This window comes from Pseudorasbora parva, chromosome 25, assembly GCF_024679245.1.
Source record: "Pseudorasbora parva isolate DD20220531a chromosome 25, ASM2467924v1, whole genome shotgun sequence".
Classification (NCBI taxonomy): domain Eukaryota; kingdom Metazoa; phylum Chordata; class Actinopteri; order Cypriniformes; family Gobionidae; genus Pseudorasbora; species Pseudorasbora parva.
This window is the reverse complement of record NC_090196.1, coordinates 17819943-17936376: the sequence shown is the minus strand read 5'-3', so window position 1 is coordinate 17936376 and position 116434 is coordinate 17819943. Positions and strand designations below refer to the sequence as shown.

The window sequence follows — 116434 nt, the reverse complement described above, 5'->3', positions numbered from 1 at the left end:
TAAAATACCCAACCCTAGTCACAAGGGTTTGAAATGAGGGTAAATAAATGGGAATTTTTGCTATTTCTTTACTATCCCTAAAAATCTTTATTGTCAGATGAGTTGTATTTAGCATTTATCATGTGAATGCATTTCACTTTCATTTAGAGATACAATTTTTTTTAAAGAGGTCTTAAAGTGACACTTTCATTCAATAGTCGTGTGAAACTGAGCTCTTTAAGAGTGACGTTCTTTACTTAAGACAGATTAAAGTATCCATGTAACATTGTTTGAAATGATTGACACTGTATAGACACAAATCTTATGATCTGCTTAGAGACCATTTCCTAATGTAACGTGATGTTCTAATGAAATAGATTCATTATTATTAAGGAGGGAATTATTGTAGACATATTCAAAAGTCCCCGAGGATTAGATTGCATGATAAGCATAAGCTTAGTTTGCAAAAATATTTTCCACTAATTAGCTAGTGCCATAATTTGTACTAATTTGATGGTAACCATCAACTATGGACATAAAAATTTGGGCAAACTTGGTCTTTTTATCTACTGCAGTGACACAGATGTACACAAGGTCCTCAGCTATTGGGACAGATAGCAGATGCTGCCAATGAGCAAGATATTTTACTGCCAAGTAGAATGAGCTCCATGGGTAAGTGCTAAATACGTTTCGACTGAAAATAACATCATGTGGGTCACCTCAGGACAGAAACGTTTTTGCTAGCCTGTAGTGCTTCTTCCAAACCATGCTAGGAACTCAATGGAATGGAATGTCAGTACAACTGGTGCAGTGTCGCACAAACAACTGGCACAATCTGTCACAACGTCAACTGCATTTTTACTCCTTGGTTTTAGGTTATTGATTTGTAGCGTATTGACATATTACTGCATGTACGATATAAAAGTCTTGTTAGCTGGAAAAAGTAAACTGCCAAAAGTAAAAACTTGCCTTGAGAAATAACTATGTTAGTTATTTGAAGCTTAACAACTTTTACCACTGTAAAAATAGCACTTAAAAGCAGCCTTTTTCTTTTATTTTCACAACTTCATGTTCGGTGAGCTCTGTGGACGAAAAACGTACGCTCATACATGCTTAAAGGGATCATTCACCCAGAAATGTTGATTCTGTCAAATTTACTGACACTCAAGTTGTTCCAAACCTGTATGATTTTTCTTCTTCTGTTGAATATCAATTGCTGTCTGGTTACAAACTTTCTTCAAAAGATCTATACATAAGGGTGAGTCAATGATGACATCATTTTCATTTTTTGGGGGGTATGCCTTTTATTAACTTATTCTGGTGAACACAAAAGAAGATATTTTGGAAAATGTCAGTAACCAAACAGTTGATGGGCCCCATTAACTTAGGCCCCATAGTATTTATTTTTTCTATACTATGGATGACAATGGGGCCCAAAAACGGTTCGGTTACCCATATTCTTCAAAATATCTTATTCTGTATTTAGCAGAATAAAGAAATTCATACATGTTTGGAACTACTTGTGGGTGAGTATATGATGAGAGAATTTTACATTTTGGGTGAACTATCTCTTTGACACATCACGCCAGGACTTTTAAGCCTTTGCAAGAACCAATGAGGTTTGTTCTTGTGCGTCAAGCAAGTATAGTTAAGCTTCCGTTTACCATACATGTTTGCTGATCAATGCATGATATATCATCATCATATAATGCCATCATGTCCCTTCAGAAGACTTGAATTAATACGCTTGATTCATATGGATTTTACAATCTCTTTATGAACATTTTAAAGTGTCCGAATTTTGGGTAAATATACTTTCAATAAATATTGTGTATTAAAGATGAACAAAAGTCCTTCAGGATTAGAACAACATGAAAGTGAGTAACTGATGACAGAATGTAAAATTGTGGGTGAACTATCCATTTAAGAATTACAAGGTCAAAAAAGATACACAGATGAATTATTCACAATAAAATCAATGCATTTTGGAAAGCGACAGGGAGAAGTTCGATTTCATACTGACTTTAACACCTAAAACATCCCCTTGAACCCTATGCCCTGTTCAGAAAAAGATTCCGTTGGTGAACTGCTCTCAATTGAGAGGACGTTAGCTAATGTAAACTATTTGTCTCCGAAGTTTAATGTCACTTCAGTCTTGTTTTGGTTTCACTTTGCCCTGGGTGATTCAGAACATATTGATCATTGCTGATTCAAAGCAGACTTACAAATGTGGCTTATTTACTGTGTTTATCCTTTTGTTTTAGAGAATCAACATCTGACAGACCACAGTGGCTCTCTGAACAATGCATGGAGTCATTCCAATGGTCCATGGAGGTTAACTTGGAAGGCAGTCATCTGAGGTCAGGCTTTTCTCAAGGGTATGCTATGCGTCTGTCCACTATGCGCCAACGGTCGCAGCTTGATATCTCTGCCTCATAGGGCACATGAGGTCTCTCAATATAGCACCATTTGTGCCAGTCCAGAAGAGCCCGCGGGGTGAGACAGCATGTCATTTCAGAATGACAGTTCAGGATGATAATGATAGTTCCGATTTTTATAGGAATATTGCTGCTTCCACCCTAATAACAGCTCTGGATGCGCAGGTTTGTGGCGCTAACGCTTTTGCTTAGCCGCTCAGCTGTGGTATGCAGCGGCCTCGTGTACTCAAAGCACGTGCACTCACCCACCTTGTGACCTCAAACATTTAAGGGATGAGCAAATACAGAGCATACCACAACAGCTTAATTGGACGTTTGTAATGAGAGGCATGTGCCAAGCATGTGTTTTGGCCTGGCCGCTCACTTCAATGAGCACCCACATGTAAGAACTACAATCAGTGTTGTATAGCCAATGGTAATACAGGTATGCGTGGTGTTTTTGTAAATATACAGCCCAATGTACCATGTTAAAGGGTTAGTTCACCCAAAAAATTCTGTCATTAATTACTCACCCTAATGTCGTTCGACACCCATAAGACCTCAATTCATCTTCAGAACACAAATGAAGATATTTTGGCTGAAATCCGATGGCTCAGAAAGGCCTTCATTGACAGCAATGTCATTTCCTCTTTCAAGACCCATAAAAGACACTAAAGACGTCGTTACAAAGCCCATCTCACTACAGTGGTTCTCAAATAATTTATGAATCGACAAGAATAGTTTTTGTGTGCAAAAAAACCCTAAATAACGACTTATATAGTGATGGGCTGATATCAAAACAAAGCTTCGATTCGTGATTCGGATCGCCTAAGCCACGTGATTTCAGCAGTTTGGCGGTTTGCCACGCGATACAAATCATGAATCGATACGCTGATTCATAACCGTTCGAAGCTTTGTTTTGACTATCTTGAAGAAAACTTGCTTCCTTCTGCTCTGACAATGTTCCCCAACTCTGAGGACTAGTTTTTCCAGCAGGACAATGCTCCATGCCACACAGCCAGATCAATCAAGGTGTGAATGGAGGACCACCAGCTCAAGACCCTGTCATGGCCAGCCCAATCTCCAGACCTGAACCCCATTGAAAACCTCTGGAATGGGATCAAGAGGAAGATGGATGGTCACAAGCCATCAAACAAATCCGATCTGTGTGAATTATTGCATCAGGAGTGGCATAAAGTCACCCAACATCAACGTGAGAGACTGGTGGAGAGAAACGCAAGACGCATGAAAGCTGTGATTCAAAATCAGGATTATTTCAACAAATATTGATTTCTGAACTCTTCCTAAGTTAAAACAGTAGTATTGTGTTGTTTAAAAATGAATATGAACTTATTTTCTTTCTATTTTCCGAAGTCTGACAACACTGCATCTTTTTGTTATTTTAACCACTTGTTGCTTTTGGCACATAAATGCTCTAAATCTGTATAATTTCTCTATTATATTTGCCCTAAACATCATACTCAGTTATATTCAGATTTCTAACAGTAAAGTGAAGGGGTTATAATGGCAGATTAATATGGCTTTGCATCTCTTTTGCTTCTTATGATTGTATCAGATTTCAATATAATCCCCTACAACAACATAGCCTATAGCCTATACTGTACTTGATTTCCTTTTTTGTTTGCATCAGTGAGCATTGATGCCTGTACAAAACGAGATTAAGCCTATTAAGGTCCAGAAAAATTGGCCTTACATGAACCAACGAGTAAACAAAGTCCTTTTCATGCTCTTGATTTGATTGCTTTATCATATATAGCTTGTTTCTTGTTTTGCTGCTCAAGTCTCACTGAAGATTTAATGAAATGGCCAGACGTTCTTGTTATTCTTCAAACAACATGTTTTGAACATACAGAAGAGCTTACCAGTTTTGTTTTGCAGAAACGATATCCAGGCTTTTACGATAACAATGGTAGAATTAGTGCTGAATGACTACCACTTCATTGGGTGATGTGTGCACAGGATGTGTGCATTGACAGATCTGAGCGGACACACATGCCTTGAGGCTTGCAGGAAATGCTGGCTATTGGTCAGGGTCAAATGTTACTGACATCATCGCATACGAGCGGCGTGTCAAAACAAGTGGGCTGCGTCCTCATTGACCTCCTTCCTTTGGATGGAGGACCAGATGCGACTATTTCAAATATTTATCTGAAGATCTGTCAGGCTCGCCACTTAATGGGGAAGGAAGCATTCAGAAATATCGACATTGTATTTCTGTCTTTTCCCGGATATGAACATCTGCCATTAAGGGAGATGAATGAGGTGTATAACACTTTTTTTTAAAGACACACAGTAATGTAATTTATGTTGACAAAATCTGTTGAATTTATTTAGATTTATTTCATACAAACTATTTTTAATTAACAGATTTAATGACAAAAATATATATATTTAGTAGTTGTGACCCAACGCTACATTATAATCTTCAAGAAAAGAATCTTCTTATTTATTAATTTACAAATATTGTAATTAGAGATTAAATTTGTCAGCAGCTATATTTCGAAGTACATTTGCAACCCAATTACCTGTTTTATATTATAACGTTACATGCTTAATTTTGAGGTTTGGTTTTATTATTATTATTATTATTTAAGTATTTTATGTTCATCACCAAAAAAATAACAAAATGACCTACGTTTTTATAACAGGGCTGCAAAATGGAAAATTCCAAAACAGGAAAGAATGCCCTCATTTTTAGGAGATTCGGCCTGTATTTTGTACTTAATGCATGCGGAGTGTCATGTGTTTGGATGTGTGTGTTCAGGGAACATGTCCAACCAGAGCCCAGCTGTGGTAGATGACAATAACAAACTCCCAGCAGGCATGTGGAAAACAGGAAGAGGCTCTGGACGGCAAACGGGGGTTTAGGGTCCATGCCTCACAACAGGAAGTTCAGGGGGAAGCAGACGGTTTTGTCAGACTCCCTATTTTGATGAGGTCACTTGGTTCAGGCTAGCTTGTATTTGTCAGGACAATGACCATTTCAGCTGCTGAATATGTAGATTTGTAAGTCAAACAATGAATCTGATTCCACAATTGTTAATGCTATTGTTGACTTAGCCGCCCCAAAAGGCTGCGTGTTTAAGTTATAGAATTAAAATAAACAGTTTTGTCTGGTTTGTACAATACAGATCGAATGCAATGTGTTTCCTCAGTGTTTATTTACATCGGAACTAGAGACCATTGCGGAGTATTTAAATGATGTTAGATTGCATGTAGTAAGGCTACTGCCACAGAGGGGATCAAAGTAGGGATTTGGGTCAAACTAAATAAAGCCGTTGCCACTGACATGGGCGGAACAGGTCACAAAGTTGCATGGTCATTACGGCTTCTGTTACACTTACTCCAAAATTCACCCAAGGTTGACCCTATTCTGACTCCTCGGATTCAGTCACATGGTAATCAGGCAAAGGTCAACAGCAACCTGATGGTATTTGAAGCAGCAGTGTCAATTGCCCATTCTTCTTTTCACTGAGATATTACACCGACTTAATGAGAGATAATGTGCAACGTTAAGCCTGTTTGTACAATACAAGTATTTGTTTCACAAGCAATATTTATAATTTCATCATTTTAAGTGTACTAGTTCATATAGGATTTTCATATTTTGAAAAGGTCTGGCTCGTGAAGGTATGTAAAGATGCATGATGACTCCATTTTCAACATGTGTCAAATGCATTTTATGCTTTCTTTCTTTCTCTCTACCATTGCCAGGAAGTTTCTCGTTCAGCTGTCATGGGACACATGGCCGGGGATGGGGAGTGGGGGGCTCCATTTGTAATGAATGACTGTGGTGCATACGGGAAAGGAGGGGGGAGGGTCAGAAAGCGGCTTCATTTAAGTCTGTCTTTTGACATACATAAGGTGTTCATTACCAACACTGTGGTTTGGATTTTATCCAGAGGTTCTTTATTCACCTACTTCTCAAATACAAATGACTCAGTCATCAAGTTAGAGCTATGAATCTACAGGCAACCCCAGTTATGTATTAGTTATCTTACTTATTTTTGGAAAGATTTTGCTCACTTAATCCAAACAAATAATGAGTTTGTCATGTAAGTGATGCTTTTATTCAAAGTGGGTGGGTAGGACTGACTGACAGGATAGATAGATAGATAGATAGATAGATAGATAGATAGATAGATAGATAGATAGATAGATAGATAGATAGATAGATAGATAGATAGATAGATAGATAGATAGATAGATAGATAGATAGATAGATAGATAGATAGATAGATGATGGATGGATGGATGACAGTCAGTCAGTCAGTCAGTCAGTCAGTCAGTCAGTCAGTCAGTCAGTCAGTCAGTCAGTCAGTCAGTCAGACAGACAGACAGACAGACAGACAGACAGACAGACAGACAGACAGACAGACAGACAGACAGACAGACAGACAGACAGACAGACAGACAGACAGACAGACAGACAGACAGACAGACAGACAGACAGACCGACCGACCGACCGACCGACCGACCGACCGACCGACCGACCGACCGACCGACCGACCGACCGACCGACCGACCGACCGACCGACCGACCGACCGACCGACCGACCGACCGACCGACCGACCGACCGACCGACCGACCGACCGACCGACCGACCGACCGACCGACCGACCGACCGACCGACCGACCGACCGGTCTAGTCTTGTGGGGAACCGACAGACAGACAGACAGACAGACAGACAGACAGACAGACAGACAGACAGACAGACAGACAGACAGACAGATAGATAGATAGATAGATAGATAGAGCCTTGCTGAACCCACATAATTGAAAATAGATGCATGGGGGCGTTTCTAAGATGGTCGCCAAGAGGACTGACTTGCTTTTAGAAGGACTTTGATTTATTGCAGGGTCAGTCCGCTTGGAACAGCCTGGGGTTAAGAGTCTCGCTCAAGGACACAATGGTCTGGTTCATGGAGCACCCCTTGCTGGGTGAACCAGCTGAACTTGGTCAAAATCCTGGATGTTTCCCCACAAGACTAGACCACATCCAAACTCAGCCTTGCCCTTCTGGTTAATTAGGCTAATATGAATTTAACTCACTTGTCCTTTGTTTACCATCCCTTGACATAGTAAAGAGACAGTGAAAAAGCACTGGTCTGTGTGGCAGCCTTTCACAGCTGGCTCTGAGTGTGCAGAGAAAGAGAACAGGCCATTCTGACTCAGCCTGGCACTACCGGGCTGTGAGCGACACTGACAGAGTGCCCTGAACTTACTCACCCATCTATAGTGCTGCACAATGATCTGTATCCCTTAGACAAGGCTATCAATTCGCTGATAGCAGACCGTATGAGGATTTGTGTTTTGCCGCCTGGTCCACATATGCTGTGGCAATAGATCAAGACAGGAGGATTACTGTTAAATAACCTGTCATATCAAAGAGCTTTGGGACAGACAGGAAGGCAGTGACATGCAATCCATTGACAATCCTCTTGGGCCACAGTCAGATTTTGTAGATACATATCGACCTACTACACTCACATTGATGATGTTGAGTCGGATAGGAAGCTTTTGGAGAAAAGTCTCAGGAGTTTTTATTTTTATTTTGTGCCGACAACTGATATGTAGTTTGCCAGGATTATCCGATTTATCCGATACAGGTTTCAAAATGTACCATATTGTTCCTCTTTTTGTTCAGGTGAAGCTGTGGCTATCTAAAGGTTGCGAACGACCATATAAACAATCCAGAAAATAAATAATCCATTAGTAATCGGATTGATGGCTCAATCGGACTGAAAAACCGTGCTAGAGCCGAATGAAAGTTTCAATCCGATTGAAAGAGGTGGTTTATTCCTTTTCTAATCCGATCGAGAGAACGTAAACACTTGATCTGATTGAAAACTGAAACTGAAAGTACTGCGCATGTGCAATGTACGTAGAAATAGCCTAATGACATATAACGTGAACAACGAGTCATAATGAGTGTCTTGTCATTCAAAAATTCTCCTTTCACTCAGAATATGTGAATTGGAGCAGGACAATGTCCTACCGGTCCTTGTCTCGGATTCTCATCCACAGACGACTGGTTTTGGGCGTGTCAATATAAGCCGCATGGCAAAACAGTTCATGTGCTCATTGTTTCCAAATTATGACCAGAAATGTATAAATATGAAGTCTGCTGTTTTAAACAAATAAAGAACCAATGTAGCAGAATAGTTGGACCCACTTTATATTAGGTGGCCTTGAAACTTTAACAAAACCAAAAAATGAAAACAGAAAATATATAAATAAATCTAGTTCAAAATATTACTATAATATAAATCTATCATAGCTGCATTAACAATATGGCATTATTGTAGTTAGCAACTCATTTTTTGTAGCTTGTAGTGTATCTGTTGCTATACTCTAAATTATGTTAAGCCTAAAACTTGGCAAGCTACAGTTCAAAAAGCTCTGAGACTGGCAAGAGCCGCTTCCAAATCCTCAGTACTCATCATGCTGGATCTGTCTGCTGCTTTTGACACAGTTATCCACCAGATCCTCCAGTCAATCCTTAAAATGAAGGGCATCCCAAACCACACTCTAATGGTTCAAGTCTTACCTCTCAGGTAGGTCCTTCAGGGTGACGTGAGATGTCGCAACATCTAGCTACTGGCGTGCCTCAGGGCTTAGTTCTTGGACCACTTCTCTTCTCCATTTACATGTCATCACTAGGATCTGTCATTCAGAAAGATTTTAGATTTTCCTATCACTGCTATGCTGATGACACACAACTCTTCCTCTCATTTCAGCGGTAGCTGCTTGTATCTCAGCTTTCAACTAAATCTTACGAAGACAGAACTGCTCTTGGTTTCGGCCAACCCAACACTTTATCACAATTTCCACATTCAGCTTGTTAACCATAACTCCATCCATGACAGCCAGGAGCCTTGTTGTTTGTGATTGATGATCCGTTGAACTTCACAGACCACTAGAACTGCTTGGTCCTGCAAATTTGCCAGATTTGAGGATCAGACTCTTCCTATTGCAGCATGCTACACAACTCCTTGTCCAAGCTCTAGTTCTATCCAGACCGGACTATTGAAATGCTCTTTTGGCAGGCCTTCCAGCAAGCACTGTCAAACCTCTGCAGCTGATCCAGAAGGCTGCAGCGAAAGGAGAACACACATTGCACCTCTCCTTACAAAACTGCACTGGTTGCCAATTGTTGTGCGCCATCAAATTCAAGTCACTGATGTTTGCCTACAGAACAACCACTGTCTCTGCACCCCTATACCTAAACTCTTACTTCAGACCTACATCCCATCCAGAAGCTTGCATTCTGCAAGAGAACAGCATCTCGTGGTGCAATCTCAAAGAGGCACAAAATCACTTTCACTGACCTTTAGCCTGACTGATCCAAGCTGGTGGAATGACCTGCCAATCTTTACTCGATCTGCAGTCTTTAGCCATTTTCATATATACTGTATATCTATTTTTTTAAAACTTGCTACGTGTACTGTGTTGGACTAGCTGGGACTGGTCACAGCAGTCCTATTGTTGGTTTGATTTGCTTCTATTGTCTCTTTGAATAAAAGCATCAGCTAAATGATTAAATGTAAATGTTCAATGTAAATCAGCTTTCCTAACACTGTCCTTACCAGGCCAGGCTGGGACATGTATACACACACAAACTCCCTCCAACCTAACTCGTCCTGCCTCCATCCCAAGCAACCAGCATAATCTCCGATTCAAGTCCTAAATGACATCTCTTCCTCTCTCTCTCCTCCAACAGAATGACCTCATGCCGGAAACCAAGCACTCTGCCACCCTGAGAGAGAGAGGAGGCCTTTTGTTCATGAACACAGTGGGCCCCTCAACAATCACCCAGGAATTTTTCTCACCCAGACAGGCAACAGATGAAAAGGGCGGGAGGGGAAGCTGGAGAGATGGTGAAGAGTTATTGTACCAATAAGCAACCTCGCACATCACAAGCAATCATTTACTGCTGGCATTCGCTCACAGACATTCTGCTAATTGACAATCTGACACATTGATTCCCAAGTAAACAACTTTAATCAAATTGGCCACGATTATAAATTATGACAAGTCAGCAAAAATAAAGTCCGAACTGCTGCAAAACAATAAACAATTGACATCGGAGGGCGTTTTAATGAGGTTTGTTTCCCATAAGACGAGTGGGACCAGAGCTCAGGCAGAGCTCCAGAAATTCTCCTCACCATCCAGCCACTAACAAAGGTTTCTCTGAGGTAACTACGATGACCTCACTCACTTACATGGTGGGTGTCGGGGTCCATTTTAAAATGCCCTTTTCACATGGTGTGTTTTCTTAAATCTTTGGGCTCTCCAAGGGAGCCAGGCGCAAAGCCACCTCCCTGGAGCCAAAATGTCTGGTGAGCCTTGCAGAGGAACAAGCAGCAGTTTTACACTGACAGGTCCTGTCGAGTTTAGAAATAAAACCCTCATCCATCAAGTTCTCCACGGTCTTGAGTATCGTCAGACAAGACCGGTGTTGTTCGCAATCACCCTTCACAACAATGTGCGGAGTGTTCAGTTCTGTTTGCCTTTAGCTCATAGAAAGGCTTTATTTATAGGCTCTATCTGAGGCAACTGAAAATGTGTATGGCTCAAACAAATGTTGCATTAAGATACTGCGGTTGGCGTGTTTGATGTGCTACAAAGTTGGCAATAAAGAAGAGAAGACTGTCAGAATGTTCAAAGGGAGACGTCTTACTGATGGCTTTTGAAAGTCGATCTTTATGGCTTCAAGCGAGGCTCTATTGAATTACTCCATATGTGCTTAAAGTCAAGCTTTTTCAGTTGCTAGCTAATTACTTTTGACTTATTAATGATAATGTCACTTGTAATTTGCACATTTTGGTGCTCATTAGTCAAAGCTCAGGAGACCTAATAGCTCTGTTAGTTATGTTAGTTTAGAGAACTAATAGGTATACGCTAATATTTTATTTAAGTATCATCTGACCTGTTTTTTTCTCCAATTCCTGAGGAGACTAAAAATAAATGTGACAGCTTTTGACTTAATAAGCATATAGTTGATGTTCTAATTAAAGGGATAGTTCACTCAAAAATTAAAATTAGCACCTGATTTATTCACCCTCAAGTTATCCTAGGTGTATGTGACATTCTTCTTTCAGATGAATACATATAAAAAAAAAATAAAGAAAATGTCCTGGCTCTTCAAAGCTTTATAATGGCGTTCACGAGAGATGGCGTTCAGCGTATGACGTGGGTAAGTTCCAGTGACGAAGGGCAGAATGATGGAGCAAAACAAAACTTGGCCAGCCTCTAGGAACATTTTTAAATGTAACACCGATTGTATTCATCTAAAACAGAAGAAAGTCATATACACTTAGGATGACTTGAGGTTGAGTAAATCATGTGCTAATTTTCATTTTTTGGGTGAACTATCCCTTTAATATTCACAGCTCAGATAATTTGGTGTTGGAACTTTTGACGAAAGTTTTAGTCTATATGGAAAATACTTTTGATCACTGACTTTAATACCTCTTCAAAGCGCAGAGACATGAGCAAACGCCTCAATTTGTTCTCAATTTTATCTTGTTACTACAACAACAGGCTGATCTCATTAGTAATTATTCATACTATAAAATGTACATTAATGCTTTTATTCAACTAGGATGCATTAAATTGGTCAAAAGTTACAGTAAAAAGAATTTACAAAGGATTTCTATTTCAAATAAATGCTGTTCTTTTGTACTTTCATTAAAGAATCATGAAAAAATTAATGTCGCAATTTCCATAAAAATATCAACACTTACGACACTTAAGACTGAAGTAATGATCACAGGAATAAATTATATTTAAGATAGAAAAAAGTTATTTGAATATTTTACAATATCGCTTTTTATCATATAAATACATTAACACAAATAAAAAGTATTACATTAACACAAATTTAAAAAGCATGTCTCTGTGGTAATATTGACAAGCTACAATTGAGAGATATCTCTCATTAGTTACTCTTCTTTTTGGGCTGTTGCCGTTAAATCCCCCTGGACTGTAAACAGAGCATCCAGTGTTCACGTTTGTATTTTTGCCTTTTCACCCAGAAGCTATAGAGAAGAGGGAATAACAGAGGGGAGTTGCTCATTTACTGTAACTGTGACACATCTGTAATGGAAGCAAACCAATGAATAAATAATTGGCAGTCTTTATGCAGTTTTCTCTTTGACAGAGATTCTCTCATCTGGTCTAGCATGAGTTCAGCATTCAGGTGGAAAACATTCAGTCATAGGAATGAAGCCAATCCCTGGCCTTAATGTAACTCCATGACACAATGCTTGTGGAATCTCACAACATAGAACACAATGGATATCCAGGGTGCATGGCAGAGTGGAACGCTGAGACCCAAACATTCCACCCCCTTTGCCCTGTACAGTTAGAACACTGCTGCTAGAACTACAACTATTAAACCCAAACCCTCAGAATGAGAAATTATGTATTGGTAGCATGTGGGATATCTTTTCAATTCATTTGATGTCTGTATAAGATTCTTTTTTACTTCGACTGCTTTAATATACTTTATGCATATAGCATAACAAAAATTGCATGGCCTTTAATTACAACTTCTACCACTAAGGGCTAATGGGCCATGCTAACTAGCTAAACAAACTAAAACTTCTCCCCTTTATATAAATACTTCCGTTAAGAATGTATTGTTCAAAATTCTCCCCAAAAGTCCACAATTACTATTAAGGGCTGTTTATTTTTGAGATCTTATAGCCTGGTTGTTAACTAAATGCTAAAGCTTTTGTTTAGGTGTGCTAAAGTGCTGAAACAATGCGTGAAAGCTGACAACAGTGCATAAATACTATGGATTGCTGGCTTTATAGCACTCAGTTCAGTCTGTTTTGTAAACCAGATAAGGATTCAATAGAACTCCCTATGCTAACTGGCATGTATGCTAACTAACATTTCAAATGCTAAATCAACAGTTGCAGAGCACTTGACTACATTGTTGGTCACTGTTTATGTAAATGACGTTCATTTTCATGTGTGAATGTCAGATCGTCCTACTTGACAATTGGAGGTTGTTTAGAGCTGTTAAATAACATGTTTAAATGCTTAAATGTTTAAAAGTTGTTAGCATGAGCGGGCTCCACGTACCTATTTACATGAGTTATGTTCTGAATTACTTTGCATATGTGGAAAATTGGTGCTCATTGGACATTACTTAACACCATACAGCTTAACAGTTATTTATAAAGTGTAATATTTGCTATGTTAGCAAATATTTAGGGGCAGTCTGTCAGAACAGGTTAAACTTCATTGCTATGGTTGGAGTGCATACACTTCCTTTGCATAGGCTTGCATTTACATTGAAATCATCAATAAAGCTGAAGTTATTTACGGCTTATGTAAATTATAACTGGAGCATAATTATAGTGGGCCCCTCCTGAAAGTGTGGAGAGCTTAAATAATGAAGAATTACGGTCCTCTGTCCCCTTTTTTCTCTGTGCAGTAGTGTGGTTTGAGTCTCATGTCTGAAAATGATGGGGTGTAACATTCTCTCTCTCTCTCTCTCTCTCTCTCTCTCTCTCTCTCTCTCTCTCTCTCTCTCTCTCTCTCTCTCTGGAACATCTAGTGCCAGCGTGTCCTCGATTCACCTGTCTGCCGTACTGCAGCACTCTTAAAGGAACACCGCCCCTCTCTCTCTCTCTAGCGTTTTCAAAATGTAGTCACGCTCTCTTACTACAGTCAGACAGTCACGCTCTGCTTCCTGCTGCCTACTACTGCAAAACTGGCAATAGCTCGAGTTCAAGTGATGCTACTTCTGTCATATGAAGCATTTGCCCTGTAGTTGTCCTCTACTCATTAGAGTCAATATTGTCAATTTTTTATTTATTTAGGAAAATATGAATTTAGGTGAGTAATACAAATAGTGATACAAAATAAAAAAAATTAGGCAAGTATAAAAGATTAAATAGTACATTTATAAAATCGATTTGAGACCACAGTGAAAAACTGATATTCAAAATAATCAAAATTAAACCTGGAAAGTTTAAGGGTTTGGATTTAGAAAATGGGAGGAGGAGGGGGTAATAAAATAAAAAAATAAATTATATAAATATATATATATGAAGAGAGAGAGAGAGAGTTTATTTGGTCAAATAATTAAAATGTCATGTTTTTTTATCTGACATGCATAACCTAATATGACTGTCACTGTCTATGAGATAATTTATTCCTAGTTAAACATAATGAGATTATGTTGAGTAAGATGTTAAATATACATGACTGAAATCAATATGCGTCTTGCTCTGTGTCTCGCTCTTTAAATATCATTCTAATTTAAATGGGCGTAGTGGAGATACATGACCTCTGATCTCTTTGTCTTTCTTGTCCCCTGTCCTTCAGGGCTCAATGGGATGTCTGCAGACTTGTGACTGGCTAGAGGAAGAGTGCAGCCCTCAGTTTTCTCTCTCTCTCACTCTCTCTCTCTCTGTGTGTGTGTGTGTGTGTGTGTGTGTGTGTGTGTGTGTGTGTGTGTGTGTGTGTGTGTGTGTGTGTGTGTGTGTGTGTGTGTGTGTGTGTGTGTGTGTGAGAGAGAGAGAGAGAGAGAGAGAGAGAGAGAGAGAGAGAGAGAGATGGGGCCGTGGAGAGAGTTAACAGAGCGTCTGTGTGGCGCTGCCGGAGCTGCAATCCCCATCACCACAACGAACCCACTGACCTGCACACGCAGCCACGCCTTTCTCACAAACCACACAGACACGCACGCAGACAACAGAGACTAGAGCACCCTGCTGGACACACATGGACATTTCACTTTGTTCTATTTTTTATTCATCCCTTTATTTAATTATTATGGATCATTTAAAAATATTATATCATGCTTATATCATGCTTATATCAAGCATGCTTAAAGTCACCATGAAATCAAAATTGACCATTCTTATATGGAATATTGCCATATTTATTATAAATTATTTTATTTTTCCTCCCATATCATATTTTTCTCTAACACCATTTACCCCTTAGCAGCTCGCTCTGTATTATGTTCCTCCATTTAAAAAAAAAAAAAAAAAATTACTCCGCAAGAATTGTTTTGCCAATCAGAAGCCTGGAAAAAAGGTTACTGCCGGTTCTGGTTTTGACCAAGCGGCAACCTCCCCCAGTTTCTCTTGAAGAAGCAGAAGCAACTTAACAGAAGCGACAGAAGCGACCTAAACTGTAACTCATCGACTGGCCGCTAGAGACAGGCTCCAGAAGGGCGCAGAACCTCATTGAGCCCCATGCTAAAATGCCCAACTTTACAACAGAAAAACAGAAAAACATGTTTACAGCCTGGTACCAATTGTAGTTTTGGTCTGTATAGATAATTTTGACCTTCAGGACAACTGTAAAGGGGTGTTTTTTTTATAACTCATTCGTTGACATCATATAAAGCCTCACGTTTTTGCATAATTAAGGGCGTGGCCACTTTGAATGGCAGGTGCCGTTGGTCTGCTGTCTGTAAGTCATCATGTCACCTCAGCTCTAGCCACCTTTTTGCCCATTTTCTGTTATCAGGGAGTGACATGCGCTGACAAAATGGCAACGGCCAGCTCGACCCTACTTTACACTTCAAAACTGCACTTCAGAATCCTATGGGTCACGTCACGGACACTATGTCTATATTTTTTACAGTCTATGGTTTTGACGTAAGCCAAAATCACTGTCCACAAGACAAAAGCAAGTTTCTAAAAATCTTCACCATGGCAGAAGTTCTCAAAAAAGTTTGGTTTCAGTGTCCGGATACTGCGGTGGCTTTTTCCAAACGACCAAACTGCAGAAAAAAAGCTGTGCTTTTCTAAATGCTCGTGGTCGTGTAGACAGGGCCTCAGGTATATGTCACCATAGGAAAGACTATTCTTGCAAATAGTTTCATGTCGACTAAAAAATTTTGGCTACTCTAATATTCTGATATATCTGTCTGAATATCGGACATATACAGTTCTGCTCATATTTTATATGCACCTAGCAGAATTCTCTTCTATCTTATTTTTTAATACAAGGGATCATAAAAATGCATTTTGTGTTTTATTTGATGATGAAGCTCTTTGACAGATAATTAGTAGTAACGCAAGGAAGAAAGTTCCTCACAGTATATATATATATATATATATATATATATATATATATATATATATATATACATACACACATAATAAATATTATTATATATGTATAATAATGGGGAGAATTAATTAAAAATTAATACTATAAATACAAAATATATATTGTTGTTTATTTATTTGTAATATATGATTATTATTATTATTATTATTATTATTATTATTATTATTATTATTATTATTATTATTATTATTATTATTATTATACAAACTCTGCAAGAGGGTTTGAACACGTATAAGGCAACTTTATATTACAATAATGATGGTTAATCATCTTTTTCGGCATTTGTTTTCCACATCTGTGCTCTCCTTCGCTGCACAGCTCCTTTGAATGTTATCCAAGTTTAGTTGGTACTTGCATCACCTTCTTGTTTACTTTTTACTCTCTCTCTCTCTCTCTCTCTCTCTCTCTCTCTCTCTCTCTCTCTCTCTCTCTCTCTCTCTCTCTCTCTCTCTCTCTCTCTCTCTCTCTCTCTCTCTCTCCCCCTCTCTCTCAGAAACCACAGTTGCAGTGGAAAAGCGCAGAAAACATAGAGACTCTGTGCCTGAACAGGGCTTCTTTTCTTCAAGAAACACAAACTGTTTTCTTAGCCTCAAAGGTCCAGAACAATTTGGGTCTTAGTGGACAACAAAATCTCTATTACCCCGTTTCCCCCGTCCGTCCAGCTCTGACTCACCCACATGCATTCACACTTGCATGGAGTAATTCAGGCTTGTCTATCCATCTCAAGGAAAACTTTAGCGTTTTCCAGTCGGCGGACAAAAGCCTCAGTGTGCACGCTCGTACAATGAATGTTGACTCTCGCGAGCGCCTTCGTTTTTGCCTTGGAAAAATCATGCTCGTCCATGTGCGCGGCTAAAAGTGAAAGATAAGTTCCACTGCAAACCACACAGCCATGGAAAATAAATAGTCGCACAGGCTAGCTCATACATAAAGCCAGAATGCAGCTTTGGCACGGGCCTAGTGCTAACATAGCTAATGAATCTAACCCTGCTGGGCACCCGCTCGGTTAATGTAATTACTTTGCAGAGTTCATCGAATTAGAATCAAATTTCACTCAGATGCAGGATGGCCTGTCTCTCAGCCTATATGACCAGTGAGAGAGCGAGTCAAGCTGTCTGACATTGTACCAAGAGGTGGTGCAATTAGCAGGATTAGAGCAAATGTGCTTGACAGACTTTCATGGATTGAACTGAAAGGTCGGGTACAATAAAGCTGGAATGGGACATGGGGAGACGGCTGACAAGATTTGATGTGTCATGTTGTTGTCGTAGCGCATCATTAAAACCAATCAGAACCCGATAGAACGAGTGTGCACCTGTATATGCCGTCTTTGTACTGTCACGTACAGAATGCATAAGCAAAAACATCCTGATGTGCACCCACTTTTCTTACCAATTATGTTTGTACGCACTAATTGAAACTCTTTGTGACTTTTCAAGGCTAGAGAAAATCCAAAATATGAAACTTTGTAACTCATCGTCAACATATTAGTCAACTCATGCAGTTTATTAAGAAGCATCTGCTGTTTTCTTCTAATTAATGTATAACAGACTTTCAGTTTTCACCAAGTGGACAATTTACCCATGTTATCGTTGCAAGCAGAATGTGACAGTTGGTCGGTGTGGTATTTGCCCCACTTCACCGGATTGGACGGCTTGGTTAAAAGTGACAGTGATGAGCGCCACGTTTTACCCAAAGCTGAACATTCTTCATTTCTCAGAGACCGGTAAAAAAACTCTCATGCTTTTTCATTAAAAACAATTGGAAAAATACGCCAGTCTCAGGAAAAAACGCAACCACTCCGAACAACCAAGAAACCACAGAGCAACACCCTGGAAACTGATGAGAACATCAAAGCACCTAGATTTTAATGCCCTGGTAACCACATAGCAACACCTTGGCAATGACTCAGAAAACCCTAGCAACTGAATCTCAGTGCCCTACCAACCACCCAGAGCACCCAAACAACCAGATAGCAATGCTCTAGCAGCCACTCACAACACCCCAGCAACCACATAGCAACATCCTAGCAACCATCCAGAACACTTTAGTCTTGTGTGTGTTATTGACGCTCTATTCTTGTTTTTGGGTTGACTTTTAACTTATTTCTGTCAACGGTCAACAGAAGAAAATTAGCCCTTTTGGGGGCTAAAACCAGCCCCTGTAAACAAATAAACTTAACTTAAACTTAAGACTTAGCAACAGTATACAACCTGGCAACCCCAAAATCACTATAGCAGCCACAGCAATGCCCAAGCAACCAAATATCAATGTCCTGACAATGACTCACCCTGTGTCTCATTCAGCTCCCTAGTTCACTAGTCAGGGCACTGATTAGGACATAAGTCAATGGATGACTCCCTGATTAGTGCCCTGACAACTGAACTAGGGAGCAGATTGAGACGCACCCTCAGAACACACTAGCAACCACACAGCAACACTCTGACAGCCACTAGAACACCCAGAATACTGCTGCATAGCAATGCCTTGGCAAATGTATATCAATGATCAGTGACCTCACAACCACATAGCAATACCCTGGAAGCAACTCAGAAAATCCAAGCAACCCTGCATGAAGCACATACTTGAAACGTTTTTGAATTTCACTCTCAAAAGTTGAAATGAATAATGTAAAAACATTTGACTACTTCTGCCACAATACCATGGTTACAGTTAGCATTGCTACATTAAATCCATGCTAAAAGTGCGTGATTTGTGGACTGAAAAGTCTTCTATATCTTGTTTGTTCATTGCAAAGTGTTTCTCCTGGTTTCCATGTCAGCGCTGTTTGATCTGATTATATATGGTTTATAACAGAATTCTTTGCCGAATGGGAATGCTTCCCACTAGATCTTGCAGCAATGTTATTAGCTCTGCAGCGAATTCAAGCGCGTTCTCACTGGATCTCCCAGATCTTCTAGTAAGGTTTTGCATGATCGAGATCAGCCCGAAACTTCATCCGAAAGGGAATGTGATGACATTTACATTGCTCTGCAAAATTTAGTGGGTGAATTCCGGTAATTCCAACAGGAATATGCACGTTTTGAAAAAGTTTCCCACAGAGGGATGTTGCTCTATTCAAGCTGGTCATGTGAATTCACCTCACTTAAAGACAGAAAGCAGCTTCAGTTGAAAATGAGTTCTGTGTGAGCAAGGCTTCATACATTGCTACACTATTGACAATAGACTCAATAGAGAATCTGTGTTACGGACCCCCAATCTGTCCGGGTCCATACTGTAGCCTAGAAATCTAGACGCACACTAGCGGCAGCAAATCTAATCTGCCGCGAGTGTCGTCCAGCAAATCTCAATACACTTCTGAGCTGTAAACGCCAAACTCTGGTCGGGCCAATTACATCAGTGGGAGTCAGTGGGCGGGGCTTAACATAATGACGGCCGAGTTGCGCTTGCATGCTTCTAGTAAACACAGAAGCTGGCGAAGCGGTCGTTCGAATCGGCTTTGGCCTTGACTCAGGAAGACTTGGAGTTAAGCTTTTCTCTGAGAAAAGAACAAAGAACGGCACTGAAGTCATTCTTAAGAAGGGAAGATGTGTTCTGAGTTTTGCTGACCAGATACGGGGAAAGTTTAATCTTTAAAAGAGCTTTGCTTCACCTTTGTTGCTCTGGTTGGTTGTAGCGATATCCAATTGCGTGCACGCCGTGCAGAGGGAGTTTGAAAGACAACCGTTTATCCCGCCCCTCGGATTGAGCCCTGTCAATGGTGAGTTTCCAGACCAAACATCTTGATGTGGGTCTGACTTGTCAGGCTCATGCCACTGTAAGCACCACAAACATTTTATAGTAGAGATGGCCTATTTGCAATCTGTGCAAGTGTTTAAGAACATATATTATAATGCATACTTCATAGCACAGAATACTTCACAACATGTCTCACATCAAGTTTGGCTGAGTGGAGCTGAAATGGAGTCTGATAAAACATTCATTTGCAGCAGTCAGATCTGTGCTGTGTGAAAGTGTGAATGCATGTGATATCCTCAGGCTGGAGCTTCATTTGCCCTGATGCCAGTGCGCAAGTCGGGTACACAGTGTTCCCTGTCTTCAAAGCAGATGCGTGGAGGGGGCGAAGTGCTTTGCTGTGAGCCGCTGACATTGTGCAAGACTGGAGGTTATATGTGTGTGTGTGTGTGAGTGTGTGTTTGAATGTATATGCTTGCCTGTGTGTTTAAAGTTGCTGCAAGTGCACTTATTCTCACGGTTTGTTCTGTGGCAAACTGTTATTTAAACCATCTGTCAACCTTTGCCCGCATCCCTTGGATTCTGGTATACCGAGTTCCCATTGTGACATTTAAACTAAAGCAGCGGCTGTTATACCGTAGGTGAAGCGACAGCCTCACGCACATGTGGCCGTCCAGCAGGTGGTTTGGGAAAATGTTGTGCAACCTCATTAATTCAGGGCTTCAAAGAGCAGCGAGAGCTATTAACACACAGCGATAGCTACCGATTGGCTCTCCTGAGGCACTTCCCACCTCAGAACTCATTTCTAAAAAGGGACACGCACTAGAGCACTTGTGGCGGTCTCCATGGCAACAGCTGGCTCAAGTGTGACAATGCTCAGTCGGAATTCCGGATGGATGGTACAGGTTGTTCCCACGCTACATGCCGAGGAATGCCTCTTTCACAAACATGCTGTGGGTGGCATTCGGCAAGAGAGGAAATCCATTGTTCAAAATGGAAAATTGCAAGTTCAACCCTTGTTGATGTTTGCATAACGGCCACTGTATCAAAATATCACACATTTTCTATGTATTGAATCACTTGTTTTTTATGCTTATTAGAATACTGCACCAGGGACAGCACAAGGGAGACGAGATACACACAGTGTCCACACTAGTGCGACACAGCGACCGTTGTAAATCCATTTGACCTTTGTATCAGAAGTAGCATTTGACATATGCCAGAAATATAACGGAACATCCGTGTCTGGTGTAGAAATGATGTGTAGAAAAGAGCTCTTATTTTTTTTGATAGCAACCTTGAATGTTTGGATAAAGGTTGAAGGCATGTAAAGGTTCAAATCAAGGTTGTTAGCATCATTGTTGTCAGATTTAGATTTTTTCTACTGATTTGAAATATGCGGTTTATGTAGTAGCATAGATAATGCCTTCCTATGGATGTTACCAAGATGGCCACAGAGTGTAGGCCTAAACTTAAAGGGTTGTGGAATGCATTGTTAGCTTAGCAGCATGCTAATTGCAAGTTTCTCAAATAAACTTATACTTTGCATTTGTTGAATAGATGCCTACAGTGTTACTTATCAGTCACGTATGAGGTTCAGTTAGCATGCTAATTTAAGGGTCTATTCACACTTGGTATTCACACTTGGCCAAAAAAAGAAAATGATACATTCAGCCCTGGTTCGCTTAGCATTCACACTGTCATTTTAAAGGCCGACATACAAAACAAAAACAGCATTTACAACATATATTTTGTGACAGAAATGATCGAACATCCAACACAATGCTGTGTGCTAGGCTAAATACGGTTGTTGTGTCCGCATAGCCTGCATATTATGGTATTCTAACCAGCTGAGAGCCTGTGAAGAGATTATAAAATGTGTAAAAGAGTCAAAACAGCGGCACAAATTCCTCTGTCGCACACAAACTAAGATCTGCTGTGAGTATAAAATGGATGCCTGTAGCGAACTGTAACAGGCAACATCACGACTACGTCTACGACTGGAAAACTAGGTTTTGCCTGAGCATTCTGTCCTTTTTAGGGTTGCATCTTGTGACATCATGTCGTTTTTGGTTCGTTTGGATGTCTTTGGTCCGTGTTGCATTCATATTTCAGTTGAATCGGAGTTCACTGGGAAGTGGGCCGAGCTTTTCAGGCATCTCAGTCCGCTTGTTTGGTACACACCAAGGTTCGGATGGCAGCATTCACACTTAGTCAGATGAAAAACATTCTAAAAGGCAGCTACCTATACAGACAGTCATGCAGCTCACTTGGTTTTGGAACAAAGCCAGTCTCCATCCATCATTCTCTCTCAAATCATACTTTCTTCTTCTTCAAGCATAACAAACAACTGAGTAACCGGACCTGGACATTCTCTCCACAAGCTCTTCAGCAGGTTGTGTGACATTTAGCTCTGATCTGGGGTCATGGATCCCCTCTCGGCCCTAAAAAGGCAATGATTGGCCTATCTCTGCCTCACACACAAACAGACCAATCAAGCTGAACAGCTGACCAAGTATAGAGACAAGGGCGCCCACCCACTGCCAGCGGCAACAGATGTGACTTCACAAGCTCTGCAAATTATACAGGGCTCTTTTAGCTGGCTGTAGAGAAGCGTGTTCATATACATACGTTCAGTGAAATGTCCCTGAAAGGCAGGCAGCAGTGAGTCACAAACAGCTGGGCTCTCATCTACGCTAATGTTTGCTTTAAACTAAGTCTTAACCACAGCAAAAGGATCAGTTCATATCTGGTAAATCAGTCTCAGCCAAAAAAGTTGGGACACTGTACAAATTGTGAATAAAAACAGAATGCAATGATGTGGAAGGTTCATATTTTAATATTTTATTCAGAATACAACATAGGTGACTGTCAAACTAAGATAAACTGAGAAAATGTTTTTTATTTTAAGGGGAAAATAAGTTACATTTCTGGTATCAACATATCTCAAAACGTTGGGACAAGGCCATGTTTACCACTGTGTGACATCCCCTCTTCTTTTTATAACAGTCTGCAAAAGTCTGGGGACTGAGGAAGTTGAAGTTGCTCAAGTTTAGTAACAGGAATTCTGTCCCATTCTTGTCTAATACAGGCCTAGGTCTAAACTGTCTTCTTCAAAGATAAACTGTCTTAGGTCTTCTTTGTCACATCTTCCTCTTTACGATGCGCCAAATGTTTTCTATGGGTGAAAGATATGGACTGCAGGCTGGCCATTTCAGTTCCCGGATCCTTCTTCTAAGCAGCCATAATGTTGTAATTGATGCAGCATGGGGTCTGGCATTGTCATGTTGGAAAAAGCGAGGTCTTCCCTGAAAGAGACGATGTCTGGATGAAAGCATATGTTGTTCTAGAACTTACTTTCAGCATTGATGGTGCCTTTCCAGATGTGTAAGCTGCCCATGCCTTTCACACTCACTCAACCCCATACCATCAGAGATGCAGCCTTCTGAATTGAGCACTGATAACAACTTGGGTTGTCCTTGTCCTCTTAAGTCCGGATATAATGGCTGACCACAGACAAGTTTTCCACTTTGCCACAGTCCATTTTAATTGAGCCTTGGCCCAGAGAAAACACCTGCGCTTCTGGATCATGTTTAGATATGGCTTCTTTTTTGACCTATAGAGTTTTAGCGGTGGATTGTGTTCACCGACAATGTTTTCTGGAAGTATTCCTGAGCCCATGTTGTCATTTCCATTACAGTACCATTCCTGTATGTGATGCAGTGCCGTCTAAGGGCCCGAAGATCACGGGCATCCAGTATGGTTTTCCGGCCTTGACCCTTATGCACAGAGACTGTTCCAGATTCCCTGAATCTTTGGATGATATAATGCGTTGTAGATGATGACAACTTAAAAAAATTCTGAGAAACTCCTTTCTGATATTGCACCACTATTTTTCACAGCAGCATTGGTTTATTCCAGTAAACCAGTGAAAAAAAATAACTGTATCATGTCTTGAATGTTTTATTGCATATTAATGGTGTATTGCTATATTTATTCTGATAAAAGACACCAGTAGATATTTTACAGCGACTTCAAATATGGCTCATCCAATCAATATTTAGAAATGAATCAACAGAAGTGAAACAATAAAATCTATCACTGCATAATGTGCTATCATCGCATGTCCTCAGAGAAGGAGAATCAGTTTAAAGACTCAGTGAATTACATCAAATCAATCACAGTATGTTTCAGCTGTGACAGAGAACCATGGGGAGACCCTTTTTTCATGCCCTGCTGGATATAACACAAGTGTACGTGCCAGAGGTTTTGTTGGCATGTTGCAATCAAAAAATATTGCCCTGGCCCCACCTGCCTTTTGTAATGATGAAGATGGCACGGACTCTTTTCTGAGGAACAACAGAAGCTATTTACAAATCTGACAGATGCTTACTCATGGCTGATAGTTTGGTGGGGGTGTTATAGAACACAAATAGAATGTATTCACCAGGTGCATCATGTTCTGACTGCTAAAACAAGACTGATGAGGACAGTTCTTAAACACACGAGAACAAATACACACAGGCTCAAATCGGCTTCTTACTGCGGCAAAAAAAACATGGAAAATGATTGAAACTATAGTATATTTATGTGAGTGTAGTTAATGCTGTCCAATTTTGTAAATACACTACAAAATTCAAACCAAAATGTATTCAGACACCTTTAACATTTTCTCAAATGATCATAGTTTACTCGCTAGTTTAGAAAATGGTAATATGACAAGAACTCGGAGTTAAACTGTGTTAGAACAAATTCATCTTGATAATGTCAGATAACTTTGATAGAAAGGTATGTAATGGATTACAATCAAACTATCAGCTGTTCATTTTCAGCACACAATTAGATAATACCAGTTTAGATCAATCAATGGCCAAGCAATGCTTCATTTTGTTCAGTCTGTGGTGTAAAAGTTCACATTAGCAATGAAGCAAAACATGGTCAAGTCAAAGTGCCTGAATAATTTTGGTCCCAAATGTTTTATCATTTTTACTGGTAGTCTGCACCCACTAGAAAAAAATTATATCTGGTGTCTGAATAATTTTAGTTTTGGCTGTCCGTATATTAATTTATTTACACATAATGCACTAATAGTGAGCAGGGAATGAGTCCATATTTTTCATAAAAGGGGTCAGTTTGTCCTGGCATGAGTCCTTTTCAGCTATCATAGGTAAATATTTACTTTTGAAAGATCACATATGAGCCCCACGGTGAGGAATCCTTCTCGAATCGCGGTGTTTTCCCATATTATCAGTTTCCTCTCGTCTTGCAGTTTTCAATGGAAAGAATTTGATAACGTGAGTGAGGCTTGTTGGAAAATATGAGAATGTAGATAAGTGTGGGATTTTACATAATGAATATTTGTTCAGTGTTACCCAGTAATGTTCTGTTACTTGAGAAGGCCTGGTTGTTCTAAACTTGACCTTGGCTGAATTTGAGGCGTGAAAATATGAATAGTCCAAAACACTGCAGAGGTGGGAATTCAAAGAAATATTCACCTATACATTTGAGAAAAATTATATATTCTGAATAGGTACTTTTTTATTTATGTACTATTATTTATTTATTTTTAATCTCATTTAATAGGTTTCATATTTTGCAGGTGTTATTATTGACATTTGAAGACGATGTGATTTTGTCCGTCACTTTTCACAATAAAAAATGTTTTGTTTCCAATATGCTTTTGTATAATTTTCTATATATAGTATTTATAATTATATATAAAAAATATTTAATTAAAAAAATATAATAATTATAATACTGTATATAATGATTATATATTTCTTAATTAAATAAATATTTTTATATAATTATTAATACTATTTATAGAAAATTATACAAACGCATATTGAAAACAATATATATATATAGATTGTGTGTCAAACTGGCAAACTGCTGAAATCACGTGACATTGGTGATACGAATCATGATTCAATACGCTGATTCACGACCGTGAACGTGTTCTGAGGATGAACGGAGGTCTTACGGGTGTGGAACGACATTGGGGTGAGTCATTAATGAAAGAAATTTCATTTTGGCGTGAAATAACCCTTTAACTATTTCAGTGCTTTATCAATAATAATTTCAGCATTAAAGCTGACTGAATGTTGGGGCCTGAGCTTAAAGGGATAGTTCACCCAAAAATGAAAATGTAATGTTTACCTGCTTACCCCCAGAGCATCCAAGATGTAGGTGTGTTTGTTTCTTCAGTAGAACACATGTCAATGGGGTGTATTTTTATGAGAGTAAAACACACATAGACATTCGAATCCATATTAAACCTTGTGGCTCATGGCGACACATTGATGTCTTAAGACAGGAAATGATAGGTTTCTGCGAGAAACCCAACAGTATTTATGGTACTTTTTTTTACCTCATATCAGACGAATCTCATCCAGTATTCCCAGTGCCATTTCTAGGCATAGGCAAACTAAGCGGTCGCCTAGGGCGCCAACAGCTGGGGGGCACCAGTGAGACCCCGCCCCAACAAAATTTTAGTTATTTCATATATATTTTATTATTAATATTTCGTACTTTTGCTATTTCGAGGCATTATGATTAGTTGCGATTATTGGAGTGAAGTCGCCATGGTGATAATGGCACTGCTGTAATGAAATGAGATCATGTAGAGGGCGGCAGGGAACGTCGTCATCCATGCTTTAGTTTCATCATCATGAAAATGTCAAAGCCATCAGGGGCTCGGTATCGTAAAAAGAAAAAAGAGGAAATATAAAAAAGAAAGCAAAATATACAGGTATGTAAGCCTACTTATTGGTTACTTGTTCACTACTAAGCTGGTCCCTCTATCATTACGTTGAGCAAAACATTACACTGGATATTAGTACTGGACGGACCACACGCCATGCTCATTTATTTCAGGTGCAGAACATTATAGCATAGTTCATTTGAATAAAAAAACATTACATCAGAGATAGCTGTTTAGTGTAAATTGATCAAGTAATACTGTCATAACCATAGGCGTCACTAGGCACTTTTTTATGAACTTATGCCTCAGCCCCCCCCTAAAAAAATATGTGATTAACCTTTAAAAAATATGAAACTGGCGCGAGGCTTCGGCTACGGCTTCGTCCCGTCTTTTAGTCTTTGTGTCACTTTGTTCTTCAATCCGTAGCGGCGCCGAGTAACATGATTTTTAAGCTATTATTATCTAATTTTTTGGCCTTCAGATCATCTTAAAATACACATATGTAGATCATAGAAATCAAAAGTTTTTTATTTATTTACTGAAGGTTACAAATGGAATTATATTATTTTACAATATATACACATTCATTATTAATCGTATGCCTAATCTAATGAAAATGGCTTTGTTAATATTTCTTGTTTGTTAATTAGGTCTACATTATGAATCACATAGGGTTTATTTTCAGTTAAAAATTTTGAAATTAGACAAAGGTTTATTCATTTGTCTGGACTTAAAGGACAACTCCGGTGAAAAATGAACCTAGGGGTAATTAAAGGGGTGGTAAAACATTCTTTCGAAGCCTGGATTGTGTTTGCGGGGTGCACTGTAATGTGCTCATGCTTCGTTTTTGAAAAATTGCATTATTTTTCATACATTTGACCTTTATTGTACACTGCTCTGTCTCCTTGTAAAAACGGTCTGGTTTCCTGGTTCTATGAAGTCAGTCCCTCAAAAATACGCAATGGGCTCAGATTGGTTAGCTGGCCCAGCTGTGTTCTGATTCTCTAACCGCCTAGCACACTCCAGCCTACTCTTCTCCACAGCAATTAAAAAATAGCCTCGCCCCCCATATTTAATATTCTCGGAAGAGGGGTTTATGCAAATATTGGAGCTGCTGATGTCAGCAAGTCTGGAGGAAAAGGCTGTAGTTCCCTACCGGCCGTTTGCTGTAGTCCTTAGAAATTGATTTCTTTAAAACCAAATCACCCTTTGCTTTAAACTTTGAGCGTTGTAACTTTGCAGATGTTGTTTATGCTCAAACAGCAACATTACACACTAGCAAAAGTTAGAAATTCAGGAAATCATGTTTTACCACCCCTTTAAAACATGGTTACCAAGTAGATCGTTCTCTGGGATTGCATTTCATGAAAATTGAATGTAAAGAGTTTTATCTCTAAAAACAGATTTGCTTATAACGCTAGTCTATGGGGCACAGAATAAAGCCGGGTGCACACTGTGCGATTTTGCCCATGATTTGGCCATCTGAGACAAATTTAGCAAATCCTAAAAGATTCCTCTGATCCAAGGCTAAAATCTGACGTCTTTGGTCGTTAGTTTGACATGTTCACTAGCAGGTGATTAAAGCCCCACTTGGCTACTTTTGCTCTCGGGGTCCCCCTACAGTTTGGAAAAAATAATGTCCTCAACTACTGTCGTAAGATCTGTCATCCTACAACAGGGGATGCCATCGCGCGTGCATTTGCTGACACCCCTGATAGCCCTGAACTAGTGATGCACGGGTCGTCTCATAACCCGCGGACCCCGTATGTCTATTTAATGGTCGCGGGTGCGGGGCGGGTTGTAAAAATATATACAGTGGTGCGGTGCAGGCCAAATAACTTCATAAAAGTGGCGCCGCGGGTTGGTGCAGCACTAACAGTTACATTGGAGGAGAAGTTCGCGTGTCGGCGCGTGTGAAAGGTCTTCATCCCAGGTAACGTTACAGTCAGTGGCATATGTTTCAGCATGTCATATGAATATAATTTCATGGGTTTTATTTTTTTCAAATGCCAAATAATCACAATGTTTACGTTTAAAAGCCAGCGTCATTATAGTAGTCTATTGGTTACCGTTTTACAGAATCTATATGATACTTCAGTTCCATGTTTGAGTGGTAGGTAATCACTGTAAGCATGACAGCATCGGTCGGGCACGCCTCCTTCAGCTCACGCCGACGAGCAAACGCTGGTCACGTGTTGATCCTCGTCCTGCCTTTAATCACATCACTTTTTCGTTTCCTCTTATTGCTTTCCTCCAACAAAACCTTTTCTTTCTTATTTGTCTCTGCTGCTTCGGACATGACTATATTATCCGACGAACAAAGTTGGGCTCGCACGTCCGAATTCAAGGAAGTGTGGGTGTTGGTGGAAGTGACGTATATGCCGTAAAGCAGTCGAATTTTGTAGTTCTTTTTGTTCTCGGGTTACTACCCGAAACCCGAAGTTTAAAAGTACGATTAAAAACCATACAGACCCCGTCAAGCTATGGCAGACGTGTCATTCAACCTATTGTAAGTCGATTTATCATCACAAGAGTCTTAAAAAATATATTATGAAGGTTGAAAAGTTACCTGGTGCTGCTTTAATGACTGCTGCGATCAAATTTTACCTCAGACGAAATTCTTGCAGTGTCAGAAGATTTGCCACAAATGTGACTTCTCCTACGACAGCAGTCAAATATCTCGGTTTTTCAAGACAAACTATGACCAAAACGAGAGCTAGAGATTTCTTTGTAGCCACCATTTCAGTCCATGCAGCTCACTGTCACCAAACGCGTCATTCATTGACGATATAAAACTCTGGGCGAGTTTTCTTGCGTGCGTCCATTTTAGCGCACCTCGACTATCGCACAGTCTTACATTAATGACAACTGAGATCTTACAGTGTGACATGGCTTACATCGGGGATCATGTTCGTACAGTCTGACAAGGAACATTCACAAAGGATTTAGAAAAATCGCACAGTGTGCAGGACCCTTAAGTCAAATTAAATCGCTAGATAATACCATTAACAAGGCTCAAAATAGCCTCACATTAACACAGTAGCATAATGGCGGTCCCTACATGCAAACCGAAGCATTGAGAATTTTGTAAGTGTACAAACAATTTAATAAGAAGAGACTTTATTAAGACAGTCCATTACGCGTATACAAACAGAAGCCATAACTGGAAAAAAGTCTCGATGAGTTGAGCCACGAACGCTGTGCTAAGTGATGAACTGTGACTTGGAATCTCATATGGTCCATTGTTTCCAGAAGAAAGCACCGAACACAGCAGAGTAAAATAATTTAATAAATAAAAAAAACTTATTTAAAACTTAAATAAATAAAAAATGTAATTAGATTTCATAAGTTTAAAGGTGCACTATGCAACTTTCCGTTCACTGGAGGGCGCCTATGCAAAACAAATGCGTAGTTTGATGATGCAAAGTGTGAGCGCAGCATCTTGGGAGATGTGGTCTTCTCATCACAGCCGGTGGAAAATAGGACTCGGGCAGAAATCACGTTCATGCATGCGGTTATTAACGTTACTGTAGTCTAAAGCAGAGCAGGACCGAGTGTTGTGGAGCTGAGCACAGCTGCAGGAGCAATTGTTAAACAAATACCCGCCTCGCGAATACCGGGACTTTTATTATGACGGGACGGGACACAGTCGCAGGGCGCCTGCACAGATCCGCTCTTCCGGCTATGATTTTGAGGTAATGCAGCTCTGTTTATCATAGATAAACAGATACATTTAAGTGTGTTTAAAACAATGTTATGACGTTACTCCGTACGTTCACTTGTTCACACTGCTAAGAGTAAAGCGCTCCTGCCAAATAAAAGCCGAAACAGAGGGTAGCGCAGATATGACGCAATTGACAGGCGACTCACTCAAATGCAATGCTGCAACGTCCCTGTCCTTAGTTAAAATAGCAATTTTCTCACAATTTACAAATAGTTGGAAACATCTAGGATATTGTACTCAACTGAACAAAATATATAACACCGGCCTAGTGGTTTTTGGATATTTTACTGCAAAAATACTACATAGTGCACCTTTAATTTCTATCGACCAGCTCACTTAACACAGTGTTCGTGGCTCGACTCGTCGAGATTGTTTTCCAAGACGAGCGTTAAAAGTAGGGCCGGGAATCGATTAAAAAAATTAATCTAATTAATTAGAGGCATTGTATAATTATAGTATAATTGCATATAAATATTTAACCTGTATTTTTAGTATACCATTGAATAATGACTGAATACATAAGCTTAATTAACAAAATATTGTTTACTTATTTCAGTCCAGCAGACCAGTGCGATGTTTGCCATTAAGTGTAGCAATAGCATATTTGTGATATTTGAGGCTCGATGTGCTGCGGTGATACGCAAATTCCTTGTTGTATTGCTTGCACACAACCATGCTCTTGTCGACGCTTCAGTCCTTTTCGTTTTTTAAAACAAAATTTCCCATCTACGGGGCCAAACAAAGCGGTCTCATCAGCTTCTTCATTCATGTTTACTCATGGTTTGTTGTTGTCGTGACTCGAGATTTCTAGGCTAGTTGAGTTGCGCTGCTAAAATTCGCACTCAGCCTCAGCAGTTTCTGTGAACAAAGCCCGCCTACTCTGATTTGATTGGTTTTCTCAAATATTTTGACATTGACGAGCGGTGACAGACCGGTGAGGCTCATATTTACGCACACATCTCTGCTTCTGACATGCGCTCTGCTCTGCGCCGCTGTATAATGAAGAACACAGACTAAAAGATGGGACAAAGGCAAAGCTGAAGCTTCCCGCCAGTTTCACATATTTTTTAGGGGAGGCTGAAGCATAAGTTTAGGGGGGCTGAAGCCCCCCCTAAAAAGGGCCTAGTGACGCCCATGATGATTGCACCAGGTTTTTGACCTTCTTTGGCGGAAGTAAGGCCGGGGACACACTGCAAGCGTGCCGTGAGCGTCTCGGCTGCGTGGCGTGTCCGTTTTTATTTCGGCTCCCATGTTAACCGGTTAGAGCTTGCATACTGCCTGCGTCACACGCGGTCCAAGCCGCGCGGAAAACGCGTGCATGTTTCAAATAGAAGAGACACCTATATTTCACGCGACACGCAAGCGTGTTGGAAGCGTTTCTAGGCAAAATAGAATAAGAAAAGTATGCCATTTTGACACGAATACATATTAAAAAATGATATTTTAATGTTTGAAAGTCTGTAGGTTAACATAAATGCAGATATAGGCTTAATTGTAATAATAAAAAAACAACATAATTATCGATTTTGAAATAATAAACCAGTCAATACAGAACAAAATGTTCTGTAGCATATTTTGCCGTCAATACCATAGATATGTATCAATAGGCTACTGCCGACGTTGTCTTTGCTGTATCAATATTTATATTTAACATGAAGTATAGGGCTTCCCTGTACATTAATAGCAGCAGCAGCGCCGCGTCAGACACGCTTCTGGTGTGCAAAGACAGATAAAACGCCAGGCAGCCGCCCCGCGGCTGACACGCACACACCCCGCTTGCAGTGTGTCTCCAGCCTAACGGCATTGGGAATACTAGATGAGATTCTTTTGATATGAGGACAAAAAATAACAAATACTGTTGGGTTTCTCTCAGAAACTGATCGTTTCATGTCTTAAGACATCAATGTATCATCACAAGCTGCCGGGTTTAATATGGATTTGTATGTCTGTGTGTTTTTTACTCTCATAGTGGCTCTAGAAAACACCCCATTGACATACATTATACAAGCAACGGTTGAGTTAAAAATCTTAATTTGTGTTCTACTGAAGAAACACACACACCTACATCTTGGATGCCCAGGGGGAAAGCAGATAAACATCAAATTTCTTTTTTGTGGGAACTATCCCTTTAATAAAAAATAAAAAATCATATTGCATTTCTTTTAGATAGCACTATATTTGTTTATTTTCTAATTAGATTTTTTTAAATCTATTTTCTGACATTGTCGAAATATGAAATATGTCAGTTTTTGTAAGAATATAGTGATGTTAGAAGGTGCTTGAGGGAACCCAGCGTTGATTCATGATCTAAATCTGTGTCCTTATTGCACAAAAAGATCTGACCCTGCTGGAAACAGGATATTCCATGCTGATGTAATGATGATTTTTTCAGAGACATATGGGGCACTGCCATTGATCAGATCTTACATCATTATGACTGTATACAGAAGCCTCATTTCCCTGTAACACTGTTATGAAGTTATGATGTCATAGGTGTGCAATAACACAGCATGAGCGTAATGTGCCCTTTTTAGTGTGTGCTTGCATAAATGTATGTGTGTGTGGACTTACATGTGTTCGGAGGGGGGTGGAAGCAGCTGGGGACATCAAGTTTCTCTCCGGTGAGATAATTAAGCTGTAAGAGTGCTGTCAATCCCCCCTCATCCCTGTTGCTTACTAATTACCCGACTAGGTGTCAATACTCCAGAGCAATGAGTAGAGCTGACATGTGAAAAGAAGAGAAAGCAGAAAAATTGATTAGAGGATTTGCACAAACACTGTGCATTCTGTCTTTTTATTATTTTGTTTATTTTTCAAATATTTTATTTTTGCACTTTTTGAACACATTCAACATTACATAAGTGATATAGTTTTGTAATACCAAATATTCACAATTGTTCAAAAGTTTGGAGTCAGTAAATTTCTTATTTTTTACAGAACAAAATAGCCTTATATTGTATTATGATGACAAATGCATATATATATATATTATATATATTATATCAATATATATATAATATATTATATATATTATATCAACATATATATATATATTATATATATTATATCAAATACATTATGGTTGCCATTAAAATATTACGCTGTTTTCAACAATAATAAATGTGTCTCGAGCATCAAAAGTCACATTTAAATAATTTCTGAATGGTCATGCGACACCGAAGACTGGAGTCTTTGCATCACAGGAATAAATTGCATTTGAAAATATTAAAACAGAAAACAGTTCTTTTAAATTGTAATAATATTTCACAATATTACGGTTTTGCTGTATTTTGAGGGGAAAAAAACCCAACTGCAGTCTTCGTGAGCAGAAGAGACTTCTTTCAAAATTTAAAATCTTACTGATCCCAAACATTCGAAAGGTAGTGTATAATTTAATATAATTATTGTATATACCCCCCAGCTAACATAATAAGTACTATAATGTTAGATTCAACTTTTTAGGCAATAATTGTCCCTTGCAAATGATTCTTAGAGGCTTGTTTAATTTAATGGCATATTATTTTATTTGTTATACTTTGTAAAAATATAGGCCTACTTTGAATTAATAAAATATTTGTAATAATATTTAATATAAACTGATCAGTCATAACATTATGACCAGTGAAGTGAATAACACTGAATCTCTTTACCCAAGGCGGCTAAGGCTCAATGATGCACGTGGTGAGTGAAGACTGGCCCGTGTGGTCCGCAGAATAATGCCACAAAGCAAAATTGTCCAGTAATGGTTTGAGGAGTACAATAATGAGTTTAATGTGTTGACTTGGCCCCCAAATTTTCGAGCATTTGTGGGATGTGCTGAACAAACGAGAACCTTTTCACATTTCTGGGTTTCTCAGAGCGGAAATCATCATAGTTGGGTTAACTTTTATAGCGGTGAATGAGAGAATACATTAAATATATTTTTTATGTCTCCATTTGCTTAAATAGCAAAAGAAAAACGCAACAATAAGGTTTCACTACTTTCAAAAAGAGGAAAAAAATAGAGTGGGATGAATAACGGCAGCGATAAGAGAGAATTATGTTATTTTTACCATCACTCCCATAGACGCTGTATTAGAAACACCCTCACAGCAGCGGTAAGTAGTTTTTTGTAATTTGAGGCAAAAGTAATATAATACAAACTATTAGTGTTATAAATGTACATACATTTAAAAAAAAAATCAAATGCAAAAAACATTCCAGGATTAACCATATTGATGACCGTTAAAACGTGTCATCACAGTCTGTGAAAAGGGTCTAGTCCGATCCATGGAAGCCCAACTCGCAATTTACAGGACTTAAATGATCTTCTGCTAACATCTTGTTGCCAGATACCACAGCACACCCTCAGGGGTCTAGTGGAGTCCATACCTCGACGGGTCAGGGCTGTTTTGGCAGCAAAAGGGGGACCAACACAATATTATCATAATGTTCTGCCTGATCGGTGTATATTAAATCAAATGCTAAATAACATAAAAGGTCATTATTGTCCCTATATTTTCATTTAGTCTCTTATTGTGACATTTTTTACCACCTCTGATTAATTTATGTTTCTGCGCTGTATGAATTCTTGTAGTAAAGGTTGTTTAATATAATTATTTTGAGATATCCTCAAACACCCCCTCCATCTCCCCCCAAAGCCATGCAACTGACTTAAATGACAGTGATGCAGTGTGAGGAGAGTGTCCGATGTGGGGGGTTCAGCAGGGACCATCTGTTCAGACCCCCTTCTATGAACTCCACAGGGGCCTTCCAAGGACATTGGGTGGTGGGGTAATAATAAGTGTGTCCACAGGCCCTCTACAAACAAACATAAGGCACTTGGAAAGTGCATGGAAAAATCGACATGGCCTAATAAATGATATCACAGAAAGCATGAAATATGAGATTTAAAAATAATTAGGGAAGAATGGTCAAATTTAACATGTAACACTTTTCTTCCCAAAGTGGATAAAACATTGCAGCAGGATGATGTCTCTGTTACGCCCATAGACTGGTAACAGGTGTCTATCCCATTGTCCTCTTTGTCCAGAAATGAGACAAAGTCTCAGATTGGCCAGACAATGAGGTGGTGGTGGACTCATGAATATCTGAGAAGTGAGTTTGAATGTGGTCAGTGGGGGGTGATGAAGTGCATTTATTTCAAATCTATTTCCATATGCTTTGGAGTCATTCGTCATTGAGCGTTTACGGATCTATTTATGCATGTGGCACAGTGGGTTTGGTTAAGAGACTTGGTTAACATAGAGTTTAACATATGCAGGACCATAAATCACAGCCAGATAACACTGGGTCAAGATATGCAGACGCCAAAAAGCCTATGTTTTGTCTGAAACATCTTGGAAATGTTTTCATTGGTGTGTCTGTTATGATACAAAAAAAATGAAACTGCAGCCAATTTGACAAGAGCATTATTACATCTTCTCCCATATGGCTTGGAGGCACCACTGAGGAATGTAATTAAACATGTAGCAAACTAATTACCAAATGGAGTAAATTATATGGTAAAGTACACAACAGTTGTCTCAACAAGTCTAGGAACAATTCAATTGTTCAGCGATATCAGCTACCACTAAAACCCCTCGGGGGCCTGTAATTCAAAGAACTTGTGAGGAACACTGTGTTAGGAAAAAACCTGTGTCAAGGGTTGCAAATTCCCGGAATGTATGATCACTGGTGGAAAAGGACCATCATGTACTGACAAGCAGTGACTAGTAATACTAATGATACTGTGTGTATATATGACATGAATGTACAGGGGCTGTTGTGGTTGAGTGAATGTGGCTGATGTGTGTTATTGACATTGCTGCCTTAAAAATAGCTTACTTCCGCAAAATAAGGTGGGTAGGGAATAAGGGAATATTGGGGAAATGTAACCATCAGCCATCATGATTATAACAATGTACCTTTATATTATGAAAAAAAAATCACTTTTATTAAACCTCACAATAGACAATTATCACTCAAATTAGCACTTTGACACAATGTTTTATATTAATTATATTATTTCAATTATGTTTATTTATTTAATTAAAGGGTTACTTCAGTGATTAGCATATGGCTTTGTATCAGTAGAAACCCTGGAGTATATTCAAATGATTGTGCTTTCCCCCCTCATATCCCCCTGAGACAAGAGGTTTATGCATTTTATTTCTGGAAAAATTCCTCCTATGACGCAAAATGACGATATTTGCATCATCGGAGGAATGTTTGGCCAAAGGCTAAAGACTACAGCCAGCAGAGGGAGCCATTTCCGCATGTTTTGAACCTGCGCATGGGGGATGGGAGATCACACTCACAGCTCAGCTCAGCAGCTACAGGCACTCATTTGAACGGAGCTATGGTGAGCAATATAAGTCTTTTAACTTCTCAAATTATTTTCTATGAAAGTTAAGCTTGCAAAGGCATGAACTGAAACGCGCCAGAATGAACTCACGTTGTGAATGTATGCCACGAGTGTAGTCGCGATTACCTCAGCTCTCATCATGAGAGCTCATTCAGCTCATTTATCTCACTCCTGACTCACTCATTATATTGAACAGACAAGTTCAGTTTTTAATTGTAGTGTCTTCTCCAACTCAGTCACAGTGATCCAGTAGCGGTGGCTTTGGGAATGGCCTCACAGTGCAGCGAGGCATTCTGGGAATTGTAGTTTTTCATCCCCATGAGACAAAAATACATTTTCTGTCTTTTTTCAGTCTAGAAGGCACCAAATTCAAAAATAATTTCACATTTCTACTACATTGATGACCCAGTTTAAATACAGATTCATCTTCCCAGTGCTGAAGCTGTCTGTTTTTATGTGTTAATCAAACAAAAGAAAGAAAATGTGTACAGTGAAGACTATGCAGTGATTTCTGACTTTACATAGCCCGCGAAATAACACGTACGGATGCTTGCATTACACATAAGATGGATACCCTCATCACTATTCCCTACTCCCCTAATATAGGTCACTGAATGAGTAGTTGAAAAGGAGTGAGCAGACGCTGAGTGTGCCGTAAGTGCAGCGGTTTGTGGATGCCATGTTCTGGTAATATTTGGGAAATCATTTGTGGCGACACTCACAGTGCATGGAAGTTTACATCAGAAAACTCATGACTGTGCATTATGGGAATAAATCAGCACACTCGATCATGTCCTGTATGTTTTTGGACACCACTACAAATGGCTGTCCTTTCAAATAGTGCATTTATATAAGAATAGGGTGCCACTTACCCTCACCTACTGGCATGTTAATTAAACCTGAAAGAGACAGACTGAGTATTTGAAATACACAGTCACAAACACAAACATAGTGATACCAAAGACACAGTGGTGTCAAACTGTTTTATCGGCATATCTGGAACACTGTTCGACCAATCAGAACTAACTGCTGTATGAATGCCATCAAAACAGTGACCTTTATATGGCACAAATACAATCAGGATCACTACACCGGAAGTGAATACAACTAGAACAACATAGATAAAGTGAGAAGCTATGCACTCAGTGAACTGAAGCACTTTTGAACAGCCATCTTTTTTAAGTGAATGACTGTGTCTGAAATCACATACTCTCTGAGTAGACCTTCTTCTGAACAAGTTGCAACTGTACAAAAGTATGTTATATTATGCTATGGATGTGTGTAGTATGAATATAATGCGTACTACATCCATCATTTTACCTCAGACATACTACATCCATCAATTTTCATGTGACCTACCGGCATCAGTTGCGTCGCATCCATGCCATGCATTTATCCTCTCCTGTGGACTCATGGAATAGTATAGTCTCCATCAGATGTGCACTTTATAATCTTACTGGAAGTTGTAGGTCATCCTGGTACTTCTCGCTTATGAATACTGTGAATTCGGACAGACTGCTCTTATCACATTTTCATCTACAACATAAGCCCCGTTTCCACCAAAATTACCCGGAACAATTTGTACCAGGAACTTTTCTCCCCCCCAGACCTGCAGCTGTCTGCGTTTCGACCGCGATAAAGTTCCGAGAAGATTAGGCAAATTAGTCCGCTGATGTAGGACTGCGCGCGACTGCTCCTCCAAAATCAGTGAAGGACAGTAATCATTTGTGTGTGTACCGATTGAAAGATTTAGTGAACTGTTTACATGAGACGTTATCTAAACCGATCTGGTGTTTACATGTGATGACTTTCAATCGCAATCATTTTGTCACATGCAGTTTGTCTGCCGCACCAAAAATGTCAACGCTGTTTTCTCCAGCAGCTGTAATGTGTTAACTGTAGCCATAGCAACTCTTAACGGCCACCAGGACTAATACAGTATTATTTATAGCTATTTGTTGTAAAGTGTAATAATCATCTCAGAAAAAAAAATCTTCTGTCAGGCGCAGTTAAAGTAAAAACTGCCTGGGGCAATATACGCTGTGTCATTACTCCAACATTATCTTCATAACTTACGAAATAAAAAGTTTACCCCTCAGAAAAATTAGCTTTCTTCTCTTGTCAACATGAGCGCGGCGCGCGCCGTCACGTCATGTAAGGACACACACTTAAAAGTAATCGGTCAGGTCGTTTACATGGTGAAAAAAAAATAATAACGAGTATGGAAGAGATTCAAGCTTTGCTGCTTTTGCTGGTTATGTATAGGTTTACTAAAGAGGTAATTAAGAACGACAGAAAAGAGCACTAATATGCAGATTCAGCAGCATGCAGCTGCAGCATATTCAGAAAGCTTGTAAAGCTAGATTTAAAATGACAATGTATATTATTATCAGCTATTACGGACATTGAACGTGAGATGGCTGAGACCGCGCGCCACCAGACAGAGAGCAAAGACTGATATTTACTGAACGCAGAACGAACCTCGCAAAAGACTTTTAAAAATGCCGGTTGAACTGCGTGAGCTCAACCAATCAGCATGTTCAGCGCCCAAGTCCCGCCCTCGAAAGTTCCTGAACTTTGAAAAAGTACTACCTCGCGAGCAGGGCCGTTTGGAGGGGGAAATATTTACCCGGAACTTCAATTTTACCCTGGTTCCTGCGGTCTAAACACACGAAGTACCACCCAAAGTTCCTAGTTCCTGGGTAAAGTTCCTGTGGTGGAAACGGGGCTATAGTCATGAAATATGTGATTTTGGATGCAGACATTCAGTCAGTTAAAGGAACACACCGACCTTTTGGGACTTTAGCTTATGCACCGTATATCCCCCAGAGTTAGATAACATGTAAACATGTCCAATACATGTAAATAGGAAAATGTTGCCGTTATTTTGTCACTTATTGAGAAGTAGGCTAGATGGAGCTGTTTACTTCCAGTCTTTGTGCTAAGCTAGGCTAGCGGTGGGTGCGCCAAACAGTTATGGCACACACAGAGATAAAAAGGGTATGTATGGACTTATCTAACTCTGGGGGATACGGTGAGTCGAAGTGGTCCTTTAAAAATGTCAGTTTTTCCTTTCTGGCAGTTGCGCCTTAAATTTGGCTACACAGTTGTGTTTGAAATATATACATATTGCTTATAAGTTGTAATTGATTCATTTATTTTGTAGTGTAGTCTTAAAGCATAATCGCATAAAGCAGATAATTGTTTAAATCAATGATTTAACCATTCATCTAAACAGAATAGCTGTAGAATGTCATGTTGGACATGGACCAGTTGCATTAGCACAAACAGCTCCATAGTTAGTATACATGCAGCTCCAAAGGTTAAAGTTGACTCCACCTATCTCTTTGTGTCCGTTTTGCTAGACCATCTCTGCCAGGCAATGTTATTGTGAGCCCGGCTATGTCTGCAATAGATTCCATGCCCAGTGCCAGCAGACCATTATCACCATTAGACAAGGGCCTTGGTGTACTGGTTTGTACTTTAGAGAGCTGGCTGGACTCCACGCAAATGAAGATTCATTATGGATGGTCCCAGTGTGGCTGAATGCAAACCTGACCCCACTACCACCCCCACAGGGGTTTGTGTCCAATGGACCATTATGATGTCCTTGGAGGCACCGGACCGTGAATTTATGGGCTATCTTCCTTACTCTCCACTTCCCAGTGTTCCATGATGCTATTTTGTAGTAGATTAAGCTAAAAAGTATTTGTTCCAAAAACATTAAATAGACATTGAACTCATTAACTGTCTTAGCTGTGAGAAGACAAATATGCCAGAGTCAGGAATACCACGCACGTCGTAAATGTTTTAAGTGGCTTCCTTTTCCACATCTACAATAACATGGGAGTGGCTTTACAAAAATATCTCACTGGAAATAAGGGAAGACGGTTCAGGCGACGGTTCGAGTCTGTGTTGAATTATCATTCCTACCGCGTAGTATTACTACAACTGTAAATGGTTAGACACAAAAGAATAGTAGTGTCAAATACATCATTAAATGTACAAGAACGCCGCGAAGGACGTTTCCAAATTAGTTTTAATTTTTCACGAGTCATTCAGGTCTGGTGTAAATGTGCTGCGCCCAAAATCGCGGACTTTCAGATTAATTTATTAGTAAATTCAATGAGCAACTTAACTTACCTCTATACAGTGATGGCAAGGAAACACTGATTCACAATTCACTTAATGAATCTTTTGTTTTGAATCAATGCTTCGAAGCTTCGAGCTGACCAAATCACGTTTAAAGTGATAGTTCACCCAAAAGGTCTCTAAATTAGATATGAATACATTTAATGTTTGTTCATGGGTTTACTTGAGCGTGAGTTTGATTAAAGGGATAGTCCACCCAAAAATTCAAACGACCCCATGATTTACTCAGCCTCAAGCCATAGATGTGACATCCTTCTTCAGACTAATACAATCAGAGATATATATATAAAAAAATGTCCTGTCTAATCCAAGCAATATAATGGCAAGTGAATGGCTGCCCGACATTTGAAGCTCCAAAATCCATTATAAAAGTAATCCACACAGCTCCAGGGGGTTAAAAAAGTCCTTCTAAAGTGAATCAATAGGTTTATAAGAAAAAAATGTTGTGTCATTACGCTTTTTTCTTAAGTTGATTATGAAAGGTGGTCTGCCGGAAGCTAGATACTTTATCTTATATTATATTATATATTTATTTTATTGTTTTTTTCCTTTTTTGCCAGTAGATTTGACTCGTTTTGTGAAGCAATTGGTTCAGTCGACTCAAAAGGCAAGTCAACTTTCTATGGTTCCTCTAAGCGGTGCCTGATTATAAATGATAAAAAAATTGGTTTATGCTCTAAATATAGGAAACATGTTCATTAATGTCTTTTACACTACACATCAGATATCACCTTATGTTGTTGAAACAACAAATCCCTATAGCAAAGTCTCCTAGTTGCACATAATGGCTGTGCTGTTCAAATTAGGACAGTGAAATACAGGGAAAGCACCCAGATTACCTGCTTCTGAGATTAATCTCTTAATCTAAATTCTGAAGTGCATATCTACTGGACACTTTACTATCCCATGAGACCACGGGAGAGGAGTTGTGAATGGCAAATTAAGTGGCACAATTTATGGCATAAAGAAGACAATGACAGTATGGTGGATGTATTAAATCTGGATTTCATTCATTTAACACACATTTCATACAATACAACATATTCAGTCACAAAGTTTCACATCAAATACTAAGCTGTTGCTTTTTGAACATAGTAGCAAAGTGAGCATATGAGGAAAAAATTGTATTAAACTCTCTGCTTCGGGATTTATAGTTTAAAACACCAACAGATGGTTTGAGTCGATGGTAATAAAACAGACCAGTCCAAAAGGTTAGAGGACAGTGCTGGTGGCTGTTGACCCCAACCAAAAAGGTCACTGGCGGTCACTATAGTGGAAGTAGCTAAACATACGACAACTCAGCAAATGCTTTTGTCTCCGTTTCTTTTTTTCAGTGCTTTATCCCTTTATCCCAAACACGTTACGGTGGCAAAGCACAACCAGTCGAACATTCTGGGAGGTACAGAAAAGGTAGCGGTCTGGTCCGTATGGAAAATATCAAAATGCCTCACTCCCAGCTGAAGACTCGCAGACAGCAGGTGGAGTCTGGAGGCAGCGGTGAGGTCATTGGGGCCAACAATTTTCACATGGGTTTGTTTTACAGTGTTTACACCAGTCATAACTCCCTAGCGTTAGCGCCCACATACCACGCAGTGAGCTAAACCCTCTGAACTAGGTATGATGAAAAAAATGCCCCATTTATGCTCATAAAAACACAATAGAATCACTGACTGAGATGGACTATGGCGGCATCTCCCCAAAACTAAATTGGTCCTATATTTGTGATTGAGCTCTATTGTTTAGGCTTTACTCTATCCTTCAGGAATGTTTTCATCAGCAAACCTCTGTGCTGTTTTCACTCTGCCCCTCCCATCGGCACAGAGCACCATCTGAGAATGTCGACTGCATCTTCAGGATCAGAGAAAAGTGTGCCATTTAGGCCTATAAACAATGACGACGACACAGGCAACACAGGAACATATGGAGTCGTAAAAGTTTCTATGGCAATGAACCAACACACAGGTCTGTAAGCTGACCACCCATTTGTGACCTAGTTACAAGCCTTACGTGAGAAAAATATCAACATGAGAAGCAAAAGCTCATTCACATTGCTGACATGTACATTTATTTGTGACGGACACTGCCCTCTGCTGTACAAAAGTAGCAGCTCACAGGTAGCAAACTAGTTTGATAATGCAAAGCAGGAAATACAAAAGGAAACAATTAAGTTAAGTCTTATATTGGTCTTACAAACATTTTATATACAAATTATTTAAAATCAGTGACCACAATTATGCTTTGACATTTTAATACATGTGTGTTATGAACTCTAAAAGCTGCTTTGCATTAATGAAAAGAGAACTATGTATTTAAATACATTACGCAGATGTGACAACTCAGACAAGACATGCAAATTAGGCTATACATTTCAGTACAAAATAAAACTTTTAAGACATGTATGCTTTATCGAGAACTGTCCCACAATCCACATCCTCACTCGCAGAGATGCATCACTGATTCTGTTAAAAGAAACATAAAGGAATATTTTACTTGTATAGGTAAAAGGATTTCATACAGTTATATGAATCATATGATTGCAATCAGAGATTGTAAACTAGGTTAACTTACTGTCTTCCGACATATGAGTTTTGGCCACGCTTTTCTCTTCTTGTGCCCATCTATTGAACCAAAAACAGAAACAAAACTAGATCACAAGATATTTCCAAGAAAACTGACAGTAGCAACTGGAGTCTAGCAACCATATCAGATATTTTCATCTTTTTTATAGCAACACGTCCACACCCAGTTAGTTTCTAAAGCGTATATGCAGGTTTAGAACTGGTAGGTCTACTATTATTTGACTTGTGCTAAAGCCTTCCATCTGGCACTTTCTTTTAATTATTACTCTTATTTCCAGTGGAAAGGCTCGTTAAAATTAAATGTACAATTCTTTTGTCATAGCTTCTTTCATCTCAAACCCAACGTGTAGTGTTACCAACAACAATCTCACCGCTTCCTTCAAGCCAGAGGCAACAGGTGTGTCAAACCACTGTCAGATTACCTTTGATTGTCAATCTTCCAAACAAGGCAGCTGCCAGGATCACTGTCAGAAAAATCACAGCAGGCAGTAAGATCTTCTCAATGTCCTGAAAGTGACTTCTCTCCGGGTCACGGCACCAATTCACTGTGATTAAACAAAAAAAAATGCACATCTTTACTAGCTATCACCAGACCAACCTCAATTTAATATTGAACATTGGTCTGGGGATTCTGCTATGTATTTTCTACTGCACAAGAGGTGTGATCAACAAGCATAAATTAAATGACTACGCAATTGGATAGTCCTTTCAACCAATCAGACCACAAGAGGAGTGATAAACAAGCATGATTCAAATGACTATGTACACAATTGGATAGTCCTTTAACCCATCGGACCACAAAGCAACAAACCATCCTTTCTCTATCCGTCATCGTGTTAAACCCACCAATAGCACGCCAGGTGGCTATGCCAGTCTGTGATTGGTTCCCGCAAAAGTGCAACAGAAGCTGTAGAAATTAATGTACAGGTTTCCAGACAGAGTTGCAAGGCTAAATTAAATTGCCGGCAGATCCGGCTGGGTTAACCCAGTCTAGTAAACAGTGGCAATACAGTCAAACTAAAAGTATCATTGCATTACTTTCCAGTAAACAGCTATTGCAAATTCCTACTGAACTGCTATATTTTTCATCGCATTACTTTGTGTTCACAGTTTTATAATGTAGTTAATTTCTTTTTTAGTACCTTGTAGTGTAGCTAGGCAAGGCAAGGCAAGTTTATTTGTATAGCACATTTCAAACCCAATGGCAATTCAAAGTGCTTTACATAGAAATTAATTTAAACAGTGGTAACAAATGCATTAGAAAAAAAGAATACCATATACATTAAAGCTACATTAAACTGCTTTTTTTTAAAGGGGTCATGACATCCTTTGACATCTTTGTACAACTACAAGGATAGTTTAAAATGATAGTTCACCCCAAAATGAAAATTTTGACATAATTACACCCTCAAGTTGTTCCAAACCTGTATACATTTTTTTTTACCATAACCAAAGGAAAATATTTAGAAGAATGTTTATTCGGTAACCAAGCAGTTCTCGTCCCACATTGACTACCATAGTAGGAGAAAAAAAGTAGGCGAGATCTGCTTGGTTATAACCATTCTTCCAAAAATCTTCCTCTGTGTACAGCATAACAAAGACATTTATACAGGTTTGGAACAACAAACAAACAACAAATAGATCATTTTTGGCTGAACTATACTTTTCAAATGTCCTCGTCATTATAAACAAAGCATCTAATCTCATTTTGATATTGTGAAACTGTGACGTCAATACATTTGCATATTACTGCCCCGGAGCAATACAAAACAAATAACTACACGTCATCACATCATGACTGTCGTGGAGGCCTGGAGGGCAAAACAGCCATAGGACTGCAGCACACCTCTGTCAATTTTCCATCTTTAAAATCAAAATATGTGAACGTGTTTTTGGCACTTGTGATCCATATTATACAGCACCTGTTGCAGTATTTCAATCACTAAAAATGTCGGGATGTTCTAAAATGCTTATCGTGAAAAGCACCAAGGTTGCACCAATAAGGATTAAATTAAGCAAAGTTTAACACTAATTAAGGATTTGTTGGTATGGGTTTTATTTTAAATTGCATTGTGTTGCACCACTTAATTTTAAACACAGATTAACTACGTAGAAAGACTGTTTAAGAAAGACCTTTTAGAATTAAAAGGCTGATCATGCAGTGATCAGTGAACTGATGCCAGACTAAAGAGACTTAATCCATATTAGTTCCTTAATGTCCTAAAACAGTGATATTAAAAGATCAAATACATTTCTGCATACTATACAGGCAAGCAGATGAGCTCTTTATAATGGTTTTCAATGGGAAAAAACACTTAACGAGAAAACCTTGTGTTGCATTTATATTGTGCATTTATATCTGCTAGGCGGTACAAAGCATGCATCATCAATAAAGTGTATGTTGAATTTTGTCTCTTAATATCACTGTCTAGCTACATTAACCCTGGAGAACCCATTTCTGCTTTGGAAATCATTATTAAATCATTAAATTACTGCTATAAGTTCACTGAACACCAAAATATCCACTTTTTAAATTTTAACCCTTTATTCCCTAATTTAGGATTAGGGCCAAATTTGACTTATTGGGCTTTAGGCGCATCATTTCAAAGAATCACAATAACAAACACTGTCAATGCAAACTATTTTAAATCTAGGAAAATAATAGTACTCCAGACATTTGAACTAATCCCATCCTGAGATACATTGCTAGAACTATCTCCTTTACTGAAGTGTCTACACATTTCCCATCCTTTTGAACACTGTGTTGATTGGTATGCTCAACAATATTTTCCAACATATCAAAGGAAACAAGGTGTCGAAAGTAAACCAGTGGCGTGTCTGTTGTGGCATCCTGCTACGACTCAACCTGTTCACCTTGAAAGTTCACATCAGGCAACTTAAAGCCTTTCTTTCGCCAACTGTATGTTTTTGCGGCACGATTTGGCTAGGTCATACTCCCTGAAAAGATATACTACTTTATTAGTCTCTGGCCCTGTACTACTGAGGTAACTTAGTAAAAAATATTATACAAATTCATTTATTTCAAGGCTTTAGCCAAATACAGGACTGTCACCATTCTCCATCAAAGTCACTCCAAGAACCAAAGGGTCATTTTTGACCCGACATTTTTTTAACCTATACACCTAGAGGATCATTTTTGGCCCATTGTTTTTTTTAACAAGCTCAGAGAGGCTAATTTATACAAAGAGAATGTAAAACGTACTTCTAGGCATTCTGCAAGCTAATACTAAATAGATTAACAAAAAAATCACAATTCTACCAAGTGATGGTTTGCTGAGAAGACAATTTCTTTTGGGAAGGTTTCCAACTCAACAAACCAGCATGTGTTCAGCCATCTTGTTTTAACACCTCTGGCACTTGTACGTTCAATATTCAACCACTAGGTGTCTCTTGGCATCGCCTGGATGCTAGCCGAATTTAGCCCCGCCCACAACATTTTTAGGTCGGGCAATTCGGTCTGGCCTTGCTCCATAGAGGAGTAATTATCCCCGAACAGAAACTGTTCGGACCAATGAAATCATCAAGGGCGGGCTTTAGACGATGACGGACAGATGATCAACAGTAACGTAATCATGCACGTCATCAAAGGGGCTTGGATTATATTTTTTCGAATCCTAAATGGAGAGCTTGTTTGTATATGCATTCACCATCACAATTTCTCTCAGAAATGATGATCACATTGGGTAAGTACTCTGTGTATCATTAAATTATTTTACAACACTGGCAAAGATCTTGTATTCCAGCCTGATTTCAGCGCGCGTGCAGACAGGGTTGCCAAGTTTTTACAACAAAACGCGGCAACTACTAGGGGGTTCTCCGGGGAAAAAATGGCGTTTGGGGGGTAAAATGTGTGTTATTTTGGCAAGGTTGCCTGCTAAAATTCGCACTCATGGGTCTATATATCACATAATAGTCCCTTCAACCCGCGGACATAGAAAAGAACCCGCAGAAAAAACGCGGACTTGGCAACACAGTGCAGTTGAACTCTGTTGACATTTGACAATGCGTCGCTTCGTTGCTCTGATTGGTTGTTGGTCTTTTCTGGTTCCGTTAAAACACTCCTCATTATCACAGCCCAATGGAGCAGTTTCAGACTCATATTCTGACTAGAATTGAGTATGACCATGTCAGGCTAGGTGTCTCTATGCAGGGGCCAGAAGTGGCACTCTGGGCTTTTGAGGTTAAAGCTGCAGTCCGTAACTATTTGCGCTCTAGCGGTTAATAAACAGAACTGCATGCGTCTTGCGGGAGAACATTGCGGCCGGAGCTACTTCTCTCTGTTTATACCTATGGCGAGTCACGCAGGGACTGTGCTCCTCCGCAGCGGTACCTACCAGTCTGGCCTGAAATAGTCCCAATATAAACACTTATTATAAGTGTACCATAATTATTCAGGGTAAGACAAAAACACGGTTTTGGAAAATGAATTAATGTTGTACATTGTCATTGTATAATTTTTGTAAATCTTAAACACAAAAAAAGAAAAATGTTGTTTGTTCATTTTGGGTAGCAGCAATTAACAGCAGCCAAATTTCACCCCATGGGTTCTCCAGGGTTAATACTTAAAGTGTACCTTAAAACAGATGTTTTCAGACTAATTAGTAAATCTTAAGGAACATATTATTATAATAGAATTATATAGCTATGCTTCTAACTCAGCTACATTTTCATTAGCATGATGCTAGTTAAGCTGTTTTCAAAACATTGTTGCTTTTCCAGCAAGGAACTACACTGCATAATCCTACATTGCTATATTTTTTATCGCATTGTATTGTGGCCACAACTTTATAATGTAGTTAGCTACTTTTTTAGTAGCTTGAGTGTAGCGGCATTTAACTATTTATACAGTGTTTTGTGAGTAGCTGTATCGCAGATGACGCTACTTATAATAACCAAATACTTTGCATATAGGAAGAAGTTGCACTCCGTTTGCTTATGAATGCGAGAAAGTGCAACAGCCAAAATGGTGAATAAGCCCGGCCTTCTAAATGAAAGAGCCAATCGTTTATTAGTGATGTTATCTTGTCACTGTAGCTGCCATTAGACACTCCGATGTGTCAGTGTTCTGAGACGCACACTTAGCACATGCGCATTAGCTGTCCTGGCTGAAAAATCAAGCATATAGCGTCATTTCTGGCAGGTCACGTCAGTCAAGATCGCATCACCTGACTGTCAGCTTATCACATCTATCTCCTCCCCTCGTCCAGTCAGGATTTGGTATTCTAATTCCCCTTGAATCAGACATTCAATTTGTACACTGTAAAAACTTTTTTGTTGGTTTTTGTTGGTTTAACTTAAAAAAGTAAGTAACCTGGTTGCCTTAAAATTTTGAGTTTATTGAAATTAAAAATTTGAGTTGATACAATGAAGGAACTATGTTTAATAAATAGAAACTCAAACTATTATTGTATCTGAACCACATACATTTTTTGATAAATCATGAAAATAGAACTATTTGGCTGTTTCACTGCATCATCAGAAATAAAACACACAATTAGCCAAAATGCTTACAAAATCTTTTAATAATATTTTAATAAAGGTTGTCGAATCTCAATTTTTTTTATTGTATTAACTCAAAATTTTAATTTCAATGAACTCAAAATTTTAAGGCAACCAGGTAACTTTTTTTCTAAATATTTTTTTACAGTGTACATTTAATTTGTACAACATTAATGATATCTGCTATACATTATGTTGGTTCTGTTTAATGTTCTGTAAAAGGGGTTTTGCTGCTCTTTCTGCTCTTATCCATGCTACACAGTAAAAAAAATCCAACTTATGCTTTGTATGACAAATTCAGCTTTTAAAGTTTATTCAACCATTTAACATGAAAAAAGTTGAGATAACTCAAACCAAGTTTGTTCAAATATTGACCCTAAGTTGAGAAAACTCAAAAAATGTTCTGCAGCTGTTGCCTTATACTTTTTTTTTACAGTGTAGAGTTCTTGCCCAGAACTGAACCATACCAGCAATCCAAACTATATGCTAGTCAATCAATCATATTTGACGATTATGGTCCTGACAGAAATGCAGTTATTTATGATTCAAGCTTTAGGACACAAAATTTATGAGACAGTTATATATGAAATTTTAATTAAAATTTAAGCTTGGCGAACAGTTCAAGTTTTTTTTTTTTTTTTTTATCAAAAATAGTTTCCTGTAAGATGCCACACACACAAAAAAAACGCTTCATCACTGTTTTTCCTCACATTGTATTCGCCCACAATGTAGTTATCTAATATTTTGAAGCTTGTAGTGTAATGTAGCTATATTTTTAAAGATTAGCTTGCCTGTTGTTAACTTCTTGACATTACTAGAAGCTGTATTTTCTAGCTTAGCTACAGTTTCAAAGAGGCTTCCCCAACACTGCCCACCATTATAAGCTATATGTACTTACAACACTGCACGTCGCACTGAAGTACAGGGACTGAAAAGTGCACATCCACCCTCTGGACCTTTTAAAAAGGAAAGCATGAGACAATTCAAATCAATTAATCATAAATGTCAAAAATCCAACAACTTTTGTCAGCACTGTCACTCCGTTATTTCCTTACCTGTATGCAAACACACACTTCACATGCATTTTTAGACAAGTTGAAAACTGTGCGTTTCATTTTGTCCTAGAAAACAAATAAGAACTGGTGTGAAATCAAACAAGCTTAAACAAGACTGCCCTAGTGATATGAGTTTTCCTCAGAACAGACCCTTTTCTTTTCTTTGTCATGTCATCAGGTGCAATCCAGTTAAAAAGTTTTACTTTGACAGGGGAATTACCCTCAATGGACGCCTCGGGGTATGGCATTACTAAGATAAATAGAGGAGTACTAAAAAACTATGATGAAAAAGAAACATCTGTATGACATCATGTACATCTGCTTTGAAGTTATAATAACTGATCCTACATGCTGATAACCTTGCTAATGTCTCCTTACCACAGAAAGGGTTTGGGACTTGTTTCCCTCGATTTGTTTGCACTGAGAGGACGGTTGCATCTCACAGACTGAAACTGAGAAGTTGGCTTTGACCCATGTTGATATCTCTGCCCACTGCTGACCATTTTTGGATGCCATCTTTGCTGTCCAGACTTGTGGAATAAACATTAAAGTCATTTAGCATACAGCTTGTAACATAAACAAACTGCTTGTTTAACATGTTTTTACAGCGAACAGGGAACGTTCTTATGGTTATGAGTAAACAGTCTTTTAGTAATGTTAAAAGAAAGTTCATGGTACTTTTTTTCTAAAACATTTTAGTTGGACCTTTATCTAACAGTTTTTAAAAGTTACTTATTGTTTCAGAACATTCAGAGACTATTTAAAAGTAACATTCCCATGTTTGCAAAATGATCAAATGCAATGTTTGCATGACCAAACATTCAGAAAACATTCAACAAAACCATACCAGTTCATAACATTCGATAACTAAATAGGAATGTAACATTCAAAGAATATATTTTGTTTGCTGGGGTAGTGCTTTGTATACCTGAGAAATTCCCTTTGGCAAAAGGACACTTAATCCATGTCCCCATTTCAGTAGTAAACTGAAATAAATGAAGAAAAAAATGTCATTATTGTAATTTCTGACCCAACCAAACAATGTATTTCCAATCATTTATTTAAAGGAGTAGTTCACCCAAAAATGAAAATGTTGTCTTCCTGTCTAAACAACTCATGTTGTAAATTCCAAGTCATCTGAAGTCGTTTGACAGTTTTTGTTTCAGGAACAGACCATCATTTAAATATCTTATATTACATCTAATTGTAATATACATCGATCAGGCATTATGACTAAATTGTGTTAGTCCCCTTTTACAGCCAAAAGAGCCCTGAGCCGTCGAGGCATGGACTCCACTAGACCCCTGAGGGTGTGCTGTGGTATCTGCCACCAAGATGTTAGCAGAAGATCCTTTAAGTCCTTTAATTTTAAGTGAGGTGGGCCTCCATGGATGGGACTTGTTTGTTCAGCACATCCCACAGATGCTCGATTGGATTGAAATCTGGGGAATTTAGAGTCCAAATCAACACCTCAATCTTGTGGCTGTGCTCCTCAAACCATTTCTGAACCATTTTTGCTTTGTGGCGAAAGTATTATCCTGCTGAAAGAGGACATGGTCTGCCACCATGCTTAGGTAGGTGGTACGTGTCAAAGTAACATCCACATGGCTGGCAGGACCCAAGGGTTCCCAGCAGAACATTGCCCAAAGCATCACACTGCCTCTGCCGGCTTGCCTCCTTCTCATAGTGCATCCTGGTGCCATGTGTTCCCCAGGTAAGAGAGACACACGCACCCGGTCATCCATGTGATGTAAAAGAATCAACGTGATTCATCAGACCAGACCACCTTCTTTCGTTGCTCTGTGGTCCAGTTCTGATCCGCACGTGCCTACTGTTGACACATTTGGCGGTGGACAGGGGTCAGCATGGGCACCCTGACTGGTCTACGGCTATGCAGCCCCATTCACAACAAATTGCGATGCCCTGTGCATTCTGATACCTTTCTATCAGAACCAGCAATTTGAGGTACAGTAGCTTGTTTGTTTGATTGGACCACACAGGCCACCCTTCGCTCCCCACGTGCATCAATGAGCCTTGGCCACCCATGACCCTGTTGATGGCTCACCACTGTTCCTTCCTTGGACCACTTTTGATAGATACTGACCACTGCAGACCCGGAACACCCCACAAAAGCTGCAGCAGTATTGGAGATGCCCTGACCCAGTCGTCTAGCCATCACAATTTGGCCCTTGCCAATCCTTATGCTTGCTGATGTTTCCTGCTTCTACTTCGAGGACAAAATGTTTACTTGCTGTGAAATATATCCCACCCACTAACAGGTGTCGTGATGAAGAGATAATCAGTGGTTATAATGTTATGCCTGATCGGTGTATAGCACGAGAACAATATAGATATAGAGCAGGAGGCATACGGGCAACTTTTATCATGCTTTTATGGTGCTTTTGTCATTTTTGTAAAGTAACGGCTCTAGTCCTCATTCACTTTCATTGTTTGGTATAGAGCAGCAGGAACATTCTGTTACATTTCTCCTTTTGTGTTCCCTGGAAGAAATTTCATTTTTGGATGAAGGAAAATAAGCAATAAAAACTTTAAACCTTCGTGCAAAGTGTAGGGTGCGGATCCACAGAAGAGAATATCACCTGAGGTAAAAACAATAAGAGAAGATGAAAGGGTCCTTGACAATCAGCAGTTATAACTGCACATGTAATAAGAAGGAACAAAGGGTTAGAGGGGAAAAGAACATACCTTTTGCCCCTCTGAATGAATAACATTCCCGAGGTCTCGACAGCTTTTTTCTCCATCTGCATGGCATAGAGAAACTGTCACTTTGACAGGACACAGCGGCTCCCATATCAGCTTCTCCTCATTGATGTCATAGGTTATCCCAGACCACAGTTCTTCTAAATCTGTTACAGAAGACAGTGGGTATTTTAAACAAAAATTAGAATCAAAATCATGATTTAACAGCCTCGCTTCAGGTTTTCTTGATTGCAAACATACGGTAACCGATTCCCAAACCATTCATTCAGATTTACCTCTCAACAAAAATAATTCTGCTCAGGTTTAAACATGTTCTCATTCACAAGTCCAGATTAACTCAAGCGTCACAACATGAACACATATATCCATGCGTGAACACTATGTAAAACTGATGACACTAATTTCAGGATAAAAGAAATAGTGACAGGTGATTATGTGCTTTGGAAAATGCCCATAGGGCCGCAGGTTCACACAATTGTTTTTTGCAGTTAGATGCAGGTCAATGGAATAAAGGGAAAAAAAAGTCGAAAGGTTTTTAAAAAAAATTAATTGAGCTTTTAACTTGAGCTGTGTGTTTGTAGAACGTTTTTAGAATGCGTGTATTGACGGGGATATGCAGAGGATGCTGATTTTATTCATTTATTTAAGTTCAAGATCACTTCTTTGGAATTTTTACTTTTCTATTGCTTTTCATCTACTGTAAAATCACTTTATTTGTTTATGTTGTATACTGTAAAAGACAATGACGTGCATGAGTCCTCATTTCAAATTAGAGAAGACATTTTAAAAGCATTTCAAGTTTTTTGGACCCCATTGACTTTCAATCAGTGTTGGGTGTAATTAGTTACTGTAATTTAATTACTTTTCCCTTGAAAAAGTAAAGTAAGGGATTACTCTTATTTTTTCTGTAATTTAATTACAGTTCTGATGTAATTGAACTAAATACTAAATATAATTTAGTAATCTCTATGTTTCTTGAACAGAACAACCTCCTGGACAACAACCAATCCGGCTTCAAAAGCGGCCATTCGACTGAGACTGCCTTGCTCTCGGTAACTGAGGCACTGAGACTGGCAAAAGCAGCTTCCAAATCCTCAGTGCTCATTCTGCTGGATCTCTCTGCTGCTTTTGACACAGTTAACCACCAGATCCTCCTGTCAACACTTAAGAAGATGGATATCTCAGGAACTGCTCTCCAGTGGTTCAGGTCTTACCTCTCGGGTAGGTCCTCAGGGTGTCATGGAGAGGTGAAGTGTCTAAGTCTCATCATTTAGCTACTGGGGTTCCCAAGGGCTTAGTCCTTGGACCACTTCTCTTCTCCATCTACATGTCGTCATTAGGCTCTGTCATTCAGAAACACGGCTTCTCCTATCACTGCTATGCTGATGACACTCAACTCTACTTCTCATTTCAACCAAATGATCCTACAGTCAGTCTTCGCATCGCTGCCTGTCAGACATTTCTGGCTGGATGAAGGAGCATCACCTTCAACTCAATCTTGCAAAGACAGAATTACTTGTTGTCTCAACCAACCCAGCACTTCATCAAAATGTATTTCTCCATTCAGCTTGGTTCATCAACCATAACTCCATCCAGGACAGCCAAGAACCTTGGAGTTGTGATTGATGACCAGTTAAACTTCACTGACCACATTACTGCAATAGCCCGGTCCTGCAGATTTGCTTTATACAACATTAGAAAGATTAGACCCTTCCTATCAGATCAGGCTGCACAACTCCGGGTTCAAGCTCTTGTTCTCTTCAGACTGGACTATTGTAATGCTCTTCTGGCTGGGCTTCCAGCATGCACTATCAAACCCTTGCAGTTGATCCAGAATGCAGCAGCGAGAGTGGTCTTAATGAGCCGAAGAGAGCTCATGTTACGCCTCTCTTCATCAGACTGCACTGGTTGCCAATGGCTGCTCGCATCAAATTCAAGGCACTGGTTCTCGCCTACAAAGCAACCACTGGCTCTGCACCAATATACCTAAACTCGCTTGCTCAGATTTACACACCCTCCAGAAGCTTGCGTTCTGCGAGTGAACGTCGCCTCGTGGTTCCATAGAGGCATGAAATCACTCTCACCTGGTGGAATGAACTGCCGATCTCAATTCGTCCTGCCGAGTCTGTAGCCATTTTAAAAAAAACAACTTAAGACACATCTTTTCCAATTGCACCTGACCAATAAAGAATAGCACTTAACTATCCATTTAAATTTTGTTTGTTTGTCCAAAAAAAAAATGTTTCTGTGCTTAATTAACTGAGACTTCTTACAGCTCTTACAGGTTGTTAAAGTTAAAGTATGTTTGGTCATTTAATAAGTAATTAAATACTTTTTGGAGAGAGTAATTTGCACAGTAATCTAATTACACTATTAAAGAGGTATTTAGTAGCTAGTAATGAATTACTTTTTAACTTACCCAACACTGCTTTTAATGCAAAAACAGTCGAAACATTCTTCAAAGTGTTCTGCAGAATAAAGAAACTGCCGCAGGTTTGAAATTAAACGAGGGTGTGGAGATGATGGTGAGCTGCCATTTATCAATTTAAGTGCTTTAACTTCACACATGAGACCCCTGGAAAGCTAGAAATTTGAATAAGAAGTAAGTGCTCCCTTTACAAATATGAGCAAGTGCTGACTCGTAGATAGCATCTGGTACAGATAAAACACAACCACGTGCAAATAAGCAAGCCAATGCAAGAGTTTTCTTTTAATTCAGGTGCTGGTTAAAGAGGTCTTGAGGCGGGTCTGGAGATTAACTTTAGACGTTACCACTTGCTATGTAGTTTTAGGTTACCACACAAAACATTGTATTTTTGTATTTAAATATCGTACATTTTACTCACTGTTTTTGAATGGACACACTTGAACTCTTCGTGCATCTACACTGACAGGCCAACCCTGAAAAAAAAAAAAATTAACAGTCGGGTTCCACATTCAGAACATCATTTTCTATTAAAATAAAGCTTTCATACCTCAATGCACAAACAAGGCAATGCTTTGGAGTACTGAAATGTTATGCTTCTCTCTAGGTGCTGTGATTTGATCTGAAACAGTGCAAAACAGGGGAACATTTTTTGAATTATTTGAAGAACTTAGAAGGGAAAGTGTGCGAGCTCTTCGTACCGTTCTGTGTGGTCCTTCCCCTGCACAGATGAAACTGCGTTTATGGCAGAGCCTGAGATTGTAATCTGTGTCCTCAGGAGCATCAGTCACTTTCACTTTTAATGTATTCCTGTCTTTATCAACAGTGTATGCCAGCTTCCCAGCTACAAAAAAACAACAAAACAGATAATGCTTTACATACTGACATATCTGTCTATCTATCTATCTATCTATCTATCTATCTATCTATCTATCTATCTATCTATCTATCTATCTATCTATCTATCTATCTATCTATCTATCTATCTATCTATCTATCTATCTATCTATCTATCTATCTATCTATCTATCTATCTATCTATCTATCTATCTATCTATCTGTCTGTCTGTCTGTCTGTCTGTCTGTCTGTCTGTCTGTCTGTCTGTCTGTCTGTCTGTCTGTCAATCATTATATTGACATCATAATAATGAAACTTACTGATGCACTCTGGAAGTGTTTCTCTGATTCCTTCATGACTGCATTCTGGCATTATAGAGAAAAGGGCAATAGTTAATGCTATTAATCTACTTTGTGTATAAGCATTATATATAGACTGCTGGAAAACAGAATAAGGAGGAAGTTCAGCATGGGTAGAAACACAAACAAACACAATACCGGTACCGGGAACAAGGTGCTGTTGTGACCACATGGCTTTACAGTAGTTGGGAATCGTTTTGAGAGTCACAAACATATGCTGTCCAGGTCTAACAGGAACACACTTAAACTGGATATCAACCTAGAAGTAGGGAGTAGGAAGGTAGGAAGTCTCTGTTACAATGGCAGATTTATGTAAAATTCTAGTGGTTATGCTAGATGTGTATTTGTTTTAATTATATTCTAATACTGTACCTGTTTTCCTGTTGCATTTCCTTTGCCAACTCTGCCAAAGGTATAAATCTGGCAATGTCCTATCATCCCAGCAGAATCAGCACACACTAAAACTCCACGGATATCACCTGGAAAACAGGTCAAAGCTTTACAAGAACCTCATTTCTTTTCTTTTCATTTTGCACCAATTTAATGAGTGCCGCACAGTGATGACACCATTAAGATTTGAGGTTAAATCAACAAACTAGTGACTAGTAAGGCAATTTGTGGTTAGTTAATGTTAGACTTTTCAGTTTAGAACTTATTTAATTGATAACTTATTTTTGTGAAAGAATTTGTTTAAGAAAATAAGTAGTTGTACTGATAAGTAACACCATGCCAGTGAGTTACCACAGTGTTTGTTTTTGATGCAGTGATGTAGGCATGACTCTGAGTAAACACAGCAAAAACTAAACTCATTCATCAGACAAAAGGACGCAGTTCATTGAAACTTGTGCGGTAACTTGTCTGAATCCTTGAATACTCCCTGAATCAGTAAAACATTTAGGAAATGCCAAGCAATTTGTGAAACACACAAAAACAAAAATATAATAAGAGGTATATCTTAAAGAAATATTAAACCATTGTTTTAGCCAATAAATACAGTAATTCATAAATTGCGTATTTAATACATTTAAAACATGTATTGAAACAAAGGCATTTTATTCATGCATTATTATTTTGACAGGAATCATACACACCAGTAACATTCACCGATGTTGCGATTCTGAGCTGGAGTGAACATTTCTTCCCCTCACACTCCAACACATTAGACAACATCACATTACTGAACACACTGCTGCTTAAAGGCTGATCTCTGCAGTGAAAGGCTGACAGTGGAGCTATAAGACAAAGAATATGTTAGTGCCACAGACAGACAGACAGACAGACACAGAGTGAGACAGAGAGAGAGAGAGAGAGAGAGAGAGAGAGAGAGAGAGAGAGAGAGAGAGAGAGAGAGAGAGAGAGAGAGAGAGAGAGAGAGAGAGAGAGAGAGAGACAGACAGACAGACAGACAGACACAGAGTGAGACAGACACAGAGTGAGACAGAGAGAGAGAGAGAGAGAGAGAGAGAGAGAGAGAGAGAGAGAGAGAGAGAGAGAGAGACAGACAGACAGACAGACAGACAGACAGACAGACAGACAGACAGACAGAGAGACAGATAGATAGATAGATAGATAGATAGATAGATAGATAGATAGATAGATAGATAGACAGATAGACAGATAGATAGATAGATAGATAGATAGATAGATAGATAGATAGATAGATAGATAGATAGATAGATAGATAGATAGATAGATAGATAGATAGATAGATAGATAGATACTCACAGTAAGGTCTGGGTTTACACTGTAGACCCTGTTTAAAGAGATCAAAATGATTTGGCGCTATTTAAAATACTATGCTGAGTGATAATAGTGCAAACTACTTTCCCATTCATGGGTCCAAAATGCTTTAACATTTAAGAGGAAATGTGAAAATACTGTAAGGATAGTAAAACAAGGGGTTTCCCACTCACTAACACCTTAGGAAGTTCCTGGTTAGACGAGCAAATATATCATGGCCATCAGGCAAATGAATATAGTCTAGAGTATGCTCGTATCCAGTTACAGTAATCAAAAGATTACAAAAAGATTAACTTGGTCAGTCCGATGACCTGGATCAGAGAGAGTGAGTTGGTTTGGTCTCAAGACTTTGCATAATTCAGTTTTGTTTCTTTTTTTTCACATATTTTGGCTATTATGTAATGCGCAAGGCTTCATTGTTATGAATGAGATCATATTTTTATGACTCATAAATAAATGTCACTCAACCTCCCACTAACCTTTTCTGACACAAGACAGGAGCTCATATAAATAAGCACTGGCATAATTAAGTTAAATATTAATATATTGTACTGTCTGTCTTAAATGTTTCAACCTTGACATAATTCCTGCATAATGATGTTAAACTTTTAATAATCAAGTTATTACTGCAGCTATATGTTCTACTCAAGTATTCTCAAGATAATATCAAATGAAACAAAAATACTAAAATGATATATATATATATATATATATTATATTATATTATATATATATAAACACAAATGTAACTGACAAACCTGGGAACAACTCCAATCACAGTCCTGATTCCTCTCAATTGTGTTCATATGGACCTTATTGCTTCGGAGGATGGTGAGCAAAAGAGGAAGAAGCTGAAGATAGTTCATGTTTGGTCAGTGTTGGCGCGCAGACGCTCCAGTACAAACTTGCCTTGTCGCTGTGAATGACTTGTAGTCGTAGCACGCTTTAAATATCAAACGGGCATTCACATATAGAGGGAAATTGCTCCCGCCCACTAAAAACCTAATAACTAAGAAAAAAAAAAAAAACTAGTGCAGCTACAAAAGTTGCTCATCCATATACTACTGTGACACACATTCTCTCTCTCTCTCTCTCTCTCTCTCTCTCTCTCTCTCTCTCTCTCTCTCTCTCTCTCTCTCTCTCTCTCTCTCTCTCTCTCTCATTATATTTCTATATGTCATAACACCACATTAGGAAAAATATCCATAAAAGCAATGATAGCAGTCCTCTCATTGATATTTACTAATTTATAACGTCAAGTTACAATTTTAGACAGGCGTTTTAAATATATTTTTTCTGTTTGTTTGTTTGTTTGTTTTTTACTAATATAGATCTATGTTTTTGAAACGTTCTGTAGAAACTATATGCGCCGCTAGATGGAGACAAATGGAGACAAAAATCAACAGCAGACACGCCTTGAGATATTTCCCACAAAAATAACAATTATTACAGTTAATATAAATCATTCCAAATGCGCAGCAGGTTTTGATTACAACGAATCACCTGTAAAGGTATGAAACATTTGAATAGCCTAATAAAAGTAAAGATGATGATGATGATGATGATGATGATGATGATGATGATGATGATGATGATGAAGAAAAAATATTATCGTCATCATCATCATTATTAATATTTTTTATATCTAATATTAGGCTAATTAAATTATTTGATATGATATGTGCTAGTGCAAGGTGATGATCATATTGTATAGGCCTACTGTTGGTTCCTAATCAAATTATTTCTTGCAGATAATCCTAGAATATTATAAATTATTTTAATATATATCTTTATTATTATTATTATTATTATTATTATTATTATTATTATTATTATTATTATTATTATTATTATTATATTATTAACACTTACTCAGATATTATCATATGTTCAATGTATTATTATTATTTATTACTTATTTATTACATTATTTTATGAGTGCAAGGGGATTATAACATGGGTTACTGTTAGTTCCTACTCAAACTATATCTGGCTGACCATCCTGAAAAATAAATAAATAAATAAATAAATAAATAAATAAATAAATAAATAAATAAATAAATAAATAAATCATATAGATTATTATTAGTAGTATTATTAAACCATACTAAGATATTACAATATATGTTTAACATATTATTTATTTATTTATTTATTTATTTATTTATTACATTTTTATATGCTCAAATAGGTTAATGTTGATCAGATTAGTTGTGGTCAAACATCCTGAAAAATAATTAATTATAATTATAATATGGATTATTATTATTATTATTATTATTATTATTATTATTATTATTATTATTATGTAGGCTACTAAGATAATATATATATAATATATGTTTAACATTGTAGTTTTTTATTTATTCAATTATTTTATATGATCAAATGGCTTTCTGTTAGTGAAAATATTTCTGGTCGAACATCCTGAAGAAAATAAATAAATAAATAAATAAATAAATAAATAAATAAATAAATAAATAAATAATAATTATAATTATTATTATTATTATTTATTATTATTATTATTATTATTATTAAATGATAGGTATAAAACAAATTATTATTATTATTTATAAAATTATTTTATATGATAGATAGTGCAAGGTTACATTGGTCAAACTATTTCTGGTCGAATATCCCGAAAAATAATAAATAATAATGATAAGTATAAGTATAATACAGATGATGATTCTCTTTATTATTATTATTATTATTATTATTATTATTATTAATTTAGGATGGTCAACCAGAAAAAAAAATGACATTCATGTGAGTATGAAATAAAACCAACAGCCTCCCCATGTACAAACTGCTCACCCCCTCACGCTCTGCTTGGCCCCGCTCACATTATTTCTTGGCGGGCGTTGTTTGCTGATCTCTCCCTGCCTCCAGTGCGCCTCTCCTCTACTCTCCCCACCCCCTCTTTGTTGTTTCTCTCCTCCAGCCTCCGCTGCGCGCACACACACGCACTCGCTCCCTAGGATCAGCTGCGCGCTCGCAGTATCCGTACGTCCCTTCCCCCCGCGGCCTGGCTGCTGATGAGATGAGTGGAAGATGTCGGTGTCGGGGCTGAAGGCCGAATTAAAGTTCCTGGAGTCAATCTTTGACCCAAACCATGAGCGATTCAGAATAATCGACTGGAAGCCTGACGAACTTAGCTGCCAGTTTAATGTGACAGGAGAAAAACTGCTGATTATTCACTGCAACATCACGGTAAGATTCATCAGCCTTGTGTAGCTTACATGCGAACAAGACAAGGCCGAGTGAAATAACGCCACCACAACCCCCTTTTGACTCGATTAAAGCCACCATATTGCGAATAAAAGCATTTAGACCGATCAAAATCTATTCTATATCCTCAAACGGATGACAAAATAACAGATAAACAAGTACACACTCATAGCATGAGCTACGTTTAGCTTGCTAACGTTAGTTGATTAGCTAACAAAGTTAACTGCGTTGGCTCTCGCTTTAACTGTGTTAGCTAAACAAACACGCCAGCTAATATTCAGACTTGTTTGATTAACGTTATATCAAACACGAGATAGTTAAATAAAACGCATAGTCGTTTTATTCCGCCTCGGTGGGGATTTTACAGTTAAGTTAGTTGCCATGTAATTAGCTTGTGTGCTAATTTAGCAAAAATGATACATTAGCTAGCTAAACGACGTTTTGGACAAAATGTTTTTTTTTGTTTGTTTTTTTCTAGGTCGTCTTTGAGGTGGTATTTTGTAATGTGTATGACGCAGTGAAACTATTTGTATACACAGTTAGTTATAATGTTGGCTATCAAATTAACGAGTCATTTGCTGGGTTGTCGAAGTTCTTCAGTTAGCGAGGCCTCGTAATAAATGCGTAGATTTAAAACGACCCAACTCTATATCCCGTTAAATCTATTGTAATGTAATTGTTATGGTAATTTCTCATAGCTATCATGATTGCTAACGTCGTGTGCTAGCAATATTAGCGCGGTTCCAAACTTAATCATTTGAGCGATTCCTGCCATTTTAACAGCTTTTTAGAGGAAACGCTCTGCATGTAACTTCTGTTGCGTGTATATTAAGTCTATTAGATTATCAAGAGTTGTTGTCATAACGTACACTATGAAAACGCAGCGGCAAAGCGACAGCACTGCAGTGCCAACTGGCTGGTGTTATTGAGGTCAGGTTAAGTTTGCTGAGTTTATATTTTGATGTGTGAGGTGCTGTAAGTTCAGTGTGTGGTCCTGACAAGCAGAAGCAAATCACGTCGCCATCAATTTGGCCCTCTAATGATGGGAGGAGATTTCTAAGTAGTGGTTAGGAACATAATGTCCACATGATTTTACATGGACGACAGGAACTTCAACATCAGCTCTGACTCACCCATCAATGCACAGGTCTTCTGCGGTCTCTTTTGGTTGTCCATTAAGAGAGGGAGAACCTGCAGTTTGATTCATTGGTTTGGCAGCTGTTGATGTGGCTGCTTGTCATGCAAGTGGCTGAATGGATCGGACTTCAGTAACCTTGTGAAAGGACAAAGGGTTTTGATGCAATTAGGAAGATGCTGATGTTGTAACTCTTGATATTTTTGTAGGAGTCTTACCCTTCAACGCCACCAATATGGTTCGTTGATTCAGATGACCCAAGTCTGACCGAAGTCCTTGAACGGCTAGAGGATGTCAGAAGAGGCAATACTTTGGTAAGCAGGTGTTTCCCATATCTGAGATTTCAATAAGAGGGGATCATCAAAATGCAACAAAGGAAAATGTGTATTTTAATGTACATTACTGTTCTGAAGTTGAGGGTCAAATACAAATCTTTCCTGAATCCTGAAAGACAAATGTATCGCCTTACCAAAAAAATATATTAAGTAGCAAAGCCGTTTTCAGCATTGATAATAATAAATGATTCTTGAGCAGGAAAATCAGCATATTAGAATATTAACCGGGACCTGTACCTGAAATGGTACCTGTACTTTTTTCGGTACTTTAGGGATACATCAATAACTAAAGAAACTGTAAGTCATTCATAGAAGTGTTATTGACATTATGCCAGAGCTGCCTTGGTTGCTGTCTGTGGTGTTTACTGTAATATTTACCAGTAAATTGTAGGCTTCTAGCTACTTAATTAAATAAAAAAAAAAAAAAATTTATGAAAAGATTTCTCACATTTTTTTTTTTTAATTCTTGTGTATTTTCTGGTAATCAAATGACGCCATAAAACATTAATTTATCTTTTAACTTAATTATACAAACCTTTTTGTCAAACAAAGTGCTGCACAACTCAGTTTTATACTGTTAAAATTAAAACATGGATGAAAACTTGATTTATTACTTAATAAATCATTTATTATTATAGTAGTGTTAGTATTATTATTGCACTGAGACGTATTTAAATTCTACTGTACAACAGAAATATATTTGTCAAGTTAAACCAAACTTTTATTTTGATAAGTTGGCTTGAGTTTCTGTGTTTTTATGACATGACAGTAGTTTTTCTCAAATGAAACGGTAAAATGGTCTAGGGATGCACCTATACCATTTTTTCAGAACCGATCTGATCTAAAAAATTCTGAGTATCGGTCGATACCGATTCTAAACCGATCCAATACCAATGCAGTTTTGTTTAAAAATTCTATGTTGAATTTCTAAACCTTAGTATGTTGAATTGAAAATCACTCTTTTGTGAGTTAAACACAATCAACTAAATACAGACTTCATTATAAAGAAAAATAACAAATAAAAAAAATATTTAAAATAGCGTTCTATGACAAAAATAGCTCACTACTATAGATGGTGAATAAGTTAGATTAGTGAATAATTCAGCAGCAAAAGTTACAAAATTACGAGTGCACAATAATTGTTATAAAATCTAAACATTTAGTGGGGGGAAAATAAAGGAAACAAAAGTGAATAAGTGTAGCTGTGAATCTGGTAAAATGTTAAACAAAATATATTCATGAAAGCATGTAAATATATTTATAGAAATTGGGCCTATATACTAAGAAATTACATTTATTTTAAATGTATAAGTTCATCTTTTTAATGAGGCAGCAACATGTTATAGAGAGGGCAGAACAAGAGAGGCTATTAATAAGGCTTTCATAGCACAGATTTATTATAATATAGAGCGGCACAAAGCGCGTATGCGCATCCCGTGCGCTGGGATGATGCGCTTGAAGCAACGGAATCACATGCTCACAGTGCGCCGCGCTCTGTGCCTCCGTCCACATTGAGACGTTCAAAACAAGATAAAGGCCCATAGTGTATCTATGCAGTATTCTTATAAGCCGTTTATTTGAACAGTTTAACATTTCAGTTACTGTGTGTGAAGAACAATACAATAACTAGTCCAGTGTTGTGATCTAACAGACACTCGGTAGAAAGTAACACGATTTACAGCAATAAACGCCAGCAAGATGGTTGTTTTTTTGAGAAACTAGAGCGTTATCTAAAGATCAAGCATAATAACAGAAAAAATAAATAATCTTGGAGAGAGTTTCATCATGTTGACTGTCGTAACCGAACGCGACACACAGTTTGAAAGCTGAATGGAGAGTGACTTGAGCCGCAGCGGAGGGGAGCATTGACGTGAACTTGAATTTAATTACTTAAATATTAATCTGTACTCACATTAAACTATGGAATGGCTTCATAACACTTATAATATAGTGCATGAATCGTTCATGATGCTTTATAATGTTTTTGTGCCTTTTGTGGGGCACTGGGGCTTAACAATAACACAGAATATTATGCGCAGTATCGAATTTGGATCTGTACTGTCTGTCCGATACCCGATCCGGCAAATAATGGCGGATCGGAGCCGATACCGATCCTGAGTATCCAGGGTTTTTTCTACATTGAAAATTTTTTGGCGGCCGCCAAAACACATTTTTGTCCCGCCAAATTTGATGAATTACCCTACTGTGATTTATGAATTGATGTAGATTACTAATGCACGTGAGTGACAGAACAGAAAGCCTGCGCGCGCACTGTCCGTGCGATCCTGTCTTCACAACGATCACCATCTGAGCTCTCACTCGCACATATCAATCAAAATCAACAGAACTGACACAATGGTAAAAGGTCGGAAGACTGACTCCTGTTCACATGTTCCGTGTGGCGCGTTCGCACTGCTGAATGTGAATTGTGCTCAAAAAACGCACTTCTTTTGACAGACGTTTTGCACATGCAGCTGACATAAACCATACTTTCAAATAAACTGAAAAATATCCTTATGTAATGTGTAATTCTGTGTTGACAAATCTTTGGCGTTGTTTTAACCATCTGGGTTCACATTTAACGCGTCTGCTTTTGTCTGATTCGCGAACTCATTTGAACCGATTCATTTGAATTAACTGATCTGTCCAACACTGAACTCACGAATCAGTGTGTAATCATTTATTTACAACACCTCTGAAATGAGAATGCAAGTGCTTAACCCATTAAACAAGAGGGGTTAGTAAGAATTAGTTTTAATAATCCACAGTATTTTCATGTATTTATTTTGAGCATTTATATTGATAAGGTGTAGTAAATTACCAAAACAACGGAAGTTGTTGATAGCCAATAGTTTTATTAAATTGTATATGGTAGAGAATTAAACTATTTATTACATTTTTAATGCTATTTTTTAATAATTATTGCCAGACCAATTAATCGGTAAACCATGCAAACTGTGTAAAAACGAGAAACTAAAGAAACAAACATCAAGACACCATACATAATGAGATATCAAAATTAGATGAGGTCAGCATCTAATTCAGCAAAATGAAAACAATTGCATTTATTTAACATTTATTGTCAGTATTGGGCTCACAGATCACACGGGTAGGTACTTTTACTGTTGGTGTGTGTATGCGCGTATATGCGTGTGTGTGGATGACCATGTCTGGTCAGCCACCACCGAAGACCATTTCTGACCCAGGAAAAACCCTGTGAGTATCGGATAGGTGCATCCCTAAAATGTCACTTGATTTCAGCAGTTTGGCAGTTTTGACATGCGATCCGAATCATGAATCAATACGCTGATTCATAACCGTTCAAATCTTTATTTGAGGGTTGAAAACAAACACGGGAAGAGAAGACAATGCTGAATAAAGTTGTAGTTTTTGTTATTTTTGGACCATAATGTATTTTCGAGAGAGATTCTAATGAACTAACTGGTGTCACATATGGACTACTTTGTTTTTATTCCCTTTCTGGACATGGACAGTATAGTGTGCCTACACTTTCATTGAAGGAACAGAAAAGCTCTCTGACTAAATAAAATATCTTAAACTATGTTCTGAAAATGAACGGAGGTCTTACGGGTGTGGAACAACATTAGTCATTAATGACATAAATTTCATTTTTGGCTGAACTCCTTTAAGAGTACAACGTTCGTTATCCGACCATAATTGGAATTCCTTCTGAAGGATCATGTGACACTGAAAACTGGAGTAATGATGCTGACAATTCAGCTTTGATCAAAGATAATAAATATAAATTAAATTCAAATATATTTAAATTGAGAATTATTTTAAATGGTAATATTTCACAATATTTCTGTTATCAAATGAATGCTGCCTTGCTGAGCATTTGAGACTTCTTTCAAAAAACATTAAAACACATCTTAAAATCTATTAGTCAAAATTTGATCATTGTGATTGCAAGGGAAATAATTACTATTATTTTCACGTCTTTGTCCAGATCTTTTAATTTATTCCAAAAATGCATTAAACGTGCAATTCATACACACAGTCACCTGAAAACCGCTCTGTGATGAACATGTTTTAATTAGGTTAATGGGCTTGATATCATAGAAATATAAAACATGTTATAGGACTGGGCGATATGGCCCAAAAAATTATCACAATATAATTTTCCATATCAGTCGATAGCTATAAATATTTATAAAATTTAAAGGCATATTTTTGCTCCTGAGTGAAAGATGTAGAAAACAGACAGTTAACTGTGGTTTTAAACTATCCTTTATTGTCAAAACATGACAAACACTTCCCAACAGGTGAACAATGTATTATAACTGAGGTAGATTTATTTATTAAAATATTAATTGTGGTAAGCATTTTTTTTACTCTACACTGTATATCAATAATATCATTAATTAATTGTGTAAGAAGTAAAACACTAAAAACAGGCAAAAAAAAGAAAAGTTAAGAAACATTTTGAGTCGTCTCATGTGTTTTTAACTGTTAATGGTCACTTAAGGCATAACCAAATATTTTTATGGGGTTAATGGTCATAATTTTGTATGGATTTGTCCATTCAAGTGCAAAATGTGAAAGAACTCAATTTAGTATTTACAACGTTTGAGATATAACTTTCTGGATGTTCGCACACTTCTCAAACAGTGACTACCCAATCTCTTTTGTGTCTTCCTGCGCTTCAATATTGGGCAAGTCTTAAAAACACAGGCAAATGATTAAATGATATACTTTTGTAGCAATGCAGTTCCATCAACTCTCCCGAGCATTGTTCACGCTGGCGCCAGGCCATCAGGCAGTCCTTATTATCGAGTCCTGCTTTATAATGCACAATCTTATTTTACATTGACCCGAATATGATTGTGCTATAATCATGCAGCCCTAATCCACAAGGAACATAAATCCACATATTAGTCAGGATGAAACTTTAATTTTTTTTTTTTTATCTGAACACACAAAGTGTGACCCAATGCTTTATAGTAGATTAGCCGTTTTATATTAATTAGTAGGTAAAAAGGTTTTCTCTAATAAAGTTACTCACCATTTGTTACCACTTTTTGTTCTTGCGCAGCTCCTACAGCAGCTGAAAAGGCTGATCTGTGATTTATGCCGACTCTATAACCTGCCCCAGCATCCTGATGTGGAGATGCTGGATCAGCCTCTTCCTGCTGGACCCATCAGTCAGGACAAGAAGGTAGCCCAAATCAGCACAGACCTACATAGCCATTTCTTTTTACACTCCTTCCCTTTCCCGTTTGTAATGTGTGTGAGCTGATGCAAACTTTTTCTTGTTCTTGTTTTTCCCAGCATGGAACAACAGATGAAGTGACATCAGAAGAAGAGGAGGAAGAGGAAATGGCAGAGGTAATAAGCTTTTGGAGGATGCAATGGCTTTGTGATTCCAGTTATGAATAGACTAGTTGATACCTAACACATTCTTTTGTTTGTTGCTGTGGCAGCAGGATATTGAAGATCTAGACCACTATGACATGAAAGAGGAGCCGGTCGATGGCAAGAAGTCGGAGGACGATGGCATCGAGAAGGAGAATCTGGCCATTCTGGAGAAAATCCGCAAGAACCAGAGGCAGGACCACTTGAACGTAAGTGTCCATTCGGTAAGGTACCTTTTTATTTAACTTTGGGGTTGGGTGGAGCACTTAAAAAGCAGCAAAATAGCACTTAATATGCTATCCTTTTTTGTATGATGTGTAACATGATGTTATAAACCAAATGATTGGTTTATTTACAAGTAGTCTTTTTTTTTTCTATGTGCAAATTCTCATATCCACTAAAGAATAATTTGAATAATTAGTTTGCGCCTTGTATATGTTCCCTAAATGCTTCTTTGTTGGTCTCTTAGGGTGCGGTGTCTGGTTCAGTTCAGGCCTCTGACCGCCTCATGAAGGAACTCAGGGAGATCTATAGATCACAGAGTTATAAGACAGGTAATTTTGGTAGGGCTGTGATGGTCGCCATGACCACCGTGCCACCGGCGGTAGTCTGCACGTGACGTGACACACTATATGACATGCAAAAAGTTTTGTATAGAATATAACATTTGCAATAGCAGTTGCTATTTATAACCTGTACCTTTTAGCTGTATGCTGTTTGAAAGTTGCAACGATTTATAGTTTAATATTTAACTTTCTTATTTACCTGTTTATTTCACTGTATTATCTCTGATATTTATTTTAATGTTAGCAGGCTGTTTCACTCAAGTGCTGTAAACACGCGCGCTTGTTAACAGATGTTTAAGCCTCATTATTTAAATCTTACAATATATATATTTTTTAAATGTGAATTGTTTTATTTAAAACAGTCATTCAAGCTTTTTTTAAACATATGTTTCATGGTTGTGTGATAAGTAGGCTATAGGGCAGTGTTTTAGTTCATTGTTTCAGTTTCATCCCCCACCCCGAGAACCCCACAAACACCGTGCCACCGCCGGTGGTAAAAAACTGCAACCGTCACAGCCCTAAATTTTGGTTTTGCATTACATCAATGACATATGACATTTCCACTTGTCTGTTCTAGTGCTGCAATGACCATTCGTCATCGATGACGTCGACTACGGAAATATGTCGACGTTTGTGAAATGCGTCGGCGCATCGTGTCACACATTCATCTCGCGTAATGTTGGCTTCTGCTCCTGGGAATGGAGAAAGTTCTCCATTCTATCACAAAAACCTAGACCACGAATATCAAAAGTGTGGGAATACTTTAAACAGTGTTTCCCACACATAGACTAATTTGTGGCGGACCGCCACATAATCAATAACGGCCGCCACATATTGATTCGTCATTTATTAATTTTTACGCTATTTAAAAGACGCAAGCATATTCGTTTAGCTGCATTTCCTTAAGTTCTCTCTCCGCCCTTTTGTGCGTCTCTTACTCACTCACACAAGAGTGCACAAAACAAGTTTTATTGCATTTTGGTGCGTTTAGTGTGACATAGCTTTTAAAACCAGAGCAGTTGAATAACAGAGTTGCAACACGCCTTCATCACGCGGCAGCGCGCAGTCATGGCGCTCATAATTCTAAACAAACCAGCGCGGTGTCAATCCATTACAGACCAGTGTTTCCCAACCGGGATCCTGAGCAAAAGGTGCCAGGACGCACTTACACCGTGGTTCATCTCACATCTGATGACACATCTTTTAATATGGGTTGTAACTTGAAAATAATGCTGTCGATGGATACACGTGCTGACTCCTCAGGTATACACTACAACAACAGCGATAATAAAAGAAAAATGTGGGCAAAACGGTCTCTCTTTGTAAACTTTATAAAACGCATGCGAGTGCTGCCGTACGTCCGAATATGAGCAGTCATTTTCACCGTCGTCACCCCCGTGTAGCCAGGAGATGCGAATGAGAAGATCTGTCTCTGTGCACTCGTCCCAAAGCGCGCAAATATTGAGTTATCTTTCAAATCCTGTGCTTAAACGGACAAACTCACACAAAAAGTATGTCAAAATGTCACAGCCTACTCTATGCCCTAAGTGAACTTTATACAGAAAATACGACGACTATCTGTGGGTCTTAAAGGGGCAGTAGCATTCACTGCTGTCTGTTTAATGTCAAACAAAAGATAGACATCACTCACTGCTCTTGATTGAAAAGCTTTTGTAAGTTTAATAAGGATTATTTTTTTAATTTAAACAGTTAAATGTGCAGTTATTTTACATTTGATTACTTTATTCCATTTCTCTACCTAAAAACTAATGTTAGACCTACCTGAAAAACATTGTTTATTTTATTCTCATCTTTGCTCAATAGTATTTATTTGTGCTGCTGCTCCTATTTAAGTTATTTGTTCTTATTTTCTTTATTTTCATTTGACAGTAGTCCTTTTTCCCTTTTTCCTCTGAACATAGCAAATACCGAACTGTACTGAAACGTGAACCTAAAACCGTGATACAAAGTGAACCGTGAGCAGTCTGTACTGTTACACCTCTAGCGTAACTTATGCGAGGGGGTGCCACAGAATTTTGATAATTTTCAAAGGCTAAAAAAAATCGTTAGATTAGTCGACTAATCGAAAAAATAATCATTAGATTAGTCGACAGAAAAAATAATTGTTAGTTGCAGCTCTAGTCTGTTCCAAACCTGCATACTGCCTACATGGGCTGTTGCCTTCTAAAGGGGAACATCTCGCATGTAATGGAAGCTCATAAATGGCTCATTTGGAATGGTGCCCTTGCCAAGGTTTTTTTGTTGTTGTTGTTCCTTTGGCCACCATCACGACGCATTTCTGTAAATGCCTTCCCCACAAAGTATCTTATCTTATCTTGGAATTTACCCACATTTTATGTAGCTTCACTTTTGGTAACTGACACTTTTATGTCAAGAGTGCAGCTGTGATTTCTAAAAATGGTTTTGAAAATGATTTTGGAAAATTTATTTTATCTTGTTCTAGTGAAAGGGCTGTTACAGATCTGTTTGTTTACTTTTCCATTCTGTCTCTTCCAGGTATCTATTCAGTGGAGTTAGTCAATGATAGCCTGTATGAGTGGCATGTCAAGTTAAGGACGTAAGTATGGTTGCACAACATATGAAATAACATTTAGGCTGATGATATGGTTGCACGACATGAAATAACATGTAGGTATTGTTGCACAACATATGAAATAACATGTAGGCTGATGATATGGTTGCACAAAATATTAAATATGGTTGCAGTACATATGAAATAACATCTAGGCTGATGATATGGTTACACAAAATATGAAATATGGTTGCAGCACAACATATGAAATAACATGTAGGCTGATGATATGGTTGCGCAAAATATGAAAAATAGTTCCACAACATGAAATTACATGAGCTGATGATATTGTTGCACAACATATGAAATTAAATGGTTGCACAACATTTGGAATAACATATAGGCTGATTTATATGGTTGCTCAAAATATGAAAAAGTTGCACAACATATGAAATAACATGTAGGCTGATTTATATGGTTGCACAAAATATGAAATATGGTTGCACAACATATAAAATAACATTTAGGCTGATGATATGGTTGCACGACATTAAATAACATGTAGGTATTGTTGCACAACATATAAAATAACATTTAGGCTGATGATATGGTTGCACAAAATATGAAATATGGTTGCACAACATCTGAAATAACATGTAAGCTGATGTTTGTTTAAGTGTTCAGATCTTTAAAAATCATCCTTGTGCGTTTTTAAGGGTTGATCCAGACAGTCCGTTACACAGCGACTTGCAGGTTTTGAAGGAAAAAGAAGGCATGGACTACATTCTGCTCAATTTCTCTTATAAAGTAAGTGCTGCTTTGTTTCTTTATTGTACAATAAAATACAGATTGAAGAGAATTTGATTGAAAGGCATGATTATGCAACTGAAGTTTTGTTTTCTTTCTTCCCGATGGTAGGATAACTTTCCTTTTGATCCTCCCTTTGTACGGGTTGTGTCTCCTGTCCTGTCTGGAGGGTGAGCAGGAGAGCCTGTCTATTCTAGTATTAATATTTTCATTTAAAGTTTTGCAATTATGTTTGTATAGATTTATATAGAGAATAAGTCATAAGTTTTTTTTTTTTTAAAGCTTTTATGAAGTTTAATACTTAGGGCTGTAACGATATGCGATATGAAATCGAAATCGCAATACGCAGGTCCACGAACCTGTATCGCGATCTGAGAAGGCAGAATCGCGACACACCCCTTCCAACTCCCAGAATTATCCTTCCTGTCCAGGTCCAACTTTTAAGTCAGCAGTATGGCAACATTTCAGCTACCCGGTGGAGAACAAGGATGGCAATCGTGTAGTTGACAAGACCCACACAATTTGCCGTAAATGTTTCAAGAAGCTTCCCCAACCGGCTGGCAAAGTGGTGTGAGCGTGGCGTTTCTGTTGCGTGTCATCTGCGGGGCGGCTGCGTGGCGTTTTCTCTTTCTTTGCACACCAGAAGCGTGTCTGACGCGGCGCTTCTGTTGGTATTGATGTACAGGAGGCCCTATACTTCATGTTAAATATATATTGCCTATTGGTACCCCAAAGAAAACGTCGGCAGTAGCCTATTGACCATACAGATATATGGTATTGACGGCAAAATAGGCTACAGAATACTGTACAGAATAAAACTGTTTTGTCCTCCCCATATCGAGGTTTGTATCGTACCGTGGGTCAAAAATCGTGATACGAACCGAATCGTGGGTTTGGTGTATCGTTACAGCCCTATTAATACTGCTTCTACTGCTAACTTAAATTGGCTGTTTTTATTATTATCATGTCTTTATTTATTATTATTAATTAATAATTTTATTTTATATATATATATATATATATGTATATATATATATATATATAATACACACACACACAAATAATGCTCATTTTCAAAATTGGTAATGCGCCCTGCTTTTTCTCATCTAGCTATGTTCTTGGTGGAGGAGCCTTGTGTATGGAACTACTTACAAAACAGGTTTGAATTCTCTTTAGGGTTTGCACATTGAAATAAAGAATGAAATCTGAAATCAAATCAATCTAATCTGTGCTGTTGATCACAGGGCTGGAGCAGTGCCTACTCAATAGAGTCAGTCATCATGCAAATCAATGCCACCTTAGTCAAAGGGAAAGCCAGAGTGCAGTTCGGAGCAAATAAGGTTTGTCTGGCCTCCACATGATCTGAGACGACCCAAAAAAATTATTTCAGAAATGTTGACCCTTTTCCCCTTTTGTTTTGTGCAGAATCAATACAATCTTGCCAGAGCACAACAGTCATACAAATCATTGGTTCAGATTCACGAAAAAAATGGTAGGTGGAGAAACTACAAAATGAGGTACAGAATTAATGCACTTTGACATGGTCTCAGATGTCTTTTTTTTTTGTTTGTGTGATGTTTTTCCTCTAGGCTGGTACACACCTCCTAAAGAAGATGGCTAGTAGAAGCATTGATCCGCGTACATACTGCAAACATGGGATATCTGGTCAAACCTTTGCTTTTATTTTACTAATGTTTTCACCTCTTAAGCTTGAGACTTCGTGTAAGTGGAAACCATCAGGGGAAACGTTCACCCTCTCACTGTCTGGAATGCTTGGAAATTTGCATCGTCCTCTCCTGCAAGGCTGGACTCTTTGACCATATCCCATGACGTCTCTGTTTCTCATGCTCTTTCTCTCTCTCATTTATTATTTCTATACTGATGGGACTTTAAGAGCCTTGGTACTAATAAGGCATCTAACATGGCGTTTCTGATCAGAGAAAGATGTGTTTTTCTTTTCTTTCTCTTTTTTGTTGCTTCCTCCTCACTTTTACTGGAGCATGGCTCTGTTCAGGATTATTACATAGATGGAGATGCTCAATGAAGATGCTGGATCTGATCCTCTCTATCTGCTTTTAAAGGATGTTCTTATGGCCATGGACTTTAAATGATGGTTTACTGAACTTAAAACAGGATATGGATGCAACTAGAGACAATGTGAAGACAATGTGCCACTGCTCTTGTATCTATAGAGACTTCTTCCCTCCCTCATGCATTCTGAGTTAACATGTACTGGTACATTTAATGCTGATGTTGTTGAAGAATCATTATTTGCCGCAATTATATGCGCAAGCTTCTTAAGCAACCCTAATATTACTGATAACGGCGAGGACGAGAAGAAGGGGCGTTTATACGACTCTAGCTCCAGATCTCGTTTTTCCACTAAGGATGAATTCCACTCAGTTTCCTTGCGCTTGCTTTTAGCATGTGGCTGATCTGACCAATAATGGACAAATGCGAGCTTTGGCTTTGAAAAGGCGAAGCGGAACTTACCGTCGCTCCATAGTTGAACAGAGCTCCACTTGTATACTTGTAAATGGATTTGAGGCGTCTTAAATGTGGTGTTTATGTGAAGTGGGGGAATTCTCAGAGTTGTTTTCACATGAGGACTTTTGGACTCGAAATGGGGGAAAAAGTTGATGTTTCTCAAAATAACGGGGGTAATATCTTAAAAATTGTATTTATATAAGTGATATGAACATAACTTTTTTTTTTTTCCTCCCCGTTTTCTGTTCCCACCCTTAATTGTTATCTACTGTTTTGAAAGATGTTCATAATTTCTGCTCCATTAAAAACGGCTGTTACAGATTGAGACATTTGAGGTTTACATTACTAATGGACCTCTCATGATTAGCAGTACTCAAGGTTTGTCGATACTGTCAGTTTTATTTTGTGAGCATCGATGGGTTAAAGTCTTCGAAAGCGCAAATAATGCTTTTCTCATAGCACAACACTACCAAGAGCACTGTTTCTTCCCAAGCCTGATGGACAATTCATACAAAACTCAAGGCATCGTTTAGTTTACCTTTGGATTTGAACGTCCAGTATAAAGTCTTAAGAAAGGTCAATGTTTTACCATCAACGGCGAAGTTAGACTTTTCAAATGACGCCATACCTCCCTATTATTTTTTGCGTTTTGTTTTGGAACGTATTATAAAACTGACTGTATAAGGCTCGCGTATGTGAAGGCATCTAGCAGTTTCCATTTTAAAAACTCAGGAAAATCCATTCTGTTAGAAAACGCTTTTTCGGTCCGTTTGCTCTACCTATCCACTTCAAAGACTTTTAATTCCTGAAGGCGAAGGATTATTTAAACAGCTTCCTGTGGCCTCTATTTAGTATTTTATGATGGGGCTTGGTTCCACCGCAAGAAGTGTTAAAGGCCAGTTGTGATTGGACGACTCTGGCTATAAAAATGCATCAGATTTCCATTGTTCACTGAATTTGAGTGCTCAGTCAAATGTAACTTGTTTTTTTGCTGTTGTTTCTCTCCCCTCTGACTTCAGCTTTCCCACTTGTAAATATTTTGGGACATTTGGGTTTAGTATTTGCACAGAATGTTGTGATTGTGCCTCTTGGATCAGTCCTGAGTTTGAACTTCCATAACGGGCAAGCTCTTGGATGCGTATTATCTTTAACATGGATGCAAATGTAATCTTTTACTCCAATCTCATGTAAATGTAATTCAAGAGAGCCAATGCAGCAGGAATGTCTTGAGCCACTCAAGTGTCTGCTTTGCAAGTAATTGCTGCTGTCTTGTTTCAGAGATGAGCTGGGTCTTGGGTTTTCATCTGCGAGATTTGAAAAGGCAGACCTTTCCGAATGATTTTCCTTTTAGGGGGCTATTCATTTCAGAAGTACATCTGCATTGACCTGGGCTTGTCCGCATTGACCAAGATTTCTGTGACTGATTAGTCTTTCTTGTTTCCTTGTCCGAACAGTAATGATGTTGTTTTTTTGTTTTCACACCGAACGTGAACCTCACAGTAACTAATAACAAAACTCGTCTCTGGTGCCATTTCATGGAATGGTTCTTGAAGCTCACACTGTTGGCATGCTTTTTGTTTTTGTTTTTTTGTTAGGGTTTTTTTTCCATTACAAGAGAATTTTGACCATGTACAGTATATTTGTAAACTTGCATCAAGTTTATGAATAAAGAATTTTACGAGGAGCCTTGTTGGGGTATCTGTGAGTGATCTGGTCGATGCAATCGAGAACTTAAAATGTTTATTAAAGGCACAATATGTAAGATTCTTGGATTTGAACATTAGAACTATTAGAACAGTGTTATATATTGTACCGACTTGTGTACATTATCCCAAATGTTTCCAACAAATCCAGAGAAATTAGCCTATTTAACCAGCGTAATGGCCCACGTGTCTGCGTCACCTGTTGATATCATATCCACGTTACCCTCAATTTAATATTTTGTTTTATTAGACAGGAGAGTAACTGCTTAAATACATTTATCAACAGACAACATCGTTTTATACCTCAAATTGTTCTTATTGTTTGAATCGCTAGTTTCATTGATTAGCCGCAAGTAAGATGTTTGTACCCAAAGAGTAGATCAGACAACACAATTTTATGTGGCTAGCATCATAATCAGAAACAGCTTTATTTGTAGGAACAGCAATACAGCATTTTCTCCACTGTACAGTGTTTTAAAATGAATTACATGCCATTTAGCAACACAAGTCATCCAGCTTTTATTAATGATACTCTAACATCAATCTATCCATGAACACGATTTCTGCCCGAGTCCCACCAGATTGCTTTTCTCACCGCTGTGGAGGTGAGGTCAACAACTATGATTCCACTCTTATTCATGCCGTCATTGAGCTATGCCTTTATTTTTTTAGGTCCATTGCATGCCGTAATTACCGTAACTATTCTGAACTGTAAAAAGTAGTGCTCTCAAATCGATTAATCGCATCTAAAATAAGTGTTTACATATGTTAACCTTGTATAAATAAGTATATATAAGTACACAATCATGTATATTTTTAAGAAATATTTGCATGTTTTATATGTATTTATATAATTTATATATGCATATATTTTATAAACACATGTAAACTGACTTATTTTGGGTGATTAATCGCGATTAATTGATTTGACCACTAGTAAAAAGCCTTCATGTGCTTGTAGAACTTGTAGTTACAACCTGTAAACTCGTAATTTTCTGAGAGCTACGACTTGTACCACCTGACCACATATTTGAGGTTTGTTAGACTTGAAGCGGTGTTTTGCACATCGATCCGTATATGACATCAAAGAACGCCAAGAGCGATTCGAAAGCAAACTGTTTTATTTAAGGTGTTTACGACATGGTGTGAATGCAGCATTTGAATAATCTAGTGGAGAAACTTGCATACTGTGCCTTTAAGAAAACATGGGATGCCAGAATATAAATACTAACCCTCTTTCTGCCTGATTTAAAAGTGTGATGGTTTTAATTTTGAAGTGTAAAAATGATTTATTTTCTGTTGTCTAATGTTATGATGATGCTGCTGAATGTACACATAACTATTTTACCTCTAGATTGCTGGTTAAACGTTAACATGAATGACTGTCACTGATAGTTTACCACACCAGATTTTATCATAGCTGTGGGTCAGAGGCTGTTGCAACATGTTATGAAATAATTGGTCATTTAACATCTTTAATGAAAATTTTCAACAGTGTCTGACTTAAGACTTTCTTGACTTGTCGTTTGATGGGTATATTTTTATCAAATTAACAGTTACTGCAAGTCAGACGTTTGCTTTAAACACATTATCAGCTACACAAATTAACACCATATTAATGAGAATTCAGTGATACTAAAATGTATAGACCTGTGATATTTTTTTTTTTGTTTTTTGATGCGAGCGCACATTTGAGAATTGCCTGCGATCACAGACACACTTAACACTCTTGTTTGGCTTTACATTTATGAACTGTACTATTAATATTGGCATGTTTTTTAAATCACAAGATGCCAGTTATATTTGTAGTCATCTGTGAGCTATGAAAGAAAATGTGAGACGTTAAAATTGCAATTGCAAGTTTAAACTGTGACTAAAAACTAGGGAAGTAGTAAGCGCCTTGTCAAATTGGAAGATTATATTAATTGAAATACAATTCTTCCTTGCCACATGGGGTAGCTGTTTCCCTTTTTGTACGCTTGTGGTTTCTTCCTACAATTAACAAGGAGACCAACACATTTGCTTTCTTTAGGCCTAGTATAAGCTGAATTGATAATGAGGTTTGTGTTGTATATGTATTGCAGTTCGCTGTTTATGTTTGCTGGGGTGAGGTTACTGGAGTTGTAACTGATGTTTAAACTGTAATGTTTAAACAAAGTCATTGGCAATGAACTTTAGAACACTGGTACTCCATATCAATAAAAAAAGTAAATGAATACGTTCAATGTTGTAATGTTGCGTACACATATTGGGTTTGGTCATTAGAAGATAAATGATTATGGTTCAGTTTACTTTGATCCGCAATATAACATTTGTTTAATGATTAGGTATGGTTTGAATTGGAGTAAGACTGAGTCTTAGAGGGATAGTACACCCCAAAATCCTGTCATCATTTACTAAAGACTATAGATATAGAAAGATGGTTCACTCCTTACTTCAGTGTATACTTCACGGAATAGTTCCGCCTTCTAATGTAAAATAGCCAATCGCTGATAGGTAAAGCCGTTGCAGAAACCACTGGGACTCACGCCTGCGTTTGCTCGTCTGGCCTGAAAAAAATAGCTTTTTAATGCTATTTGAGCATAAGAAACAACATCTATGGGACAGTTGATGTCATATTTTGTTGCTGAATTGAAATGTTATGTAATTGTAAGTTTCGGCAAGCAGTTTTTAAGATTCCATAAAACCCCCATTCAAATAGGACTTGGTCTTGGATCCCCGAATTAGCTGTCCGAAGGCATTGCAAATATTGCTACCAATACAACAGACTTTGATTTTACTTACCTCATGTCATTCTAAACCTGTGTGAGTTTCATTCTTCTGTTAAACACAAAAGAAGACATTTCAAGTCAATGGGTGTTTGATGACCAACATTCTTCAAAATATATTTTGTGTTCTGCTGAAGATTGCAACTCTCACAGGTTTGGAACAACATGAGGGTGAGTAAATGACACAATTTTCATTTTGGGGTGAACTTGTTTACTCTTTCCTCTCCAGCTTTTTTCACCAGTGCCAACATTTTTGATAGTTTTCACCAAGCGGCAACCTCCCGCGGCCTCTCTTGAAGTAATACGGAAGTAATTTAAACTGCAATTCCTTGACTGGCCACTAGGGACAGAAGGGAGCAGAATCTCATTGAGCCTCATGTTAAAATTCCCAACTTTACAGCAGAAAAAAAACATGTATACAGCCTGGTACAATTGGTGGTTTTGGTCTATATGGTTAATTTTGCCCGTCATGACAACTGTGAGGGGATTAATGTTTTTATAACTCATTTGTTTACATTATATAAAGCCTTAAAGTTCTGCATAATTAAGGGGGCGTTGTTACTTTGAGTGGCAGGTGGATACGCATTTATCTGCCGTCCATAGTCATTGCGTCACCTCAGCTCCGCCTATATCCCGCCTCTGTCCATTTTCTGTTAGACATTTCTGTTACCTTCAGAATATTTTGTTTTCCAAAGAAAGAACAGACCCAGCATTATTATTTTTTTTCTCAATCGCTCTGCTACATTTGAACTCAAATTCTCAAAACTACTTGTTAAACCTCCACATCATCTAGTCACTTGAGCACATCATAAAATCAATTTCTCATTTTTTTTAAACAAATTGCAAATGCTTTAGTACATTCATGCAATTGATCAATACAGTTGTCTGCTGGTTTCCTACATTAATAATTGCTAATGTCATGTTGCTAAAAATGTATTCTACTGGTTCTCTGTCCAACAGTGTTACCCAAATATCTAGGCATTAGTCAGGGTTGCCAACTCTCACGCATCTGGCGTGATTCTCACGCTTTCAGGCTCTGTCTCACGCTCTCACTCTGCCCAACTCAATCTCACGCCAAATTGCCAAACCTGCTTTTGATATTAAACAAAGCTATAAGCTTTGTTTTTTTTAAATGTGTTTTAATGAAATTCAAACAATAAATAGCGTTTTGGCGCTAATGTGGCATAATGTTAAAGCCAGAGGCGTTGAAAAGCTCTCGTCTCCCTGCGGCGCGCGCTGGTCACGTGGCCCATGAGCGCTCAATACTTCTAGCGCTATGCCAATGAATTTAAATGGCTTAAGCGGATACACAACAGTTTCACCATATAGATGTTTGCTGCAAGTTTTGGTAAACAGTACAGCATAGTGTTAGTGTTTATTGATTATTAAGTCAGCCATAATTACAGGATCGTTTTATTATGGAGAGTGATAGAGATGCAACATTGCTAACATTAATGCTATTCTTGTATTTAGCCCTCAGGTATTCCTTACTAATTGATCACACTCATACTCATTAAATTATATTTATTGAATATTTTGAGGAGATCTTTTGGTACTAAATACTATTTGTGCAACAATTAGGCTATTGTAAATAAATGACCACTTAAAATATTTTTCTTCTAATATTTGTATATATTTCTTCTAATATTTATATTACAATATGTTTAGTAATTAATGTTAAAATAGAGAATTCCAATTCAAAGAGGACAAATACAGTCATTTTGTGGCAAAAAAAAAAAAGTTTATTTGTAATGCCATTAACCAGTAGGTGCCTTATGGCTCTTTAATAAATATCCATGTATCTAATCTAGTTGCTCAAAAAAGTATTGCAGTCTTTGCATTCTAATAAATATTTAGATATGATGATCAAACACTAGATTTCTTTAAATGTGAAATTTCAAAACGTGAATAACTTGCATCCTAATATTTTTAATGAATAATGATACTTATATAAGCAGTCACAAGTGAATATTAAGGAATGGCACATATAATTAGACCCATGTTTAAACTAGTGCTAAAACAAACATATTTTTTCTTATTATGTATAGTATATATACTATACTGAATCAAGATCAAAAGCATTACGCACAACACCCCCCCCCCCCCCCCCCCCCCCCGCGCGCCCCAAAAAAATCTCACTCCAACCTGAACTTAAAAGTTGGCAACCCTGCATTAGTCCATTGCATAAGTCATTAAAGGTGTATCTGTAGAGAGGATTTCACCCTCCCCAGAGCATCTCCAAATCCACGCCTCTCCAAAACACGTGAACGCATACAGCATAACAGCAAGGAGAAAACAAAAGCGCCACGAGAAACGGCGTTAAATACATTGTCTCAAAACATATAACATTACAATAAATGGACATGGACACTCTAAAGAGCACTGACCTGTACCACATGACTGCAGCAGATTAATTTCAGTGTTTATAATGTTGCCATTGAAATGCATAAATTGGAGTCATAAACCTCTTGGGGTATAACGTAACTTTCCATCTCTTACAAATTACTGTAGTTATTGCCTGAATGTAGCATAAGCTTGTTTTGGTTCAGGAGGAAATGTAAAATGTAAAGGTGGCGCTGTTTTGGTTGCGGTGCTTGTTAACTGGCGTCTTTCTAACTGCATAGCATGACGCGCTGATGGATGACGTGGGTTGTGTGTGCGTGCAGTTGCACGGAGGTGTGGAAATTTTAGATTTTCGATCATGCTTGAACATGTTTTTTTAAAGTTACAGTTTTTCCCACAAGGTGATCTGCTGATACTGCTGAAGTCTCCAAAGAGCAATTTCAATCCAGTTCTTTTTTGTTGTTGTAAATGTCCTTAATTGATGAATTGTGCAGGTGAATCTTGAATTTCACTAAAGGGTAATGTAAAGCATTAGATCAACGAGGACCCGTATTTATCAAGCTTCTCAAAGTGCTATTTTAGTCTTAAAGTCTCCGGTGAGAAATAAACCTAGGGGTAATTAACAGATGGTTACCGAGTAGATCGTTCTCTGGGATGCGTTTTCATGAAAATCGAATGGAAAGAGTTTTATCTTTAAAAACAGATTAGCTTATAACGCTAGTCTATGGTGAAGGGGGGATTTTGAAATCCACTGCCGCTTCAATATACCTGTATATATTTATATCCTAAATAACTTCATAATCAAAACCTTAATTAATATTTATCTTCCTATATTACCTATATTATTATAATGATTCTTTCCAGTTATGATTTTGCTTTGTTTCTTGTTTTCTAAAGTGTGTATTTGGTCTCTGAGGAGTGACTGAGGGTCTGGCTTAGAGATGTGTGATGTGTCACTAAACACTTGATCAACAAGGTCGTGTGTTTGGATTTGAGGTATCACACACCCCTTACATGTCAGGAGTGCAGTAACAGCGTTTGCTCACTTAGCCCGGCTTCCAGATATGAAATATGGATTTGTCTTTCATTTAATTTATTATGTTTTATTCCTTATATATTTCCTTTTACTGAAACACTAAAGACTCAAGATGAATATTGCCTGTACTATTGTGTGTCCCTCTCACTAAATGAAAGCACATGTTATCAGTATGTTTTGGTAAGAACTAGTTAGAACTGCAGCTTAATCAGCTCCAACCTTGGAGAGACTGTGTATCTGTGTATGTGCGCAATATTCTATGTTACAGATCAGAATGGTGTTCAATGGGCACCCTAAGAGATGGGTGGACTTGTTGTTCTGGGCAAGCTGGCGCCTGCTCCAGATCTGGAAGGTCACTACGGGCCTAATTCTGGGGTGAAAGCGTCAACAAGTGACACGTCAGTGGAAACGTGCATCAGATTAACTGACTCTAGTGGAAATTTACCATGACTGTGCATTGTCTCTGAGACAATCAGAACCATCCACATTGCAGTAATGACGTGGATAAGACCTTGAAAACGGTATAACTGTTGGGACAATTGTATGTACGATAGGGCGAGGCAACGAGATGGTGAGAGAGGGAGCGCGGCCTACGAACTCCTTGTGAGACTTGAAGCTGGCTTCTACTTTTGAAACTGCAAACTATTCTAAGTAAATTTTTCTTTTAATTAATTGCAATCCTGACTCTGTCTTCATTTCTTCACTACTGGTCCTGGGTCATAACCTGTTAACCCCTAACAATGGGGCACAGGGTAGACACAGGGTGGTAAAATTAAATCGCTAGTTAATACCACTAACAAGGCTCAAAATAGCCTCACACTAACACCGTAGCATAATGAGGGTCCCTACATGCAAACCAAAGCATTGAGAACTTTGTAAGTGTACAAACAGTTTAATAAGAAGAGACTTTATAAACATAGTGCCTTACGCGTTCACGGACAGGCACCATCTTGGAAAACAGTCTCGACGAATCGATCCACGAGCGCTGTTCTAAGTGAGCTGGTCGATAGGAATTAAGTTTGTGAAATGTAATAACATGGACATTTTTAGTTTTATTTATTTATTTTCTCTGTTGTGTTCAGTGTTTTCTTCCGGAATCAACGGACCATATGAGATTCCAAGTCACTGTTCATCACGTAGCACAGCGTTCGTGGCACGATGAGTCGAGACTGTTTTCCAAGATGGAACCTGTCCGTGAACGCGTAATGCACTCTGTTTACAAAGTATCTTCTTATTAAACTGTTTACACGGTCCCTACGGACCGTGAGGAAGGTGGTGAAACGAAGCTTCCAAACCATCAAAAACAAAGTGTGTGCTCTTGTGAAGCGTTCACGCACATTCAGACGTGAGTGCAGCAGCCGCGGATCCACTCGAGACCGAGGCAACGCGTGATGATGCTCAGCCATCGACGAGCACTTCTGTATGCTTTATCACCTTGGAAGAATTTATTAAAAAGAAAGGCTCTTCCATGAAAGAAAAAGATGCGAGAATCATCAGGAGGCAAATCTTTGTGGCTCTCAAAAACTGGGATCTTGAGGTTTACCTGAATCTTGAGGTTCTATATAGAGGAAATAGCCATCGACCCCAACACACTCCAGATCAAAATAACTGACACTAATAGTCAGGCACTAAGGAAACCAATGAAGAACGTGAGCATGCTTTAACCGAGGCCTGGTTTAAACGGTGGGAAAAATTAAAGTACGCAGAATCCTATTTCAAAGTGATGTACACGCTGGTCGAAGACATCAACCCTCCGTTTTGGAAAAGGCGCGTGTCCAAAGGTGAGATGAATAACAATAAAGATAATGAATGTTAGTCATAGTAACACATTACCGTACCTCATGACTAATCTGCTTTCCTCTGATCTCGTTCACAGAATGCTCCGATCTTCTCTGGCGACTAGCAATACAGTGAGGGGCACAACTGAAGACAACCTTGTAGAACATTTTAAATGATCCCTGGTTTATATTTAATCAGCCGATGATCAGGTAAGAAGAATTTTAAGAGCTCTTCCTTTACTCCGCTGATCCACACATAATTGCAAACAGATTCATGTGCAATAATTCACAGGCAATAATCATTTGTCAAGATGTGAAAACCGGCCACATCAAATGTCTGACCAATCAAAACATGTTCTCACTACAACCAATCAAGGCAGTCTTGTCCTAAAAAAATCTTGAAAATGCTATAGCGAAAGAGAACTAGCTAGCACTTTATCTCTACATGGGAACACTGTTAGATGGGGGAGTTAAGGGGTAGTTAAGGGGGAGTGGCATCAGTTAAGGGGGAGTGGTATCAGTTATGAGGGAGTGGCGTCAGTTGACTCCCCCAAGGTTGACTCCCCCAGTTAACTCCCCCAGTAGACTCCCCCAGTTGACTCACCCAGGGTTGACTCCCCCAGTTGACTCCCCCAGTTGACTCACCCAAGGTTGACTCCCCCAGTTAACTCCCCCAGTTGACTCCCCCAGTTGACTCACCCAGGGTTGACTCCCCCAGTTAACTCCCCCAGTTGACTCCCCCAGGGTTGACTCCCCCAGTTAACTCCCCCAGTTGACTCCCCCAGTTGACTCACCCAGGGTTGACTCGCCCAGGGTTGACTTCCCAAAATCTACATTGAAGCTGCATCTCTTTAGCCAAGCATTCACATAATGCATCTCATCACCTTGCACTCCAGTTATATCAGCGCACATGATTGCCTTTGCTTAATGCTTTGAACAGCAGCTACGCTAATTATTTTCCTGTTCTGTTTTATTTTATCTGGACGGCCATCCCGAGGGAACTAGAGAGTCTGTCAGCTCCAGTCTGGATCCAGCCTATCATGAAGACTTCATTTTAGTTCCTTGCCACCGTCGCTTTGGCTTGCTCAGTTGGGGACACTAACTTCAGATGACCATCACCTGTGACCATCACCTGTGAAGATGTGCCTTGACTCCTGGAAGACTTCAGATGACCATCACCTGTGACCATCACATGTGAAGAGGTGCCTCGACTCCTGGAGGACTTCAGATGACCATCACCTGTGAAGAGGTGCCTTGACTCCTGGAGGACTATAGATGACCATCACCTGTGACCATCACCTGTGAAGAGGTGCCTCCACTCCTGGAAGACTTCAGATGACCATCACCTGTGAAGAAGTGCCTCGACTCCTGGAAGACTTCAGATGACCATCACCTGTGAAGAAGTGCCTCGACTCCTGGAGGACTTCAGATGACCATCACCTGTGAAGAGGTGCCTTGACTCCCGGAGGACTATAGATGACCATCACCTGTGAAGAGGTGCCTCGACTCCTAGAGGACTTCAGATGACCGTCACCTGTGACCATCACCTAATGATGTCTGACTTCGCCAGTCGGAGATAACTAATATTAAAAAGATAGTTCACACAAAAATTACAATTATGTCATCATTTACTCTCCCTCAAGTTGTCCTAACCTGTGTAGGTTTCTTTGTTCAGATATTTTGAAAAATGTAACAAAGCAACCATTGACTACCATAGTATTTTCTCCTACTAAGGCAATCAATGGTTGCTCTCTGCTTGGTTTACGCTGAGGGAACTAGAGAGTCTGTCAGCTCCAGTCTTGATCAAGCCTCTTATGGTGCGTTCACACCAGACGCGAATGAAGCGTTAAGCGCAAGTGATTTACATGTTAAGTCAATGCAAAGATTTGAATAGCCATTCTGCGGCTCAAATTGAGCATTTAATGCATGAAACGCGGGATTCGTGCAAGTTGAAAAGTTCTGCACCTTGTTATGACACGTATTTAAATTAAATGACTCTTTAAATACATTAAGCTGAGGAAAATATTAGCTAATTCGACATCCTCTTCAATGAAATGAGTAAATAAACGCTTAATAACATGCAATATTGACACAAATATAAAGGTGAAACAAATTTAAGACAGAAATATACAAAAGATGGATAAATTAGCACCATCTCACCCAGCTTTACGCTCGATGTGGATTAACAATCTCTTTATATGAACTTTTTGACAAAGCTGGTGGACTAAAGGAAGATTTCATTCAAAATATCTCCATTTGTCTGATTAAATGACTCTGTAATGTATTTCTGTTTGCTACTGTTGGGTTATAGCCCAAAAAAAATCTGAATTTAAAACAGTGGAGCGCTAAATACATTAAACTGAGGAAAATATAGCTAATTCGACATCATCTTCAATTAAACGAATAACTAAACGCTTAATAACAGGCGATATGGACAGAAAGATGAAGGTGAAACATACGTTTAACACACAAATATACAAAAGATAGATAAATTAGCACTCCCTCAGCTTCGCGCTCGATGTGGATTAACAATCTCTTTAGGAACTTTTTGACAAAGCTGGTAGGCTTTGACTGTCAAAGGAAGATTTTATTCAAAATATCTCCATTTGTTTGATTAAATGACTCTGTATCTGTAATGTGTTTCTGTTCGCTACTGTTGGGTTATAGCCCAAAAAAATTGAATTTAAAACAGTGGAGCGCTACATACATTTAGTGTTTTATAAAAGAATGAAAGAGTTTTTGACTATGTTTGGACATGTTTTTAGTGACTGTGAAGTGTCCGTTTTTCCCACCTGGTTATCTTCTGGTGTCTCCAAAAAATATTACTTTATACATTGTGTTAAACATCAAGAATCAGTCTATGCGATCTCAGATTCCTTCCGCCTTTTACACAACTGACGAAAACAATTTGTCTGTTTAGATCAGTTCTCCCCTGGAATGTTCTTTATGGAGGGAGTGTAGTCTTTACAAAGCCAGACATTTAATCTGAGGTATCATGTGGACTTCTAGTGAAGTGCAAAATCAAAGAATCTTCTGTTTTTAGCATTTTATTGAAAGTAACATTTTATTTTTCTCAATGATGTCTGGCTGGTTGTAGCAAGTTATGGTTTAAAAACAGAGTCCAGAGATCTTTGACCCTTATTATCGTGGTATTATTTAACTGCCCCGCCTCAAGGCACCTGATAGGCTTTTGCTGTGCTCACTCATACAAAGGAACCCTTCACCTAAATGTACGTGATAAGCTCAACCATTGCAGAGTAAATGTGTTTACGGCTTTGGACGCTACACTGTGCCAAGGTGAACTTCAACGAGTAGTTCCAGGTTGTCAGGTGAGGATTGAAATATTTACAAAATATAATAGAATCAAAATAGGATATACTCCGGCAAAGTAAAGTTCTTTCTTTCTTTTGCTCCTAGTTCATTATTTAATACAGTGGCATTTTATTGTATAAAATTACCATCATATGTGATTTTTATTTTATTTTAAATATTTTAAAAAAAGTAAAGTAAAAAAATACATTTAATTATCCAGCCGTTTTTTTATTTTTTATTATTATTTTTTTAATACAAATTACATATTTTGTTGGTTTCAGAAAATGTCAAACGAATATGCTTTTTTTTACTATGAATGTTGAATGCACAAATTGCAAGGTAATGTTTTAGCCTGAACTCTGTTGATGTGCACGTGATGATGAAGTTTTTTTCCAGATATTGCAGCATGTGTAGTGAGGGATTGCATAACTTTGCACATAAACAAATAGCCGATTCAAATACTACTGGTATGCAAGGTGAGACCCTCTTACTTTTATCCTGCAAACACTGGTGGAAAAATGCCCATGCCACAATTACACTTCAGGAGACCATTAGACAAAGTGGTTTTTACAAGGTTGATGCAATGAGTGATTTTGAGAACTAAATCATTGGAATGACCAAAGTTTGTTAGTTTGGTGGCATCAGCTCTTTAAAAATATGTACGATTTAGTTTGAGGCATTTAGTGGCAAATCAAATAGACATCCACCATAAGAACTGTATACATTCCACTTTTACGGAGCCCCGCTCATGACATGCAGTAAAAAACTAGTAGGCCAAATCGTGCGCACAATTAACTATTTTGTTCTCTTGATTTATAAATCGTGCGCACAATATATAAATCGAGGGACTGAATTAGTATAACGTGCGCATGAAGTCAAGGGAAAGAAATAGTAAATCGTGCTTACCTTTTTTCTCTTGCATGTCATGTAAGGGGCTCCGTACATTTTGTTTTCCAAGTGAAATATTAAGAAAAATGTGAAAATAAGAACTGAACAAATAAGAACAAATGAAGATTTTTGACTCCAACCATTGCTAGTATAATGCATGTCAATGGGGTGTTTTCTATGAGAGCCACTATAAGAGAGTAAAAAACACAGACATCCCATTGACATTCCTTTTACGGCAACAGTTGGAGTTAAAAATCTTCATTTGTGTTCTACTGAAGAAACAAACACACCTACATCTTGGATGCCCTGGGGGTAAGCAGATAAACATCACATTTTCATTTTTGGGTGAACTATCACTTTAATTGGTTAACAGTAAGTTTCTGTGGGCTACTATATACTGAGAAAAACTGTAATATACCATTTTATGAAGTAAAAAGAACAAATCAATTCCCCTTACTTGTAACAGCTCACATTTTTATGGGTTTTTATTTGAATAATTATTAAGTCTCTTTTTAGTTTTTGTAATCAGTTTTGTGCATTAGGCTTTTATAACCCTATTCGGACGGGATTAGATTAAAGGAGGGGTGAAATGCTGTTTCATGCATACTGAGCTTTTTACACTGTTAAAGACTTGGATTCCCATCCTAAACATAGACAAAGTTTCAAAAACTAATGTTGGACGTTTGATGGAGTATTTCTGTGTCAAAAATACTCCTTTCGGTTTCTCACAAGTTTCTGCGAGTTTTTTTGGAGTATGGCTCGGCTTGACGTTAATAGAGTGGAAGGTCCTTGTATGGGCCGTACGGGCTCTTCTCCCGGTAGGGCGCGCGTGACTAGAGCGAGAGAGGAAATGCACGCCCATAAACACTCGCTCAGCTGCAGATCCACTTGTCCGTGAACACTTATGTCAAGCCGCCCTCCACTTTATTCCTTTGGGTGACATCAAGCAACTTCAACGCTTCAGCACAGCATTCCGGGAAGGCAGCGCTGCATTTGAACCGATTTGAACGCAGAAATGACGGGAAGCTTCACAACATCGCTTCAGTCACATCACAAAGTGGATCTCCACCGTTCACACGGCAATGTTATTGCCGTAGTGACACGGCAATAAAGGATACAGCAAGAATGACACCCTTTGGTGATGTAAAGCCTGTAATGCCGTAAAGAACCTGCCCGCTCCAGGAAGCCCACAGCTCCTAAAGAAGAAGATAAGAAAGTAAAATTAATAAATTAAATAAGTGTAAAGAAAACAATCAATTTACAAAATCAAATATAACCAAAAGAAAGGAAGCAACGATTTACAATATACTCAGAATAAACCAAGTATACTGACAACTCACATTAAAGAAAGAAAACTACAAATGCATATAAAATGTAGCCTGACAAGCCAGACCCACATCAAGATGTTTGAATTTCAAACATTCCCAGGGGAATGGTCCCTTCACCCGCAAACGATTCAGCTCGCACAGCACACGCTGCCCAATATTTTTCTGCAAACGCAGGGAACGCCCTGGCCCATGTTTGGCCCAGACTCCCTCTATATGCTCCCTCCGATCGCGATGCAGCTGCAAAAAAAAAAAAAGATCAGGGAGACGGTATCCACTGTGCTTTTAATAGCTTGGAAGAACCGCACATGGTTCTCCGAACTATTTCAGCTGTCAGACACAGCCCTATGGCCCATTCCGCTGAGGAAATACCTCCTTACGCCGACGAAAGGGAAGATCTGGCATCCCAGTTCCGAGCTGTGAGCCCTCCACGTATGGCCCATCAACGGGTATCCGGGAACCTCTCTGACAAGTTATGAACACTATTTCGGAAGCTAGAGCCCCCGCTATCTGGCAGCTCTGCTTTGAAGTGGTCAGTGGTTTTCTAATCAGTGTGCTGCGCGAAACATCGACACACACTCATGCGAGCTGGCGGAACTGCTCGCTTTCTCCAAGAGCTAATGGACGCGGGTCGTTCCCCCTCCATGCTCAAACCACGCTCCGTTCGCGGCACATTCACTAGGGAAAAGTGATCTTATTGTATGTTTTCTTAAAGGGGCCAGGAGATTAAACCCGCCTTGCCCCTTCCTCAGTCTCTATTTGGGACCTCGCCGTGGTTTTAGAAGCCATGAAGGGTCCCCCCTCCTAACCACTTCAGATTACGAGCTTGAAGCACGTATCACTCAAAACCGCTTTTCTGCTGGCTTTGGCCTCGGTTAAGCGAGTGGGTGGCTTACACGCGCTCTCTGTGAGCCCTTCCTGTCTTGAGTTTGGGTCCAGCAACTTCAAGGTTGTGCTCAAACCAAGGCATGGTTTTATACTATCAACCCCTTCAGTATGCAGGTCTTTACACTGCTTCCTTTACCCGCGTCTCAGAGAGAATAAGACGCAAACCTATTCTGCCCACTCAGAGCATTGAGATTGTAGAGCGCTCCGCCCCCTACAGGCAGTCGGATCAGCTCTTCATTGCTTCGGTGGCCGCACTAAAGTTTGTGCTGTCATGAAACAGACTCTCACACTGGATAGTGGATGCAATCCCACTAGCATATAGGTCTAGGACCTAACCTGTCCTACAGGAATTAAAGCCCACTCCACTAGAGGCATGGCCTCGTCTTGGGCTTGGTCATGTGGCACTTCCATGGAAGATATTTGTGCGGCGGCAGGCTGGGCCTCTCCGCCCACTTTTATCAGATTCTACAATTTGGAGGTCCCAGCTTTACAAGCAGTGCTTTTCTCCGTTTAGGGCTCTATCTGCAGCCCTGGCAACACGATTGCTTATTGCATTCCGCTTATACTCAATCGTTCATAGCACCATTACACTCTACCGTAGATCCGACTATGTCCGGTCAGATGTTCAAACGAACTGACTCTTCCGGTTCTTTCACTCTCCCTATGAAGCCTGCCTGTGTCGGTCTCACTAAAGGTTTTTTGACTTTTCCTCATTCAGTTGGGGATTTTGGGTCAGTCAGCACACACAGCGTTTTACATTGTGTTCCCATACGCAATATGAGGAACCTCTCTCGAAAGGGAGCGTACTCGGTTACTTTCGTAACCTCGGTTCCCTGAGAGAGAGGGAACGAGTATTGCTCCGTGCCGTGTTCGTGCTTCTCAGGTGTCGCTTCAGTCGATTTTAAAACCTGACACCCAGGGATGTAGTGGAGGCTAAACGCACATAAACGCCGTTTACGTACCTCCCGAAATTCAGAAATAGCGTTTACCCACCTCCAAAGTGCGTTTATTCACCTCTAAATAGAGTTTATCCACTTCTAAATAGCCTACAGTTCCTAAGCCATTTTAAATTAAGCTTGTGTCGTTTTAGTTTCATATTGTTCATTTTCATTGGTTGTCTTTCATATCGTGCTGCAACTGTCAGTGAGAGTAGTGGGAAGTTCGGATCATTTTACTCACTCGGATCTTGAGTCTCGTTCAGCAAAATGAACCAATCTTTTCTCTTCCCGTCTCTATGGGACTGACAGGAAGAACAAAAGACTCGGCTCTCACCTGTCAATTCAGAATCAGAACAATCAGAACCCATATGTTGCGTAATGCGCACGTGCAGTCAAAACAAAGTGAACGAATCACTCTCCCGAGTCATATTAAAGATTCGTTCAAAATGAACAAATCACTCTCTGAGACAACTCGGTAGTCCTGAGTCATAATAAAAGGTGTGTTCGACATCGGCTGCGGCTGGATGCATGCGATCGGCGAGAGTAGCCGAGTGCAGGCGGGGAGGAGCTGCAAGCGGATACGTGAAGTCGTGAAGACACTTTCGGCTTCCCGTGGTGACGCTTGCACTGCGTTTGCAAACTTTATCACAGCTGAAGTTAAATAAATACAATATTTCTCAAATACACAGATGTTTCAAATGACATTTTCATTCAATACTTTATGTACTGTTTAATAAAGCGTCTATTTGGACAAGATTAATGTTCAACATATAAACATACACTATCAATGAAGTGTTGTCAACGGTTTTAATCAGTTTTAGTTTGATAAACATGATGATATAACATCGCGGCTACATGAAAAGAGGTTTTACTGTTATAAACAAATGATTTGTGAGCATTAGCATAACGTAAGGTTTTAGAATAAACACGAAACGCACGTGTTCGCTGTCATGCGGTGAATCGGCCAATCATGGATCAGTTTTGTCGTCATCAGAGCTCTTGCATCCACCTGCAGTGCCCCTTGAGAATCTGCAGCGGATGCATCAGCCGGCTGCTCTCGAATCGCTCTCGCGGTACTTTGTTGACATACGTCACAGTCACGTGATGTCGGCGCTGTCTCAAGTCGGACAAAATTTCTAACCGGCATGCACTGCTTCAAGTCAGCCGCCGATCGGTCTGCGCATCGGTGAAGTCGAACAAGCCTAAAGATTCGTTCAAAATGAACAAATCACTCTCTGAGACAACTCGGTAGTCCCGAGTCATATTAAAGATTCGTTCAAAATGAACGAATCATTCATGAATGACACGCAACCAAGATTCACAAATGGATACCCAGAAATTTTCAAAATGACAATTATCCATTTGTAGTACATTTAATCAGCTTGTGACACTTTTCAATCACTTTTCAAGTGGACAAAGAGGCACTCTGGACATTGTTGTGATATTAATTAATCACAGGCAGCTGGTTTAATGTAGAGAGCATGTCGAAACCCTGTAAAAAAGCTGTAATGATGCAGTGTATTTTGTGTTCAAATAGAACATTTTTGGTTTTATTGTTTTTATAGTTTAGCAAAATCGTCTGTTAATGTCGGCAGCCATTAGGCTACACTTGTGGAAACTACAGTCCAACTTATATTGTCTTTCTTCTGTTGATTACAGAAACTGAGTTTTCTTTAAATTAAAATATGTGGCACCAAATTCATCCTTCTGTCGTTAATCTGCACCTGCCTCATTAGCAATTGGCAAAAACTGAAATCGACAACTATTTTGATAATCGATTAGTCGGCTTAAGTGATTTTTTAAGACAAAAGTCAAATTCTTTGATTCCAGCTTGTTTAATGTGAATATGTTCTAGTGTGTTCTCTCATATGTGCTCATATTAGCCACCTCGTATTAGTACGAATTGCCGTGAGATCGGGCTGCATACACCGGTAGGCAGTGGCCCACCTTACCGTGACCACGGATGCAGTCACCCAGAATTTATAGTTTACCCACCTCTTTTTTTACCACTACACCTCTGCTGACACCTATGGTGAATCAGGGTCTTATATAGCCTCCTGTATGCTAATATAAGCCCCCTTTTTCCGTGGGTCTCTCTGGAGCGCCCCCATTGGTTCGCCCCTCTCAGCCGCCTCACCATAGGTTCCTGCAGTTGCCGCGGCTCGGCGAATCAGAGCGCTCCTCGCGCTGGGCTATGGCCGTGCAGCTGCACTGCGCTTTACATAGATATCTTTATTAAAGCCCCACTTGGCTACTTTTGCTCTCGGGGTCCCCCTACAGTTTGGAAAAAATAATGTCCTCAACTACTGTCGTAAGCTGTCATCCTACAACAGGGGATGCCATCGCGCGTGCATTTGTTGACATGACAACCCTGATAGCCCTGAACTAGTGATGCGTCGGTCGTCTCATAACCCGCGGACCCCATATGTCTATTTAATGGTCGCGGGTGCGGGGCGACTTGTAAAATTATATACAGTGGTGCGGTGCGGGCCAAATAACTTCATAAAAGCATCCCGCGGGTCGGTGCAGCACTAACAGTTCCCCTGAAAACTGCAAGAGGAGTCCTTCTGGCGTCGCGTGTGAAATGTCTTCATCCCAGGTAACGTTACTGTCAGTGGCATATGTTTCAGCATGTCATATGAATATAATTTCATGGGTTTTATTTTTTTCAAACGCCAAATAATCACGATGCTCACGTTTACAAGCCAGCGTCATTATAGTAGTCTATTGGTTACCGTTTTACAGAATCTATATGATACTTCAGTTCAATGTTTGAGTGGTAGCTCACCGTAACAAGCATGACAGCGTCGGTCGGGCACGCCTCCTTCAGCTCACGCCAACGAGCAAACCCTGGTCACATTTTGATCCTCGTCCTGCCTTTAATCCCATCATTTTTTAATTTCCTCTTATTGCTTTCCTCCAACAAAACCTTTTCTTTCTTATTTGTCTCTGCTGCTTCGGACATGACTATATTATCCGACGAACAAAGTTGGGCTCGCACGTCCGAATGTAAGGAAGTGTGTGTGTTGGTGGAAGTGACGTATATGCCGTAAAGCAGTCGAATTTTGTAGTTCTTTTCTTTTTCTCGGGTTACTACCCGAAACCCGAAGTTTAATAGTACGATTAAAAATGATACAGACCCCATCAGGCTATGGCAGACGTGTCATTCAACCTATTTTAAGTCGATTTATCATCACAAGAGTCTTAAAAAATATATTATGAAGGTTGAAAAGTTACCTAGTGCTGCTTTAATAAAGTTTTGCTTCACATTCTCGAGAAAAGGAGTTTTTCCCATACGCAATACTCGTTCTCTCTCTCAGGGAACCGAGGTTACGAAAGGAACAGAGTACGTTTCCTGCTTAGGTACTAGGGTGTAGTTAGAAATAGGAAGCATATAAAAGTGGCGTGCAGAGTCGAAGAGTCGTTTTGTTGGTTGGCGTGCGTCAAGTGCGAGCTGGTATAAGTTGGACAGGAGTGATTTAATTACACAGGTCTGCACAGCGCCGTTGTCCTCAGCTGAAAACAAGGACGGTAAGCGCCTATGATTGACTGCATTTGATGCAGTATGATGTTTGGAACTGATATAGTTCAGTTAAATGTTTTTCTCCTTGAAAAAAAGAGCTGTGGGCTCGAGTAACGAGAGTTGTTCAACTTCACCGGCGACATATGGCTGTTTGTAGCTGTAAACAGTGACGGTAGCGGCTCGAGTTTAACCGCGCGTATGGCAAGCCGTATTAGCATTAAATACACCTTCGCATACTAGTCATAAATCAGTTTTGACTAGTCATAATTCCAGTTCCAGATATCTCCTCTGCAATTTTTTTACTAGTCGTTTTTGCAATTAAGATATCTACAATGTGATTGTGACTAGTCATAATATGGATTGAAGATATCTACAATGTTAATTTGACTAGCCATAATATACATTCAATATATCTATAATGCTAATTTTACTAGTCATATTCTTCCATTGACTTCCATTGGAAAATATTTCCAGATCTTCAAATGAGTTTTGACTAGTAGAAATTGTAATTAAAGATATCTATAATTGATTTTATACTAGTCATAATTCTAAATAGAGATATCTCAAATTACAATTGTACTAGTCATAATTAAATTATAGAGATCTCTAACTGAATTATTACTAGTAAAAATTATATTTAGAGATATCTCTAACTGGTTTTTGACTAGTCATAATCACATTCAGGATATCTTTAATTCATCAATTTTAGAGATATCTAAAATACGTTTGTAGATATCTGCAAATAATTTATTACTAGTCAAATTATAATTGAAGATATCTTGAATTGGATTTTTGTCTAGGCAAAACCTAATACGAGATATATTGAATTGGAATTCTTCCTAGTCGAATCTCATTGAAAGATATCTGCAATTTAATTATAGATATCTCTGTCTGATTTTTGACTAAAAAGATCTTTCTTTGGAGATATCTGCAATTAGGAAGAATATAAATGTAGATATCTGGAATTAACATTCTGACTAGTCAAAACTCCTTTATAGATATCTTAAACATGCATGCAAGTATGCCTTAGCTAAGCCACACCTTAAACATTTTATTAACCAATCCGTGGAAACCGTTGTCATCTTGTTTAAGAATTAAATAATAAAAGTCCTGCATCTTTGGTCATTTTAAACTCCTTTATACAGAAGGAAATCAAACGTATAAAAATAAAAACGCTGGGACATGTGTAAAAGTGACATATAATATGCAGAGAAGATCAAGAAGGTTGTTGTCTTAGGCTATATATTAAAGTAATAAATAATGTTGAGATGTGCATGTTGTGGATTAAATTGTGTTAGTTTTTATTCCCAAACAAACGCATTTAAAATCTTTAGGCTAAGCATTGTATTTGGCCTTATTTCTGATGCAACATTACATATGCTATAATTTTAAAATAACTTTTCATTGCACTGGCGCTCATCACTCAACACAGCAGAATTTTTTGCTATAATACAACACACCACTCCCACCTTGTGGATTATTACCTTTATGACACGAGTATACAACGCAATGTACTAATCAATGTAATCAGTAGCTACATCATGTCAATATTATTTAAACATTTATTAACCTGTAATCTTTTTAAAATCATTCTTCAACTTTTTTGACTGGGTCTGCTGGACATTTAATCATATGCATCCAAATGTTGTCACTCGTCGATTATTGGTGGAAAATTTCCTCACGTCACAACCCTACACAACAGCAGATTTGACTATGAGCAGGTACAATTCAGATATCTTAAAATAGAATTGTGACTAGTCAAAATTGAATTAGAGATATCTCTAATTACCTTTGCGTATGTGTGACGCATCTATTGAAGATATCTATGACGTCATTAAAGATATCTTAGAGTTTTGACTAGTCAAACTGTGTTTAGAGATAACTCGAATCAGATTTCTTACTAGTGCAATTATAATTGCAGATATCTCTAATTGTCATTTTGACTAGTCGAATTATAATTATCACTAGTCAAAATACAATTGTTACTATCTTTAAATATATTTATAGATAGTCAGACAAAGGTTTAAATGCTAAAATGGCTTGCGATACCGCGCATGCTAATTAGGAGGCTCGGCAATCGAGAACCATAGACAGTAAAAGAAATGGACCGAGGATCCCATTGACGTCAACGGCGAAATAATGAAGTCAACCTAGGGGCACTCACTTCCTGATGGCTGAGCGAACTGCGCAGGCTCAGACTGAGCTTGACGACGTAGATGTGACGTGAGCCTCCTGTCAGACAGCTGTAGGTCTTCTAGTAGATGTGGAAAGTGAAATCTGAATCACGTTGTTTAAATATTTTCTCCCGTTGCTTTTGGCTCACTATGGGCTTCTCCCCATTCTTCCCCCTTGACTTTATCAGACTTTATGTCTCCACGTCCCCCCCAACTGTCTCATAGACAGTAAAAGATTGCCTGCGAGCGTCTCCTCAGGTCTATACGGTAATTTCTCAACTGTGCGACAGGGTCGCGTTGGTTATGGCGCAATCGTTAGCCTATTTTTACAAAAACAGCTTCTGCGGGGCGATAGTGTAAGATACAAGGTAATGGAGCCTTTTATACATTGTCGTGTTTCTTTAGAAATAAACAATGGACAAATGGAGTCTTTAAACGTCTCAGATGTAAAGTTATTCACTGTCAAAGTGACTCAAAAATGAATGGGAGTCAATGGGATGCTAACAGCAGGTGATGGCTTGGTTAGCAATGGCAGCCCCTATGGGTGGAATGCTTTCCGAGCGCTAGATTACCCCCTTGTCGAGAACACACCTTAATAGAGCCGCTTCTCCTCATTCTCAGCCGCAATGGTCGCAAATAAGAGATTTAGGAGCCGAGCCGAGCACCAGTAGTTAACGCAATTTGTGATTTGTTACAGAAGCCCCTTTCACACTGCGATTCCGGCAAATACACGGATAATGCGACCCGGCATTTGTTCCCGGGCCGCTAGATTTGGCCCATTCACACTGCCAGCGAAATACCGTAATATGTGCGCTTTCACACACAACGCTTAACGGTCCCAGGCCGAGTTGACACGTGACATCCGGATGTGGCGTATAAGGGCGAGCGATCTCAGCTTCTGCGCGGATAGTAAGGAGCTCCGTGGTCTCGACTTGTGTCCAGTTTGCGCACATTTCTGCTTGTTTAATTTTAGTTTCTTTTGTATACGAACACTCTCTGCGTTTAAAACACAGACTAGCTCTTCTGGCACTGCAGGGTTATATTATTGAAAAAACAAAGTCTAGGAGTCGCACGATAACTATGTACACGTTGAGGCATTAGTTTTGGCTTTTGTTCACACAGTGCTCGTCCTGGGTCGAATCCCGCAATATTACTAGGTCCCCGACCCGGGTCGAATTCGGTAATCAATCCCGGGACGTGGTTGCTTTCACACAGAAGGCGACCCGGCAATGTTCCGGGAATATTGCGGGTCTGACGTGCAGTGTGAAAGGGGCTAGAGACTACTCCTGGGTGTAATTGCCGCTTTTCCCTGTTAGTATTGTAATTTTATCAATATTGTACCTCCAAGGTTTATTGTACATTTTGTTTATGTGCTTTGTTTTTCTTTTTTTTTTTTCCTTTTATTTGAATGGTTTGACAAATACTATAACATTGTGCCGCACTGGCTCGCTGCTAGTCTTCAGCCTAGATTCAGAGTCACGTGGGTTTTGAGCTTGCTGTGTATATGGCGAGGCATTGCTGTTAGCCATTTATGTGCCTTTAAATAGTATTGTCTGCCAACCTTCAATATTTTAACCATATCAGTAGTGATAATAAACAGAGTTATTTTTGTAAACCAGTCTTTTTCCCTTTATTCATTGAAACCCTCTAAGACACCGGTTAAAGGGAACTGTATGAGGTTAAATAACAATTGGACAATGTTACATGTACATTACAATTAGTAATAATTTGCATTCATGTTAACCTAGAGACTTTCAAACATCAAAATGTAATTTATTATTCGTTTTATTATCTATCGTGTCAAAATTACATACATCTTCTATTTTGCCAAATCAAATACAAGTGAACAGATCAGCCAAGTGAGAACAGAATTAAGTTTCACTTTTGTTCTGTGATTAACTTTAATGACAGACTGAAGGAGCTCATGGTGCAATCATTAAGACCATGCACAATGTTCAATTCAATAGACATGCATCCGACTTCACAGCTTACATTCGGTAGTCGGTATACATAGCCGACTGTGTTTACTATTATATTTTTGGCATACCTTTATGATTATTTTACCCGTTCAAGTGCAAGCCATGCTTCCTGTGTTTGCACTATTGATGAAGCGCCATATGCCGCGCAGTAAACACTAGGCCTAAATCTAATCACCATACAGGCAAAACGTTTTTTCTTCAAGAGTGAAAGAAGTGGCATTGATGTGTTTTGCTGTAAAACTGCAACAAAAAAAGTGCAAACTAGGCTGCTTAACCTTCCATAAACACAGACTTTACACAGAAAGAAAAATAGCTACTTACTCCAACCCAGGGTGAAGTCATTAACAACGTTTTAACACAAATTTTGTTGATTAATCATGTGTTGGGCAACGTTATTCTCTAAGGTTAATATTCAACGGTTATAGTAGGCTGCATGAAAAATGTGCCGCGCGACCGCACGTCAATATGCTTCTTTCAATAGGATGTGAGTGAAATGGAAATAGCGATCTAAATTTTGGGGTGGCACCATGGCCTGTGAAATGTCAAGGTTGTCCAGTGCTCTGGCTCTGCCACTGGATGTCAGCAGTTCGTTTGGCAGGAAATAAGGATCTAATCCTAAAGACAAGTATCTATTTTCTTTAAGTATCTAAATACCGTTGCTATTGACGTTTCGTCAGTGGTGAGATGTGCTATTTTGGCTTGTGAAATCTTTCCGATCATAGATATAGCCTACATAATAATGTAATAATGTAATTATTATGTACATCTCAATCAGACGGGTCTGTCTGCGGTCTGCAAGACTGGGGCGTAACTGGCTACGCTACCCAAAGGTCCTAAAGATGGTGGCCGCGGCAAAAACTCACGTGACTGAAACCCATGAATACGGCATTTCAGAATGTTTGTAAACGATTGGCACCAGATACTTCAGGGTGGCAGAACGCGAGCGGCTTCTACTGACCAACTGAAGAGATCCAGCCGGCTACTGTAAATAGTTACATATAGAACATTGTTGTTGATTAAAGTTGAAACTATGATGAAAACGTGTTGCGTCACATTCATTTCAAGCAAGTTTCACTCAGTGTCTTAAACTGAAGTAAGGGGCAACTATATTCCTGCAAGCAGTAAGTAATTTATCCACTAGAGTCTGGGAATCAACGTCACTGCGCATTGCATTTTTAAACTTTTAAACAGTATTACCTGAGGTAATTTTTCCGGACCTTTTTAAAGAATGTAAAAGTCTCAGTAATCTTTACTGACATTGTCCGTAAAATCACAGAGAACCTCAGGTAATTATTTTACCCCCACGTCCCCATCTAATCCAGTCCGAATAGGGGTTAGTCACATATTATGTTGTTAAATGAATGTTTATTGTAACATAATTGTTTGAGTGTCATGTGCCATGATGGTGTTTTGTATTTGTGTTTGTACATCGGCTTGTGGAAAAGCTACTTGTGATGAGCATTGATTCATCATGTGATTTTCTCTTTACCAGCAGTGTTATTATGGTGGATGTCAGTACACTATATGTAAAAAGTACAACACAGATATAATTAACAGCATGCCCTAGTAATAAATATACTAAAATGTATTTTAAAATATTTTCTTGGTAGAGTTTTTTTTTCCACTAGGGTGGCCTTGCTAAATCAGCAGAAAAGGGCTAATTTATTTTTCTGTTGTAAATTACCGTTTTACATTGTAAAATTTACAGGTTGTTCTGTGAATTTCTTGTTTATCAATAAATAAATAAATATCAATAAATTCTTTGTTATCCATTCATTCCTTTCTTCTCTTTTGTTTCTCTTTTAAAGGTTGTGTAAGAAGATGCATCATTCAGCACCTCTCATTTTGTTGTCGCTCTTATGCGTATTATTTGGAATAGATGGCGGTAAAGTGTTGGTATTTCCACTGGATGGAAGTCACTGGGTGAACATGAAGGTTTTGATTGAGGAGTTACATTCACGAGGTCACAACGTGACAGTGCTCCGAGCCTCCAATAGCTGGTATATCAAGGAGGAGTCTCCTTTCTACAAATCCATCACCATTCCAAACACAGGAGGATTTGATGAGGACTTCTTTGGTTTAATGATCGGCCGTCTCTTGAAGATTAAAAGAGAAGGGCATTCCATTTGGAACCGCATTCAGCTGGAGTACGAAATCATTATGAAGTTTAAAAGCATGCATGAAGATATGTTGCAGATGATGGAGAGGGTTCTGGAAGATGAAAAAATGATAAACTCAATCCAAGATGCTAAATACGACGTGGTCCTAGCAGACCCAGCTGCTGGAGGTGGTGCAATCCTAGCTTACAAGTTTAATATTCCTTTGGTTTTCAATGTTCGGTGGACTATTCATGGAGAGGGACATTTTGCCATTGCTCCTTCCCCCCTGTCTTATGTCCCTGTCCCTGGAGTAGAGCTAACTGACAGGATGTCATTCCTTCAACGTGTCAAGAATGTTTTGACCTACTTTTTCACCCAGTTCCAGATTGCAATCGTTGCTGAGCCTACCTTTACTTCTTTTTTTAACAAACATTTTGGCCCCAATGTTAATTACTTCTCCCTTTTCCAGGATGCAGACATCTGGCTCATGAGAAATGACTTTACCTTTGAGTTTCCACGACCCACAATGCCCAATATCGTCTACATGGGCGGCTTCCAGTGTAAACCTGCCAAGCCGCTTCCAGATGATCTTGAGGACTTTGTGCAGAGCTCAGGAGATCATGGACTCATCGTCATGTCCCTAGGCACCCTTATTGCTCAGCTTCCACAAGACATCACCGATGAAATTGCAGCTGCTTTTGCACAGCTTCCTCAAAAAGTGATTTGGAAATATACAGGACCTCGACCTGTGACCCTTGGTAATAACACTTTGATTGTGGACTGGCTCCCTCAGAATGACCTGCTTGGACATCCTCAAACTAAAGTGTTTGTGGCACATGGAGGCACCAATGGAGTTCAGGAAGCCATCTACCATGGGGTACCCATTTTGGGTGTACCACTAGTGTTTGATCAGCCTGACAATCTCTTTAGGATGGAATCGAAGGGAACAGCAAATATTGTAGATATTGCAACTCTGGACAGGAATGTGTTTCTAGAGGCATTAAAGGAGGTTTTGCATATGCCATCTTACAGGGAGAACATGCAGAGACTGTCCAGACTTCACCACGACCAGCCAATGAAACCTCTCGATCGTGCCATCTTCTGGATTGAGTTTGTCATGAGGAACAGAGGAGCTCCTCATTTAAGAACACAGTCTTTCAGAATGTCCTGGATCGAATACCACTCTATAGATGTTATTTTGACTCTAACGGCGACACTTTTCATATTCACATTTTTTATTATATATGTGATTCGATATCTTTTTAGAGTCTTGTTCAAAAAGAAAGTAAAATATGCTTGATATATATCTACTGTGAGTTTGATGTGGAGAAAAAATCTGACATTTACTGCTAATGTTGTAACAACTATTTAGAGCTGCGTTTAGATTTCCATGGCATTATGCATACTTGGACAGATGAAGATTGCATAATAATTAAACCCACTGTAAATAATTTCCAACTGTGCATTGAGAATCTAAATCAGTTTATGAAGCAATATATAATGAAATAATTGTCTTAACTGTACAGATTTTAATTAAATATTACATACTGAACATGCAATTCCATCCAATGTTAAATTCTTCTCCCTCTTCCAGAATGCAGACATGATTTCATGATTTTTTTCACCCTCTTCCATGATGCCAACAAATCTGTCATTGGTGGCAACTGTATTCTGCAAACTTACAGATGTAGTATTGCCTTATTGTTGAAGCAGTATGAGATTTTTTTGATTGTTTTATAGAATTAGTTCACCTGGATATTTTATGGCAGCAGCTATTTGCATTAAGTGTAAATAGAAGTTGCTATTTACACTTAGTCCAAATCGCGATAGATGCTATTTACACCGTGTTAATAGCAATTATATTTACAATCAGTGAAAATAACATATTTTCTTAGCGCTAGATGATATTTACACTGTGCAAATAGCTGTAGATTCTATTTACTAAGTGAAAATAGTGATATATTATACTCACATCATATAAAAGTATCAGTTCTTTGCCATATAAATAGTAATTACATGTAATGTATCATTTATTTTGACAGACACATACTATTTGCACCTCAGTATTGTTGTACATTAACAGGATGCCATAATAACAGAGTAAATTATTATTTATATTTAAATTATTACATTTTGTTTGGCACTTTATTTACACATTTAGAACATTTTGTGAATTTTTATTGAAAATAAATGCCTTTCCGATTTGATTTGTGATTTGAAAAGAGAGAAGAGTAAGCTCTGCAAAAGGCGAATTCGATCCTGGGTTGATCGCGACAAAACTGATCTATTCACTATGCGTACACTTTACTGATTGTGCCACTGACTACGTTAAATGACAAGCGTTTTTTATTTATTTATTTATTTTTAATCTTGTTTGGCACACCCAGGCATTGTTAGGTGGAGCTAGTTTGAATAGCACTTGCCAACAAGGCCTGCCTTTTGCCCTTAGTGTGAATAAACACTGTGATGGAAATATTTGATATAATGGCCTCAGAAGTTGTAAAACGGTTATTTAACATGAAACTACAGAAAAAACGCAGACTAAGAATGTTTGGGTCAAAGAACACCTAAAAAGGTGCTTAACACAAATAGAAGTATATGATAGAACATTATAAACCAATCACCAGAACTAATCACAGTGAAGGAAACTTGAGCGACATTGATTTTCACTCAAGGTGTATTGTTTAAATGTACATGTTTCTTTCTGTTCAGGAGACTCATTTGGTTTGTGTGACCAGTGATCTCCAACTTGGGAGTGGTGTCAGTTTGCTTCGTAGCTGAGGAATAGAAGTACTAAAGATTCTGCGCTCAATAGATCACAGCAGAGACAGTGATAGTGTTGGAAGACTATAGAGACGTCCTCCAGGTGAGGCTGTAATACGAAAGTATTTAGGATCCTGCAGAGACCAGTGTACGGCTGAGAAGGACGGTGACAATGTATAGATGCTAAAGACCTGTGTGCTCACGTGTGTTTGAGTCAACGCTAGTGATAGTAGCTACTCAATGAGAAGCCGTCACCTTACTTCAAGAGGAGAATTACCTCGAAGCATTGAAATGTGTTTGATGTATTCGAGAAGGGGATTACCTCGAGATACTTTAGTTTTATATCAACAACTGGGAGTTGTTTTGAATTGTTCGTGGTGAAGTCAGATATTCGTATTGAGAATTTCCACGACAACACGCAGATATTTTATTTGTTTCATCATATACTAACCCTCATGTCATTCCAAATCTGTATGACTTTATATCTTCTGTCCTGCTACCTTGTTTTACAGATTATTCCAGAGCAATTATACGTATTGTCATTGTAAAGGTATTGAAATCTTGTGTTCTCTTTTAATTCTGTTATATTTCTTTTTATCAAAGGTGATCAATTAAGATGCATTACTCCACCATTCTTGGTTTGTTCATCCTGTTATCTGCTCTGTCAAGATCTTATGCTGGTAAAGTTCTGGTCGTCCCTGTGGATGGAAGTCATTGGATCAATATGAAGGTCCTTATTGTGGAGTTACATTCAAAGGGTCACAATATCACCGTGGTCCGGGGGTCTAGCAGCTGGTACATTGAGGAAAAGTCTCCTCTCTACACTTCCATTACTGTAGACACTGGAGAATTTGACGATGACTTCATGGAGAAGTTTCTCCCTCACTTACTGAAAATGCAGAGACAAGGGAGATCATTTTGGAATGAAATGGCACTTGCTGATGAAACTTATAGGAGGTTTACAGAAATTCATCAGCAAATATGTAACATGACAGCTACGATGTTTGAAAACAAGACCTTGATGAGTGCACTGAAAGACGCTGCATATGACATTGTTCTGGCAGATCCTGCTTTTGGAGGTGGAGTGTTACTGGCACACCGTCTCGGCCTCCCACTTGTTTTGAATGTCCGCTGGACCATGTATGGAGAAGCCCATTTTGACATAGCTCCATCTCCTCTCTCATATATCCCTGTTACAGGGTTACAGCTAACCGACAAGATGACTTTCAGTCAGAGAGTCATGAATGTGATGACATACATAATGATTCTTTATAAAAATTCAAAATACTTTGGTTCTCATTACCAAGAGTTCACCCAGAAATATTTTGGTCCTGATGTTGATTTCTTCTCCCTCCTCCAAGACGCTGACATCTGGCTCATGAGAAACGACTTCACCTTTGAGTTTCCACGACCCACAATGCCCAATATCGTCTACATGGGTGGCTTCCAGTGCAAACCAGCTAAGCCACTTCCAGATGACCTTGAGAAATTTGTACAGAGCTCAGGAGAGCATGGGGTCATCATCATGACTTTGGGAACTATTTTCGGTCAGCTTCTGAGTGAAATCAACGATGAGATTGCTGCCGCTTTTGCCCAACTGCCTCAAAAGGTTATTTGGAGACACACAGGACCACGGCCTGCCAGTCTTGGTAATAATACTTTGATTGTGGACTGGCTCCCTCAGAATGACCTGCTTGGACATCCTCAAACTAAAGTGTTTGTGGCACATGGAGGCACCAATGGAGTTCAGGAAGCCATCTACCATGGGGTACCTATTGTGGGCCTTCCTTTAGCTTTTGACCAACCTGACAATCTCTCCAGGATGCAAGCAAAGGGAACAGCAAAAATTGTTGATTTTGCAACTCTGGACAGGAATGTGTTTCTAGAGGCATTAAAGGAGGTTTTGCATAAGCCATCTTACAGGGAGAACATGCAGAGACTGTCCAGACTTCACCACGACCAGCCAATGAAACCTCTCGATCGTGCCATCTTCTGGATTGAGTTTGTCATGAGGAACAGAGGAGCTCCTCATTTACGAACACAGTCTTTCAGAATGTCCTGGATCGAGTACCACTCTATAGATGTTATTTTGACTCTAACGGCGACACTTTTCATATTCACATTTGTGACTTTTTATATGATCAGATATTTTTGTCTAGTTTTATTCAGAAAGAAGGTCAAGCGTGAATAATAGTGGCTGTAAATTGTTTCCTGACAGCACAGAATGTTTTGTGAATCTTAAAGCTACACTGTGTAACTTTTTTAGTTTATTCTTAGCTAAAAACGCTTAGTTCTTTCAAAAATATATAAGAAGTTATAAAGTATTCTCATGAGTTTATAATATGCCATTGAAAATACATACGGGGGAGGGGTTTGAATGTCGGTCGCCATGTTGCCCCTCCATCTTGAAAGTACATTTGCCAAAGAGGGACATACCCATAAATTCAAACTTCGCCTTTCGCGTTTTAACACTCGATGGCACCGTGTCGAATGTGAAGAGGGGGATTGCCATGTTAATCTTGGACTAAATCGGCCACTGTAGGAGTTAAAACAAAATCGGAATTGAGAGGAACAGAAACTATTATTCACTGGATGGTCATATACCTTTTCACCGCTAGATGGGGGAAAATATCACACAGTGTAGCTTTAAATTATTTTAAACATTAAATGGATTTATGAAACAATGTTTTAGTCAATGCATGAAATTGAAATAATAATCTAATTTTTTTCAATATTGTTAGTTTTAAATGGTATTTTTTTGTAGCCTGACAAGCCAGACCCACATCAAGATGTTTGGTCTAGAAACTCACCATTGACAGGGCTCAATCCGAGGGGCGGGATAAACGGTTGTCTTTTAAACTCCCTCTGCACGGCGTGCAGGCAATTGGTTATCCTTACAACCAACCAGAGCAACGAAGGTGAAGCAGAGCTTGTTTAATGATTAAACTTTCGTTGTATCCGGTCGGCAAAACTCAAAACACATCTTCCCTTCTTAAGAATGACTTCAGTGCCGTTCTTTGTTCTTTTCTCAGAGAAAAGCTTAACTCCAAGTCTTCCAGAGTCGCGACCAAAGCTGATTCGAAAGACCGCCGTTCGCCAGTTTCTGTGTTTACTAGAAGCACGCGCACGCAACTTGGCCGTCATTAAGTTAAGCCCCGCCCACTGACTCTATACACGATGTGATTGGCCCGACCAGAGTTTGCCGATTACAGCTCAGAAGTGAATTGAGAGTTGCTAGACGATTCTCACGGCAGATTAGATTTCCTGCCGCTACGGTGCGTCTAGATTTCTAGGCTACATTTTTTGCTGATAATGTACAACAATTTTATTGGGGCTTGCTAAACAAATATTCACATTTATCAGTGAAAGGGCTAAAATGAATACCATAAATTACAATTAATTTTGTTTCTGTGTTTATGATTGATTTAAAAGAATTGTGAATGATTTCTCTGTATAAGCTTTTCCTGAACTCTTATTTGACAAAGTTTTATGAACACCCTGCAATAAAGAGGCATCTGATCATGTGTAAATGATGTGTTATCAATGCCTGACTCATACATATTGAGAGTACAATCTGTCATTGATGCAAACTACAGTGACTTACAGATGTAACATACTATTTTTTTTTTTTTTTTGTCAAATAAACTTAAATAATCAGTGTGGTTCAGATAACAATATTTTGAGGTTCTGTTTACTAAACTAATCTCCTTTGTAATAACTGAAAAATATATTTCAGTGAACTTAACATTTTAAGGCAACAGGTTACTTACTTTTTTAAGTTAAACCAATTTTTTTTACAGTGTATGATTATTATTGAAGTGACATTGCTTGATGTCAATGGAATTAGTTAATATTATTTAATATTATATAACTGAATAACTGTCCAATTGTACATATTTTATCCATAAAGTAGTACAGATAAAGCTGAAAAAATACAGATTTCACACTCAATTCCATTATATTTCTGGACAGTCATTCTCTTGATCAGTTTAATTTGTAAAGGATCATTTATACCATAAATAAAATCTTTTTTTTCTTTTCTTTTTTTTACATTGAAGGTAATCAATGAAGATGCATTGGTCCACCCTTCTCGGTTTGTTTGGTTTGTTATCTGCTCTGTCAAGATCTTATGCTGGTAAAGTTCTGGTCGTCCCTGCGGATGGAAGCCACTGGATCAATATGAAGGTCCTTATTGTGGAGTTACATGCAAAGGGTCACAATATCACCGTGGTCCGAGGTTCAAATAGCTGGTATATTGAAAACGAGTCTCCTCTCTACACTTCCATTACTGTAGACATTGGTAAATTTGACACCGACTTTTGGGTAATGTTGCTTTCCCGGTTACTGCAGATCAAGAGACATGGAAGATCATTTTGGTCCGAAATGGAAATTGCTCAGGAGATTTACAGCAAGTTCTCAGAAGTTCATGAGCAAGTGTGCAATATGACAGCCATGATATTCGAAAACGAGGTCTTGATGAAATCACTGGAGGATGGTAAATATAATGTTGTTCTGGCTGATCCTGCATTTGGAGGTGGAGTGTTACTGGCACACCGTCTTGGCCTCCCTCTTGTACTTAATGTTCGTTGGACAATGTATGGAGAAGGTCACTTTGTTGTAGCTCCATCTCCTCTCTCATATATCCCTATACCAGCATTACAACTAACCGACAAGATGACATTCAGTCAAAGAGTCATGAATGTGATGGTTTATATGATTGTTATTTATCAAAATCCAAAATTCTTTGGTTCTCATTACCAAGAGTTCACCCAAAAATATTTTGGTCCTGATGTTGATTTCTTCTCCCTCCTCCAAGACGCTGACATCTGGCTCATGAGAAACGACTTCACCTTTGAGTTTCCACGACCCCAAATGCCCAATATCGTCTACATGGGTGGCTTCCAGTGCAAACCAGCTAAGCCACTTCCAGATGACCTTGAGAAATTTGTACAGAGCTCAGGAGAGCATGGGGTCATCATCATGACTTTGGGAACTATTTTCGGTCAGCTTCTGAGTGAAATCAACGATGAGATTGCTGCCGCTTTTGCCCAACTGCCTCAAAAGGTTATTTGGAGACACACAGGACCACGGCCTGCCAGTCTTGGTAATAATACTTTGATTGTGGACTGGCTCCCTCAGAATGACCTGCTTGGACATCCTCAAACTAAAGTGTTTGTGGCACATGGAGGCACCAATGGAGTTCAGGAAGCCATCTACCATGGGGTGCCTATTGTGGGCCTTCCTTTATCTTTTGACCAACCTGACAATCTCTCCAGGATGCAAAAAAAGGGAACAGCAAAAATTGTAGATATTGCAACTCTGGACAGGAATGTGTTTCTAGAGGCATTAAAGGAGGTTTTGCATATGCCATCTTACAGGGAGAACATGCAGAGACTGTCCAGACTTCACCACGACCAGCCAATGAAACCTCTCGATCGTGCCATCTTCTGGATTGAGTTTGTCATGAGGAACAGAGGAGCTCCTCATTTACGAACACAGTCTTTCAGAATGTCCTGGATCGAATACCACTCTATAGATGTTATTTTGACTCTAACGGCGACACTTTTCATATTCGCATTTGTGACTGTTTATATGATCAGATATTTCTGTCTAGTTTTATTTAGAAAGAAGGTCAAACGTGAATAGTAGTGACTCGAAATATCAGTTAATTTGAAATGTGTCCAGATTGTTTGTGAATCTTAAATGATTTAAAAATGAATTGGATTTAAGAAATAATGTTTTAGTCTAATGCATGAGACAAATATCATTCACATTTATCAGTGAAAGGGCCCAAATTAATCCCATACATTATAGTTTGTTTAGTTTTTGTGTTTATGATTGAGTCAACATAATTGTGAATGACTTTACAAGCTTTTACTGAACTCTAATCTAATATAACAAAGTTTAATGAACACCCTGCAATAAAGTAGCATCTGATCATGTGTACGTGACGTGCTATCACTGCCTGACTCTTATACATAGTTTAAAATCGGTCATTAGCGGCTTTTTTAATGTCGTTCTGAATGGTTCGGTAAGGCACGGTTCCAATTATATTTCCCTTTGAGCCTGGTATGGTATGGCACGATTATAAAAGATTATTGGCACAGAATACTTAGCACGATTGGCTAACTGTGCTGAACCGGGGTGGTAAAGTGCACGTAGTGACGTCGAAACTCAGAATTGGTCACTTGTCTGTTGCTAACTCTTGTCTGTTGCTAACCAACTTGACAAATATTATAGATTTATCTATAATATATCTATAATATCTATAATATTTCTAGACAGTATAGACAATATATTAATATGATTTGTGAAATATAATTTATTCCAGAATAAATGTTTCTTTTCATCAAAGGTAATCAATGGAGATGCATCACTCCACCCCCTCAGTGTGTTTGTTCTATTATCTCCTTACATTCCTCTGCCTTGTCGGTACATGAAATGAAGGTTTTTTTAGCATCAAACTTCTCAAAACATTTCATCACCGCTCACGTGAGAGCACGTTGTCTAAAATCATTACTTTTAGAAGCGTGTGAGCTATTTTTGGCACAGGAATTAAAAGAGACTTTTTTTCCAAAGGACTGGGACTGTTTTAGAGTCAAAGAACTATTTAAATAGAGCACAAAACAGGGGCAGTTCCTCGCCATAGATAGACCTTTAAAAGAAAGGTTGAAATACCATCAGGACCAGAATACTTCTTAGGACACATATGTTTGAATAACAACTGTACGTGGTTAGGGTCAATCATCAACCTGTTCTCTCCGAGTTCAGAATCATAGAGTTAAAGTCCTTTTATCATAATCAAAGTTATGATAACCTACTCCTAACCGCCATCTAGTGTTGGAAATAATACAGCAATTTAATGAGGAAAAGTACATTTATAGAAATAAAGTAAGCTATATTTCAGTGACGATAAGTGAGTTTCTTATACATATTGTGATTTGTGAGATAAATAGATTCAATATAAGTATGTTTCACAAATATGGACACATTATAAACTCACCTAAAGGATTATTAGGAACACCATAATAATACTGTGTTTTACCCCCTTTTGCCTTCAGAACTGCCTTAATTCTACGTGGCATTGATTCAACAAGGTGTTGAAAGCATTCTTTAGAAATGTTGGCCCATATTGATAGGATAGAATCTTGCAGTTGATGGAGATTTGTGGGATGCACATCCAGGGCACAAAGCTCCCGTTCCACCACATCCCAAAGATGCTCTATTGGGTTGAGATCTGGTGACTGTGGGGGCCATTTTAGTACAGTGAACCCATTGTCATGTTTAAGAAACCAATTTGAAATGATTTGAGCTTTGTGACATGGTGCATTATCCTGCTGTAAGTAGCCATCAGAGGATGGGAACATGGTGGTCATAAAGGGATGGACATGGTCAGAAACAATGCTCAGGTAGGCCATGGCATTTAAACGATGCCTAATTGGCACTAAGGGGTCTAAAGTGTGCCAAGGAAATATCCCCCACACCATTACACCACCACCACCAGCCTGCACAGTGGTAACAAGGCATGATGGATCCATGTTCTTATTCTGTTTACGCCAAATTCTGACTCTACCATCTGAATATCTCAACAGAAATCGAGATTTATCAGACCAGGCAACATTTTTCCAGTCTTCAACTGTCCAATTTTAGTGAGCTTGTGCAAATTGTAGCCTCTTTTTCCTATTTGAAGTGGAGATGAGTGGTACACGGTGGGGTCTTCTGCTGTTGTAGCCCATCCGCCTCAAGGTTGTGCGTGTTGTGGTTTCACAAATGCTTTGCTGCAATTCCTCTGTTGTAACGAGTGGTTATTTCAGTCAAAGTTGCTCTTCTATCAGCTTGTATCAGTCGGCCCATTCTCCTCTGACCTTTAGCATCAACAAGGCATTTTTGCCCACAGGACTGCCGCAAACTGGATGTTTTTCCCTTTTCACACCATTCTTTGTAAACCCTAGAAATGTTTGTGCGTGAAAATCCCAGTAACTGAGCAGATTGTGAAATACTCAATACAACAAGGCCACGCTCAGAATTGCTTAAATCACCTTTCTTTCCCACTCTGACATTCAGTTTGGAGTTCAGGAGATTGTCTTGACCAGGACCACACCCCTAAATGCATTGAAGCAACAGCCATGTGATTGGTTGATTAGATAATTGCATTAATGAGAAATTGAACAGGTGTTCCTATAATCCTTTAGGTGAGTGTATATCTTATATGTACATCTTATATCCCATATTAGCTAATATCCATGCAGTCAACACAACTTCTTTTTTTAAATTTGCTCCATTTTATTGACATCCAAGAGTTTAACAAAACAGGAGAAAAATAATAAAATTAACAAGGCAACCTACAACCATGCATATAAAAAACAGGTTTTTGTGTTGTGTTCGTGTTCAGGCATCCTAGGCTGGTTACTAAATCTTTCAATGCAGGACCTTACAGGTGTTCTGTAGGTGCAGTGACTGGTATGTGACACTAGGGGGTAAGTATTCAGCTCAACGAAATGACAAAAAAAAGTACATGAAAAATTCACCATTTCAATAACCAGACAAATATTCTTCTGTAATTCAAATAGACAATACAAAGAAAATTAAGATGGCTCTAACAAAATGTTTAAAGCACACGTTTAATTAGGCCTATCTCACTAGTCTACTTTATGTACTACTAATGTCCAACAGTGTAGGCATATGCATTACAATAAATACATTTTTTAATACTTTTTTCCCCCCTGAAAGTTCAGAGTGATTTACATCACATCTCAGATATATTTTGTGTTTTCACATTATGCATATTTTTTTCATCTCAAGCTTTTCACTGACACAGTTGCCTCCTTGATAATAAGTACACTAAGATTTGTAAAAACTGCATTGAAGGAATTTTTGGTTGTTGTAGTGGATTAATAAGATATTTTATTTGATCGGTAGAGGATTTAGAAACTACTAAATGTATGCACTTCTCAGATTAATATCAAGTACAAGCTTAGACATGTTTTGTGTGCGGAGAGGAAGTATCTGGTGTTAAATTTCTCATGTGCCCTCCCATTGCGCAGGCAGGTCCTGTTTTACACCATGTAAGTAGTGGAGTGCAGTCAGAAATACCGCAGCACATACTTGGATTTTCATGAGCAGCTAATTCACTTTGTGTGGTAAGTAAAGCAAGTTACCTTTATTTTACCCAACTATTTTAATAAGTGTTGGCATATTGTGTGTAACTGAAATGTATCAACTTTATTTCTTCAAAGGTTAAAAACGAAGATGTATTACCTCCCTGTCATTTTGTTAGCATTGTTGAGCTTATCATCTCAAGCGTTAGGAGGTAAAGTGTTGGTATTTCCACTGGATGGAAGTCACTGGGTGAACATGAAGGTTTTGATTGAGGAATTACATTCACGAGGCCACAACGTGACGGTGCTTAGACCTTCCAACAGCTGGTATATCAAGGAGGAGTCTCCTTTTTACACCTCCATCACTGTTTTTAACAGGGGTGGCATTGAAAAAGAGCAGCTTGATGCATTTACAAGGCATATTCTGGTCATCAGAAGAGAAAAATTGTCCATATGGACTCATCTCACACTGGCTTCAGAGGTTGGAGCAGTGTTTGAAGAGATGCATTGCAATCAACTTGCTTTAATGGGAAAAATATTTGACAATAAAGACTTAATGGATTCACTTCATACCACGAAGTATGACCTGGTTTTGACAGATCCGGCTTTTGGAGGCGGAGTTTTCCTTGCCCGTCGTCTTCTCCTCCCTCTTGTGCTAAATGTCCGTTGGACGATGCATGGAGAGGCACATTACGAAATAGCTCCTTCACCTCTGTCGTACGTTCCTGTACCAGGTGTAGAGCTGACTGATAAGATGATGTTTGGTCAACGTGTGCAAAACCTGATGGGATACATATTTTCGCTTTATCACAAAGCCAGGTTTATCACCTCGCACTATCAGTCTTTCTGCAACAAATACTTTGGATCAGAAATCAACTACAAATACTTTCTTCAGGATGCCGACATCTGGCTCATGAGAAACGACTTCACTTTTGAGTTTCCACGACCCACAATGCCCAATATCGTCTACATGGGTGGCTTCCAGTGCAAACCAGCTAAGCCACTTTCAGATGACCTTGAGGACTTTGTGCAGAGCTCAGGAGATCATGGAGTCATTGTCATGTCCTTAGGAACTCTTTTTAGTCATCTTCCACCAGACATCACAGAGGAAATTGCTGCCGCTTTTGCCAGACTACCTCAAAAAATTATTTGGAGACACACCGGACCTCGACCTGTCAACATTGGGAATAATACGTTACTAATTGACTGGTTACCCCAGAATGATCTGCTTGGACATCCTCAAACTAAAGTGTTTATAACACACGGAGGCACCAATAGCATCCAAGAGGCCATCTATCATGGGGTTCCCATTGTGGGTCTACCTATAGTATTTGATCAAGCTGACAATCTTTCAAGAATGAAAGCCAGAGGCACAGCTAAACTTGTGGATATTGCGGAGTTGAACAGGGAGATGTTACTACAGGCACTGCAAGAAGTTTTGCATAAGCCATCTTACAGGGAGAACATGCAGAGACTGTCCAGACTTCACCACGACCAGCCAATGAAACCTCTCGATCGTGCCATCTTCTGGATTGAGTTTGTCATGAGGAACAGAGGAGCTCCTCATTTACGAACACAGTCTTTCAGAATGTCCTGGATCGAGTACCACTCTATAGATGTTATTTTGACTCTTTTGATGATATTTGTGTTGTCTTGTTTTGTGATTTTCTCTATCATAAAATATCTTTGTTTTAAAGTAGTATTTAAAAAGAAAATGAAACCTGAGTGATTGGATAGATGGCTTAAATCTCAAGACTTAAAGGGATATTTCTCTCAAAAATGGAAATTCTGTCATCATTTACTCACTCTCAATGTGTAAAATACTATGGAAGTCAATGGGGTCCATCAACCATTTGGTTACCAACATTTTTCGAAATATCCTCTTTTGTCTTCAGTAGAAGAAAGAAATTCATACAAGTTTATAACACATTGAGAGTGAGTAAATTATAACAGAATTTTCATTTTTGAGAGAACATCCAATTCTATAACCAATGTTTCTCTTTTGTTATATAAACCATTAAATCATTTTATAAATTAATCCTTTTACCTGTGCTCATTTCTGAGAAATTAAAATCACAAAGCTGCCGTAAATCATAATAGTCAGTATTTGTGGGCTCAATGTAATACAGCTGAACTATTCTGACTAAAAATAGGGAAAAACGTACTATATAATTCATCTCAAAATTATTAAATCTTTTATACTTTATTGATGCAACAATATGAAACATTTTTCATGGTTTTGTTGTTGTTGTACTTTATTTCCATTCAAATTTAAATCTGTACATATGGCCTGTACATTAAGCATTCAGAAATGTGTGAAAAAGAATTTAGGAGGGAAACACATTTTATTTATTTATTTACTCATTAATGCATTCATTCATTCATTTCATAAATAAGCATTATTATTATTATTATTTTGTCAAACTATATTTTGGGTGGTTGTGAGTCATTTCAAAAACATAGCGAACATGCTTCCTAGTGCTCAACCTTGTCTGGAGGACATGTGCTCATATTCTGAGAGTGCAAATTATATGCAAATGACACATTGCTGTTTTAATTAGCAACAGGAATATGATGGAAGAACACCAGAGGCATCATTAGACATCATAGGCTCCATTAGCGTCACTGAACTGATACTTTGTTCTTTCCATTGCTCATTGACCAATATCCTCTAGATATTTTTATCACTTACATTCAGTATTGCTAAAAACAGACATTAAGTTGATAAGTTTAAATGAAATCAAGCCCCAAAAGGCCCATACAAATATAACAAATGAATGAAATCATATAGACTGCATGTAAGCATAAGCTAAAACATTATTTGCAACTTTGTATTTTCCTTAGTGTGTATTTCTGAGCATATTTCTGAGTTGTGGGACAGATGAAAAAAGGGAAACAGAAGTATGTACCAGACAGATGCAACCGCTGGCTATGCAGAAGTTGAAACTTCCTTCCTCCT

At 38.6% G+C, this 116434-nt stretch overlaps 5 protein-coding genes and 1 long non-coding RNA gene across 14 annotated transcripts; 4 read left to right on the top strand and 2 right to left on the bottom strand.

Annotated features, from left to right (window-relative positions):
- Window positions 1-23423: 23423 nt before the first annotated feature.
- On the bottom strand, window positions 23424-41182 carry LOC137065070 (uncharacterized). Its single transcript, XR_010901586.1, has 4 exons — window positions 41142-41182; window positions 38358-38496; window positions 33224-33373; window positions 23424-23533 (listed from the first exon to the last, which is right to left on the bottom strand). It is a non-coding gene; the product is annotated as an uncharacterized lncRNA (long non-coding RNA).
- Window positions 41183-42207: 1025 nt separating this feature from the next.
- il17rel (interleukin 17 receptor E-like) lies at window positions 42208-62219 on the bottom strand. Its single transcript, XM_067437054.1, has 19 exons — window positions 62190-62219; window positions 59146-59396; window positions 58373-58400; window positions 57739-57879; window positions 57020-57126; window positions 56792-56906; window positions 56609-56653; window positions 56152-56294; window positions 56001-56072; window positions 55872-55926; window positions 53011-53171; window positions 52860-52904; window positions 51233-51290; window positions 50683-50834; window positions 50305-50370; window positions 50148-50205; window positions 44152-44274; window positions 43719-43768; window positions 42208-43609 (listed from the first exon to the last, which is right to left on the bottom strand). Exons 2-19 carry the CDS (start codon window positions 59251-59253, stop codon window positions 43601-43603), a joined length of 1536 nt encoding a protein of 511 aa, XP_067293155.1. The 5' UTR covers window positions 59254-59396; window positions 62190-62219; the 3' UTR covers window positions 42208-43600.
- Window positions 61268-76544, top strand: ube2q2 (ubiquitin-conjugating enzyme E2Q family member 2). 4 transcript variants are annotated; one of them, XM_067437053.1, is made up of 13 exons: window positions 61268-61603; window positions 62966-63070; window positions 68148-68270; window positions 68384-68440; window positions 68539-68676; window positions 68937-69021; window positions 71551-71611; window positions 72283-72373; window positions 72485-72543; window positions 73484-73532; window positions 73618-73713; window positions 73799-73865; window positions 73963-76544. In XM_067437053.1, the coding sequence occupies exons 1-13, from the start codon at window positions 61445-61447 to the stop codon at window positions 73992-73994; spliced, it is 1122 nt and encodes a 373-aa protein (XP_067293154.1). In that variant the 5' UTR covers window positions 61268-61444; the 3' UTR covers window positions 73995-76544. The 4 variants fall into 4 exon arrangements, with proteins under 4 accessions (XP_067293154.1, XP_067293152.1, XP_067293153.1 ...); XM_067437051.1 differs by having other exon boundaries at window positions 68539-68691; XM_067437052.1 differs by having other exon boundaries at window positions 68536-68676.
- An 11148-nt stretch (window positions 76545-87692) lies between these two features.
- On the top strand, window positions 87693-110323 carry LOC137065196 (UDP-glucuronosyltransferase 2A3-like). 4 transcript variants are annotated; one of them, XM_067436784.1, is made up of 3 exons: window positions 87752-87817; window positions 108436-108872; window positions 109194-110323. In XM_067436784.1, the coding sequence occupies exons 2-3, from the start codon at window positions 108443-108445 to the stop codon at window positions 110021-110023; spliced, it is 1260 nt and encodes a 419-aa protein (XP_067292885.1). In that variant the 5' UTR covers window positions 87752-87817; window positions 108436-108442; the 3' UTR covers window positions 110024-110323. The 4 variants fall into 4 exon arrangements, with proteins under 4 accessions (XP_067292883.1, XP_067292885.1, XP_067292882.1 ...); XM_067436782.1 differs by lacking the exons at window positions 108436-108872; window positions 109194-110323 and adding an exon at window positions 104981-107907 and having other exon boundaries at window positions 87693-87817; XM_067436781.1 differs by having other exon boundaries at window positions 108436-110323.
- Window positions 87702-103173, top strand: ugt5a1 (UDP glucuronosyltransferase 5 family, polypeptide A1). 3 transcript variants are annotated; one of them, XM_067436786.1, is made up of 3 exons: window positions 87739-87817; window positions 88197-88276; window positions 101324-103173. In XM_067436786.1, exon 3 carries the CDS (start codon window positions 101337-101339, stop codon window positions 102912-102914), a length of 1578 nt encoding a protein of 525 aa, XP_067292887.1. In that variant the 5' UTR covers window positions 87739-87817; window positions 88197-88276; window positions 101324-101336; the 3' UTR covers window positions 102915-103173. The 3 variants fall into 3 exon arrangements, with proteins under 3 accessions (XP_067292886.1, XP_067292887.1, XP_067292888.1); XM_067436785.1 differs by lacking the exon at window positions 88197-88276 and having other exon boundaries at window positions 87702-87817; XM_067436787.1 differs by lacking the exons at window positions 87739-87817; window positions 88197-88276 and adding an exon at window positions 95138-95370.
- Window positions 110324-111695: 1372 nt separating the features above from the next.
- On the top strand, window positions 111696-115644 carry ugt5a5 (UDP glucuronosyltransferase 5 family, polypeptide A5). The gene is made up of 2 exons (XM_067436789.1): window positions 111696-113517; window positions 113614-115644. Exon 2 carries the CDS (start codon window positions 113627-113629, stop codon window positions 115202-115204), a length of 1578 nt encoding a protein of 525 aa, XP_067292890.1. The 5' UTR covers window positions 111696-113517; window positions 113614-113626; the 3' UTR covers window positions 115205-115644.
- Window positions 115645-116434: the final 790 nt, after the last annotated feature.

Coding starts and splice junctions, on each gene's coding strand:
- ube2q2 (XM_067437050.1), top strand. CDS start 61,445: ATGTCGGTGTCGGGGCTGAAGGCCGAATTAAAGTTCCTGGAGTCAATC. Junction 68,271..68,383: donor CCATCAGTCAGGACAAGAAG/GTAGCCCAAATC, acceptor TGTTTTTCCCAG/CATGGAACAACAGATGAAGT. Junction 73,866..73,962: donor TCAGATTCACGAAAAAAATG/GTAGGTGGAGAA, acceptor TTTTTCCTCTAG/GCTGGTACACACCTCCTAAA.
- LOC137065196 (XM_067436781.1), top strand. CDS start 108,443: ATGAAGATGCATTGGTCCACCCTTCTCGGTTTGTTTGGTTTGTTATCT.
- il17rel (XM_067437054.1), bottom strand. CDS start 59,253: ATGAACTATCTTCAGCTTCTTCCTCTTTTGCTCACCATCCTCCGAAGC. Junction 57,880..58,372: donor GTGTAAACCCAGACCTTACT/GTGAGTATCTAT, acceptor TTTGTCTTATAG/CTCCACTGTCAGCCTTTCAC. Junction 50,371..50,682: donor AGTCCCAAACCCTTTCTGTG/GTAAGGAGACAT, acceptor TTTGTTTTCTAG/GACAAAATGAAACGCACAGT.
- ugt5a1 (XM_067436785.1), top strand. CDS start 101,337: ATGCATCATTCAGCACCTCTCATTTTGTTGTCGCTCTTATGCGTATTA.
- ugt5a5 (XM_067436789.1), top strand. CDS start 113,627: ATGTATTACCTCCCTGTCATTTTGTTAGCATTGTTGAGCTTATCATCT.